General features: G+C 42.4%; 1 protein-coding gene across 1 annotated transcript; it reads right to left on the bottom strand.

The window, feature by feature from the left end:
* Positions 1-75,919: 75,919 nt before the first annotated feature.
* Positions 75,920-129,221, bottom strand: ARHGAP40 (Rho GTPase activating protein 40). Its single transcript, XM_060230932.1, is given in 16 exon segments — positions 75,920-76,808; positions 78,536-78,591; positions 83,379-83,539; positions 85,691-85,831; positions 86,606-86,812; positions 88,365-88,447; positions 89,978-90,137; positions 90,401-90,478; positions 90,598-90,689; positions 91,924-92,089; positions 92,228-92,388; positions 92,771-92,846; positions 93,791-93,853; positions 93,856-94,013; positions 97,747-97,949; positions 129,095-129,221. Coding segments are annotated over 16 exon segments (2,022 nt in total). The 5' UTR covers positions 129,205-129,221; the 3' UTR covers positions 75,920-76,701.
* Positions 129,222-144,179: the final 14,958 nt, after the last annotated feature.

Below are 144,179 nucleotides of genomic sequence, written 5' to 3'. Positions count from 1 at the left end.
TACTGGCTCTGCCTCCTGTGGCAGCCATTTGTGATTGTGCCCACAAGCCAGTGTCAGGATTCCAAAGGTGCTCATAGGCTCAAAAGGTTGGGGACCCCTGGTTCACATCATTAAAGTTGCAAGCCATTTTCAGTCCTGTGAAAAGCAGGAGATAAGCAGCATACGGATGTACTAAATAAATCAATAGTAAAATGTGGCTCTTCTTTGTTTGGATTCATTTTTAATTTGTTGTTAGAACAGTAGTAGACCCAAGACATTTTTTAGATGTTAACAGGAGTATCACATGTTGCAGGGGTGGCCAACGGTAGCTCTCCAGATATTTTTTTTGCCTACAACTCCCATCAGCCCCAGCCAGCATGGCCAATGGCTGGGGCTGATGGGAATTGTAGGCAAAAAACATCTGGAGAGCTACCGTTGGCCACCCCTGAAATATTGTGTAGCACAATGTGTTAGAGTAGTGTTCTTCAAACGTTCTAAACTTGGAACTCACTTTTAATCACTGTTGGTGTTATGAGACCCATTGAGCTGCAAGCATGTGGCAGAAAGTCACATGATATCACAGTCATGTTATGCAAAGAGGAAGCGTCTTTGGACCTGCCTGTGCTAGAGGAAAATCATTTTTATCAGTAATATTACCTTGCCTTGTTTTTTTGCTGCTCCTGTTTCCACATGCATAAAGGGAGTATGATACCCATACTCTCTACACCTATGCAATAGCAGCAGGATTCCAAATGTAGCGCACACAAAAAAGGCAGCTCTGTAAGATCTCAAGATCCAGCAAGCTGGGCTCCAACACATGAGCTGCAGTGTTATATAGGGACACATTACTCTGCACAGATTGTGGAGTTGGGTACATGAGATGTTGTCACACAACAGGGGCCAGGGAGGGCCTCTACTGGCTGTTACCACTCTGGTAAGTCTGTCTGGGAGGGCCCAGAACACCCACCCAATCCCTGAATCTTCCTTATTAGCAAACTCCTTCTATCTGTGACCAAAGAGACATGAGGATGCAGGCAGTATAACAACAACAGGTTTATTATAAGTGCTCAAAACCAGGAAATGGTTTGTAAAACCTTTTAATGTAACTGTGAATACGAGAACAGTAAAGGTTGGTACAAAGAAATAACTACATGTTCCCTTCCTCTAATTCCAATTGATTCAGTCAACCGCCTTGGATGAGGGATCTCTCTCCAGCTAGTCCTATTTATGCTTTCCTCCCAGGTCCCACCCCTCTGGGCCAGTTTTCCTTCCAAACTGCTGCCCACCCAATCAGAGGCACAGAAGGGATCCTGGAAAATGTAGGCCTTGTAGCTACTCCTACAAAGGCTAACCTGGAGCCTGTAGATCTTACTAGGCCTAGAATCGTGACAGATATAAATATAACAGCTTTGTGGCATGTGACAGAACCCCCAGCATCTAGATTAGGGGTGGCCAAACTTGTTTAGTATAAGAGCCACATAGAATAAACATCAGATGTTTGAGAGCCACAAGACATGAACAAATATTAAACACATGTCTTTATTAAAACTCTTAATTACTTTCATTGCACAGAAAGATAGAATACATATGTTTGCACTTTACAACCTGACCATGCTAGAAGGAAACTATTTTTTAAAAAAACAAAAGCTGTGAACAACATGCCCCATAAGACCAGCATAGGGAAAGGTTTGGCACCAGTGGGAAAAGGAAACATACATGTAGCATATAAACCACTGACCACTATTTGCATCTTTATACATCTCTCTTTGCCTTGATACCAAGGTTATTAAATACAACTCCCACAAGAGCTATGAAACTAAGGGAAAACCCTCTGCCACCCTCTTTAATTCTGTCCTTCCTTCCAGTGGCTCCCTTGGCTATTGCACTCTCTTTCCCCACTATAGGTCTCTGGGCAACTTCTTTGGTGGAGCAGAAGAACTTCCAAGCCTACCTATTTCCCCCTCCTTCTTCACTTAACGAACAGCAGAAGTAGTTGCCTACCTATGAATCAGTGCTCGGAGGCTGGCTGAGATCCCATAAGCCTGCGCTACGTTCCTCCTCCACCTCCAGGAGCCACATAATATGTCTAGATCTAAAGCTACTTGCAAGTATTCATTAAAATAATTTTACACTGAAATTTTTACATCATACCCCCTCCTCTCTCTCTTTCTCTCCCTCCCTCCCTCGCTCTCTCTCTGTTCTGGGTTTGCATGCAAGAGAGAAGGATCAGGCAAATCTCCCATGATAACTGTATCCTGTCTGATCAACAGTGAGGCTTTGACATGCAAGCTGACAGGCAGAGGCAGGAGGAGCCAGAATTGTCACATCTTTATGGTAATATAGAAGCATCTTCCTGTGGAAGTCATCACCACTTCAGATCAGTGCAAATGTCTATTTACTAAATTGGATCCAGACTAGTTTCCAATAACAGGAGAGAGGGAACCACAAGGGCAAGTCCAAAGCACAGAGTCCAAGTCCAATCCGAGGTCAGAATCAAAAGAGCAGAACAGGAACCAAAAGAGCAACATCCAAAACACAAACCAAGAGCAGGGTCGTTCAAAGCCAGGAGTCAAGAAGCCGAAGGATCAGGTTTCAAAGGCAAACCGAGGTGGAGGCGAGCCACAAGATAGATGAGTTGCCTCCATGGTGGCCACAGCCCCGAGAAGGGGCTAAATGGGCCTCCAATGGTGCTCCAATTAATAGTGGGGAAGCTGCTGCTAGTACTCAGGGCTAATCAAACACCTTCCCATTTGGCTTGTGTCCCTTCTCCGGGTTGCTAAGTCATGGTGAAGTCGTTCCCTTAATTGAACTACTCGTGGGGGAGAGTCAGGTGGGCTCCCCTGCTCCTCCTCTGCTGCTGGGTCAGGGGCGGGGGCTGCTGGCGGCAAGCTGTCAAACTCCTGAGCACTAGAGGGGCCGGCTGTAGGCTCCAATGCCAGCCTCTCCTCATCGTCCATGACAGAATCCTGTGAGGCAGGTTAGTCTGAAAGTCTGTGACTAGTCCAAAATCACCCAGTCAGCTTACACAGAAAGAAGCTGGGTCTGGCAGACCCTGCTCTGAATTGCCCACTGCCACATTCCACTGGGTGTCATATGGGGGTAACCTCAGAAAGGTATAATCTTTCAGAGTGCACAGTTTTCTCCAGGGGAACTTTCTGCCCCTCCGGAGAGCAGTTGTAGTCCTGAGTTATCTTCAGGCCTCACCTGGATATTGGCAAAAATGGTTCCCCAGGAGGAAATTACTGCTTTGGAAGGTAGATTCTATGGCATTGTATCTGTCTGAGTTCCCACTCCTCCTCAAATTACATCCTCTCTAGGCGCCACCCCTTAAATCTCCAGGAATTTCCCAACCTGGAGTTGACAACCCTCTCTCCCTCTCTCCTTCCCATCAACCTACCTTTATCTGCCCCCCTGACTTCAGATTTCCATCTCCTCCACCCTCCCTGCAGCCTTTACCTAAGGAAAGGATAGTCTTTCCCCACAGTGGGGACTAAAGCAGCTTACATAATTTTCCTCTCCCCCTTTTGATTCACACAACAACTCTGTGAGGTAGGTTAGGCTGAAAGTATGTGGGTGATCAGAAATCACTGAGCCAGCTTCCACAGTGGAAACCTGAGTTTGGCAGACCCTGCTCTGAAACACTGACTGCAAGGTCATAGTGCCTGTCAGAGGGTGGCTGCTACTTAACTTGAGCAGCCACAACAAAGAGTCACACAGACAGAATGGAGAAAAAAAGCCCAACGGACTCCGTGTATGTTCGGCCCACAACCACTTCTTGTAACTGAAATATTCTTCAATAAAGTCAATTTCACCACTCTTACATTGCACTTCTCGTTTATTATATAGGCACAAAACAATAAGCCATGAAAAGTGTGGAATATTTCAAGTTTCTATATATTTCACACCAAATATATTCTCTTTCTCAGGCTGCTTACAAAAGATGCTTCCGCAGCCACTTAAAGCTGTAGCGCAGCGCAGCAGGATCCATTGATTTTATTTTTCCTGTTTCGCTTTTTCTGCTTTATTACCAGCATAAGCTTATTCCTATAATAAAATACACATCATTAAATATATTTAATAAACACCCTGGAATATCTTGCTTTCTTGGTGTGGAGAGCCAGTTTGGTGTAGTGGTTAAGTGTGCAGACTCTTATCTGGGAGAACCGGGTTTGATTCCCCACTCCTCCACTTGCACCTGCTAGCATGGCCTTGTCAGCCATAGCCCTGGCAGAGGTTGTCCTTGAAAGGGCAGCTGCTGTGAGAGCCCTCTCCAGCCCCACCCACCTCACAGGGTGTCTGTTGTGGGGGAGGAAGGTAAAGGAGATTGTGAGCCGCTCTGAGACTCTTCGGAGTGGAGGGCGGGATATAAATCCAATATCTTCATCTTCTTCTTCTTCTCAGACAACCACATAGCGTCATACTGGTCAATTACATATAGAATTTCAAATTATTGTGCTCTTAAAATACCACTGTAAAATTCATTATCACAACCTTTTTTAAAAAACCTCATACTTACAATTATCACAAAATGTTTCTCTTACATCCAATGCTTTACTCTAATTCTTTTCGAATCACTATTAGATGCTTAGTGTATATTACCTCTTAAATAGCAGTTTGCAGGTGCATCTCATTACGCTTCACATTCCACCACTGTTTAAAGTTACACTTTTACAATGTTTCTACCAACACTGATAGTTACAACATATCAATTTAAAAACTCCTAAAGGAAACAGGATAGATCCCAGTTGTTATTTAGTCCCATCGATGGATCCTGTCGCGCTGCGCTACAGCTTTAAGCGGCTGCGAAAGCGTCTTTTTTAAGCAGCCTGTGAAAGAGAATATATTTGGTGTGAAATATACAGAAACTTGAAATATTCCACACTTTTTTCATGGCTTATTATTTTGTGCCTATATAATAAATAGAACTGCAACATAAGAGTAGTGAAATTGACTTTATTGAAGAACATTTCAGTTGCAAAAAGTGGTTGTGAGTTGAACATACACGGAGCTGGTTGGGCTTTTTTTCTCCATTCTGCTTACCTGAAGCAAGCAGCCAGGCCTAGTTAAGTCATGCCGGTTAGGTGGCATCAAGTCACTCACAGGGTGCTGCCACCCCTAGGGTAGGAAACCTCCAGGTGGAGGCTGAAGATCTCCTGGTATCACAACTGAACTCAAGACAACAGTTCTCTTTCACGCTGAAGAAAATAACTGCTTTTGAGGGTGGGCTCTATGGCACTATATTCAGCTGGGGCCTCTCCCCCCCCCCCCCAAAGTCCGGCTTCCATAAACTCCATCACAAAATCTCCAGGGAGAGAGCAGTGAGAGCTCAAAACTGGCTCAAGAAAAGAGCAGACAGAGCAAAGGTTAGCTCTGCTTGGGAGTGTGGCAGAGTGGTTTGGCTCTACAGATAATAGAGTACCCAGTTGTTAGGCCTGTCTCTGGCAGTTAGCAGACCCTGTGCCATCTAGTCTGACTTGTGGGAAAGTGCAAGCTGGTGTGGGTGGACTCCTGTGTGTTTGTTAAGATCCAGAGTAAAACGATACCATCACTTCACGTGATCTGGACACTATACTTCTGTTAATACAGCTCAATATTGCATTTGCCTTTTTAGCCACATCACACTGTTGACTCATGTTCAGCATATGGTCAACTAAAACCCCTAGATCCTTTTCGCACATAATACTGCCCAGACAAGTCTCCCCTATCCTATAACCACGCATGAGATTTTTCTTACTTGAAAGCAGAACTTTACATTTATCCCTGTTAAAATTCATTTTTTTTTGTTTCAGCCCAGTTTGCCAGCCTGTCAAGATCATCCTGTATCCTGTTTCTGTCTTCTACTGTATTTGCAACTCCTCCCAATTTAATATCACCTTCAAATTTAATAAGCATTCCCTCTATTCCTTCATCCAAATCATTGATAAAGATGTTGAACAAAACAGGTCCCAGGACAGATCCTTAAGGCACTCCACTTGTTACTCCTCTCCAAGAATTCGAGGAACCATTCACAAGCACTCTTTGGATGTGATCTGACAACCAGTTACAAATCCACCTAATGGTAACATGATCCAGACCACATTTTACCAACTTGTCAACAAGGATAGTGTGTGGAACCCTATCAAAAGCCTTACTGAAATCAAGATAAACTATGTCTACAGCATTTCCCTGATCCAGCAAGGTAGTCACTTTCTCAAAAAAAAGAGATCAGGTTAGTCTGACATGACTTGTTCTTGAGAACCCCATGCTGGCTCTTAGTAATCACAGCTATCCTTTCTAAATGTTCCAGGACTGACTGTTTGATTATTAGTTCTAAAACTTTTCCAGGTACAGACGCCAAGCTGACAGGTCAGTAGTTACCTGGACCCTCCTTTTTTCCCTTCTTGAAGATGGGGACAACATTTGCCCATCTCCAATCTTCTGGCACCTCACCTGTTCTCCAAGAATTCCCAAAAATAATGGCCAGAGGCTCAGAAATTACATCTGCAAGCTCTTTTAGTACTCTTGGATGCAGTTCATCTGGCCCTAAGGACTTGGTTCCATTTAAAGAAATGAGATATTTACATACTACCCCTTTGCTCATCCTAAGTTGGAACTCCATACCCTCATTATACGTTCTGTTTTTGCCATGTTGAGCACTGTTTCCCTCAGAAGAGAAGACTGAGGAAAAGTAGGAATTGAGGAATTCTGCCCTCTCTGGTCATATGTACTTTTAAATTTTGTACTTATTATCTTTGCCATATTTTTAAATGTCACTGTAAAGAAGGAGTGATCCAAAATGGACATCACTAAAGGAGGAGTGATGGAGCTGCACCAGGACAGGGAGAGGAAGTATTGTTAGGGAACATCTTGCCAACTGCACACCATCTCAGTGGCTTTTTTGGTCTTGTCTGCAGGTGTTTTTTGTCTTGTCTAGACATGGCTAGAGGCACAAACCAAAGGGCAAAGGATTCTTGGCTTGTAGCCCATGGCTTGCAGCCTGTGCCTTCAAATGAGCCAGCTGCTGCATCCAAGGCCAGCTGAAGGCTGGAATGTAGTTTGTGGTTTACTTATATTATGCATTTTCTTTTCCTATTGTTGTAAGGTACTCTGGCTCCCTTCTGGGAGAAAAGTGGGATATAAAATATTTAAATAAATAAATAAATCATAACCACCAATATATATGCAACACCCCCCACTCCACCCCACACAACTGGTGAAAGAAAATTTACTGGGACCGCAACTCAGTGCCACCCAGTATCAGGTTTCTAATCATGGCTGAATCTGATGCTCCAGAGCAAGGCTTTGTAACAAGCTGCCCACTACAGCAAGGTATACCCTTTCCAGGCTGACAACTCAACAGCTGTGGCTCTGTTTGTTGATATTATCCCAGGCTGTGACATTCATGCCAAATAGATCCATTTCATGCCCATGGTACTGGTATAAATATCCAGTTGTTCTGCTATCAAAGATAATTCAAAGCCATCAAAGCCATAAGTGGGTCATGCAAATTAGCCATAAAGGTAATTGTGGTGTTTGGTTCAATAGCTTTTATTGCAGAAGAACAGGTGCTTCTCGAAGGCTAAATTATCTTTTTGGTTAATTTAACTCTTCCAGCTATGAGGATGGAGATTTGAGGAAGGACAGTGCTTCAGTGCAGAAAATCAGACTGTCCCTTTCCTTGTCCCAGTCTGATAACTGGTCAGATCTGCAGCCTAGTTCTTTATCCACTTAGGTGTAACAGCCAGTTAAAAGCAGCAGGCTTAGACTTGCCAAACTCTGAGATTTATTTTTATTTTACCACTCCTCCAAAGAGCTCAGGTTTGTCATGCATTGATTCCCACCCTTCCACTTAATTCTCACAATGACCCTGTAAAGTAGGTGAGGCTGCAAGAATGTGACAAATCCAAGATCACTCGGAGACTTTATGGCAGGGTGTAGATTTGAACCTAAGTCTCCAAGATACTAGTCTAGCAATCTGACCATTATACTACACTGCCTTTTGATGGGGTTAAAAGCATTTCTTTTTTAAAAATAAAAAATTTACTAGGGTATTATTAAAATACCCATGCAATCTACAGAGCAGATCATACATTGCTTAGTGTGGAATAAGGATAAAATCCTTACTAAAATCTGTTCAGTCACCTACCAACTGCATGGGATTAATAGTTTTTGTGCATGGGATAGATATTTTTAAAATGTGAATAACTGTTTTGTTAGCTGAAGAGCATCTCTTTCGTGTTGTTCAGATGGGGAACATTGGCAGAGAAGGGTTCCCTTTTTACCACCACGTCCTCTCTTTTCTCATGTGTACAGGAAAATTCATTCATTCATTCTGGCATGTCCCTATTTCCCCTCCCCTTGACTGGGCCTTGAAGCAGAATTTTGACAGAATAATGAAGACTTGCATGAAACTCTATAAAAAGGCAATTAGATAAACTGTTGGATTGGGAGAAGCTTTGTGACCTGGTTAATAGCTCTGGAGAGACCTGGGAATTTTGAAAGAGTACAGAAATAAAATGCTCTGATTTGTGTGCTTGAGAAGTAAGCAAGAGTGGTACATTCACAAACTGCTTGATAATATATGTGGCACCACACATTTGAAAAGTGTTTCATTCATTCTAATCTCTAAAAAAGGACTGAATTAAATTTTATTTCATGCCATCATGCTCCTTATTCTAAATTTATTATAGGGGTGTGTGTAATTAAAGTCAAAAAAGTGCAACAAGCAAAATAAAATATCTGGCCAGTTTTAATGTATCATTATAATTCTTATTCTATAGATCACACTGTTAATATCAACCATTATCATATGCTTATATTATCATCAGTGTACCAATTTTATGTAATGATTGTATGATACCCAGAGGTATTTTCAAATGTTGCTATATATTGATGGCACTTCTTTTCCGCTGGAGAAAAGTCTCACAGTGAGACCCAGAGAACTGTAGTGGCTAAAATGTCAGGTTGGGATGTGGGAAATCCAGGTTCAAATCCCAACTCCACTATGGAAGTTTGCTGGGTGGCCTTGGGCCTGTCACATGTTCTCAGCCTAACCTACCTCACAGGGTGGTTGGAGGCAAGGAGAACAATGAAAGCTGCTTTTGGTATCCCATTGGTGAGAAAGGTGGGATATAAATAGAATAAATGAATGAACAAACGAATGAATGAATGAATGAATGAATGAAATCACCATATTGGTGCTGTTTCTCCTTCCCTGGGTCTGCATCTCATGCTGCTTTAATAACACAGTGAAATCCCACATCACCCCTAATAATGCAACTTGCATTGTGATCTACTATCCCTCCCATATGAATCGCCCTTTCACAAAGTAGCATGGCACATGGACAATGAGAATCAGCAACCATGGCACTTGGAAAATATATTGTGAGGACTTACTTGTGTCTGTGAAAGGGGGAAGTGCCTTAGATTTTCAGGACAGCCACAAGCCCAATTGTCTGTTTATCAGTTCAGAGCCAGTGTGATGGGTTGGATTCAGTGTTCCCTCAAAACTGAGTTTGTGTGAGCTAGCTTACAGTTTTTTTGCCTCCAGCTCGCACATTTTTGTCTTAGCTAAGGCAAAATGGCCCCAGATTAAACTAATTTATGCAGTTGCTCACAACTTTAATGTCAGTAGAGCACAAAGTAGAATTTTTGCTCACAAGACTCCACAGCTTAGAGGGTACATTGGTTGGATTCCCCAGTCCTCCACATGCAACTGCTAGAGTGATCTTGGGTCAGTCATAACTCTGTCAGAAGCTGTTCTGGAAAGAGCAGTTTCTGTCAGAGCTCTAAGCCACACCTACCTCACAGGTATCTGCTGTGAAGAGGGGAAGGGAAAGGAGATTGTAAAACAGTCTGAGACTCCTTTGGGTACTAAAGGGTAGTATAAATCCAATCTCCTCCTCCTCAGGATATATTCAGGACAGGGATTCAGTCTAATAATTGTTCCCACAATGTTACACAAGCTTGCACAAGTACGTGTTAAGAGCTAGTCCAAATGGTGATCTATTCCATACAGATGGCTCACCATGTTCAACAAGGATACAATCTCAAGTGACTTACACATCTTTTATTTATGTGTAAGTCAACATGAGATCTTACAGCAGGAGACACCAATGATTGAATCTCAGCTTTATATAGAAAAATATGGTATAAGGTCTGTCACTGAACCATGGCCCCTTCCCTGTAATGACATGGCTGATAACCAAGATGTTTGGAAAAACTCTCAAGAAGAGGGAGAAGCAAGTTGCCATCATTTGCTTCTTCTACAGCAAACAACTGGGATGGAGCTGGTCTTCCCTTTGCCATAGTATTATTTCTTGAAGGGAGAGGTGTGAAGCCTTTCAGTGCCCCCTAGTCCCTATATTTTGTTTCCAGTTCTTGGATTCAAGCTAAGAGAGTTTTACTACCTATAGCAATTTGAAAATCTTTTTTTTTTACTGAGGTCAAACACTCACATTTGTAACCTATTAAATGCTCTATTGCATAGCCATTCATTTTCTGAAGCAGGGGCAGAGATAAAAGACATAAAATACAAGCCTGAAAGTCTGAGATTTGTCCAGGTCTAGGCTTCCCTGTGCAGAAATTCTGTTGTTTGATTAGTATATTTTCATGAGGTTTGGCAATTGTAAAACACTGGCCATGGGTTCAAGCTATGCACAGGAACAGCTTGCAGAAGAGCAGCTGTGCATATGAAACGTCCACAGAAAACCCCAGCAATAATAATGTGCCACTGTACATGCCTCGAGCAAGTCATTTTTGTGCAGGCAGAAGCAATCTATAAAAGTGATGGTGTTCGCATGTAGCTATGCTGACAAGGTCAAGGAACAAATGCTCACCAGTGTGCAAACCACACATTACCAGTCCTTGGGGACCATTCCACAATGTTACTGCATAATGTTGTGTTTCTTTTTTTAAACTGAGTCTATGAAATCTGAGATCAAACCGAATGGAGGTTCCACCTGATTCCTTGCCCAGTTACCAATTAGTTTAGATGTTTCACTGCAGAATCATAAGCAGAGTTAAAAAGGTAAAGGTAGTCCCCTGTGCAAGCACTGAGTCATTACCGATCCATGAGGTGATGTCGCATCATGATGTTTTCTTGGCAGACTTTTTATGGGGTGGTTTGCTACTGCCTTCCCCAGTCATCTACACTTTACCCCCAGCGAGCTGGGTACTCATTTTACTGACATTGGAAGGATGGAAGGCTGAGTCAACCTTGAGCCGGCTACCTGAAACCAGCTTCCACCGGGATCGAACTCAGGTTGTGAGCAGAGCTTGGACTGCAGTACTGCAGCTTACGAGTTACACCTTTATAAATTCTAAGTCCATTGACTTCAGTGGCCTTAGAAGGATGTAACCCTGTTTAGGATTGCACTGTTATGCTATCAGTAGCATCTTTTGCTCATCTTTAAGATGCCACTAGGTCTTTTGCTGGTTTTGCTACAACAGAATATTATGTCTGTCTTACGGGAAATCAGATATCATTTTCACCATTTTTAAAAAAAAACCAATAAAATGTTGACACTGAAGTCATTTTATGAACACATGGAAGCTCAGATGACATTTCAAAACAAAGAGGGTTATTTTTCAGCGACACTATGACAGAAATGGCTTTGGGTAGCAAACCTATAGCATGGATTTCATGTGAGGCAAAGACAACAGGAATTGCTGGAATACAGGGACAGAAACATGGGAGCCACAGGCCAGGTAGTGGCTACAGCATTCAGTCATCACATAATCACATAAAGCTGCCTTATAACTGAGTTAGACCATTGGTCTACCAGGCACAGTGTTGTCTACTCTGGTTGGCAATAGCTCTTCAGGAGCTCTTAACAATCACTACGATGATCCCAGAAAGAATTGGAATCTATGACCTTTTGTGCACAAAGCAGATGCTCACCCATCGAATGGCAGCACCTCTGCCAAATAAATTCTTCTGTTTGTTTCTCTGGTTCCTGGTGTAGTGCAGAAACAAACCAAACTATGTATGGGGGAAGAGATTGCATATGTGCCAAGGATTGCTCTGGACAGCCCCATCGCATCTGGTAGACTTGACCTTTGATGTACTTGCCAAAATGTTTGGCACAGTTTATTGATTTATTTACAAAAATGTGTATGTGTCCTTTCTGACTAATCTAGGCCACTAAGGCGGCTATGAAGGAAAGCAAGAGTAGAGGGAAAGATAAAATGGAAACTAAAATATATGTTAAAAGCACATAAAACAATAATTAAAACTTAAGGCAGGAAGGAGTGACCATTGAGGGAATGCCAGACAAAAACAACAAAGTCTTCACCTGCTGGTGGAAGACAATGACAGAAAGGGAAAGATAGAGAATATGTAGGGCACTTTTTCCATTTGAAGTCAGTTGGGGAGGAGATTGGAGGAGAAAGTACTTCAGCCCAGACACTTTATCCATCAACTGTGGGGCTAAAGCGAGACGCTTCTAAACTGGGAGAAAGTGGCAATGGGGGGAGTGGTGATGGTACAAGCAGCAGTGGGAGGATGAAGATGAGCAAGAGGGAGGAGGTGGGGGTCAGGGGTGGGATGTCCCTTCCCCTCTTAGTCTTCCCATGCCCATCCTCTTGTAGAAGTCTATCATACAGAAGCCATTCTCAAAGTTGTAACCATGTTTCTGAAGTTTCCAGGAGCAGCTTTCTTGCAATGCTCTCTGTTGTCAATGCATCATCGATTTCAGTTTTAAACTGTGTGGAAGTTTAGAAATGAACACAAGGACAGGGGACTCAGTATTGCCACTGCTGGCCTTGCCCCCCATACTCCAGCTTTGCACAGGATATATAGGTGGTCCATATGTTCTGTTTTTGGAAGATAGGGATTGCCTGTAGGTACATATTTGATGTAAGTTCCTGTCCAAATGGGATCTTTTTCTAAGATTGTAGAGACTTGAATTCAAATTCCCACCCAGCCATAAAGTTATCTGAGAACCTTGGGCCAGTCGTTCTCTTACAGCCTAGCCTACTTCTTAAGGTAGGATTATACATAGCCCAAAATTCCTTGGGGAAATGATTGGGTTAAAAATATCAATAGGCAGAAAGGAAGAAAGATAGATCTTGAATGTGTGGAGGTCAGAGAAGAGTCCTCTTCCACACAATCAATTCTACACTTCATGAACATCTTCACAGATGTTCTGTGTATTACTGATTAGAATTTTACTGTCAAGGCTTATGCTGGGATGGGAACTAGATTGTCATTATGTTGACTATTGGGTTGCCAGCTCTGGTTTGAGAAATTTCTGGAGCTTTGGGAGTGGAGACTGGAGTGGGTGGGATTTGGGAAGGGGAATGACCTCAGCGGGGTATAATGCCATAGAGTCCACCTGCCAAAGCAGCCACTTTATCTAAAGGAACTGATCTTTGGACTCTGGTGACCAGTTTAAAATCTAAGAGATCTCCAGTCCTCACTTGGAGGCCAGCAACACTTATAGTCACCAGTTTTAGGCTTGGAAATTCCTGAAGATTGGGAGTGGGGCTTGGGGATGGCAGTTTTGGAAGGCGTGGAATCTCAGCAGGTATATAATACCTAGTCCAAACCCCTGCCGAGGCAGGAAACCCAACAGGTAGATTCCTAACAGATGGCTGTGCAGTCTACTATTGAAGACCCCCAGTGAGATAGAGCCTGCCTGCCTTCAGGTAATTGGTTTTGTTGCTGATTTGTCCTTATCATTAGGAAATTCATCTTCAACCAAACTCTACCCTCCTACAACTAGAGCCCATTAGAGTTAATATTGCCCTCTGGAGCAGCAGAGAATGATACTATTGCCTTCTTCTATGTGACAGTCCTTCAGGTATTTGAACTGTGTGCTCATGTCTCCCCTTCAGTCTTGTCTTCTCCTGACTTCTCTCCATGATGAAGGCCTATAAGGATAAGCCATCTGGGATCACATATCAAGCACTAGGAAAAGAGGTAAAGTGGCTATGATTGGACAACAGAACTGGGTAGAGGAATAAGACAATCATATCATTGGCAGCAGTTCCCCCCCTCAAATAAACTCATAGAACCAGATTTTTTCTCTCCCCCCCCCCCCACCCCACCAAGTGCTCATCTTTCACTTTGTCATTCAATTCCCTATTGGCCAGATGCAGTCTGTTTCGTTCTCTTTTTCCATTACACACTTGACTGAGCGGAGGATGAAAAGGCCCCCGGATTCCGGGGAGAAGGTAATTAATTGACTTTCTGCTCTCGTTGCTATGCGGCAAAGGTTGAAGCTGCAGCGGCTACAGTTCATTTTCAATCCTGGAAAATTAGCCATGAATGGCATCATTATGGAGATGATCATCTGCCCACCACAAGCTGTGATGTCAACTGGGTGGTCTTGGTGAGGTTACTAGAGAAGAGATTTGCAAGCCTCTCAAACGGATGCCTTCAGACTGCCAAGCAGGTAACAGTCAGTCATTGCAACCTTCCCTTTTCTGCTCTCTTTATTCTTTGTAAGGCTACAAGCTGGATGCAAGCACGTGTGCCCTGTGTGTAGCACTCAAACACATATACGTCCTCAAAGAAGAGATTAAAAGGAGAATCTTTGAAGACAACAGACCTGTAGAACACTGAATGTTTGATCACACTGCAAGAATCTAAAGACCATGTAGTTTAACTCATTGCTGTGAAATAGGACCATCAATATAATTAATTCCAAGTGGTCACCAACATAGTACCACGGCATTTGTCAGCGTCTTTCCTGGCACCTGCTTGCTTCTTGTGTCTTGGGAATAATTTAAAGGCAATAATGTAAAGGAACAGAAGAGAGAGAATTTGTTCATTGCATAACCTGACAGTCCTGAGTTCTTAGTTGGGAAAGAAAGCGTAATTTCAGTTACTCTACTTTATCTCCAAAATAGGCTGTTAGTACTGACCTGTGCTGTCAAAACTAACAAGTTGTTTGATGCTGAGTTCATAGCCTGAACATGGCAACAATAGTTCCATATGCAAGCCCAGATGTTAGCCACATGATTCAAATGTGCACCTCAAGCAGGCAGTCAGTAGACTTGATGAGAATATTGGCATCACAGTAAGGAAAAGGTTGACTTTGTTTGGACAGATGTTAGGTGAAAAATCCAAGGCCTTTCAAAGCCATATTCACAGGGATAATGGCTCTTCAGAGTGCTTCCAATTGGGGAATTTGTTATAGCCCCTCTGAGCAATCTGTTGTTCCCTTCCAACCCTTTCTCACCTTCTTTATGATTTCTCACTTCCCTGAAGTGCAAAGCTGCAAGCTCTATCACAGAGTAATGCACTATTTGCCAGAGAAGGTCAGTCGCAGAATAAATATTTGCCCCTCCTGTGTCTGTGTCAGGGTTTTATAAGAATTAAAGTTTTATTTCACAATGTAAATCTGTAACAGCCACAAGGGAAGGGTGGAGGATGACTGTCTTGTTAGTGTTGGACAATTTCCTTATTTTTCTAATTGCACGTCACTGTCAAAACTTTGCTATTTATACAAGGATATACACATAAGTGTGATAACTTGCTTGAACACTGGCAGACATCCAGAAGTATTATTCATATTCTATCATTCATTGCTATCACTGCTATCTAACATTTTGCTTTTGGAAATTATGTCCAGAAGAAATCAATATTTGCTTTTTAAAGAAGTGCTTCCCCACAAATTAAATCACAAAGTGCATTCATTTAAAATGCAAGAAAAAGGAGATCAGTAGATCAATCTGTGGGACTGTGTGCCATGTATTGAATCAGAAACAAAAGCCATGTGATGCCTTTTATTTGAACCAGCCACAATAAAACTATAATATAGTGGGTTCTTAGACATTGAAGAGGCGAGGTGGTAGTGATAACAAGCCCTTTATTGAGTACAGCATGGTGGGTGGCTGCACTAACTGAACTGGAGAATGGGGTCCACTGGGTCAACTATATACAACACTGGGTTCCCACACTAGCACGTTATTGGGTCATTCAAACCAGCAGGGGGCCTGTGATTGGAGCAGAGCAGTTGAGATTTGGATCCTACTGCCCATTATTCCTTAGTCCCCAAGTTCAGTCCTTCAGGCTCCAATGAGCCAGGTAGGAACACCATTTGGTAACACATAGATTCACAAACATAACAAAAACAAAGTAGCATGTAAGTTTTTTAGTTCTTTAGAACTCTTCATTAGGCTGAATATTTTTTTAAAAAGGCAAAAGTGGGGAGAGACTCTTTCAGGAAAGGTTCATGTTACAAAGTCCTTGCGGTTGCATTGAGGATTTTGCGCACCAGGGGTTCCATATCTCCCAGATACACGAGGGACTTATTCTTTTTTATTCTAAGGCATAATCTGGGGGCATAGTCCGATTGACACACATGGAAAAGGGGCTTCAGCCTTCCCCCTGTTCACAAACTGAAACAGCCCTGAGGAGTTGTTAGCCCTGGACCTCCTCTCCCACCATTATGGACTATGATTCCCTGGCTCTAATGCCAGGCCCACATGGGCTTACAGTTATAATGGACACTAGTAACTCGAAACTCATATGCCTACCAGTTTATGGATATTCAGTTTTGTTGGACTATTAAGCATTTGGTCTTTGTGCCAATCCCAGTATGAACATATACCCTGTATGGACTATGCCGCAGTATTTCCAGCCAGGCTCCAGCCAGCTTCCTGCCTGTGCCTGTGATTTTGTGACTGTTTGTTCCTGCCCAGAAAAGAGGACTCAAGATTGGGCTTCCCAGATGAACTGTCCAGCCCTGCAGACAGCAAATGCACTCCCATCATCCAGATGACAGCACTAGAGGAAGCTGTGATAGAAGTCATGTTCTTGAGATGTCCCAAAACAACAACAGCTGCTCCTGCAAACCACCATGCAGAGATGTCCAGACCACATACTACATTCCAGAGACCAGGCATGCTTTGGAGATGTAAATGAAGAAGCCAATTGTTAATAGTAGAACTGCTGCAACATCGTCTCACCTAGCAAAAGATTCTTCTTGATGACCATTAAGGCAAGTGTCTTACACAATAGAACATCGTGGAAGATGATAGCCTGTCAGCTACTTCATCTTGTCACTTAGACTTCCTCGATTGAGTTAGTTATGGTGTCACAACAGTAAAAAAAATTGGTGCTAGATTGCCCACTTAAATTTCTTTGTTTTAACGATGGTTTGCACTAGGTAAAACCATTATCACCCATTGATCCTTTTGTCAAACTCCTGGGAGCCATCTCTGGAGTGATGTCAGTTACCACACAACACAGCCTTAGGACACAAATTTGGCTATAAGAAGGCCAGGTTTTGGCCAGTTCGGTGTGTCTCTGATAGTACCCCACCTTGCTGTCTGAGCCACCCCCAATCACCTGACCAGTATTGGGCCCATTATTGTGAGATACACTGATTATTTCTTGGTCTCCCTTCCCTTATCATCTTTGCTATTTGATCATTCCTTCTGCATTCTTCAAGAGGTAAAGTATCACCATGTCTGTGTTTTTCCCTTATATGTTTCCCTATTCAAATTCCCCTCTATTTTTTCCTAGGACTGAGTGATTGTGGTGTGATTTATTTTTCTTATATGTTTGAGAATTTTTCTTAATAAAAGCCCCTTTTAGTTTATAAATCTCCTCATTATTTCAAGAGGACTCCTGGATAGACTGACTCTTGTATACACAGGTTATTGACTCCGTACATTTGCCATCTTTGCCCACCTAAATTAATTCCCCTATACCTCATTTGAGGGCAGTTTGGCTAAAAGAGTGTCCATTTCCTCAAATCAGAAACTAAAGTGTAGTTAATGCTTTTTTTGGTAAAGGAAAAAAGTGTCACCACTCATCTATAAGGTCGCACTGATTTCCACCAGTTCCCTGAGCAATGTTCCCTCTAAGATGAGTTAGTATGAGCTAGCTCACAGTTTTTTAGCCTCTGGCTCATACATTTTTGTCTTAGCTCAGGAAAAATGGCCCCAGAACAAACTAATTTATGCAGTAGCTCACAACTTTATTGTCAATCGCTTATGAAGTGGAATTTTTGTTCACAGGACTCCACAGCTTAGAGAGAGTATTGGCTCTGAGTGCAGTCATCATTAGGCATAGGTTTTTCACCCTTTGCTGCGTGTACTATGGGCACAAATGGAATAAAACAACAACAGGCCTGGGAGGTATGGATATCCTGGCATGTATGTGATACAAAGCCCTTGTGGCAGCCATGAGGACTTTGGAGAATGTGAGATTGTATAATGACAGGCCTTCCTCTTAAGGCCTCTTCCTTGCATCCCATGCAGAACATCAGAAAAATCTGAAGAGAGCAAGTTCAGAAAGGTAAGGAATGGAGCTGGTAACTGGTATCTTTGGCCTTCTGGGAAGAAACTATAGCAGCATCCTCTTGAAAATACCAATACCAATATCTGATTGAGTGCTTATCTGATCCCAAATAGAAGACAGAAGTCCCTTAAAAGACTAAGAGAGGAGGGAGAATGTATTTATTGTTAACAAAACTGGAGATTAGTTTTAGATGCTGTTTTAGGTAAAGATTCAGTGAAAACCAAAGCAAAGTGTTATTAAATTAGGGCAATTCATGATCTGGAATGGAGTCTGGTTAATACACCAAATAAATCAGTTCATATGCTACGTAAGAGACATTCCACCATCTCCTTTTTATCCAGGTGTTTTGGCAACTGGAATACATGTGATTACACTGTCATGCTTTTTCCTCCTCTGCTTTTTTGATATAATATTGAAAAAAGAAAGCTCAGCTTGCAGTATCCCTTTGGAGAAAGGAACAATTGACACGTATCACTCTCTGTGGCAACCCAAATGGCACATTCTGTTCTGAAGCTGATATGATGTGTGCTTTTTATTGTGATTAACTGCCAAACGTACACAAGCAAAGGGACCATGCGATGATGTAGACTGCAAGTCACGAGTGGCTGAGAGCAAAGGGGAATACTTTCCTTACCATATCTCTTTGCTTTATGTAACTCAGATCATCGTTGCTGTTTTATTCTGCTTTGGAAGCTCCCAGAAGGACCCAGCACTGTCAGCATCGCAGATAAGAGATACCATTAAACCAGCCCCTTTGTGAGGTTGCTTTTCTTCTCAGCTCTGCACACCAATAGCTACTGGCTATGACCACAAGATCTGAAAGTAAATCCCACAGCACAAATCAGGGTTCTGAATTAGGAATCAGAATTGCCTGGAATCTTTTAATTTCTCTCCCTGGAATTTTAGAAAGGACATTTAAACAGAACCTCTGTTATAATAAATAACAGGATTGTTGTTAATGCAGTAACGGTGTACATTGGTTATATATTCAAATCCAGAAATATTGTAGGAACCTGCTATTTACAGCCACAAGAATTTTGTTGGTGCAATGCCAGAAGCAAATAAATGTACCAAGTATAGAAGTATGGCTAAAGAAAGTATGGTATATGCCATGAAGGTTCTGGCAGGAATGCAGGGGTGTCGAACTCATTTGTTATGAGGGCTGGATCTGACATAAATGAGATCTTGTAGGGCCAGGCTGGGCTATGTTAGTCCAGACCATGTGTGTACCTGTTTAAGATTAGGTAGCAGAGATAAACTTTAAAGGACACAGACAAACATAAGTAAAGCTTTTTTAAAAAAAAAAACTAACTTAAAATATGCTTAAAACATTAGCACTTGTTGGTCTTAAAGTTGCTTTCTTTGTATCTCTCCCAAGGGATTCAGGGAACTGGATAAAAAAAAGCTCTGGCTCTTTCCTTCTTTCCCCAGGAGAAAATCAACCAATGGAGAAAATCAAGGTTTTGATCTGTAGCTTCTGTGCAATTTGGCAAGCCTTGTAAAGCAAGCTGAGATGCAGAAGGAAGCAAGAGAGAGGAAGAAGGAAGCAGAAAGAGCTAGTTGCTCAGAGGCCTGAGAGGAGCCCTCCAGAGGGCCTGATTTGGCCCCCGGGCCACATGTTTGACATCAGTTCTACTACAGTTATACAGGTTGTCTTGGCCACTTGAATGTCATGAATGCCTTTATTTATTTATTTACATTTCTACCTTGCCCTCCCATAAGGCTCATGGCAGGTTACAACAATTTAAAACAAATTTTAAATACACATAAAGCCATTTCAGTATATGGCATAGATAACATGCTCCCAGGTTAAGACTCTGCCATAATAGCTAATCCAATCCCCAGACTGCAGAAGACAGCCATTGCCTCCTCAACTAAAGGCCTGGCAGAAGAACTCTGTTTTGCAGGCCCTACAGAACTGTAATAGCTCAATAAGGCCCCTGATCTCCAAGGGGAGCTCATTCCACCAGGTGGGGGCCAGGGCCGAAAAAGCCCTGGCCCTAGTTGAGGCATGCTGGTCATCTCTGGGGCCAGGGACCACCAGTAGATGTTGTGTTGCAAATCATAGAGAGGTGGTCCTGAATGTATGCTGGCCCCTGGCTGTATAGGGCTTTGAAGGTAAGTACCAGCACCTTGAAATGAATCCAGTACTTGATAGTACTGCCAGTGCAGCTCACGGAGCACAGGACAGATCTGCGCCCATACAAGCGATGAAGTCAACATCAGTTTCCGGATCAAAGCCAAGGGCAGCCCCATGTAGAGAGTTATAGTATGGTTCATAATTGGATTTAAGTTAAATTAGCATACAAAAATATTGCATGGTTTTAGTTGCTGTAAGCCAATTCAGGGTCTACTGAGGTAGAAATCTGACTTAGTCTTGCCTTGTGTGAATGAAAGAAAGAGGTAAAATCATTCAAATTGATAGAAATTAATCCTTAGACTACAAGAGATTTTCTATTCAATGGAGTCTGGGGACCACTGGAGGTAATAGAATTCAGGGTGTTCAGAGGGCCAGACTATACAAAGGTGTTCTGGTGTTTGCATCTATACACACACACACACAGAGATATATATAAATTGATACTTCCAATAATCACATAGTTAATGCCACAACTGTCTGAAGTGACTATTTTTCCTATTGCCCACCACCTTGAGCTCCATGTTGGAAGAAATGTGGGCTAGAAATGCAACAGACCAATCTGCCCATGCAATTTCAGTGAGCAGCCTTGTTCTCACTATAGTTTCAGATGCAAGGACCACCTGCCTTGGGCTTTCAGTGCAGCACCTGTGGCGCAGTGCGATAAAGCTGCAGTCGGAGCCCTCTGCTCATGACCTGAGTTTGATCCCAGCGGAAACTTGTTCAGGTAGCCAGCTCCAGGTTGACTCAGCCTTCCATCCTTCCGAGGTCGGTAAAATGAGTACCCAGATTGCTGGTGGGAAGTGTAGATGACTGGGGAAGGCAATGGCAAACCACCCCGTAAAAAGTCTGCCGTGAAAACGTTGTGAAAGCAACGTCACCCCAGAGTCGAAAACGACTGGTGCTTGCACAGGGGACTACCTTTACCTTTCATAAGCAATAACAACAACATCTGTTCCCATTTATTTTGTTTGGGCAGTTACAATGAGTCACAGCCTGCCAGTATTCTGCAGCAGAGACATTCTGGTCACCTGGTGGATTGTAGATTACCCTGATACAGTGTGGGGAATGTGGGTCACCAAAGGCAACATTCATCCATATACATAGGATTGTCAGCCTCCAGGTGGTAGCTGGAGATCTCCCACTACTACAACTGATCTCCAAGTGACAGAGATCAATTCACCTGGAGAAAATGGCCACTGTGGAAGGTACACTCCATGACATTATACACAACTAAAGCCTCTTCTCTCCCCATATCCTGCCCTCCTCAGGCTCCACCCCCAAAATGTCCAGGTATTTCCTAACCTGGAGCTGGCAACTGTACATATACAGAAGCCATGAATGAGCCTTTGCTATTGTCCAAATCCTCACCTCTATCATCAGCATCACACAGCAGTTTTACCCTGAGAACAGGGTGTCAATGCTCCAATTATAGCAATTTTCACAAGCTCTCTGGATGATGCCCAAAATTTCTCATTGTTTTGATTCTTCAGCATGAACTTTCTAGATTACTTGCTAGCCTACTAATATCCTCAGCTGGGTGAAGATCGATGCAATAATGCTGCCTCACTGGGAGACGGCAGGAGGTAGCTTTTCATGTTCTTTGACCTCAAGTCAATGCCATTTGCTGCCTATCTGACTAGCTAGTGAAGCAGAAAATGCACATCGTACTGCAGAGTTAAGGGGCATGGTTTGAAAAACACACCAGGTCCCAGCAGAGCATATAAAATTAGCCTTTTCTACATTGGTAGGGGTGAGGTTACTGATGAAGTGTGTATGCTTATGCACCACTGGAAGTTTTCTGAATGACAGAACACACTCAAATGGCACATATTCATATGCACAAATGAAACAAATATATATCAATACTTACTTGCTATATATAAAACAGGCTCTCTCTCTTGTGATGCCACTGAAGTATGTAGTTATCTGGACCAGAACATGAATGCATCTTATATCATCATATCTAGAAATTCAGAAAAAATCTGCAAATAAATTGTCATAGATCTGGGCTGAACTTTAAACAGAACACAGAGGAAATAGGTATAATCTTAACACAGGCCCCATGCCTCAGTAGCAAAGTATCTCTGATTTGCATGCTGAAGTTTACCTATTTGAGATCTGGCAGCTCCATCTAGTAAGTGATGGGAAGCATCTTTCTTTTCCTGAGACTAAATCCCTACCTGGTGGAATGAGGTACCACTAGAGATCCGGGCCCTGCAGAACTTATCAAGATTTCACAGGGCCTGCAAGATGGAGCTCTTCTGCCAGGCTTTTCATTGATCCAGTGGGCATCCCTTTGATATTAATCCCCATCACCTTACCATCATGGTGCCTGTGGTATGTTGATGGATGTCAGCCTATACACTGTTGTTGGCTTGCCATATGTGTTTGTGATGCTGTATTGCCTTTGTTTTTATTCTGTTATGTTTTTATGATGTTTTATATTTAATTTGTAAGAGGTGTCTAAATTTCTGTTGTAAGCTGCCCTGAGCCCGCTCGCGGGAAAAGGCGGGATAAAAATCTAAAAAAAATAAATTAAATTAAATTGGTTGTTTCCCGTCAACACAGAAAATTTAGATTCAACAGCAGTCTGACTTAGTATTTCAACTTCATATATTCCTAAGTGCAGTAATATCTTTCTAAAAATGTCTTTGTAAAATGAAATTTGTTATAGAACATTCAGAAACAAAGCATATAATGGATGCTTTCCTTCTTTGCCAGCGTGACATGAAGCTCTCAGTTTTTATTTTCTAAGCAGCTATACGGGTAGATATCCAAGCGCAAAATACACATGGTTTTTATGAAACATAACAATTCTCCCCTAAGAATCAACTTAAATTAGCAGTTGTATTCTTACAGTCGTCCTAAACAATACACAAACTATAGTGGAAGACTAAGGTAGCAGAATTCTAGAATGGGGTCTTATGTCAAAATCCATTATGTAGTAAATCAATATATCAAATAGAGGTTCAGCATAGCCCTTTCTTGAAAAAGATTGTATAACATGTAGAAACTTTTTTAAAATAAGGAAAATCCATGAAATCCAATAAACATAAAATAAAAATGAAATAAAATAAAATAAAATAAATGAAAAGTATGTCATCCCTCCATCTGCTACTTCAATTGGAAAATTTCAGGATTCTATCAACTCAAGTCTACCCTCTCAATCTGAAAAATGTGGGGGAAAGAGCAGTAACAATTACCTTTGTGGTTCCTTGTGCATTTTGGGACATAGTCAAAAGACACTTGGCACATCCATGAGTTTAACAAGTGTATCCTGAGAATGACAAGTCTGCTTAGCCTCTATTTTCACCATCAAGAAGGGGTGAGGAATCCCCTGTGCACTGTGAGCAACCTCATTTTTTTCCTACTCTGAGCAAGAAGATACTAAATATGTTCTCAATCTTCCCTTAAAAATAATAAAGTACAGCAAACATGTACAAACTGACACAGGCATTTATTGAATTTGCTCTGGTATCTGCAAGAGGCAGCTGCTGAATTATATTATATTGTTCACCTCTTGAATGGACTCATCGACTATTTGCCACCTTGTGAGATTTGAACAGAGAGGTTTTTGGTTCACAGCCCAGTCATTTAGTTAGCAAGATAGAGCCAGTTAATGAAGTAAGAAACCCTGTTATAGATTCTGAAAGGCTGCTTCAGTGTATGAGGTAGTGGTCCTAAAACGTGAGCATTTGTGAAGCCCAATGATGTGATTACTTCTGGAAGAATTCTAGAAGAAAAATACATTGGATTTATATTCCACCCTCCTCTCCAAATCTCAGAGTGGCTCACAATCTCTATCTTCCTCCCCCACAACAGACACCCTGTGAGGTGGCTGTGGCTAAGAGAGCTCTCACAGAAGCTGCCCTTTCAAAGACAACTCTTGCAAATGCTATGGCTGACCCAAGGCCATTCCAGCATTCTAAATTTGGGATGTATTCACAAGAGAACATGCTTTTGTTATCAATGAATGTTTGGAATAAATGCAATGGGGGGATTCATAAACAAACTATAATTTCCAATCTAAACTTTAAGAATGACTTTAGCTCAATAAACAGGGCACTTTCCTTTTAATCTGATTTTTTTTGTTAATGTTTCACTAAATACATGAAATACATCTAAGCTAAATGACCTATTTTTTTCGGATTGCGGTTTGTTTGTTTTTTACCATTCTCTTTTTTTAATTAAACCTTTAAAAAAAAACGATTCACAATAAGTCAAATATTCACAAAATCTTAACCCTTAAAATTTCCCCTTCTCCCAGACAAAAACCTATAACAACACATAGTCCATGCCATCGTTTTTCACATTTCACCTGAGAGGCTCACAAATATTCAGCACCATGGACAGCTCACAATAGTTAAGAGTGGCACTGAAAACATTTTTCAATAAATTTTCCAATGAATACATTTTTTAAAAACTATGCAGATCCCTCAAAGATCTATCACCACAATGCTTGGGCATGAGGTATCAACTTGGCAATTATTTAAGATATATTTCCAACAGCATATTCCTAAATGATGATAAATAGTCACAAGCAACCTTGTAAATTGCTTGTAAATGGATGTTTAAAAGAATGTAGGACAATAACTTTTAGAGCCAGTTTGGTGTAGTGGTTAAGTGTGTGGGAGACCCGGGTTTGATCCCCCATTCCTCCACTTGCACCTGCTGAAATGGCCTTGGGTCAGCCATAGCTCTGACAGAGGTTGTCCTTGAAAGGGCAGCTGCTGTGAGTGTCCTCTCAGCCCCACCCACCTCACAGGGTGTGGGGTCTGTTGTAGGGGAGGAAGATAAAGCAGATTATGAGCTGCTCTGAGTGGAGGACAGGATATAAATCCAATTTCTTCTTCCTCTTCTTCCTCCTCCTCTTCTTCTTCCCCAAAAGAACCCTTTGAAGTTTTCTTTGGATTTTAATAAGCTGGTATCCATAGGGTGGGGTTTTATTTACATTTTGAGGACACATAGCTTCTAGTTCAATATTTCTGTTAACATTCAAGAAATTAAAACAGCTAACTACACATCACACATTTTTAACAAAGAGTCACTGTACATGGCAGAATTTGGACAGCAAAACTGAAGTCCAGTCATTACAGGTCAAAACTTAGTTCTTGCCTCAATGAATGGCTTCAGAGATGGGTAACAAATGCCCAAAAGAGGACTTCCATTACCCTTTTTAAGTGGATTTCTCTGCACTGGCAGCAATGCAAGTCTGTTTGTATTCCGAAGGCAAGTACTCTGCTACTTTTATCCAGCTGTCTTACATAACTGCAAGGGAACCATACACAGGAAAAGCAAGAAGGCTCCAGAAACCAAAAACAGAGTGAAATTGACACTCTGGCTATTACTATGCCTCCTTTCTCAATGACCTTAGTAATAAAAGGAAGAGTTAAGTGGCTTTATCTTCATTCAGTGCATTGGTCCTTCAGGGACACTTGACTGTGTTTGCATCATTTTCAGTGTCAGCCTTGATAACACATTGGTTGTGTTTCTTTCTGACTCTCTTCCCTACCCCAGTGGCACAAAGAACTCCCCAGGTAGCTGGAACTGTTAATTCAAACTGACTGACTTACCATATTAGTCCATGCTGCTTATAGAGTGCTGTTGTAACGCTGAGGCTGTTATTACCAGCAAAAGTCTCTTATGGAATGGTAGATAAAACCCAAGTCTTACAGTCGATGTGTGTAAGTTGAATCTCCATGCACCCTGGCAACCAAATGGGTGATTACAATGTCCGTATATAACTGAAATTAGGAGTCTCTTAGCCACAGTTTCTGTAGTGCTGGTCCCTCTAGCCCTCCTCAGCCACCAACCTTGACTCCTCAGACTCTTCCCCTGAGTGTTCTGAGATGAAGTGACTGAGCTGCTCAGAGGGGATCATGACAGGAAGAAGCCGGGGATGTTAGAAAGGGAACTATGCAAAAGCTGGGATCTTTAGCAGGAGCAGCTTGTGAAAAGGGGGATCATCAATGGGAAGATAAGTAGAAAGAAAAGACAAGGAGATATGAAGGACCAAATATCAGTGAAGCTTATATGAGAAAAGGAAGTACAGTTTCTGGGGAGAGAATGAGATAGGAAGTAGTAGGTGGGAAGGGGTGATTCAAGAAAGGATGTTTTGCCTGTTTTCAGAGTTAAGTACAGTTTTGTAACTTTGGTTTGATAGCGTAGGGATGAATTTCTTGGGGTCAAATTACCTGAGTGGGGAGGTAACATGCTTCTTTTTAGCCCTAATTTCTTGCAGGGTTTGGTCATGGGGTCTGAGAAATACTGGGCTTGTACCATGAAGGGTCACTCTAGGATTAGGGTTCTTTTATGACAGGAGATAGCCTGATTTCTTGTTATTTAAGTCAGGCAACAAGCTTGAATATTGCAGTTGTTCACAGGTGATCATAATTGCTTTGCTCCTCAGGTGTGCAAACTGAGGGAAATAAGCAAAAAATGGATAAATTACTAGAAATATAATGGACTGACTACAGGGTTCTTTGTCTGTGGTTTTTTGTATGTAAAATGGGAACAGTATCAGTCTGTCTCACAGGGATGCTATGAAACTGAAAACATAAGAATATGCTTCCGCCAGTACTGGCCTTCAGGGCATCTTGTCGGGTATCTATCTTGAAGGAAACAATTAATTGACATTAGGTCTGCACAGAGCTTTATTGCAAATTCAAACAAAATGACCAATATAAATGATTCAATAAAGAATTTTAATTTGTTCATCTAAAATCATGATGGCAAAGAGGGCCAATTCACTTCAGCCCTGCAAAGAGAAGATTAATTGAGAAGGAAAATCTCATTTATCAATATAAACATACATTGCAGCTGCTATCCACATCTCCATATTACCATTCCAGGAACAGCCTGTTTCCTCATCCACACTAAACTGGAGGGAAGTCAACAGAATTTTCAGAGACACACATTCAGGGTTGGTCAGAACCATTATACATATTATGTGGAATATGGCAGCAGACTGAGGAGGCAGAATTCCAGACTGGAGTACTTGGAAACTGTGTGTGTGGGTGTATTTTGAAATTTCTGCCCTGGGTAAAACAAACAAGCAAACAAAACCCCACCTCCCTGCATGTATTAATCTAGCACAAATCTGATAGCACACTCACATGCCACTGCAATACATGCTGGGAGCTTTGTTTTAAATATGATACATATTGGGAATTTGTTTTTAATTTAAGGGATGTCAAAATTATAACCTCACCCTTGAAGTGGTACAGTCCAAAATGCAGCCCTCAAGGCCTCATAATCCAAGATGCAAAGGAGAGCCATGACTGGATCTGCATAATTGTTTTGAAATGGAAAGAGTAGCCATGTTGGGCTCTGATTCAAACTGGGGTTCCACTGGAGGGAGATGGGTGTTCCACCCTTGTATGATTTTCCCAATTAGTGTGGGTTTTGCCTTGTTAATAATACCAGATTATAAGATTGATTTCAGCATTGACTGAAGAGTTAAATGCCTTCTCCCCTGCCCTGATGAATCTAAACTGGAGCCCTAGACAGCTGCTATAGAAATAAAAACTATGGAAATAAAAATATCTCTGGTTTCACTTCTGGTTCATCTACTCATTTCACATAATTTGTTGAACTGCTTTGTGCCTGAGGGCTGGTTTCCATGCTACTCTGCAGCAAGGCAGGTAGGTCTCATGTAATGATTCTACCCTCTGCTTCATAACCACAATGCCTTGTGGAACTTGCCATGTGGACCTTCCAGCAATGTACAGTTTCCATGAAAACACTGGATGTTCTTGGAGTTCTGTTTCACCAGGTACAGAAGAATGATCCTAAGCAACTTGCTGCCAAGCTCTCATAGAAGTTGTAGAGATGTTAATCAGGAGCCAGTTGGTATAGTGGTTAAGTGTGTGGACTCTAATCTGGGAGAACCAGGTTTGATTCCCCACTCCTCCACATGCAGTTGCTGGTGTGACCTTAGGTCAGCCACAAGTTCTTAAAAGCAGCTCTCAAAAGAGTTCTCTCAGCTCCACCTACCTCACAGGGTGTCTGTTGTGAGGAGAGGAAGGGAAAGGAAAGCTGCTCTGCGACTCAAATGAAGGACAGGGTATAAATCCAATCTCCTCCTCCTCCTCCTCTTCATGAGAAAAGCCACATAGAAGTTTTGAATGCATGGCTGTCATTGTACTGATTCAAAACACATGGAAAGTGAAGTGATGGTTAATTATTAAGCTTAAAAAAGTTGTATCATGGCTCTGTGGCTTTATCAGGAGGACTGCAATGTTGTGGAAACAGAGAACACACACATACATTTCTAAATTCATTTTCTCAAAATCTGGAACTGATTTAGTTTAGTCCAGTTTAGTTTATTAAATTTATACCCCGCCCTCACCACCAGGCCGGCTTACATTTCTATGAAAGGATAAGAACTGATGATGAAATATGCTGAATAACTTTATGTATTTTCCTGTTGTCCTTGTAGACTTCACTGTTGATGTGTACCTGTATGAAGATATTTATTTTTATTTATAACGGTCATAGACCATAAAACAATTCATAAAAGTCCAATTCATAACCAATAAAAGGTAATATAAATATATAATTATTATACACTAAAATATGATACCACCTAAAATATACATAAAATACAAATACAGACTTTAATACACTGACACTGAAGATGTAAAATTAGTGTTAAAACCAAGAATGAACTAAAAACCCTGTCTAGACCTCTTTGTTTCTTCCCTTAATAAATACATTATTTATTCACTGCCTAAGCCAGCATTTAAACCAGTAAAATCATACAAAATTAAAACTGATTGTCATAAAATCATACATAAAAGGAATAAAATACTGTTATAAAACTACAAATATAACAAAACATAGCAGTTACAGCCAACAGATTGGCAAAGGCGTTTAGCTACGTATTTCCTGACTGAATCATTAGAGTTTTCCTTATTCTTGTGGCAAGCCAGCCAAATTTTGCTAATTTGTATGTAACCTCAGGGTTCCTATCACTAAGAAGATTCTTAAGGAGTTGCAATTTTTGGCTACTGGTAAAAGGTATGGCCATGGAAAATGGAAGTACTTCTCAACAATCATTATAAGCCTCACAGTCAAATATGACATGGACTAGAGATTCGATACCATCATTGCAGCAGCAGGGACATGATTGTTCTTGGAACGACACCTTTTTGTATCTCCTCTCCACCACCACTGAAGGGAGAACGTCCCACCTCATAAGAGTAAACATTCTCCTGTATTCATTGTTTGTTAAGCGGTATAGGTAGGGCATTGGGGTCACCCTGTTGATTGGTTCTGTCAGAGCTCGCCATTTGGTTGTGCTATTGAGGTTGTTTTGTCTGATAACATCCAATATTCTCTGTTTCACTATCTCCCTAGCATTATCATAAGTGAGAGAACTGAGATATTGTTTGGAAAGACCATAATAATGAATTCTGTCCTCTATGGCCCTAATCCATCTTGGGACCAAGGTACCTTGCAGAATTAAACTTAGGAAAAAACATAAGTTTCAACCAGAACTGGATGGTCAACGTGCACACACACACATACAGGTACACCATCCAGTTCTGGTGTACCTGTATGTGTGTGTGTGTGTGTGTGCACATGCTTTCTGCAGATTACTGACCTATGTGAAATGGTTCCCATCTCACACAAAGGCTCATATCCCTCCATAGATTAGCACTCAATGTCTTCTTTTACAGGAAATCTGAGACCCTCATTTCAAGATTTTCTATTCCTGATTATCTTTTTTTAAAAAAAATAATAAGACCAGCAGTTGAAGGGTATGAATGTGAAGATTCAGTTTAAATACCAGTTTAGTTGCAATCATACTTGACAGGAGCAATAGAGCACTTCTATGTTTATCCCTGTATGCATAGATTAAGTTACAAAATGAGAAGTTTGTAAAATGTGCTCTTTGAGACTCCCCAAATCTTTTATAACAAGATGAATCATCAGTTGCTTTGTGCCATATTATATTTTTGAGGATTTTTGCATCTGTGCCATTCATTTGTGTGTACACTCTAACTTCATAAGAGGACATAGGAAAAGCAAGTAAAGCTCACACTGAAGTTAGAGTTGTTTATTTGAAAATAAATGAATGAATAAAAACTTGTGTCTTTGATCACTTTTTTAAAAGGTTTAAAATAAAAGAATGATTTTTAAAGAAAATGAGATGGGCAGGGAAACTTGGTAAGCACCCTGAAACAGGTATTAATGAAGGGATTTGACCTAAACCAGCCATTTATCAGCTATATGCCAGGAGGACATGCTGCCATGGTGCAAGACATCATTCAACAGAACCCTAGCTGCTGTACATGGGGAGATGTTGGCTCTTCTGGCTGCGCCCAGTTTGCCTGGGCCAGGTACCACCTTCCAGAGGCTCCATGTGTCCCCACTGTAGAGAAAGACTGTCCTTTTCCTAGGTAGAGGCTGCAGGGAGAGGAGAGGGGAGGCGATGAAAAGCAATCTACTACATGTCTTTTGCCCCCATCCCTTCTTTCTCAAAATATCCCCTTCTCTGATAACCTACCCCACATTTCCACACTTTCTCAATTTCCCTTCCCAACAGCTGCCTTCTCAACATACAACAAAACAGTACTGATACTGTCATATCATAGTTTTATATAAAGGCAGTGTGATATTTTGTTTTATTTTCAGCTCATTTCCTGATGACTACGAATACTAACTTTGCATGTTCAGTGACACTTTGTGCAGAGCTGACATTTCATTAAGCTATCTACCATACAATCCTTTAAAATATTGCATTGATGGTACCTCACCCCACAAAGGCAAGCACAGTTTGATAAAAGTAAAAGCAAATCCCCACATTGCTGGAAGAAATGTGGAAGCATAGGATCCTATGCTCACTGCTGGCGGGAATGCCCAAGCATTCAGACCTTCTGGACAGTTATTCTGAAACAAATTTAAACAATCACCTACTACACTTTGCCTTTTTCACCTTCTCTAATTTTTCTAAACTTATGGGAAGACTTGAAAATTCCCAAAATTAGACAAGAGCTAATCATTAGTTTATTGGCAGCTGCAAAGTCCTCTATTGCCTCTTACTGGAAGTCATCACAAGCTCCCCCAAATTCGAACTGGCTAAAACATGTATGGGACCACTTTCTCATGGAGAAAATAAATGACAATCTGATACAAGCTGAGATTTTCCCAAAAAATACTAACTTCTCCGCTAAATGGCTTCCCTTCATTACTTTCGTCTCTTCACAGGATAGTTCCCTTCATGATCCTCTACATCTAAAGATACTATATTCCTAACTGTTATCTTTCCTTTTTTTTCCATATCTCACTTCTTTCCTCACTCAAACTCATTAAAGTTGAGCCTCGGCACAGGTCAGTTACTTTAATTATTTCAATTACTGTGGGTTGTTGTTATATGTTATCTTCAATATCATATTTAACATTTATTTTATAACCGCTACTCAGATTGGTTGCTATAGTTTTTATAGAGTTGGCATTACATGCTTTTACTTAGCAACCTTTTGCTTACAAGTATTTTACTTTCTCCAGGCCCACTACCTTGATGTCAAAAGTCTAGCAACGTATATCTTTTAAGTTACTAGTATTACTACTGACTTTCAGCAAAGCGACAATTTATGAGGTGCACAGTTTTAGGTATCAAGTTTGCTCCTAGCAGCTCCTTTGAATTCATGGTTTAGAGAGTGTCAGCATTCTGTCTGCTCTGCAATAATCTATTTACTTGTTCAGCCATTCATGTTAGCGAAATAATTGTTGCATACTAACCATTTGTTTGAAACCTACAATGTAATTGAAACCTAATATAATTAACATAATTTTGATTGTATGTACAACAATGAAACACTTAGTAAGCATTTATTATTGTATGCACAAATCTTTCAATACATTCTTTAATTCACTTAAAAAAAAAGCTATCTATCATTACCTGAAAATCTCTTTCCTGGGTGATGACATCAATACTGAACCCATTGACTTGTATATTCAGTTAGGAATTTCCCCCTCCAATCACTTTGCACTAACATTGAACCTCATTTGCCACTTTTATATTCTTGCACTGAGTTTGGAAGATCTTTCTGAACTGTCTTCACAGTCTGCTTCGGATTTCACCCATTGGAATAATATGGTGTACACGACAAGCTTGGCTTTCTTTGGTAGTCCATCACTACAGATACTTTGGGAATAAATTATTTATTACTTATTTCATTCATACACCACCTTTCTCTCCAATAGGAACCCAAAGCAACTTACATTGGTCTCCTCTCCTCCATTTTATTCCTTTTAAGACAAGTAGGCTAAAAGTGTTACTGACCCAAGGTCAGCTAGCAAGTTTTCATGGTGTAGTGGAAACCTGGATCTCCTAGATTCTATTCTGACACTCTAACCACTACACAATATCACTAGACCCAATACAGATCTGTGGGTAGCCATGTAAACTAAAAGTCTAAATGCAACAGATGATGGGGCTTTCAATACACAGATTTACTAAGAATGGCTTTCAGCCTATGAGATTAAGAAGGAAGTGCCTCCTTACTGCTTCCTGGCTCTCCATACTGCTGTTCATTGTTGGGTCTTTGTAAGGAGATCTTTGCCCCTACAGTTCTTATGACTGGCTTTCTTGCTGATATTGTCATCCCCCCCGCCCCCAGTCACTGGTGAGCCAGCCTTAAAATTAACTGCCTTAGAATTAGAAAGCCAATGTGGTGTAGTGGTTAAGAACAGCAGACTAATCTGGAGAATGCGGTTTGATTTCCCAACTCCTCCACAGGAAGCCTGCTGGGTGACATCACTGGGCCAGGCCCAGTTCCCTCAGATCACTATCAGCCCCACCTACCTCACAAGGTGCCTGTTGTAAGGAGAGGAAGAGGAGATTGAGAGCCACCTTGAGACCCCTCAGGGTAGAGAAAAGCAGGGTGTAAAAACCAACTCTTCTTCTTAACTTACAAGGAAGGTCTGTCATAGGCTTCCCAATCCCCAGGTCCCAGCAGGGGATCCCCTGTTTTGACAGGCTTCTCCCCGTCCCCAACCAGCTGGCTGGCGGGGGAAGCCCCACCCCCACAGTCATTCTGTAGATTTAGAGCTCCTGCAGGTTTAGAAACCTGCAAACAGTTTTTAAAATGTGTGCCTTTAAGGCTGAGCAGGAAGTAGGGAACAGGAACGGCTTCATGGGAAAGGATCAGTAACAGTTTCCTCAGAGAACAGCCCCTCCCTTTCTTTTGCTTTCGTTTTCAGAGCGAGGAAAGTTCTGCAGAAACAAGACCCAGTAAGTATTTTTGTGTGAGAAAGAGGGAGGGGGCAGGGGATTCCCTGGTTTGGAGGCCCTCCCCCTGCTTTAGAAAGTGTGAGGGGGGAGGGAAATGTCTACTGGGCACTCTATTATTCCCTATGGAGAATGATTCCCATAGGGAATAATGGGGAATTGATCAGTGGGTATTGGGGGCTCGGGGGAGCTACTTTTTGAGGTAGAGGCACCAAATTTTTAGTATAGCATCTAGTGCCTCTCCCCAAAATACCCCCCAAGTTTCAAAATGATTGGACCAGGGGGTCCAATTCTATGAGCCCCAAAATATGGTGCCCCTATCCATTATTTCCTATGGAAGAAAAGCATTTGAAAAGGTGTGCTGCCCCTTTAAATGTGATAGCCAGAACTCCCTTGGAGTTCAGTTATGCTTGTCACACCCTTGTTCCTGGCTCCACCCCCCCCCATGTCTCCTGGCTCCACCCCCAAAGTCTCCTGGCTCTGCCCTCAAAGTCCCCAGATATTTCTTAAATTGGACTTGGCAACCCTAGCCTGTCATGACCCAATTTTAAAGCCCCCTTGAAATCATTGGGGAAAAAATTGTTGTGCAGGAAAACTTTTGGAGGCTACCATGATGGCATTCTGATGCTATTTTTGTTTCTTAAGGTCTGTTAAATTTTGTCGCATTTAGAATTTTATCGGCGGGCTTTATGATTGCTGCCAATCAGGGTAGTTCAAGCATGAAGAGAAGTATTAAATACTGGGTTCAATGCATGAGGAGGCTCTTGCATAGTGATTAAAGCTCTTTATTAGTGATCCAGCATTTCTACTAAGTGACTACAAACTACTGCTAAGTACCAGAATATGTGGCAATATATGCAGTTGGGGCAGGGGAAACCCAGCCCCCAAGACGCAGAAAACCTCCTGTGATGGTTCCCTTTTTGGATCCTTCATTAGAATATGCATTCTTATTGGCAGATCCTAGGATCCTCTGATACTGCCTCCTGATTGGTCAGTTTGAATTAAGCAGCCACTCAGGATGCAGATCTTTGAATCCTCTTTGTCTATTGTGTTGCGCCTCAATCTCAGCACACAACACTCAACATGTCCAGGCATGCCTTCATATACATAATAAGAAGTGTACTTTCTTACCCTTTCAAAGCATACTTCTAAATAAGAGGTTTTCTAATCCACATTAGTAACGGCAAGTGCAGAAGCCAGACAGCAGAATTCACTCTGTTTATTCAACACAGAGTACAAGACTAGGGCCTTCTATATGCAGCACAAGGCTAATGCAGGAATTAAAGGACTCCAAATCCTTCCCTCTCCCTCTCCCCGTATTAACATCCAGTCTACATGTATCAAACAAGCAGCAGCCACTTGGTCCCCATGGTATGTAATAGTCCCTTAGGCCTCTTTGTGTTTCCCTTCCTCCACAAGCACATGCTGTCTGATGAATAGAGAGGTATTTTGTAGTCATTAAATTTTCACTTTAGTTTAAACAGACATGCTGCCATTTGAAATGCTCCCTGGCGAGAGAGGAGATTGGTAGTTCTGCAGATGGGTGGGGGGGGAGAGAAGAAGCAGGGAAGGGGTGGGGGAAAGGGGCTCAATGCGAGATGGAAGGCAGGCAATTAAATGCAATGATTTTAAAACATTGTATAGAAAGGGTGCCTGCTTAGTGAAAGCCCACCACTGCTACTCTGCAAAGAGAAAGGGAGGGTAGAAAGCACAGCTAATAACCTCCATTACACCCTGGGTCCTCCCAAGGCGATTCTTGGCACCTCTGTTTGCTTGGCTCCCTCCAAACACAGAGGCTGAGTTTGCCTCATTGGCATATGTTGCCCAGACAGCAGCAAAGTCAACAGACGGGGATGAAGTGCAGACAAATACCAAATCCTCCTTTTCTCAAAAGTGGAGGCTCCCCAAATGCACTTGAGGTTCTGACTGTCTAAATGGCAACCTTAAGGCTTCTAACTGTCTCATTGCCATAGCTAGAGGCCAGTCACATACAGCAGAGCCTGCAGAAGTGCAGCAATGCACTCTTGACAATCACTGAATGTAAATCCATACTTACGGGGAAACTTAAAATACATGTTCAAAAAACAATGGGCGTTTTCGCACTGACCTTCAAGTGGCGCGACCACCCTCTTCACACCGGAGGATCTGCCCGGATTTCGCACAAGAAGCGCCGGCGCACCCAAAAGAGCCGGCTACTTCCGTCGCGAAACCCGCTCAAACGGAAACCGCCAAGAAGCAGGAAAACGTTTGAGCGGGTTTCGCAACGGAAGTAGCCGGCTCTTTTGGGTGCGCCGGCGCTTCTTGTGCGAAATCCGGGCAGATCCTCCGGTGTGAAGAGGGTGGTCGCGCCACTTGAAGGTCAGTGCGAAAACGCCCAATGAGATATAATGATTAGGAGTTGGTTTACAATCTGGGAGAATATGGTTCAAATCCCCACACTGCCATAAAAGCTAACTGAGCTCACTTTGAGCCAGTCAACTTCTCTCAGCCTAACCTACACCACAAGCTGGGCCATCCCTGCCAGTAGGCAAACTAGACAATTGCCTAAGGTGCCAGCCTTCTGGAGGCACTGAACTGGGCACCCCCATGAGACACTGTGATATTATCAGTGCACGGATGGGAGCCAGAAGTTAGCCTTGCCTAGGGTCTCAGACAGAGTTAACCCCATGGTGCAGAGTGGTAAGCTGCAGTATTGCAGTCCAAGCTCTGCTCACAACCTGAGTTTGATTTCAGCGGAAACTGGGTTCAGGTAGCTGGCTCAAGATTGACTCAGCCTTCCATCCTTCCAAGGTCAGTAAAATGAGTACTCAGCTTGCTGGGGTAAAGTGTAGATGACTGGGGAAGGCAATGGCAAACCACCCTGTAAAAAGTCTGCCATGAAAACATCATGATGCGATGTCACTCCAGAGTCAGAAAAAACTGGTGCTTGCACAGGGGACTACCTTTACCATTACCTTTTAGGGTCTCAGACAGTCTAGGGCCGGCCCTGCTCACCAGGTTGTTGTGAAGATCAAACAGAGGAGGTGAGAATGAATTTGTAAGCCACTTTAGCTGAGCACTGGGAAACAAAGCAGAGTATCAGTAACCTCCAAAATATTCTGGATCTGCTCAGATGCTTTTGCAGAAGGTAGTGGTAGAATGTAGGGTCACCAAGGGTGCCAAGTGACAACCAGAGAGCTGTTCTTATGCCAGGTCCAAGGCCCATTATGTCTTGCTCTACCTTTCAGTAGATTTGAGCCCACAACCACAGGAGGCAGCAGAAGCCACAAGAACCCAGTTGACCAAAGGAGCTGGGTTTTCCTCCCTGTTTAGGTTCTACAGGCTATACATCCTTCTGCCAGAAATACAGCTCAAAGTCCTGGCATGTGAGCAACTCTAAACCAGCAGCTGTTCTACATTTGCCCGGACATACAGGCTTGAAATATGCAGAACTGTGTACATTTGAGCACTGGAAATCCTAGCTTTCAAAACATAACCAACTTGGCCATTAGCCTATTGAATTTCATTAAGCCAGAGTGGATGTGTGGGACAGCATAAAGAATTGACAGCTTATGGATAAACTGCAGGGAAGACAGGAACTCTATTACTCTTGCAAGATAACAGTGTCTTCTGCCATTATTCTTAAAAGGTTCCACCTACAAGGCAAATCAGAGAAAAGTAAGGCCTCTTGACAGGTGCGGATTTACTTCAGCAACTGGCTGCAAATTCTGCACCAGAAGAAGGTTAGGCCGAATGGGGATACTGGGGGGATTCACTGTGCAAATACTTACTGTGAAACACTGAGTTCATTTAAGAGCCTGCTATTTGTGCATTGTCCCTGATTCCCCTCCCTAATTAAATTACTGATATATTCAAGATGAGGGTTATATGTCAGTCATATCCCAGAGGTTGCAGAGGGTGGGAGTTATTAAATCAGTTCACATAGTCTATTAGTAGAGCCATAGTACTGAAAAACCAGAAACTGGCTGAATCTAGTTCAAGTGAAAAGGAGACATTAACAGTGCAATCCTAAACTGAACTAACCCTTCTAATCTAAATCCACTTTAATGGATTTTCAAGGCTGCAACTCTGTTTAGGATTGAATAGCTAGAGTTGTACGTTATCACATATGGGTTGGGATTTCCATCTTGTAATAATGTGGAATGCAAAGAAAATGTTGAATGGCTTCAGATAACCACCTGTCATACTGTAATTGTTTGCACAGACATACACACAGTTTCTCCCTTGTACTACTTAATACAATGCAAGTGTACAATACAAGTGTAGCCTTCACTCCAAAACTGAGAGAACCACATTCAATAATGATCAGTAAGTAATCAGAAGTTCCGGTAAGACCAGCAGAACACCACTGTATGAAACTCTGGGTTGGATCTAGATACATTAATCCTGCTTTTTGTGGGGGTAGAGGAAGCTGTGTGATTTGTCTTTGCTCATATAGCCTTGCTGACAATATCTGTAGGGTCTGTTCTACAAATACTCTGCTATTGCCCCCCCACATCAGTTCACCCAGAATATCCAACCAAAAAGGGAATCCAGTGCATAATAAAGGTGCTTTCCTTGGTTGTTTCAATCCTGATATGATGGGGTAGGGGAATCTGTGAGGTTTGCCTGTTTTGCCTCCCAAAGCTGTGTATATTCATGATTGCTTATATTAATTGGCTTTGCAAATTATCACACAACTACCTGGGAACCATAGTTCATCCAGTTCTGGGCATGCTTGAACATAGCCCTGGGGCATATGTAACACAAACAAACCAGTGTTAGAGTTAACTGGGTCCAAGTCTGGTTAGAGCTGCTTCCCTGGACAGGAAACTGAAATGGCAAAGGCCAGTGCCAGCAGCATGGCCAGCAGCAATCAGGAGGTTGTGGCAGAAGATTAGTCACTAGAGCCAAAGGTGGAGTTGTTAAAATAGCAGGAGGTTCAGTCAAAGGACAAGTAACAGGATCAGTAGCAGAAAGCATAGTTGTGGACAAGCAAAGATACATAAATAGAGAGTGCTTAGCCAGGTCCTCAGACTAAGGACTCATGTAAGAGGCAGAGAACTTTCTTCCTCATCAGCTGCCTCTGCTGGACTGACATAGGCTGCAGTCTCCAAGGTGGCTACTTGTGGAATGGTGCTGTGGTCGCCTTCAGGCTCAGGTTTACCTGTGGCTGTGTTGGTGCAAGAAGTAAGGCCTGGGATCCAAGAGTCCTCCTGGGTATGAGACTTCTGTTGTCTTACAGCCAGTAAATTGTGAGAAAGCAGGAGCAGTGGCTAGCCAGCCAGGTGCCATACTTAAAATTCTTTCAAATGCTATTCATTTTGAATTGTGAGCAAAATGTTGAGGCAATGACATGAGGTGCTTTGCTCAGCACAAAATGGGCATTATGAACAAGATAACTTCAGATGTTTTCACAATTTTGCAGAGTTCACTCAGCCCTTGGTCATACTGGAAACAGAACTAAAGATTATGGTGGAAAACACACTGAAAGCGAAAGAGTTGGGGAAGCAAACTCAGGTCTGTAAATTATTAGGAAAGGTATTGAAGATCTCTCTCTCGGCTTGGCTTCGCGAACGAAGATTTAAGAAGGGTGCAATAGTCCACGTTTGCTGCAGGCTTGCTGGTGGCTGACAAGACCAATGTGGGACAGGCAGGTCCGGCCACAGCGGCTGCAGGGAAAAGTCTGATTTAGGGTTGGTCCTGTAGCAGTGCGATTCTTCCTCAATCTCCTTTTGTCCTCAAGACCAGCTATGCGTGTGTTCTCAAAGGAAGAGACAACCTGGTGGATGGTGTGCCTCCATGCTTTGCGATCTGAGGCTAGGTCAGACCACTGGTGATGGTTGATGTGACAGGTGCTAAGGGATTTCTTCAAGGAGTCCTTGTACCTCTTCTTTGGTGCCCCTCTATTTCGATGGCCGGTGGAGAGTTCGCCATACAGGGCAATCTTGGGAAGGCGGTGGTTTTCCATCCTAGAAATATGCCCTGCCCAGCGCAGCTGCGTCTTCAAAAGCAGTGCCTTGAAGATAAAATACTGTGAACAGTTTTATTACCTTCATCTCAAAAAAGACAGCACAAGAAAAGGTACACATCAAGAAGCTAGAGCACTTTATGAAAAAGGGGAATCATGTTAGCGCTCAATGCAATGTTATATTGCAATGTTCAGTTAAATTAGTCAATACTTCCCTAATAGATTTTATATAAATGTAGTTAATAATGAGCTGTGTATTTTCTCAATAATCATTTTTAAAAATCATTTGCTGAGGCTGAAACATTGAAAGCCAAGTTGTTTTATATTTAAAAAGCAGTCAATTAAATAGCCGGAAATGTAAAGACTCTTGGCTTTATACCACAAATAGCATTTAAGGCTACCATTTTGTGAAAGCAAGAATTTTTTTAAATAATGAAAAATTTAAATCTGAAAAAAGAAGAAGAAAAGAAGACTGTGTTTAGGTCTTTGGAGTTCAGAAGAAATACGGTTCAGGTGAGAAGTAGATCTAGCAGTTAACTGCATGAACAGACAAAAGCAATTCACTGCCAGATAAGGCCCTGTCTAATAGTGCAGATGGCTTTTTAAGGAGGCTAGATTTTTAAAATCATGAAGAGCTGGTCTAAGAATAGCTACTTGCTATGATAAGCAAATGGAACCTCCATTTACCACTTTATGCCAGATACTGAGAATAGGCGGGGCTTTTTTGTAGCAGGAACTCTTTTGCATATTAGGCCACACACCTCTGATGTAGCCAATCCTCCAAGAGCTTACAGTAGGCTTACAGTGTAATAAGATTCATGACAAATTTGGGTTTGTGCCCATCTTAATTGAGAATATATGGCAAAGAAGAGCTGTTGTCTCCATGCCTTGCTGTGGATTGGCCCTGTTGGAAAAGTGATGATAGACTATGTGACCTCTTGGTGTGATCCAGCAGAGCTCTTTTTAGTGTTCTTAATCATGCATCCCTGCACTGATAAGTAGCAAATGAATAGGGATAGTGTTACATTGCATCCTCAAAGATCTATCAGAGGGACTTTTGGAACAAGTATGGTAATTTTAGTTTAATTTTAGTAATTTTGCAAATAAAGACACACACACACACACACACGGATGACCTTATATGCAGGCTAACAGCTCAAATTCAGACATCCCAGCCTCAGGTGAGCTGCCAGGGTTTTTTTTTCTTTTTTCCAAAGAAAAGTCACTGTGTGACTTAACCTCTGTCTGATTTCACACATGATTGGCTGGTGACAGGAAAACAAATGGAGGAAAGGGCCAAGGCAAACCCGGAGGAATATATCACAGCTGAGCCTTTCCTGGCTGTTTTAGGTGCAAAAGTGTGATGATGCAAAGGAGAAAAAGGTAGGAACATCTAGGACAACCAATGGGAGGGAGGAGCTGAGAGTACAAACTTCTCTAGACTCAGTTTGCTTTCAGATCTGTTGAGATATTCATTTAAAATTAGAGGTGATGTGCATGCATAATGGAGATAAGAGATATGGTTTAAAAAGAGAAATTAATCTTTACTGGAAAACATCAGGGTTTTGGGATGAAAGAAATCAAAACAATGCATACTACCTTGCTTATTACATCTGAATGGCTTCCTGGCTACTTCTAAGAATGGTGGTTCTTGGCTTTCTTGTTCCCAGAGAGCGCAGGGACCAGAAACATACAAGATCAAAGCATTCTTACACACAATGCGTTAGTGACCAATACTGAGGTTACATATCAAACCATTTCCTTCTGGATTTTCTAGGACTTACTTCAGACAGTTTCTGAATGGATATAAGCTACAAGTACATCATATCCTGTTTACTATCTACTAACATTTGTTAACCTCATAATGGCTGAAATGTGGATAATTTAAATTCCAACAAAATCCCAAAAAGAGAGAGAAGGAAAAATTTGCTTTTCCCCTAAGAGCGTTCATCTCCACTTCCAAGGGAGATGTCACAATAGAGAGTAAACAGAAAGGAGCTTAGTGTGTGCCTGCCTGCCCTGCCTATTTTGTGGTCACTTGATTCAGGAGGTCTGAGGTACAGAGACATCGCACCACGTTCTCCCAACATAATTTGTTTAAATGTATATTCTGTTGAATGCCATGTTGTGAACCACCCTGAGCCCATTTGCAGGGTAGGGCAGGATAAAAGCCCCCCAAATAGATAAATATCCCCATTTGCCTTTATTAAATGAAATTATAAAATGCCCATAACCATGCTAGGAGCCCTGTTTTGATTAACAGACCAAAGAGTGATTGAAGGGTTAGCTCCCCACTCCCCCTCCTGTGGTGACCTGGTCCAAACTTTAGTGGTATGCCTGCACGAGTTATACTTTCTCGAGATCCAGGATCTTTGTCACATAAGACAATAACAGCATCACTATATAATATGTACAGCAGAACAAGTGAAGCAATGTAAAATAAATGCTATGAACTTCAGTCTTGCTATTTTGCTTTAAGATACAAGCATGTCTTGCTTTTCCTCCTCTTGTTGCATTGAACTTAATGAATTTATATGAAATGTAGTAACTTATAATTTTGTTGTTTGCTCATTGAAAAAGTCAATTTAAAAATGTGCCTGAAAAAAATCTTTCCATCCCCAATAAAAACAACACCAGGATCTTTGTGTCATACTTATGCTGGCACATTCCTTTCTTTTCTCCTCAACAACTGTAAATTTCAAGGACTAGTAAATGTAAACCTGAGTGTGCTCTGTCTACAACATAGCCCAAATTTCTCTGAGTGTTTAATGGTTCCATCTGTAGCAAAGTCAGGGTGGAAATGATTGACTGAAGGTAGGTGGTCTCAAGTGATTTGAGAAACTGGGCAAAATAATACTCTCCTGTGGAGACCAAAGTCCTTTTGATTTGGGAGAACAATTCTTCCCTACCTTGATTGCAAGGTTCTACAGATGCCAGGCTAAAAAAGTAAAACCCCCCCCCCCCAAAAAAAAAATTGGTTTTAGATACTTTTAAAAGCCAGCATGATATAGTGGTTAGGAGTGGCGGACTCTGAGAACTGGGTTTGATTTACCACTCATCCACATGAAGCCCACTGGGTGATCTTGGGCCAGTCACAGCTCTCTCAAAACTCACTCAGACCCACCTACCTCACAAGGTGCCAGTTGTGGGGAAAGGAAGGTGATTGTAAGTCACTTTGAGACTCCTTCAGATAGAAAAAGGCAGGGTATAAAAACCAGCTCTTCTTCCTCCTCCTCCTCCTTTTAAAAAGCCATGAATACAGTCAAAGACAGTGTTTGCAAGTCAGTCTCAAATTCTATCAAAAATCTTTAAGGTAGCATGGATGCAGCCATTGTTAGTGTTTCTCAAAGGGCCTACACCGATTAACTATTGATACTGACCTTTATATGGCACTGAAAGATAAGCCCAAATCTGTACTTCTGCAGGCTTCTGATAACAGCAATTCCCAAAGCAAGGCACTGGGCCTGCTGGGAGGTGGAGCAGTCAAGAAGATTCCCATCTTCTATTATGAAAAACATGAATGCAAAACAACATCTTTGGTGCACCAGGTACAAAACTGGATCAAATTTTTATACCTTTAATGTTCAAAATTTCCAAATGTTCCCAGCTTAACAACCTCTGTTTTCTAGTACCTGTTTCCTGTGTAAATCAACTCTGCTTCCTCTATGGCCTATCCTAGAGCGTGGTTTGAGTTCCCACGTGTGCTGCCCTGCACCTTTACACTATCATAACAAGGCACATGTCCTCAACTTTATGGCCCTAACTCAGGATCTCCAAACAGTCATCTATCTTGCTTCTTCCTAGCAGGTGGGCAAATGGTAATCTGTGGCCGTTTTCGCACTAGCCTTTGCTCCGGCGTGGCGCCCCATTTACCTCCGGATCTTTTCCTGGATTTCGCACCTGTTGCTCCGGCGCCGCGCTTTGCTCCGGCGCTTCAGGGGTTTTACACCGGAGTATGTTTTTCCGCATGCTGCCGGAGTTTTTGAAAACCTCCGGATCCACACCGGATCCACTCCGCGGACTTTGCAGTGGGAAATCCATCCACGCCGGATCGACTGCTGTGTGGGCGGCACCCTCTCCCTTTCCGTCCTCCCACCCCATCCACCCCCTTGGCCAATCATCAGCCTTTCGCGGCGCTTCCCCAAAGTGCCGGCACGGCCATTTTTTTTTTTAAACTTCACAGTTTTGCGTACTAGCGATATTTCGAAATTAACAAATTAAAAAAAAAAAACCCTCCTGGAATAGCCTCAATTGCCACTTCAATTGGTTTCGTTAGAATTTTTTTTTATTATTATTGACTTTAGTTGCGTTATTTCGCTGTTGCGTTATCTCGATAATGCGAAAACGACCATTGTTGGGGGGGGAATCTAGTGCCGGTGCGGGCCAAAGCGTTCATGTGTGCGGCAGGAGGGACGTGCCGGGCCAGGTGGAGGGCAGCCTCATGCGCGAAGGCGCAGCTGTCGGAGGAGGAGGACGCGGCTCGTGAGCTGCGACGGGCCCGGGCGAGGCTCTTGCTGCCTGCCGCTCTTTGTGGCTCGCATGGCCACCTGGGTGCTGAGCATGAGCGCCCGCCTGGGGCCAGAGGAGCCCGTCTTCGCCCAGCTCAAGCCAGTTCTGGGGGCCCGGGAGGCCGCGCTCTTCGGCGGCCCCGGGGAACTCAAGCCGCCGCCCGGAGCCGGGGGAGGAGAGCGCCTGGGAAGGATGTGAGTGGAGATTCGCTCGCTCCGATGAGCTGACTGGCCACTACAGGAAGCACACCGGAGCCAAGTCTTTCCAGTGTGCTGTGTGCAATCGCAGCTTCTCTCGATCTGACCACTTGGCCCTGCACATGAAGAGACATCAGAACTAAGGCCCCGGGACTTCCTCCTCCATTTTATCTGCATGCACACATGCCCAGTTGCTGGGTGAAGTTGGGACGTCAAGCATGCAGCACCTCTTTGTGCATCTGCATGTTTGCAGTTTCCCACCAACTAGCGATGTGCATGTGCGGAAGCGGGTTTCTATGAATGTATGGCTGTGTCTAGCGTTGCGCGGAGGGGGACAAACGATACTGTACGTTCCAGGAAGATTGTTTTCTAATAAAGTGCGTTCATGTGTGTGTGTTTTAAAAAGGGAATGCCTCCCTCAGCTGTGCCACCAGGATTTCTGGACCTGCACAAAATTGCCATGTATAAAATGGGAAGTTGGAGTCCTGCATTCTTCTCCCTGGCTACATTCCGCTCGGTTAGAAAATAGACTGTTAATACATAATGCTTCTGTTAATACATAAAGGGCTGTGGAGGATTCTACAGCTGCAGCCAATCCATAAGCAGCAGCAGCACACGTGATGCGGTTTGTCCACGAAAAGAAGGGGAGGGAACAGCTGTGCCTGCTCGATGTTACGTTAGTACGTTAGTACGTCATTACGCAACCAGACTTGCGCTTAAAAAAAATATGATTGACAGGGCATCGAACTCAAGTCGATGCCAGTGGGAAAACGATTTGAGCCGGGGCTTCAGGGAAGGCGACTCCGCAAAGAGTCACTAGTGGGAAAACGAGAAAAATGATCCGGACATAATTGCGCCGCGGAATAAGGGGAGCAAACGCTAAGTGCGAAAACGACCTGTGTCTTTCCTATTTGTCTCCATAAAGAGAAACCATGTCTTCTAAGTCTGTACTCCAAGGAGTTTATTTCTTTGTTCCCAGGAAAGTGTGTGACTTATCTGGGGCCAGTGTCTCTTGTCTGTTAATCAAGGTATCCTGCATTCCTTTATCACAATCACACCTACTTTATAAATCAGCACAGGATGAGACCCACTCGTGAACTGCCTAACCTGGAAAACTAATTTGCCCCACCTAAGACTCTTTTGAGAAACAGACTTTTTAGTTTGTGATATCATTGCTTCCATTAAAGGAGATTGTGGTATTGTGGGGTTTTTTTACTTTCTTTAAAAGGACTTTTCTGCTTTAAAAACATTACCAGTGATAGCTGATTTGTACCCCACCACCCAAAGTGGTAATCGTCTAAACAGAATCCATTGCATCTGCTTGCCCACCCATGATTCCCCCTATTGCTCCATGGAAAAGAATCTTGCTCACAAACCCCTTGCCCTCACTTTTTATGTCAAAGCACTTAGCATTGTCACCTTTTAAGTGGGTATTTCTGCACTACAGGCAGAAACTCAATACAAGCATCTTTCCCTTTCACTGAATCATCTTGCTAGAAAAAGCATCATCTGTTCAGAACATCTGTCCATTAAAAATAAAAATTACTATCCTAAAAGCACTGCAGGTTCATCAGAGTCATACAAGCTCTCAGTGGGGGAGCTTCAGAGCCATTTCTTATGATGCCTTTGAAGCTTCTTATCAAGTTACCAGGCAATGCAAAACTAGGACTATAATATTTTTGTCTGCTCCAGCAGTCAAGCTGGTGGCCATTTTCAGAAGTACAGAATGGAAGTCCTGCTCTGTGTTAGTTGATTTAATCAACTCCAAATTGTATCAGACTGTGAGTGAGGAAAACAACTTCCACAGTCCAGGCCTTTAAAAATTCCCTTCATTACCCAGGGAACATAAATTACCAGCATATTACCAACATGGGGTTCCAGAGCACTCTGTTGACTCAGAATGAAATCACAGGGAGGGGACAGGAGCAGCAAAGACTGAAACCCCAGAATCAGATGAATGCAAATCTTATTCAGATGCTCAGGAAGTCACCTGGGATTAATTTCTCATATACCTTTATGCAAACTGTTTTCACAAACAGAGGGTCTAGAAACCTGGATTTTCAAATTACAAGAAAGATTCTGAGAAAGCTGAATAGTCATTTCAGACAAACACTTCTTGCCCAACCCACTGGTGTAGCAGAATTGCTAGATATACCTAGTCAGCTTGCATGGCAACAATCTTCCAAAAATCGATAAGCAAGCAAAAGAACATTTTTAGTCTTTTTTTAAGCCCCCACCACACTGCTCACTTATAATCTGTCATTCTCTTCCCTTACCCATTATCTCTAATCAGAAGAATAATGGAGATTCCATTTATGCTCTCTGCTGCCTTTCCTTCCCTTCCCTATTGCTCACAATGCTGTAATTTTTCTTGTAATAAACAATTTTCCCCTGCTCTTTTTTTCAGCATTGATCTTGCCTGGATGTTCAAAGACTCCTTTTGGAAAATAATTTTTGTGCATTATTACATGGAAGCCCCTGGCTGGTAATGAAGATAAAAAAGGAAAAGGCCAGGTTCTTAACCAGAGCATTAAACTGTGCAAGGCCATAATTGGGGACTGATGGGTTTCTTTGTTCTCTTTCAGTTGCAGTCCCTGGCAAATGATGATAATCATTTGCAGCTATTTATTGGCACAATTCCTTGTCTCCCAGAAAAACACATCATTGTATATACTGGACTAGGGTTTAAGCCCATGATACATGCACACCCTAATCCATTGTTGGCCAACACACTGATACATACATTCACTAAGAACATTGAGGGCTTACAGTGGTTATTTGAATATTAAAGCTACATTGAATATTCTCTGGTTCTGATTTGCAGCTTTTTCTGGCTTTGTGGAACTTCTCTATTTTGTAGAATTCTTTGTTTTGGCTGCCGCTTCTTTAAAAGCACCGTTTAATTTTACATTCTTTGCAGAGCACCTCTTCCCTGGAAGAATAAATTTCACAGTTAAATATTCAGGTTAAGATTATCCTCTCACAAGCAGTGTTCTGAATGATGTTCCTTTTCATTCTGCTTGCTTACTGCTGTTGATTGATTATTTATATTTACTAGATTATAAACAAGTTGCACATCACCTCCTCAAATGGACAGGCCCCTTTGATTCAGAGAACCTTATATTCTTCAGGTCTGATGATTGATTGTCTTTTGTGAGAATGTCTTAAGCACAAGTCCATCTCAGCTCTCACAATATGTATCTGTTGAACATAATCATTTATCAGAGTAACCTTCTATATCCTGTATTCAATCATCCCATATTTTCTTTTGATATTATTATTATTATTATTATTATTATTAGCCTAGGGGGCTGTAGTTTCATCTGTTCCGTCTGAATTAACCATGTACGTCAATCTTGAAAGCACACAGATTATGTGATTTAAACCTGGACTCACCTCAAGTCCAATTTGGTTCCTAGAGGATTATTAAAACAGAGGAAGGATATTTTTTATTAAACAATCGACATGATTTTCATGCAAGCTATGTGGCATATTAATATTTTAAGATACTACGAAGCCAAGGTTTTTCTTTCTCTGATTAGAATGGAAAGTCTCAGGAAAATACACTAAAAGGGAAATGTTCTTTTCCTAAGGTACTTCTTGTTTGTCCGGTTCCACAGTGTCCCAGGCCCAGAACATTTTAATCTTACCCTTCCTTCAAGTATTTTAGGACAAAACTTGTGAAACAGGTTAGGCTGAGACTGTATGACTCTGACTGGCCTTCATGGCAGAGCAGGGATTATCCTGGAACACAGAAGTGGAGTTTTAGTAGGATGAGGCTCTCATTACGTGAGACATGTAACGCAAGTTGTGTCAGGGTTTCCCAGCTCACCTGATATACGTTGCTGAGGAGTCAATTTAAGGGTGCAATTCTGCTGTGGAGCATGATGCAGCAGGAGGAGAAGAAGTAAGGTTGCCAGTTCCAGATGGTGGCTGGAGTTCTTCTGGGATTACAACTGATCTCTAGGCAATAGAGATCAGTTTACCTGGAGAAAAGGGCTGCTTTGTAAGGTGAATGTTTCCTCATTGAAGTCCCTTTCTTCCCCAACCCCCTTTCCTCAGGCTCCACCCAGGGCTGCTGAGAGCCACTATAGGCTCCTGGACAAAGATTCTACCTGGGCCATTCCCTATAACCCTGATCAAAAGCAAATATAAATAAACCGATCACTTTCATTGCTGTTACCATGAAAGACACCAAGGGTGAGGGAAGTGAATGCCTTCACTTAGGTGAGTGGGAAGACAGTAAGGGGAGGCCACTCACCCAGAGCCTCTTTCTAGATTCTGTTGTATTTTTCTTCACAAAAGGTCTTAATTCTAATCAGAGAATAAAGCTAGGAGATTCAAAATTGGCTACCAGTTTCAGGATGATTGCAGGAGTTCTAGGGCCAAAACTGACAGACATGGAAATATTCTGGTCCAGGTGAAACACACCCCCTCATGTTATTTGCAAAGGAAGCTAAGGCTCTCTGTTTGTGGCAAGTTTAACACATAAGAAAATAATGCTATGCAATTGAAAACTTGACACCAACCCCAGCATGATGATGGAAGTTGCAGTGCCAAAAATGAAGGGAATCAGAATACCCTGAACCAGGTCATTTTAATGAAAGGCCAGATGTAATAAGAGAGCTCTGCAGAATTGGGCCTCCAAGCAATTTTTAAGTTGTGTCCTCAGTCACATATGTAACACAAGTGAAAGCTGGAGTTATAACCAATTGTTTATATCCCATAATAGCTATAACAAAGTTGTTGCACGCAGGCTGAACAGTGAGCTTCGTTCCTGAAGCCAGGAGATTTGTGCTTTCAGGAGGCATAGTGAGTACCCAGGCCCACAGAGTCAGCATGGTGTAGTGATTATAGAGTGCTGGACTAGGATCTGGGAGACCTAGGCTGGAATCCCCCCTCTGCCATGGATGCTCACTGGGTGATGTGGGCCAGTCACATGTACTCAGACTAATTTTCCTCATAAGATACTTGTGAAGATGAAATGAAGAGGAGAATGTTGAAGCTGCTTTGGATCCCCATTAGGGAGAAATGCGATATAAATATCTAAATAATTATATTTTTACCATCACACATGCAATGGCTTGGATCCAGGCTGTTCCACAGGTGCAGGAAAATCCCAAGGAACAGGATTTTGGAGGGCTTTTGGGGCTCCTGTAGGAAGGGTGCAGAACATTGTGCACCATGGATGAACATTGCTGTGCTTGTGAAAATCTAGTCTTTATCTAACCCAATGTGTAGAATTAAAGAAATGGCCCACAATAAAGGTAATCTTTAGGAGTAGTTACATGTACTCTGAAACAAACAAAGGGCTCTGTCAATTTTTGTTTCAGGCTCCAATTCCAAATGCACCATTCTTACCTCTGTTACCTTCTCAGAGTCCTTTGAGGAAACTATAGATTTCCTCATGATTAAAGAAAATGAGGCACCTTATCTCACCCTTTCTCATCTAGCTGCAACCAAAGTGAGCCATCCATTGCTGCTTCTGGATGGATATCACAGGCAGAAGGGTTGGGGACAGAGATATGGGGGGTGCAGAGTTGGTGATGCTGCTAAGTTATTTCCAGGGAAAGTCTGGAGGGGACATAATGTTTCCAGTGATTCCCAAAGCTATCCTGAAAAGCTGTGCTGGTCTTTAAGCTGCTAGCAGATTCAAATTTTGTTCTGCTACTACAGACTAATGTGGCTACCCACCTGAAATTCTCTCAGTTAAAAATGCTATCATCTGGCTTTCACAGGCCTGTCTTGCATCACTTCTTTACTATTTCCTTAATCTTCAAGACAAATAATCAGTAATAGCAACCAGAACAACCAGCCTCTATTTATGATCCCTCTACCTATTCATGAAGTTACTAACTCTTTTACTTGACATCTACCTGGAACTTATCCTGCCTATATATTTTTGCTTCCCAAATTTTACTTAAATGTAATTCAGCTCTGTCAATCCACTTCCAGGGGGAAATACTTTTAATTTTACTTAATGAATGATATTATCCCTGTGGAAACTCATGATGAGTCAAGCCCATAAGCATGCCAGTCAGATATTTTGGTGAGGCTGGCCTGTAACTTCTTTAGCCATAGCAGTTGCTTTCATAGGGGCACTGACACAAAGGGAAGGCCTGAGCAACATTATCATTATCAGCTTGTTCCTTGGTTAGAAAAACATTATTCATGTCCTGCTCCCCCACTCTGGGTTCCTTTCAAATTCCCTGCAAAACACATTATGTTGGCTTTTCCTGCAGTGAGCGTCATGTCCCTCAGCAGTTGTCATCATTATCATAAACAGCATACAATGTTCTACACCTGAAATGATCAGTATTATCTTTCTGTCAGAGACGAACAGAGCTTCTACATTCTCTGAAGCTTGCCTCTGAACTAGACACTGGCCCTTTAACTCATAAGCAGTTAAAAGAAAACAGCTCAGCAATGATCCCCTGATGTGGCAGTTGGAGGGTATCCCTCCATGCTGTACTATGTTCCGGTGTTTTAAATATAGCCATTATGCCCCGCAGCCTCGCTCATCTAGCAATGACTCAGAGGAAGCTTTGAATGCAGAAACATCCTCAAGGACCACAGGGAAGACAAGCAGGATGTATATGTTTCTTTCTCATGTATTCCATTACAATTGAAATGGCATCCGTGAAAAGTTTTATTTTTTGCAAACAAACTGAAACAAGAAGCTTGGCTATATTTGAAGGTCTCCTGCAGCAGCTCTATTGAAATAAATTCCCATGTGTTTCAATTGGGCTGGAGCAGGAGAACTTCCCAAGGGACTGCCATATGTATACTGGGTTTTAAAACAAAAAATTCCCTGTTCATGCAGAAAAAATTAAAAAGCATGCCTGGAGTGATGCATGAGAGCAAGAGGGGCTAAATCCAAGGTGAATTATTTTTTTCCATCTCATTAGCTTACCAGCTGTAGCCCTTTCATATGGACACAGATAGATGCCAAAAGTTCTGATTCATTCAGTCGTGGAGATCGTAGTGCTTATGATGGCAGGAGCAGAGAGTCAGAAAAAAGATTTGTCCAGGGAGGAGGAAGCGGTCTTCTTTTAAAAGCCAGGCCAAACACTAGTTTATTTATTTGCACTTTAACTTTCTTAGTAGCTCAAATTAAGGGTTCAAAATGACTAACAACATTTATATTTTAAAAGGATGCTGTGCCATTTTCCAAAAAGCATTAAATTGAAAATCTAATATTTTTTAGAACCAGGGCTTCCCCTTGAAGAATCCTTATTCTTAGCCACTAAATGTATCTAAAGGGTTTTAAAAAACCTAAAAACCTCTTATGTTGTTTCCAAAAGATAAGAGAAGCCATGTTGGATCAGGCCAACGGCCCATCAAGTCCAACACTCTGTGTCACACAGTGGCAAAAAATTTCATATACACACATACACTGTGGCTAATAGCCACTGATGGACCTGTGCTCCATATTTTTATCTAAACCCTTCTTGAAGGTGGCTATGCTTGTGGACGCCACCACCTCCTGTGGCAGTGAATTCCACATGTTAATCACCCTTTGGGTGAAGAAGTACTTCCTTTTATCCGTTTTAACCTGTCTGCTCAGCAATTTCATCGAATGCCCACGAGTTAGACATGGTTAGACATGGACACAGTGGAAGATAATGGTGGGAACTTGGGGAATTATCTCTATGTGCCACTCTTACTTTATTTATTGTTATTTAATGCCAGAGTTGGAAGGGGCCACCAAGGTCATGTAGTGCAACCCCCTGAAACACAGGAACTGTAATATCCCTGACAAGTAGGTCCTAATTGATACTTTCAAAACCTCCTTCAACAAAGAATCCACCACTTCATGAGGGAGACAGTTGCAGTGTCAAACACACCTCAGCATCAGAAAGTGCTTCCTCAAATTTAGATGATGATGATGATAATAATAATAACAATAATAATATTTTATTTATATCCCGCCCTCCCCGCCTAGGCAGGCTCAGGGCGGCTAACAACATTTATAAACATACAGAACAATAAATATTGGGCTTTAAAATTAACATTATTAAAAACCAGTCAATATACAATTAAAATTTAACTTAATCTGGCAGTGGTAATGGTATTTCCGGCACTAATTTCTGTTAGTTTACATAGTTTACATAATAACATAGGTCCTTAAACAGAACCATTTTTGGCGGCTCCCTTTATAAACAACCATAATTCAGCAGTCCGTGTACGCTAGCTTGAAGAGGGTGGTCTTGCAGGCCCTGCGGAACTGATCGAAGCTCCGCAGGGCCCGCACCTCCTCCGGGAGCTGATTCCATAGGAAAGGGGCCACGAATGAAAAGGCCCGTGCCCGGGTGTTCTGAAGTTTAGCTTCTTTCGGCCCAGGGGTAGTCAGTTTATTTTTTCTGGCTGACCTCAGTGCTCTCTGGGGCTCATATGGGGAAAGACAGTCGCTCAGGTAGGCCGGTCCTTAGCCATATAGGGCTTTAAAGGTAATGACCAGCACTTTGTACTGGACCCGGTATGTAATCGGCAGCCAGTGCAGTTCGCGTAGCCCCGGCCGTATATGCTCCCACCTCGGGAGTCCTAGCAACAGCCTGACCGCCGCGTTCTGCACTAGCTGCAGGCTCCGGGTCCGGCACAAAGGCAGCCCCAAGTAGAGGGCATTACAGTAGTCCAATCTTGAGGTGACCGTCACATGGATCACTGTTGCAAGGTCCCGACGCTCTAGGAAAGGGGCCAACTGCCTCGCCCACCTCAGATGTAAGAATGCTGACTTGGCAGTGGCTGCTATCTGGGCCTCCATTGATAATGAAGGCTCCAGTAAAACACCCAAGCTCTTTACCTGGCGCGCTGCTTTCAATGGCGCGCCATCAAAGGCCGGGAGAGATATTTCCTTCCCCAGAGCGCCGCGACCTACACAAAGGATCTCTGTCTTCGTCGGGTTCAGCTTCAGCCCACTCAGCCTAAGCCACGTTGCAACAGCCTGCAGAGCCTGATCCAGATTCCCTGGGGCGGAGTCGGGCTGGCCGTCCATTAGTAGATAGAGCTGGGTGTCATCTGCATATTGATGGCAACCCAGCCCAAACCTCCAGGCAATCCGGGCAAGGGGGTGCATATAGATGTTAAACAACATCGGGGAGAGAACTGCTCCCTGAGGCACCCCACAATCTAGTGTGCACCTCTGGGACCGCTCGCCCCCAATCGCCACCCTTTGTCCCCAACCCAAGAGGAAGGAGGAAAGCCATTGTAAGGCCAACCCCCGAACCCCTATGTCGGTGAGGCGGCGGGTCAGTAGCTGATGGTTGACTGTATCAAATGCTGCCAACAGGTCTAGCAACATCAGTACCGCGGCGCCGCCTCGATCCAGTTGCCGCTGGAGGTCATCCACCAAGGCGACCAGCACCGTCTCCGTCCCATGGCCCGGCCAGAAACCAGACTGGCACGGGTCCAGGATGGAAGCGTCATCCAGAAACCTCTGTAGCTGCAACGCCACTGCCCTCTCAACAATTTTCCCTAAAAACGGTAAATTAGACACCGGACGGTAATTTGCCAATTCAGCCAGGTCTTCTGTACATTTTTTCAAGAGGGGGCGGACCAAGGCCTCTTTCAGAGGTGTTGGAAAATGCCCCTCTATGAGGGATCTATTTATGATGTCCCGTAAAGGACATCTAAGCTCCCTCTGGCAGGATTTAATCAGCCAAGAGGGGCAAGGGTCCAAATCGCATGTTGTTGGGCAAGCAGCAGAGAGGATTCCGTCGACTTCCTCCAGGCTGAGTGGGTCGAAGTGATCCAGCACTAAGCCTGAAGACAGGCATGGAGCCTCAATTTCACTTACTGTATCCAATGTGGTAGGCAGGTCTTGGCGGAGCGACGAGATTTTATCTGCAAAATGTTTCGCAAATGCCTCACAGCCGATCTCTAATTCTCTAACATTTGGTTTGCCTTGTGGCAGTGTTATAAGGTCTCCAATTATTCTAAATAATTGTGCTGGGCGCGAATTTGCAGATGCAATCTTGGTTGCAAAGTAGTCTTTCTTTGCAGCCTTGACTGCCATCTCATAAGACTTCGTAAACGTTCTATAGGATGTTCTCATTGCTTCGTCCCGAGTATGCCTCCATTGCCTCTCTAGTCGTCTGAGCCCTTGTTTCAGCTGGCGCAGCTCCAAGGTATACCATGGGGCCAGCCTCACACGAGGGCGTAGAGGGCACCGAGGTGCAATTTCATCGATAGCCCTGGATAGTCAGCCTTGCCAGGCTTCCACCAGGTCATCGAGGGAATTGCCAGTGGGCCAGGGATCCCTCAGGGCCATTTGGAACCGTTCCGGGTCCATCAGGCCCCGAGGGCGAGCCAAAATAGGCTCTCTGCCCATACAGGGTTGGGGCAGTGTCCCCATACGGGCCTTAAGGGCTAGGTGATCTGACCATGGAACTGCTTCTACAGCGATATCATTCACCAAAATCCCAGACGCAAAGATGAGGTCTAAAGTGTGCCTGGCCTGATGTGTGGGAGTCGTAACAAATTGAGAGAGTCCCAGTGTCACCATGGAAGACACTAGGTCCATCGCCTGAGTGGAGGCCATGTCATCAGCATGGACGTTGAAGTCACCCAGGACCATAAGCCCTAGGTACTCCAACGCCCAGCCCGCCACTGCCTCCAATAGTGATGGTAAGGCGCTAGCTGGTGCGTTAGGCGGACGGTACACCAGCCAGACTGCCAACCCCTCTCCTTTGCTGTAGTTTATATTCAGTAGTTTGACATCAGTCATCCAATACGACTGAAAACATGTCCACACCATCCCCATTATGGCATCTCTTTTGGATGTTAGAAAGTGGCAATCATATTACCTCACAAGTTATCTTCTCCAACAGAGATTTCCAATCCTTCAGCCTCTTCTCATAGGACATTGGTTTCCAAATCCCTCATCAGCTTTGTTACCTTGTGCTGGATTCCTTCCAGCTTCTTGACATCCTTCCTAAATTGTGGTGTCCACAGTGGTACTGTTAGAAGAGACTGATGATGGTTCTTGCTTAGTACCCCAAGACTACAAACACCATAGAGCAAGACAGATAGATAGGTTGATATCAGTCTCCTTCCTGTGTACTCTACTATCACTCACCCTCACTAACTGGTAGAATGTAATTTCAGGGAACTTCCTTCCCCTTTGTTCTTCTCCTCTTCCTTCTTCCCTGCATGAACCAGGAAGAGTATCTTGGTGTCTCCTCCTGGAACGAATGAAGCAGATGACCTACTATTAATCTGAAGCCACCTGTTAGCTAGAACTGTTAGGCACTCTTTCTCTGCACAGAGACCCTGATATTCCTTGGTGTCTCCCATCCAAATACTAACCAGGGCTAACCCTGCTTCACTTACAAGATCTGGGCCATCCAAGTTCCTATTTGCAATTTTCGTATCTTTCTTTGCAAGCTCTGCAGAGCTAAAATGCACTGTTAACACTGCACTTTTAAATGCACATGTTTAAATCAACAGTGGGTTATTTTCATACTATCACACATTACTGAACATCAAAAGCTGAAAATTTAACTGCAAGAAAGATTTTACCCGTGAACTTGGTACATGTATCTACTCCCTTTCCTAACCTCCAAATGAAAATAATTATTCAGGTTAAATCTTCTGCTGATGTATTCTTCTAGTTAGTTAGATGAACAAAGTTTCATTGTAAACTGAAATCTTGGTTCATTCCCTTGAAACCCAATAATGCATACAAAATCTTTCATCAAAGAAATATATTTATTATTGACCCGTCATACATTGCAAATGTAGCTCAAAATAAATGAGTCTGAATGCCACTGACTCCCAAGTTATTATTAAACTGTTTGGCATTGAGGAAATTGCTTTTCATAAACATCCTGGGCTCTTCCTTTTTATAAAAAAAAAAAGGCTGATACACACAGAATCATAGTTAATCTGTATGAATCCACAAACTGCATCACTAATAAGACAGGGAAATATATCATTTCTGGAAAATGAAACAGTGGAGTAGAGAAGAGGGGGGTAAAGACACGCTACTCTGTTTTCAGACCCCATTTCAAATGTGGCATTAATTCTAATGAAATTTTGCATCTGACTTCTGTCATATTCTGGAAGCTTGAGATAGGTCATGGGGGTTTCTTCCCTAAAGAAAAATCACAATGACGTTTCTTTTTGCTTGTTTAGCTGTAGCCACTAAATGCATGTTCGAAGAGCTCACAGTGCCAAAGCAACAGAGCAAAGTTTGCATGCAGAAGCACCTTTAAGACCAACAAAATTTTATTCATGGTATAAATTTTTGTGTACAAGCACACTTCATCAGATCCATAGAAACAGTTTCCTCAAGTCTTACTTATAGGGGGTGGAGTGGGGGTTGCTGTCAGAAAGAGCCACTTAGAATCAAGATGCGTAAGTGCTGGGACTGGATGGAAGATCTGTGAATGGCAGTAAATTAGCAGACAAGTAGAAGAGTTAACAGAATGAGGGTTGAGTCCAGTCAATAAAATTAAGTTCTAGGTACAAGTGAGAACTGAAAGACTTAGTATATACCCTCCTTTAGATTCACCGAAACAGATTTCCTCAAATATTATATATAGGTAGGGGTGCTAATAAGAATTCAAACGCCTAAGTAACTGAGCAATAAATACAGCTAAGATTGAAACAACGCAATAGGTAAGACCGTTAAATAGCAGTAAATTGATATACAGATAATAAAATCGTTATCAACAGATGTGACCTTTAAGAAGAAGAAGAAGATATTGGATTTATATCCCGCCCTCCACTCCAAAGAGTCTCAGAGCGGCTCACAATCTCCTTTACCTTCCTCCCCCACAACAGACACCCTGTGAGGTGGGTGGGGCTGAAGAGGGCTCTCACAGCAGCTGCCCTTTCAAGGACAACCTCTGCCAGAGCTATGGCTGACCCAAGGCCATGCTAGCAGGTGCAAGTGGACTCTCTAGAGTTTGATTTCTGGGTATGTGAGAACTGAGTGACTTAGCATACGTAGTGAGATAAGAAGCCAATACTTATGTTGACTCCTGGAGGTTCCATAGTTCTGAGTTTTGTAATAACTTGTAATTCAGCAGTCTCCCTTTCCTGTCTGTTTCTGAAATCCCTTTGCAAATAAAAAAGCTACTTTGAAGTCACCCATTGAGTGTCCTGGAAGTGTTCTCCTACAGGTTTCATAGTTTCGTGATTCTTGATGTCAGATTTGTGTCCATTTATCCTTTGGAGCAGGGTTTGACCTGTTTGCCCTATGTAGAGAGATGAAAGGCATTGTTGGCATTTAATGGCATATACAATGTTGGAAGATGAGCAAGTGAATAAGCCTGAGATAGTGTAGTTGATATTCAGTCCAGTGACTTAGTTGTCTGGGTGTATGTGGCGAAGAGTTGGACACAACTGAATGGTTAACATACAACATATGTGGCAGCAAAGTTGGCATTTGAGTTTATTGCATGCTCGAGTATCAGTTTCCATGTTCAAATTAGATATTATATTATTGTGGGTGAGGAGGAGTTTGATATGGGGGAGCTATCTATATTTGCCCCCCCCCCGTGCTTGTGAAAGAGAACTGTTTTGAGCTGAGAATTGTATGTGACAAAAAGGACTACGGGCCATCTTTTAATGTACTTTAAAGACTGATTGTACACTAGTGTTAAACAGAAGAAGATAGTGGAACTTTCATTCATTGAAGCTGTCTTTATTGTGGCGATAAGAAGTGGGGTATACCATTGCTCAAAGAATTTTCGAAGCAGGAGCAACAAGTTGACTTCCTGTACATTGGCACTCTACTGTTATTGATATTAGCACTCTATTGAGACTCTGTTCTTGTTCTTTTGTATTACACTGTAACACAGCTATGCCCTCACTTGTGAATACTTTGTGAAATGCATTACAATTTAGTAATTTTTGGTCACTATAACCTTCAGGTTGTGTATATGTGGTTAGCAGGTCTACAGAGCAAAGTCCCTCCATAGGCTGAGGCTCCTCCTCCCTCCTTCTCCCTTGGAGAAGAGGGAAAGAGTAAGAGGCTGCTTGACTCTGCTGCCTCATCACAGAGAAGAAATTTTAAAATGGTGACTGAAGGAAGCAGGTGAGGGAGAAAGAAGCAGACAGTGGCCAGTTGCTTGTGGGCAAGGTTGAGATTCTGATGCATGCGATGTTGTTTGTTGATCAGAGCAAGTTAGGAAATCAGAAAAGGGCTAGAGGCTTACAGCCCAGTGACAATAGACTGTATTAAGCTAAAAACATGTGGTTATTATATCCATCTATAAGTTCCAAGAGAAAAATAGTAGCATATCTGGAACATCCAGACCCCATTTGGGAATGGGACACTGGCTTAGAGGAGGAGGAGATGGAGAAGAAGAAGAAGAAGATGATGATGATATTGGATTTGTATCCCACCCTATACTTTGAATCTCAGAGCAGTCACAGTCTCCTTTAGCTTCCCCACCCCCACCAATAGACACTCTGTGAGGTAGGTGGGGCTGAGAGAGCTCTCACAGCAGCTGCCCTTAGAGCAGGGGTGGCCAACGGTAGCTCTCCAGATTTTTTTTGCCTACAACTCCCATCAGTCCCAGCCATTGGCCATGCTGGCTGGGGTTGATGGGAGTTGTGGGCAAAAAAACATCTAGAGAGCTACCGTTGGCCACCCCTGCCTTAGAAGGCCTCAGGTTCAGTCCATGACATAGTTCTAAAATATCATGTTTGGGTGTGTGTGGGTCATTTATTCAAATAGTCATCATAAGATGGAAGTGACTTCAAAGTATTTAACACACACACACAGTAGGTGATGTGAAAGACCTCTACCTCAGACCTGGCGAGTTGCTGCCAATCAGAGAAGACAATACTGACCTTGACAGATCAACTGTCTGAATCAGTATTAGGCAACTTCCCATGTTCACCTTTTAACGGTCTGGTGTATACATGCTACAGATAATAGTATGGAACACCCCATCTTGACTGAAAAAAAAGATAACTTTTTAAAATAATGCCTCTTGGTCTTAAAAACTCCCTGCAAATACACAAGCTATATAACTTAAATAAAAACATAGCCTAAGCATAACCTAAATAAATGAAAAACCACCAGCCTTGTCTTCAGCTTCTTGAGTACATCAGCCTTGTTTTCAGCCTCAGAAAGACAGCATCTTCTTTAAACAATGGCTGGTACAAGCCTGAAGGATGGTATGGAAGGGGACAATAAAAAGATAGACATGAAGCACTAGCAGTATTTCCTTCCACCTCCCTGACCTACACACCCACACATATAGTTTAGCTTGAGAAAGCAATCCCCAGTTAGGACCCAGGGTAGCTTAAATCATCCTCCACTCCTCCATTTTATCTAACCACCACCCAGTGAAGCAGGCTAGGCTGAGAACAGGGGTAGGGAACGTTGGCTCTCCAGATGTTTTTTGCCTACAACTCCCATCAGCCCCAGCCAGCATGGCCAATGGCTGGGGACGATGGGAGTTGTAGGCAAAAAACCATCTGGAGAGCCAACGTTCCCTACCCCTAGTCCATGGTCACCAAGCAAGCTTCCCTGGGATCTGTCTCCTAGATCCTAGTTTGATACTCTAGCCCCTACACCTCTAAATACCTGAAGAAGACAAAGAACAGAAGGGGCTGTTCATACCATCCTTGCAAGTTGGACTAAACGGAACTTTAAATCCCATCGTTACTTTCTTTATTGGTCCCAAAGAGCCAAAGGCCAAGTGCATCAAGCAGGGAAGCTGTGTTCAGTTGGCAGTGTTTTAAGTAATGGCCTAGGGATGAGCTAGATTTGATCTCATAAACAGAGTGTGGTCTCATTCTTTCTGTGGACCAAACATGGCTCCGGGAAGATATTTAAAGTGACATACCTATATGAGTACACAAAAATATTTTGGAGAAAAAGCAGAACATTCTGTTTGGCTTTATGACCTAAATATAGAAATGCAGTCAGACCACACAACAGGATTTCCCTAAACCTGTCTTCCCAAAACATTCAAAAGGAATGATAGCATTTGTAGTGGGTATCAGGGAATCAGTAAGCATATAAGGATCCCCACTGTTGTTTATAATGACTCTTGAAATCTTACTGATGCAAATCCAAGACGATAAAGAAATAGAAGGATTAAAAGTAAAAGTATTTACTTACAAATATAGAGCATTTGCAGATGATATAATGTTTATAAATGAAAATCCCATACAAGTCACACCTTTGTTGTTAGCTAAAATACAAGAATACGGGGAATTGGCAGGACTTTGTATTAATAAAGAAAAATCAAAACTTCTATGTAAAAATATGCAAGTAAATAAAAGGAATTGCAGAGGCTAACGGTTGTGAAGTTACCTCTAAGGTAAAATATTTGGGTGTGGAGATAACAATGAAGAATATTGATTTGTTGAAAAATAATTATGAGAAGCTATGGCATAAAATGGATGAACATATGTTAAAATGGAATAAACTTAATTTGTCATTGCTTGGCAGAATAGCCGCAATTAAAATGAATATTCTACCAAGAATAATGTATTTGTTTCAAACTATCCCGCTTGTGAAAGACAGTAAACAATTTAATAGATAGCAAAGAAAAATTTCAGAGTTTGTGTGGGCTGGGAAGAAACCAAGGATTAAAATGAAAATTTTAACAGATGCAAAAGAGATGCGGATTCCCATTACCAGATTTAAAATTATATCACGAAGCAGTTTGTTTAGTGTGGATAAAAGAATGGATGATGCTGTTAAACAAAAAACTCTTAGCGTTGGAAGGTCATGGAAATAAATTTGGCTGGCACGCTTATATGTATTATGGGGAGAAAAGATGGATGGTTTTTTCTCTCACCATTATATAAGAAATAATTTGCTAAATACATGAATGAGATATAAGAAATATGGAGATGAGAGAAAACCGTTATGGATAGTGCCAGCAGAAGTAATAAAAATAACAGCTGAGATGGGTGAAGAAAAGTGGTTGTCATATCTCTCTCTCTCTCTCGGCTTGACTTCGCGAACGAAGATTTAAGAAGGGTGCAGTAGTCCACGTCTGCTGCAGGCTTGCTGGTGGCTGACAAGACCAATGCGGGACAGGCAGATCCAGCCACAGTGGCTGCAGGGAAAAGTCTGATTTGGGGTTGGTGCTGTAGCAGTGCGATTCTTCCTCAATCTCCTTTTGTCCTCAAGACCAGCTATGCGTGCGTTCTCAAAGGAAGAGACAGCCTGGTGGATGGTGTGCCTCCATGCTTTGCGATCTGAGGCTAGGTCAGACCACTGGTGATGGTTGATGCGACAGGTGCCAAGGGATTTCTTCAAGGAGTCCTTGTACCTCTTCTTTGGTGCCCCTCTAATTCTATGGCCGGTGGAAAGTTCGCCATACAGAGCAATCTTGGGAAGGCGGTGGTTTTCCATCCTAGAAATATGCCCTGCCCAGTGCAGCTGCGTCTTCAACAGCAGTGCCTCGATGCTTGTAACCTCCGCCCTCCTGAGGACTTCAGTGTTGGTCACAAAGTCACTCCAGTGGATGTTGAGGATGGTGCAAAGGCAGCGCTGATGAAAGCGCTCAAGGAGTCGCAGGTGATGACGGTATAAAACCCACGATTTGGAGCCGTAGATGAGGGTTGTCATCACAACCACTTTGTAAACATTGATCTTTGTGCCTTTTTTCAGATGCTTGTTGCTCCACACTCTTTTGTGCGGTTGGCCAAGTGCATGGTTTGCCTTTGCCAGCCTGTTGTCAATCTCCTTGTCGATCTTGGCATCTGAGGAGATGATGCACCCCAGGTAGCTAACTGCTGGACTGTCTTCAGAACTGATTCACCCACAGTGATGCAGGGAGGGTGATAGTCTTCCTGGGGTGCAGGCTGGTGGAGAACTTCTGTCTTCTTCAGACTGACTTCTAGGCTGAATAGCTTGGCAGCCTCTGCAAAGCAGGACGTCATATGCTGCAGAGCTGATACCGAGTGGGAGACGAGTGCAGCATCATCAGCAAACAGTAGCTCTCGGATAAGTTTTTCCATTGTCTTGGAGTGAGCCTTTAGTCGTCTCAGGTTGAACAGGCTGCCATCGGTGCGATAGCGGATGTAGACTCCATCGTCATCATCTAGATCTACTGCGGCTCTTTGAAGCATCATGCTAAAGAAGATCATAAAGAGAGTTGGCGCGAGAACGCAGCCTTGCTTTACACCTGTGCCTATTGGGAAGGGCTCCGAGAGGTTGTTGCAGTGTCTGACTTGGCCTCGCTGGTCTTCATGTAGCTGGATGATCATGCTGAGGAACCTTGGGGGACATCCTAAATGTTCCAAGATTTGCCACAGGCCTTTCCTGCTAACGGTATCGAAAGCTTTGGTAAGGTCGACAAAAGTCACATATAGACCCTTGTTCTGTTCCCTGCATTTCTCTTGGAGCTGCCTGAGAACAAATACCATGTCGGTGGTGCTCCTGTTAGCTCTGAAGCCGCACTGGCTCTCTGGGAGGAGTTCTTCTGCAATGGTGGGCACCAGTCTGTTCAGGAGTATTCTGGCAAGGATTTTGCCTGCGATGGAGAGCAGGGTTATCCCCCGGTAGTTGGAGCAGTCTGACTTTTCCCCTTTGTTCTTGTGTAGAGTGATGATGATTGCATCGCGAAAGTCCTGTGGTAGTTTGCCTTGTTCCCAGCAGGTGACAAGTACTTTGTGAAGTGTGCTATGTAGTACTGTGCCCCCATGCTTCCAGATCTCTGGTGGGATTCCATCAACTCCGGCTGCCTTACCACTTTTCAGTTGCTTGATGGTGGGGATCTCATCCAATTCTGTTTTCACTGGTTGAAGTGGGGTGAGGTGGATTGCTGAATCTTGAACTACGCGGTTGGCACTGAAGAGAACCTGAAAATATTCTGACCACCGGTTCAGTATGGATGTCTTGTCTGTGAGGAGCACTTGGCCGTCTGCCCTATGCAAGGGACTCTGAGCCTGATATGATGGGCCATATACTGCCTTCAGGGCTTCGTAGAACCCTCTTAAATCACCAGTGTCTGCACACAGCTGGGTTCTCTCTGCAAGCTTGGTCCACCACTTGTTCTGAATGTCTCAAAGCTTGTGCTGGAGGTTGCTACATGCAGCGCGAAAGATTGCATTTTTCCCGGGACAGGAGGGCTGAGCAAGATGTGCTTGGTAGGCAGATCTCTTTTTCGCTAGTAGTTCTTGGATCTCTTGATTGTTCTCGTCAAACCAGTCCTTGTTCTTCCTTGTGGAGAACCCAAGGACTTCTTCAGAGATCAACAGGATGGTAGTTTTTAGGTGTTCCCAGAGTGCTTCTGGAGAAGGGTCTGTGGGGCAACTGGGGTCCTCAATTCTTGACTGGAGTTTTGCCTGGAAGGCAGCTTTAACTTCGGCTGACTGAAGGCTGCCAACCTGAAGCTTCCTCCGAGGGATACCTCCTCTCCTGGGTGTGGGTTTAAAGTGAAGATGGAGATTGCAGCATACAAGATGATGATCCATATGACATTGCACACTGGGCATTACTTGGGTGTGTAAGACATCTCGAAGGTCTCTCTGGCGCACCAGAATGTAGTCGATAAGGTGCCAGTGCTTGGACCGTGGGTGCATCCAGGTTGTCTTCAGGTTGTTCTTCTGCTGAAAGATAGTGTTGGTGATGGTGAGCTGGTGCTCCGTGCAGAATTCTAGCAGGAGGCGCCCGTTATCATTGCAGTTGCCAATGCTGTGTTTGCCAAGTACTCCTTTCCAGGCTTCCGAGTCTTTACCTACTCTGGCATTGAAGTCGCCAAGGATGATCACCTTGTCCTCTGTAGGGGTCTTCCGTACGAGGTTGCATAGATCAGCATAGAACTTGTTCTTTTCTGCAGGATCTGCTTGTTGGGTTGGGGCATACACACTGAAGAGTGTTGCATGCTGCTTGTTTTGAAGTGGGAGGCGCATGGACATGATGCGATCTGAGTGACCTCTTGGCAGGTTTTCGAGTTTAGAGGCAATGGAGTTCCTGACCATGAAGCCAACGCCAGAAAGGCGGCTCTCAGCCTTTGACTTACCTGACCAGTAGAGGGTATAGCCAGCACCATGTTCTTGAAGACTACCTTCCTCGGGGAAACAGACCTCACTGAGAGCTGCTATGTCAATATTCAACCTGAGAAGTTCGTGGGCAACTAGAGCAGAGCGTCATTCAGGGCGACCACTGTCTACTGTGTCAAGCATGGTTCTGATGTTCCAACACGCAAGCTTTAGTCTTTGCACACTTTGTGAGGCAGGTGCATGCCTTTTCTTTGTTGTTATTTTTTGACCGCAAGTAAGGATGCCCGTTGACCGCGGCTAGCCAACTGAGGTGGGGGAGACGAGCTTTGTGTAGGCCACCTTTTCTAGGCCCCTCTCCATGTGGAGCAAGCAGTGCTGTCCCTAGATAAGGCTGCTTGGTCGTTCAGGGTGCTGCCGAAAAATGCTTTCGTCTCCGGGTCAGCATCAGGCGACCAATACCCTGAACCGCCTACATGCAGGATCGAGACTGCGGCTTCCAGTGGCACCTTCCACCTGCCGTTTCGCCCCTTGCCCATCGCTGCAGGACTTGGTGTGTTGTGGATGTGGATATGCCCTTCAGGCCTGCGCAGAGGAATTTTTAGGTGAAGCACAGTGTGCGCGGTACTGGCCCCACCCTTTCACCTTGAGGTCATCTGCCATGGCCCAGTAAGCCAGGACGCCGGCAGCGAGTCCTCCAGGTGGTAGGTGTTACATTAACGAGCTCTATCTGCCCGGGTTTGATGTTAGAGTTTTCCTTCTCTTGGTTGGCGAGGTTGGTGAGCCCAGCCTGCCCATCCGGTTATACCGCCGGACATTCGGTCGCACCATGACGTGGCAAACTCTGTGAGAAACAGGGGGGACCAGCGGGAAGGTGTTGCCATGGATGCAGTAATGCAGGAGAGGCCATTGCAGTGACCATCTGCCAGGCATAGCTGGACAGTGACCACGCGGCATTCACTACACCAGGAAAGGAGAGGCTATGTATTGCGCATACACTTTCCCTGGGGGGGCAGGATACCCAAGAGGGAGCCCCCCCTCCACCCCAGTTGTCATATAATCAACTATTAAAAATACAAAGTGGCAAAATAGAATTGAAAACTGCTGAAGAGCTGAATAATAAATATGATTGGTTCCATATGCAACAAATAAAGAGCTTGGTGGATAATGATATTAAAACAGAAGGAATAAGAAAAGAGCAAACAGAAACGGAAAGAGTTCTGCTTGGAGACAGCGAAAAAATTAATTTCAAAAATATATAAATTACTTTTAAAATGGTCTATGGAAGATGAAGTAGTAAAATCTCAAATGATTAAGTGGGCAATTAATGTAAATAAAGAAATACAGCTGGAAATTTGGGAATATTTGTGGAAGAACTCTATGAAGCTTTCGACATGTCATAGTATTAAAGAGAACTGTTTTAAAATGATGTATAGATGGTATATGACTCCTAAAAAGTTGGCAAAGATGAACAATAAGATGCCAGGCAAATGTTGAAAATGTTAAAAACATGAAGGTTCTTTCTACCATATGTGGTGGACTTGTGAAAGAGCAAAAAAGTATTGGCAGATGATTCAACATGAAATTTCTAGGATCTTGGGATATGAATTTAAGAAAATTGCAGAGACTTTTCTGTTGGGATTACAAATGGAAAAATTTCCAAAAGAAGATAGAACTATAATTTGGTACTTGCTTTCAGCTGCTAGGACATTATATGCGCAGTTGTGGAAGCAAGAAAAAATACCAGAGAATTGGGATTTGATTGTAAAAGTTATGACATGGAGTGAAATGGACAAATTAACAAGAATTTTAAGAGACTATGATTTAGAAGTTTTTAAGATGGAGTGGAAAAAGTTCAGAAGATATGTAGAAAAAGAGTGGAAAATAAAAGGACATTTGGACAATTTTTGATAATGATTAAGTCTTAGAAGGGAGAAGAATGTAAATTTTTGTTTTTATTAGTTAAGGGTACCTTTTAATATTAGTGTTATAAGTAAATAACACCGGCGGGGGTCAAGTAACGGGGGGAGGGGTGGTTAGAAAGTAATGTATGGGATAGATAAAAAGAAGTTATTAATGATGCAGGAATAAGATATTGTTACCATATGTTACTAAATAAAAATTGTTTTAACCAAGTAAGCATATAAGGATGTAAGGTTAAAAATAGCACTAAATTGTCCAAGACGGATCAGGAGGGCTTGCTGAATTTCAAAGTATTTCTACGTGTATTAAAAGCTTGGATTTTAAGAACAAAACACCAAGAGCCTGTAGCATCATATGTTAAAAAGATAAAGACTATCAATCTGTAGCTAAGAATAAATTCTTATTTGCATTGCAGCTAAATTGAAGAAAATTATGAGTATTTTCCCCATTCCTCCCAGAAAACGGGAGATGTAGCCCAATCTGGGTTGCTAGGCAACTGAGGCCTGCACATGGCTGATAACACTCAAGGCATTATTTGTCTGCCTGACTGCACCGAGTCAGAACAAAGGCCAGCTAATGAAGCTTTCAAACGCTGTTGGCTCTTGCCTTTGACGGCTCAACACAGGTTTTCCTTGCATTTATGCGACAGTTACAGCAGCCATGCAACTTCCCCTCCAAAACACAAACGTCTTCCACATTTGCGCAGAAAGCCCGATGGAAAGTGACAGACAAACAAGATTGTAGATGAGCAGCAAAATGTCTGACAGATACACAGTAGCAGGGTTCCAAAATGGAGGACAGCTGGAATGAGACAAGAAAAACACAAGCGGTCAAAGAATGCACAAAGCTGTGTACTGTATCATTACTTAGAATTTTTTTTTTTAAAAAAAATCCATGCTTAATTTTCAACCACAGAACAGAAATTTATTCCTTAAGGACAATAAATTATACATTCTGAGTTACAAATATTCTCAAAACCAGATCGCACAAATTCATGGCAGAAATGGGGAAAAGGGGGAAAGGGGAAGGAAGCTTCTCTCTTATGGATTTTGCCTGTTTTCAAATTTTGCATAATACAGTCTTCTAAACTGATGACTCCCTCACCACTCAACTGGCATTAGTGTTCTGCTAATGCTGAACGAAAAGTGTAATATAACTGCTGTGATGGTATACACACACTATTATTGGCAATTCCAGGCTGCAGAGGGTTTAAAACAAACAACTACTTTAGGGGAAAGGGGAAGGAAGCTTCTCTCTTATGGATTTTGCCTGTTTTCAAATTTTGCATAATACAGTCTTCTAAACTGATGACTCCCTCACCACTCAACTGGCATTAGTGTTCTGCTAATGCTGAACGAAAAGTGTAATATAACTGCTGTGATGGTATACACACACTATTATTGGCAATTCCAGGCTAGAGAGGGTTTAAAACAAACAACTGCAGTTGTAAATTCAGTTGTAAATTCAGGCTACAGTTGCTTTGTAATTTACTTGGTCAGTCTATGAAACACTGAAAGGTAGCTCATTTCTTGCCATCTTCCCAATGTTCTCACTGAAGCTTCAAAGTCTTATTTTTTTCTTTTACATATCCTTTCTTTACCATAGACCTTTCAGCATTTATATCAGCATCCTTTACCTTTTTCAGTTTGAAGAGCCAGTTTGGCATAGTGGTTAAGAGCAACAAACTATAATCTGAAGAGCCAAGTTTGATTCTCTACTCCTCCACATGTAGCCAGCTTGATGACCTTGGGTCAGCCACAGTTCTCTCAGAGCCATTCTCTCAGAGAAGGTCTCTGAGCCCCACCTATCTCACAGGGTGTCTGGTGTGGGGAGCAGAAGGGAAGGAGATTGCAAGCCACTGCGAGACTCTTGAGTTTAGCAGCAGGGTACAAATCCAACTCTTCTTCTACTCCATAGACCAATACTATTTTCATTGCAGTTTTTACCCAGCACTGCCCTACTTGTTCATTTCCCTTTAGATCATAGATCAGTAGCTAGAGAACTCTGGACAGTATCTAGCCCTTCTGGAGAATGCTTACTGCACCCCCAGTTGCCAGCCAATGGGAAAAAAGAAATGGCAGTTGCAGCAATAGGCCTTACCGAATCACTTGAAGTGCAGTACTGTGTCCTGGAGTTATATGGGACCTTACAGGCTATTTAGTAAACCAGTTTGACTCAATTCCACAAAATGGCCATCTAAGAACTCTAATTGTTGATGTTCCTAGATTCATGGTGGAACTTTAAAGCACACAAAAGGAAGAGAAAACTAAGATCCTAAGCACTGGATGTTCTTTCTAGGGCTCCCATTATTTGAAATACATTCTAAGCTAATAGAACAATTCACATGCCTATTCACCAAACTGTGATTCCCACATTTCATTCAAGGATAAGAACTGCAAAACAAAGAGTGACTTTATTAGGGTTTGTAGAATCTTTCGGGCTCAAGTGCCGTGTTCTACAGGAGAAAGTTTTTCTTCCAGACGTTTCATTCTCGGCTGCGGAGAACATCCTCAGTGGCGTTGCAACCGGAGCAGGTGCTCTGACCTTCTTGGCTGTTGTACATTGACTCAATGCACAGCAGCCAAGAAGGTCAGAGCGCCTGCTCCGGTTGCAACGCCACTGAGGATGTTCTCCGCAGCTGAGAACAAAACGTCTGGAAGAAAAACTTTCTCCAGTAGAACACAGCACTTGAGCCCGAAAGATTCTACAAACCCTAATGATGTTACCAGCCTTGAAAACCTGAAATCTCTGATAAAGAGTGACTTTGCAGCTCCAGCACCAAAGGGAGGGACAGAGATGGGCACCCTGCACCAAGTCCTCTATGACTACATATTCTAGCTTAATATGCAAAACTGAGTTGAAATAATACACAAAAAACAGCATTTTCAGAAAAGTGGATAAAAATTGGGCACAACTTCTATTGGTTACAGCTGTAAGAAGTCTTGGCACAGCATGGGGTAAGGATCCTGTCCATTGACTGTGCCTCCTTCCAGTTGATGACCTTGGGGTGGCAGGTTTTAGATCCCACTAGGGTGGAAGCCCCAGGATAGACAAGGATTGGGTCACTGGAGAAGCTGCCTTCATGTCCTATTGGCCCATCCCGCCAGGTCCTCCATTTTCCCTCAGTGGCTACTGCTAGGCAACTATAGTATTCCAAGCTTGGCTCTGTCAGTAAGAGGCAGGGGGAGGAGGCTCTTTTCAGGCCTCAGCTGAATATAATGCCACACAGTCCACCCTCCAAAGCAGTTACTTTCTCTGGAGGGAGAGATATCTATTGTCTGGAGTTCAGATGTGATACCAGTGATCTTCAGGCTCCTTGTGGAGGTTGGAAAGCTGAAATCAGATCACTTCCACTACAGAAAATGTCTGCTTTTAGGCACATACTCTATGTTGCCTGCTCAATCAGTTTTGGAGCTCTTCACAGTCATCTTTTGTTTTCACCATCCTGGATAATTGTGTCATCTGCAAACTTGGGTACTATGTTTCCTCCTAGTTCCAAGTTATTTATGAACAAATTATATAGCACTGGCTCCAATACCAATCCTTGTGGTACCTCACTATTTCCTTCCTTCCTTTTGTGAGAACTGTTAACTTATTCGGTCTTTGCTTCCTGTCATTTAACCTACTTTTAATCTATAAAACCACATATCGTCTTATCCCACAACTGCTACATTTACTCAGGAGCTTTTGTTGAGGTACCTTGTTGCACAAGAGAGGACACAATATTCGACAGCAAAGCAGCTTCTGTGGTCTTTTTCTTACATTTCTGCTTATACAAGAGCTCTAGAGCAAGCAGAAATGTTGTGCTGGATCCAACCCATAGAATGGACAAATTACATGGGAGAATTTTCATTGGGCTAATCTCTGTTCTTTTGCCTCATGTCCCTGACAGGGCTGTTGTAATGGCAGAATGGAGGGAGTGGGAGAATCATATCCTACCAAATAGCCTCAGTGGTAAAGCTGGAATAAAACAAATTAGCTGTGAAGTCACTATTTCCCCTTTACACATCATTATGGAACTCCTACTAGTCCATGTATATAAAGAATTTGGAATATTGTGGAAACCAAGGGGTTGCAAATAACATAGTATCCCTGCAGGTGTACCAAATGCCTTTTCATTTTCATGTTATTGCCTTGTAAAAAGATGAAGTCTATTAGCAGTTATTATCCATGACATCTGAATAGAGCAGCCATGTTCTGATGTCACACAACTGGATCCTGGGGACAAACAAGATGGCTTCCTTCTCCATTGGGAAGCTCCTCAGTGGTAGAGAACACGTGTGGCATGCAGAAGATCCCATGTTCAATCCCCACCGTCTCCAGTTAAAGGACTTCTAGAAACAAGCATTGGGAAAGACCTTTATTTTCCAGGCTTGCACAATTAGTGTTGACAAGTGAGCTAGATGAACCAAGGCAGCTTCATTCATGCTGCCACAAGTTTCCGAAGGGAACTGGTTGACAAGGGCTTGATTTAGGGATATATTCATCTCTGTCCAGAAAATCATATTTGATTATACACAAGATAATAAAAAACAAATGTTTGTAAATATACTACTTCTTAGCTATTTAAACTTGAAAAGGCCTTTGAAATTGGTCATAAACCTTATCCGCTCCACCACTTACACTTCAAAACTTGCTGCCTGCTGGCAACAAAATGCTGGATCAGGTTCAATTCTTATGCAGGCTTGTATAATAACTTGCCAATTTAAGGATACATTACAGCTACATGTTACAAACAGAGTTTCCTCCCTACTGCTGTATTCCATACAGTCTAATTTGGCACAATTAGAAACAGTAAAGGTGCCCTGTATGAAGGCACAATAACCTAACTAAACTGTACAGCTTTGCCATTCCCCTTGTTGTTCTTGGGAAGCAAATTATATGTAGACCACTTTTGTCCTTCCTAAATGTTGCAGCCTTCCATGCCTTGAGGCTGCTTCAGCTGCCCTCCACCCATTTTTGTCCCTTTGTTCTGTCCCAAGTCAGTCAAACAACCACCGGGATTGATCAGGTCTCTAATTGCAGTAATTTTACCTTAAATGCAGGCAGCTGAGTATTCATCAAGTTGCAAATTTCGCTGTTTAGTAAGAGACCTCCCCCAAGGAAAATAATTAGGGATAATAACAAGTGGATCATAATAAATGCAACACAACAACAAATGTACGCTAAGGACATGAAGCAGAGTCAGAAGGGCTATTAGGGAACCCCTGTGACTTTCCCTCTTTTGGGGGGGGGGGGGGAAGGAAAAAACAATTCAATATCCTTAATTATCTCTTGTAAACTGGATCCTAGCTCATCAGCCACCACTGTTGGTTTGTTATAAATAATACCCAATTATTCTCCTTTTGGCAACCTCTTGTGTCCAGAGAACAGCTCACCAATGTCATCAGTGCAGGCAAGAACTGCCACCTCAATTTACATCAAGGCATAAAAGGCTGTAATGGAAGGCGGTAGGAGACACACACTTAGGTTAATTATAGGATTCTTACAGCCCTGCATCTGACAGAGACCAATTTGCTGCAACTCCTCTCAGTCTTGACATAGCTTTCCAAGGGTCCATTGTTGTATTCCTCCCCAATTCCAGCCCAAAGAACCAAACATGCTGATTTCTTCCTTTCAGCTTATGTATGCATATAGAATTGGACATTTTTAACTGTAGGGATGTGCTACAAAACAGCCACTCATGCAGCTAAATCAAGGGGTCTGCAGGGCTACCTAAATGGCTTTTCTTTTTTCAGCCTAGAGAGATTACACTCTGGGGTTCCAACACTAACTGCTTTACATTTACAAACCAATGATCCATTTTATGGATTACTTTTCTTGACAAAGCAAGTTCTCTACAACAGATGTGATGATCCATGTTAGAAGGTAGTCACAATCCATCTTGGGAAATACTTGGAATGCTTCTAGCAACTGCATACCTGGTAAATCCCAGATTGGTACCCAAGAACTAGATTGGCTTTGAAACAACTTGAACAAAGGGAGCAAATTCATCAGCAGGCCAAAACTCATAAGGGAAGCTGGGTGCTGCTACCCACCTTTAACTGTTTGGAAATCTTTTAGGGGCTGGGACCTCAAGAAACAGCATTTTTGAGATCCTTTGAGGCTACAGTGGAAGCAGGAGGTGGAAAAGTCAAGCTCTGAAGGGGGAAGTACTTCTGTCCACAGAAATGTTCTGGTGGATCAAAACTATAAGTGCCATCAAGTTGCAAACAACTTATGGCAACCCTAGCAAGGGACTTTCAAGGCAAGTGAGAAGCAGTGTTCCCTATAAGCTGTGTGAGTGAGGGGCTGCTCACTGACACAGAAAGCAATTTGGAGCTGCACAGGGTCTTGCACTGCCCATTGCCCATTTTAAGCCAGTTTGGTGTAGTGGTTAAGTGTGCGGACTCTTATCTGGGAGAACCGGGTTTGATTCCCCACTCCTCCACTTGCACCTGCTGGAATGGCCTTGGGTCAGCCATAGCTCTGGAAGAGGTTGTCCTTGAAAGGGCAGCTGCTGTGAGAGCCCTCTCCAGCCCCACCCACCTCACAGGGTGTCTGTTGTGGGGGAGGAAGATAAAGGAGATTGTGAGCCGCTCTGAGACTCTTCGGAGTGGAGGGCGGGATATAAATCCAATATCATCATCTTCTATCTTCTTAAGATAACAGCAGTTATATTCTGCTCAGGAGGTGAACTGTTCCACTCCGGAGGAGAAAAAATTAGAGGGAACATTGTTGAGAAGCCAAGGTGGTTTGCCATTGCCTTCCTATGCAGAGGCTTCCTTGGTGGTTTCCCATCCAAGTATCAACTTTGCTTAGCTTCCGAGACCTGATGAGAACAGGCTATACCATGATGTCTTCCCTCCAGATCAAACCACACTCTTGTTAAAAAGAAAAAAAACCCACATGCACACAAATTACTCAGTGGTGTGTACATAGAACATAGCCTGTGGTACATGATGGTTAAAAGAAACAACAGGTGTCAAGAAGAGTCATCTCTTATGCCATTTCCTATTGTGGCTGTATATCTCATGGCAAACAAATGACTATATGACGAATTGGTTACAGATGTCCTTGAGGAAAAATGAGAATTATAATACAAGATACAATTGGAAGTCCTTTCTATATTTAAAGGACAATTCCACCTATTTTTTTCTTAATCACAAATCCAAAGAACTGCATGAAGAACATTTTCCCCCTTCCCCCCCATCCAGCTCTTTGCACCATCCAAAAAGCTACTTGGGAGTCAGGGAACCCTCATGAACACCACAGAATGCACTATAGAAGGCTGTAGCTCAAATGGGAGGAGACCGCTTTGCCTCATTCAAACAGAAATGACTTTGGTTTATATAACTTAATCCAACCCTATCTCAGGTCAGGTCTGTTTGTGCCAAGCATTCAAAGTTTTCATTTTCTTTCCCAGTGTTGCATAATTGAATGCCACACAACATAACTAAAACACTCAGAATTCAAAAGAAAATGCTCACACAGCAGAAGGTACCAGTGCTTAACATCAGTTTTACCTTAACAAAAAGCAATGCTTTGTCACCAGCTTCAGATGATAATTACAGCAAGAAACAGAGTGAAAATAACAAACACGTGTCAGAATGGAATAAGAAGCAAAGGGACTTGTACATAATATTTGTATATTCAAAATTCCATAGAAGAGAACACATCTCCGGCACAAGCAACTCATTAGTTCTAAGAACTCCTCACTCCTTGTTCAAGCACAATGTTCAGCCACTCTTCATGGACTGAACCAAACAGCTTAACTTTGGATTCCAGGAGCATCCTTGACCTTTGGTCCCCATCTCAAGCAACTGTTTAAGACCCAGCAAAGCCTTATGTTTCCTTTGCTGATTCAACCAGTCTAGGACTGCTCTTTGGGTTAAGTTCAAGACCACTTTTTAAATCATGTTTAATACAATCGATACTTTCATTGTCAAAGAAATCCAGCAACTGACAAATAGGAGTAAATACAAGACAGGAAGGAAGACATTTTGGGAATATGTCTAGTTCTTTATTGATATGCTGTTTTAAATACTGCATTAAAAAGTTAATATAACGGTTTTTAAAAAGCTTAAGTGAGCTAGCTTTACATTTTGTGCGCCTCACTGGGTTAACCTTTTGACAAAATTTCTCTCATATAGAGAAATATATTCAAAGAACATCAAGACAGGTGGGGTTACACAGTCCTTCATGTCACATGCTATGACTCTAGTCCCTTTGTTCATCCCCCAGTTTTCACAATGCTCATCCACTGTTGGTTTGTTAGAATCCAAGCAGTTCATTTTCTTTCATTTCCATTGTTTCATTCAGACTGACCATGACTACAAACCCTCAAAAAAGAATGCTGCCAGGACAAGGCAATCTTCATACCTTATGAAGCAGCAGTCTGCCCCATGACTTTCATCAGTATCTTGGGCTTATTATGAGTACTAAGTTATAAGATATTATTAATCACTACCTGGTCAGGGTACATTGCATACACTTGCATTCTGGGTGAAAATATTTCCACTGATATACTGAACTTTGTGCTTCACAAAAAGTTGCAACTTTAATGCAGATTACTTTGTACTGAATGTACTGGCATGGATTACTTTTGTATGGTATACTAGGGTGAGCTATACCTACATAATGTTGACAGAATTTCATGGGCAACTAAATTAACTGTTAAGATTTTACATATAAGTGTATGCATGAGAAATCACACTTTCAACCAGATGGATACAAGATTCATGCATATCATTAGTGTTTGTCATCCAGCTACATGCCATCTCTGTCATGTTCTAATGGGCTTCAGGATCCCTGTATCTATCTGTTTTAGGGTATGACTGAGAGCAGAGAAGGAGGCAGCAAAATGGGTTAGAGCTTCCCCATACCTTTGACTATCATCTTCCTGCTCAAACTCATCTGCATTCAATCCCTCCCACATGCTATGGAGTTTTAAGTCATGCTCTGATTTGCAGCTTTCCATCACACATTTCCAAAGCTCCTTTTTTAAGGAAAAGGGGGTATCTGCGCTTCTAATACATGCCACTAGGTTTTCATGCCCCTAGTTTGGATAGGGAGAAAGATAAATCCCAAGCTACAAACCGTTTTTCCTGAGTTGTCCTCTATTCAGTTTCTCTATATTGTAGTTTCCTGTACTTTTGAGTGTTTAACTATTCTGCCAAAATTACTTAGAAGATGCAAATGGATCAGAATATTTGTGTTAATGCTTAGTTGCCCTGTCCACAAGCCTGGAAACTTTGGTTAACTGGGCTCTGCTAAATTGTACATCACCCAGAAGAACATGTTTCCAGAAGTGAGTGTGTGTGTGTGTGTGTATTTAAAGTGGTGTATTCTGATTTTGTTCTTCTGCCAATATTAGCAGCAAATCATAGCTGATACTCTGTTTTGAAGAGGGTAAGTACATAATATAACAGAAGACTTAATGATATGTCACATATTGACCTTTCAAAAGCAAAACAACACCCCCTCACTTAAAATATCACACATTTAATGCTTTAATGCAGAGCACCTAGAACTGCCACTTCTGACAAACCCTCACACATTTAGACGCTTATTTTGGCTATTTTTTTTTTAAATAAGACTTAAAAGGAAATGGCAAAAAGGATAATCTCAAAATACAGCAACATTTGCATTGTGCTTTTTGGAGCCACTTACACAAACAGGGTTTTTGATAAATATACTGACAAAAAAAGTATTTTTAAAAATTCAATATCAAAGCAACATGAAAGATATGATCATCATATGGCTCAGGTGTTTACAAATTATCTTTTATGCATTAAAAATTAAAAGTATAAAGAAAGAAAAACGTCTCTACTTGGAGTTTCTTTAAAAAATTTATTACAAGTAGTAAATAATAAAGGTTAAATATTCACCTAGGAAGCCAGACAGGATATAAAATCCAATTTGAAACTGGAGACATTTAAAGAGCAATAATACTGAGGTGGTTTAGTGTGACCAAGTAGAAAAGTGATCTACATTTTTTTTGTCATGGCAAAACTACAGATCTATTGAACAGTAGTATTAGAATCTATCATAGAAGACATTCCACATCTATTGCTGTGTTTAATATTTCAGCACATTGGACAGCAGCATTCTGAAGGCAAAATTCCCAGAACTGTTTCCTTGCTCTGGTCAGTCTGACTGTCATCTATGGCCCCCAGAAGCAAAACAAAATGTAAAACTGCATACATCCTAAGGTCTTGTTCCTTCAAGAAGCAGGCAACTTCCTGATAACAATACTAACAGTTGTTAACTGACTATGAGCTCAGTATCTTCTTCATCCAACATGAAGTCTCTCCAGTAAATGAATCAAATCTCAAAGTTAGATGATCCCCATCAGTTTCTTCAAGGATGTGCTTCTCTTTAATTCCCCTCTATTGGTTCTTCTTGGAAATCCATTTTTACGGTTCTAAATGCTTTTTAAGAGTCTGTTAACCTAAAGTTCTCTGGCATTGTCTACAAGCTGATATGGAAGTTTAAATGAACTGCTTCTTGTTCCACACAGTCCCATTTAAAATACCTCTTAAGCATGCACTATGTTGATGTTTTCCTATGCTGGGTTCAACAAAGTGTGTATCTGGATTCCTTCCTCCTGATGTGTTCCTAGAGTGTTCGTGGAAAGGATGGGTTTTGCCTTATTATCCATTCTGCATGGGGATTCACGTGGTACAGATCTAAGAGATATGTGTCTGGGTCCAGGCAATGCTCACCTGTTGGAGGAAAACATACTTTGAATTATTTGGAAAGCTGGAAGCTGAGCAAGGCATCCTGTACCTAGCAATGTCTGAATTGCTTTCAATTTTTTCCACCTTCCATAGAAATACATTACTGTGGAATTTAAGTGAAGAAAAAAAGAGGATCAACATGAACAGTTTTAGACACAGTCCTCCAAACTCTTCACACTTTGCTCTGCACCAGTTTGGGCAGCTGTTGGAGGACACCAAGATACGGACTCCTAATGAAGCCAGATCAGGTTCTGGAAGGATTTGTGAAGGCAAGAAATGGACATGAGAGCTATATCCTAAGTATGTCTTCTTAAGAGTCAAAAACAAATATAATGAAGCCGACAGATCTGTTAGTCTGTGAAAGTAAATTGCAAATGCAGTCACAATTAAAAATCAGAACTACACAGGAAAGGAAGAAGACATCTGAATATCCAAACACATAAAGTTTCCATTCAGCACTGGTCTATCGCGGTCCACATTATATTGCTCTCATTGGCAGCAGCTCTCCAGGGTCTCAGGCAGAAGTCTTTTATACCACCTATTACCTGATCTTTTTGAACCGGAGATTGAACCTGGGGGCTTCTGCAAACAAAGTAAATGCTTTACCACTCAGTAAGTCTACCTAATTACTTTTAACCCTTCAAGCTTACTTGCTTTTGCTAACTGAAATCAGACTTCATGCATGGATATGGTAGTAGCTTTAAAGGAAAAAGACATGCCATTTTAAAATCTATTATTTTTCCTTTATGTTAACGGTGCAGGAAGCCTAGTTTTGATTAACAAATTAAGTAAGGGTTGCCCTGGCCTGACAGCCCAGGCAAGCCCAATTTTGTAGGCTAAGCAGAGTTTACTGTAGTTCGAACTTAGATGGGAGACTGTCTTTGAAATACTGAGGCAGGGTGCAGGCTTATTCAGCCAGCTCCCTGAATATATATTCCAGGCTCCCAGTAGAGATCAGTCACCAGAGGTCAACATGACTTCCAGGTGCAGACACACACACACAAAGCACCCCCCCCCCAAAAAAAAAAGAGTTGAAGGGAACAATGCCCTTTCTTCTCACATGGCCCTGATTTGAATCATGGCTGCATGTGTGTACAACTTACATTTTACATATCAATTGAGATCTGTGATATTAGTCACATTTGTTTTGACCATCAGGTATGCCATATTCTGGTTACTTCTGTGGGAAAAAACAGTAAGCCCTAGAAATATGGTCATACTGACAAGCAATGAAATTGTTGAAACTGAGGCTCTTGTTCACAAATTTGTCTTCTTGGGGGGGGGGGGGGAACAGTGATGAGTAGCAGAATACCCACCCAACCACCCTCAATTCCTGCACCATTTAAAAACATTTCATAGGGTTTAAAATATTATTGAGAAGCTCCTGCTGCCCAAGCCTTATCCAAGCAGATTTTTTAAGAAGTGCCAAATGCCAGATAATCTAAGCCCCTCCCCCCATTCCTCCACTTTTAATTAAATTCTTTCCCATTCCTGTGCTGATGAACACAGATTTAAGGGAGAGGGAAGTCATAGCAGGTGGAAGGCCCTCTATGCCCACAGCAATCTTCATGGTCCCAAATCCAAGGTCATTCCCTGGTACTCATCAGGTACATTCCAACAGAAGCAACTCTCGCCTTTAACCATCCAACTGTTCTGTTAACCCGCTAGAATAATGCTGCCCTATTAAAATGCCAGCATCTGAAATCACATACTTATATTGCCACCAACTTCATACAGGAGCAAGTTCATGGACTCCAGTGACCCATTGCTGCAAAAAAGAACACAGTTATAATCAATACCATGGCCAAGATACTCCAGTGTTACAGATATTAATCTGAATTTACAGATGGGCTGGTCTGTCAAGTGAGACTCATTCGTAAATAGGGTACATGCCAATGGTGTTCTGGTGAGCATCCTGACTGGAGGCTTTGGTATAATCATCATGCACAGGAACAGCAGCTAGACCTACAGTCCTCTCTGCTATACAAACATATGCTTGTTGTATACTAGTTTAACAATTGTGGCATACCTAGTGTCCTAGGAATTTTACTTTAGCTAGGCAAGGATGCTGAAAATTCTCTACTAGAATTTTCAATTCTCTAGAAGGGAATCCCGCCCCCCCAAATTCTCCCCCTCCAAGATGTAAGCATCATTATGCCAAGACATGAACTAGCCTGTAACATGCATATACACACCTGACCCCATCCCAAGCATATTCTCTCTGGAAGTGATGAAAGCAATGTCTCTCACCTCTAAAATGCTGCAGATAGACCACACCATGGTAATGGGTCTGTAATTCAGGCAGGAGCCTTGAAGTAAAGAGTACCTATTTCTCCCCCCTTCCCCTGTGGAGGTAGCTCAGAGTCACCCCCGTTTTCACAAAAAGTCAGTTCCCAGGATTTACTAAATTGTCCAGTCATTTGCTGTAAAATAAGCCACCATTCCCACAAGCTCTGGCAAAAGGCTAATTTGTCAAGAGGAAAATAAAAGCACAATGAAGAATCAATATCTAGCAGCAGCACAACTCAGCAAGAATCTAATTCAGGTGATGTTCAACTGTGCCAATGAAAACTGCAGGCCTAAAGTAGAGGTGGGAGCTGTTAATAGAGTATTAGCACTAATGCTTGCAAATCCGCTGCGACATTCCCAATAGTCTCTTCTTTTTAACCTTCTGCTAAGCAGATTTATATTTATTTAACTGAAGAAAGAAACCACCACCCCTTGTGTACAGGTGAACGAATGGTTGTAGAAACAGAATCTCTCTTTCTGAAGCAGACAGTATCCCAGTCACAACTATGAAGCTTGAATGCAGCATAGTTACTCTTTATTTACTCCACTTACATACTACTCTTTCTCCCAAGAGCCCAGAGCTGCTTACATCCAGCTCCCAGGCATGCAATACCCCATTGGCTGAACTGCCTTAGCTGAAGCAGCAGCAGACTCATTACTCTTGTGGAAATGGCTACAAACTTAGATCCAGAATAATGGCTAAAGTGTCAGACTAAGCCCTGGAAGACCCAGGTTCAAGTTCCCAGCCAGCCAAGAAACTCATCAAGAGATCTCACTACAACTATTCTCTCTTGTTCTACACTACATCACAGGGATGTTGTCAGGATAAATGGAGGAGGAGAGAAATCACATGCTGTCCAAATTGCCTCAGAGGAAAGGCAAGATAAAATATGAAAATGTTAAAAGGGGATGAGACAAATTCACAGGAAGATGGGTCTCTCAGCAGTCACAGGCCATAATGAAAGCTCCATGTTCAAACACAGTGTACCTCTGACAACCAGTTGATAGACTGGGCAAACAAGGAAACACAGTGATGGAGTTTGGCTGTCTTTGAAAGAAAAATAGGGTATAAATAAATTTTAATATATAAAATAAGCTACTTTATCATTATAAAACTATAACTATCCAGTGATGGTAAAGTTCAATAACTTGGGAGAAGCCTGTAAATCAGAAGATGGCTTTTCATTCACAGATCTTCATCTAGTAAATATTTTTGCACTCTTTTGAGTGTTTAAAAGGAAAAATATTCCAAGGCAGTGGTGCCAATGATTCATTCCAGCCTTACTCTGCCCTCAAGAACAGGACAGTCCTCTGGTTTCTACAGATAAAAATTCCTGGACATGTCACCAAATACATCAGCATTTGTGTTCAGTTTGAAGGCGGAAATTGTAGGTTTTATCACAAGTCAGATCAAGAAATTAAAAGACAAACCAACATTTTCAGAACTGTCCTGCAAAACCTTAAATGTCACGAAACCTAGTGAGTTGTATCAACAGTAGAAAAAAAATCCCGAAGAATGTCAGACACAACCTCTATGCATGTTCTGCCTATTAAATCGCTTCCGGCTTATGATGACCCTATAAATTAATGACCTCCAAAATATTCTATCTAATATTCTTGTTCAGAACTTGCAGACTGTGACCTCCTTGGTTGAGTCCATCCATCTCATGTTGGGTCTTCCTCTTTTCCTGCTGCCTTTAACTTGTCCAAGCATTATCATCTTTCCCAATAACTCTTGTCTTCTCATAAGGTAACCAAAGTATGGCAGCCTCAGTTAAGTCATCTTAGCTTCAAGGGAAAGTTCAGACTTGCGTTTGTCTGGAACCTATTTGTTTGTCTTCCACAGTATCTGTAAAACTTTCCTCCAACACCACATTCCAAATGAATCAACTTTCTTCCTGTCAGCTTTCTTCATTGTCCAACTTTCACACCTATACACAGTAGTGGAAAATACTATGGTTTGAATTACCTTGATCTTGGTCACCAATGACACTTCCTTACACTTAAGAACCCATTCTGGATCCTTTGTGGCTGTCCTTCCAAGTCTCCATCTTCCTCTGATTTCTTTGTTGCAGTCTCCCTTTTGGTTGATGTTGGAGCCAAGGAATGGAAAATCTTGAACAACTTCAGTTCCATTATCAACATTACAGTTGTGATTTTTTCCAGTAGTCATTACTTTTGTCTTGATGTTCACCATAATCCTGCTTTGGCAGTTTAAGCTTTAACCTGCATCAGTCTTCATTATTTTCAGCTAGTAATGTGGTGTCATCTGTGTCTCTCAAATGGTTAACATTCCTTCCATCAATTTTCTCACCACCTTCATCTAAACCACTCTAGTTTTCCTTCTGATGTGTTCTGTGTATAGGTTGAACAGACAGGGAGATAAAATACATCCTTGTCTGCCACATTTGCCAAGGGGAAACCATTCTGCTTCGTTACAGTCTGTCCTAACGGTCCAGAGTATAGGCTGTGCATCAAAACCATCAGATTTTGTGGCACACCCATTTCTCTTAGAACCAACCATAGCTTTTAATGATCCACAACAGTCAAAAGCATCTCTAAATCCAACTTCCTTCCACAGTCCTTGAAACACAGGGAAAAGCACTTAATTAGGTGAGACAATGGAAGATCCAGCATCATTTTTCTTGGTACATGGCAGGTGTAGAGGGCCCTTATTCAGAATGAGCCTGAAGTGCTGGGAGAGAGTTTTAACTCTTTCCCTGAAAGTTTTCCCCAAATCCAAGTGTTCTTTTCCTATTGAGTTAAACTTTTGAGGGTTTTGCCATCAAAAAAGGAAAGAGACAGTCAAAGATGGTTTTGCCATTGCCTACTTCTGTGCTGTGACCCTGATATTCCTTGGTGGTCTCCTATCCAGGTATTAACCAGGGCTGACCATGCATAGCTTCCACACCTGATAAGAGGGGGCTAGCATGAGGTACCTAGGTCAGAGTGGGTTGAACATGCAGGTTGCTTTCCAAAACCCAGCAAATAGCAGCTCAAGCGGGAGAGGCTTCATGTTAGGAAATACACCCCCCTCCCCTTACTAGTCTGATACAAATAAAAGGATTTGCATGGATGTTACTTAACCAGGAAGAAATGCGCCACAAGTCCACTCAGATTATTCAGTTCCCATCTGCTTAAATTCTTATATCCTCCTCCATCCACACATACTGCTTATTGCTATCCAACCTGATAGCTAAGAACCTCTTCCCAAACCCACTGTCTGCGCCTCTACCTGCCTTGAACAAGGGTCTGAGATGTGGTATAGGAATTTCCTATGTAAACTCCCAAATGAAGTGACAAAAAAGACTAATGCGATGTTGGGGTATATCAACAGAGGCATGACATCCAAACTGCACTATGTCATAGTCTCACTGTACACTGCATTGGTCAGACCACCGGAAGTATTGTATACAATTCTGGAGGCCTCACTTCAAAAAGGATGTGGAAAGAATGGAGTGGATGCAGAGGAGAGCAACGAGGATGGATCAGGGGCCTGGAGACCAAACCCTATGAGGAAAGGCTGAGGGACTTGGGAATATTCAGTCTGGAGAAGAGGAGGTTGAAGGGAGACATGATTGCACTCTAAGAGTTTGAAGAACTGTTACTTAAAGGAGGGCAGGGAGCTGTTCCTGTTGGCAGCAGAGGATAGGACTCACAAAAATAGGTTTTAAGGATGGGAAGGTATCAACTGGATATTAGGAAAACCATAGAATCATGGAGTTGGAAGGGGCCATCTAGTCCAACCCCCCTGCTCAATGCAGGATCAGCACATCCTCAACAAGTAGTTTGTCCAGCCGCTGCCTCGGTAGCTGATTCCACTGTTGAACAATTCTTATTGTAAAAAAGTTTCTAACACAAAACAATAAAGAACCTCTTCAGTCCGAATTAGGTTAAAATTAAATAACTCTGGGGGGAAAGTTTTTTATTTTGGAAAAGAGATTTGTCAGCCAGACATTCTGTTTGCTGCCACTGACAATGGTCATAAATGCTGTATTCCAAAACAGCAGATAAAGGCATAATTTTATGGAAAGGTGACATAGAAGTGATCCAAAATTGTGCTTTTGTTCAGGATCCCTAAAAGGCAAATCTATAGTACAATCCTGGGAACTGATGTTTGATGAGGATGCTTTTGTAAGCAACCCCTCATTCCACCTCCCACAACACTAGCTAGTTTTCAATCAGCACAGCTCTCTTCACTCTGCAGCAGCAGGAAATCAGCACATAAAGCCCAGCTATGTTGGCTTAAAGCTTAGTGACTTTTACCATTTGATGAGATTGACCGCGTTGACAATATTCCAGCCATTCTGACAGAGGTGCTTCTGGAACTGCCTCAGAACATCAGCAGCTTTGGTGCCATTGTTTAAGTGAACCTCCAGAGAGTCCTTCAGGAACAGGGAAGCTTGGACTTTCACTGTTTTGGATGGCTGAAAAATGAAGGAGGTGGCATGAGGGAAAAAATACACACCAGTAAGGGAAGTCAGGAGCATGCACAGATATAATATCATATGGGAAAACCCGGGCACTCGTGCTGAAAGATTCTCATCCCTGAGTATCTGCAATGTGTATGTACCTTCCCTCAGATTCCACATGATAGATGTAAAGTCATGATTAACATCAAATGATTCCTCTCATCATAAAGATGGACATGTGTTTTGAATAGGTTAGAGAAAGATAAGCTGGAGCGCCCCCTGGTGTTTACATATGAGAAAATTCCTTTGTTGCAAGCAAAACTTGCTTGCTTTTAAAGGGGGAAATATATAGATGCTCTTCATTCAGAAAAACAGACAATAGCTAGCTGCTCCAGCTCACCCTGTGCAAAGAACCAAGGGCCTGAGAACATAAAACATCCCAGTGAAAGAAACTCAGGAAAGGACTGAATTTATGAAAACAAAAATATGGGGAAGAATGCCTCACTGCCCTTTGTCTCAACACCAACTTAAGTGTGGACGTTTCCAGTTCCTTCTACTTCACTAGTAGAAGAAAGCACAAGGAACAGACTGGCCATTCCAAGCTTGGTCCAATCACAACTCTGGAAAATATGGGGAAATGAGACTTTAAAAAGGATCTGACTCACACAGCCAACAGCTGTACTTGCTTTTGTTACACAGGCCCTCCTTCATAGCTGGACCCCCTTGTATGTTATTACAACTGCACTATTCCAACACTCGGATGGCTATCAAGTACCTGGATTTGCTCACATCTCCTTTTCTCTTCTGTCCCTCTTTTTTATATATATATGATACATATTGCAATGCAATGGCAGAAAGACAGTATACAAATGTATCAAATAAAATATTTGTATTTGCTTTTGAGCTCTGAGATTTAACAGGACAGTGCTGTAATGAATCCAAATAGAGGGTTGAATCCACCAGAGTGGAGGGGGGGGAGGGAGAGAGAGAGAGAGAGTGAAAACTGCTGACAGAAATCCTTCTGTCTGTGGAAGTGCTCAGTGGGATCCAAGTCAGAGGGTGGAGATCAAAGTAAAGTGCTCTCATTACAATAGAACTCACAACACGCATTTCTACTAGAACATAAAGTAGCAATAAAGCCCAGATAAATGCTGTAACGATGTCATGATTGCTTCTGAAAAAGAATATGTAAATCTGTGACAGCAAATATGTGCGAAGAGCTCAAGGTGCTTCGCATTATCTCAGAACTCCTTATGACACTCCTGTCCAGCTTAGAGTCCCTGGAGATCACCTCAGACTCGCCACATCTTAGACACACATCACTAGAACAGTTAGGAAATTTGCCTCAGTGGCTTGCTAAAGTCAGTTAAGTCAATAAGGTTAGCTCATTCCTGAATTTCAAGTGTGTAAGGGCGTACAGATTTCCTCCCACTAAATCATGACAGTGTTTTCCCAAGAGTATGGGATTCATCAGTAGGTACATGTTGGGACTCAGGAGAAATCCTCAACCTCCAGTTCATGTCCAATTGATCAGTTAGGGCCAAATGACAAGCATTTTAGAAGTTTAGTTATTTAAAAATTGCTGCAAGGCCCCAATTTGGACTGGGAGCATGGCAGCCCCAGGAGCTTTCTCCCACCATGCCTTTTAAAATGTAGAAACAGCCAAAGAGCCAACATGGCAGAAAGGTTAAGAGTGCCAGGACTCTAAACTGTAGAAGCAGGTTTGTTTCCCCACTCCTCCACATGAAGCCAGCTTGGTGACTTTGGGCCAGCCCCAGTTCTCTCAGAACTCTCTCAGCTTCACGTGCCTCATAAGGTGACTATCATGAGGAGAGGAAGGAAGGCAACTGTAATCCATTCTGAAACTTCCTAGAGTAGAAAAAAACAGGGCATAAAAGCCAACTCTTTTTCTTCTTCTCTTCTTCATGGGGAACAAGAGCACCAGGGGCTACTAACGCCACATGCCTGATCCTGATGAGGGCCTCACAGCAATTTTTTTAAAAAACAATCACTTGTAGTTTTGCTTTAAGTCACCAACATTCACATGTGAAACTTTGAAAATGTGCAGGTTTAGCATGTGGCTACCATCAACCTCAGTCCCACCCTTTAATAAAGTAGGGAAGCGATGGTAGTGACAGAAAGTGGGGGACACAGGTGCTCACTCACTTCGGCATGGTTCTTTTCTGCCTTCTCCTTGTCTGTGTGGATCTTCCTTAACAGGTTTTTGATCCTCCTGTCATAGAACTGGTACTTTCTGCTGCTACTCTCATTCAGTTTTCGCACTTGAGCAACCAAGAAAGACGCTACCTAAAAAAAAATTGACAAATTGAAAGAGGTGAGATGGGGTACAAGTTTAACTTATGTTGCAACACGCTCACCACCCTTAAAGAGAATTGTGCTGTGAAACTCTTCTCAAAGTATCCAACAAAGAAAGGGAGGAAAACAGAAGGTATCTATACCAAGGAATAAAAGAAACAGCCTGATTCTGAACAGAGAGGGAGAATACTACTGGCAGGCCAGTGATTTTGTTCCTGCTAAGCCTAGATCTGTTTCAGTACAACTTTACCCACAGCAACACATCCCCATGGGATTGATGCTTTTTTATGCACCACCTCCTCAATCTTTAATTTTAAGGCTCTCCCTACTGTCTCTATGCTCCCTTCAAATGCTCCTCCAAATACTGGGCTTCTTTTTTGCCTCCTGCTTTTTCCTCTTCTCTTTTAAGCTATTTTATCAAAATCTTTGTTCCTTGAGTCCAAACCTTGGTTTCACTGAACTAGAGTGCACTGGCTCCAAGCTTGGACCATGAACCAAAACTCCTTTAGAGGCTTTGTGTTCCTTTGTTTCCAGACTCCTGCCAGCCACCAAGTTACCCACTGGTCACCTGCAACACACCTGCGACCAGTACTCTTTACAGATTTTCACATTTTGCTTTTTTGCGGACACTTAATAGAGACATTAAAAGTGAAGGGTTGGCTTTCTAAAAACAAAAGTTCCCTTTTGATGAACAAATCATATTCTGTTTACAGATGCTAGAAACTCAAACACTCTAAATTTCAGACTCCTTTGGGCCTAACTTACAGTCCAGAGCAAATCCTGATAATGGATCATCATCCGCACAATATCTGCCGCCCCTTCTGCCAGCTGTTTTTCCTTCCCCTCTGGGATCTTGTTCGGCAGCCCCTTGTGCATGAAGAGGTTTGGAGCGATGACTGTGGAAACATTCCAAAGAGACATCTTGTTCTTTTTCTCTCTCGAAACCACCAGCCTCAGGAACTCCAACAGAGCCTGAAAGTAGGGAAAAAAGACATTCATGGTCAAATTTAATAGCAAGTTTTATCTCTTACTTACAAAGGAATCCCCCCCTTCCCTCTGTTCTCCACCATCATGCCATCTCAAGGACAGAATAAGTTCTAGTAGTTTGTACACAATGGATATTCTATTGTACAATCCGTAGTTGACATCTAAAACAATGTTTTATTTATAAAATTTTAACTATATAGACATTATTTATGCAAACTCAGTAACTTAACTGCATATTATACATTACAGATTCCCATGAAGCAGCAAGCTGGCGAAATGCATATGGAATTTGGGGCATTTTAACTGAGTAGTAAGATATGTATTTTACTTTATTTTGCACCGTTTGCCTTGAACTTTTTTTTAAAAAACTCAAATTATTAGCAAGCAACAACTAGTTAACCTCAGCTTTAAAAAAGTATGACAAGATCTTCCCCCAGTCCCCCATGAATATTTGCATCAGCATGAGATTCATGTGCTCTTGCGGTATTACCAGCTCTTGAAAGACTGCAGAACACATGGGACATTAAGAGTGTTCTAGTGTCAGGGCACTAGAACACTCCTTAAAACATACCTCTATGGAGAATTTGTAAAGCTGACCACCCCTATTTGCATAGGCAGCCCTTTATTCAACTGCTATGACAGTGGTGCAATGACCAACCTAACTAAACAGTTTCAATAATGAGCTCAAAGCTGGGCCTGCTTATAATGGGCGACTGATGAGCCTAATTGAAGGTCTCTTAAACTTGCTATGATTATAGTGCTGCAAACAGCCAACATCCACCTGCCCTACTGAATTATAAACATACCTGCTAGGCAGCGTTTTTATGTAGCATGCTTACTCCAAGCCTATTTCCTTGCCTGCATGAACTATGGATCACTAACCTAGTTTGTTTAACAGCTCGCCTCTTGTATCCCACCTATATTCTTTCCCTTGGCTACATCTGCTCAAAACTGACATCCAAGACCAAGCATTTATTCCCCACCTGTGTGCAGGTCTGGCATCTCCCACTGGGCTTGTAGACCCCAGCTGAATAGCCTTCAAGTCATGGGCTATGATCCTCAAGTGGATCACAGATATCTACTTGCTGCCATTAGAAGATTTATTATTTATTTATTTATTTACCTTAAATTTCTATCCTGCCCTCTCTGCAAGTGGTCTCAGGGCAGCTAACAACATTAATATTTACAATTTGAAAACCAGTAAAATACAGTTACAATTTAAAAACCATTATGTGGTGCTGTACCACATAATAGCTTGGCTGAAAAGATAGTTAATAATGAATGATGGTCTATATCTTTATCCATGCTCATACTTTTGCTCATAAATGTTTCTGTATCACCAGGGGATTAAGGGTGGTTCCCAGATCTGGAAAGGCTGAAGACATCTCTGCATGTGTGCATGCATATACTCTACCAATGAGTTTTGGCCACCTTCCCAATTTAGAGACAAAGAAATGGCTTGAGTCACGGCTACCCAAATAGTTACATGATAATGTTTCTAAGATCATGGATTCAGTAGGAGGTGACAGCTTATTACCTTCAGGGTGTTTCGGTTGGGTTCTGGCAAAATCAGAATAAGCAGATTTAGAGCTTGCAACCTCTGTTTCAAGTCTGGGATATCTGTAGTGAAGAGAAGAACCCAAACTATACATCAACATGATTTTTGCTCCTTCAGACAGCTAAACATTCAGCAGTCACAGTAGGGAACTCCAAGAAAAATGCAGGAAGATTTAATTTTAGATTATTAAATTATACGGGCAACACAAAGGAAGAAGAAGAGATTGGATTTATACCCCCACCCTTCACTAGCCAAAAGAGTCTCAGAGCAGCTTACAATCTCTTTTCCCTTCCCTTCCCTTCCCTTCCCCTCCCCTCCCCACAACAGACACCCTGTGAGGTAGGTGGGGCTGAGAGAGCTCTCCCAGAACTGCTCTTGAGCAGAACAGCTGTCTGAGAACTTGTGGCTGACCCAAGGTCACATCAGCAGGTGTATGCGAAGGAGTGCGGAATCAAACCCAGTTCTCCCAGATAAGAGTCCGTACACTTAACCACTGCACCAAACTGGCTCTCGATGATGTTATGTCAGTCAAGCTATTTCTGATGGGACTTTGCTTGTCCAAATCCATCTCCATGAATATAAAGATCTGCTAGTAAGGCAGTATCCCAGTAACAATGTCAGTTCCAGGATTTGGGGGTTACAGTACCCCAAATTCTGGCACCCTTAGCCTGGATGAGGCAGAATATGCTAACTGAGAATTCTCACATGGTCTTCTTGGAGTGAACTACACAAAGTGAGAATGGCAGTCCAGGTAAAGTGAGGTCTTTACTAGTCTAGGTCACTATGGAAGCTTTCCTACACCACAACAACCAAAGCCAGCACTATGCAAGCAAGAAGGTTGATGTATCTCACATTCACTTTCCATAAGATTACAATTATAGGAAGTGAATGTGAGATGCCGCAACCAACTTTCCACTGGTCCATTCAAAATGCATTTGACATGAGTTGACCCGCTACCTTGGGGTGATGTCATCTGTCTTATACCATCTGGGGGATACATGGGAGGAGTTGATGTAATTTGACATCACCATCTGCAGAATTTGAGTTTGTTTTTAAAATGCTATATTTTTAACTTAATAGTTTTTAACAATGCTTAACTCAATGTTTTATTGTGAACTGTGAGCCAGCCTGAACCTGCTTTGGTGGGGAGGGTGGGATATAAATCAAATAAACATACTGAATCAGACCATTGGTCCATCAAGGCCAATACTCAGATTATCAGCAACTCTACAGGGCCTTGGATAGAAGCCTTTCACATCATCTACAATCTGGTCCTTTCAAATGAAGTTGCTGCCATTGTACAAACATTTGTGATTATTTGAGCAGTGAAATGTGCATGGACAGCAGCATGCACAAATGTCTACTGTAAAGGGAGCATCAACTACGTCTCTCTTGCATTCCCTCCCCCCCAATAGAGCTGCTGGTAGAATACTTGTATTAGAAATAATTTACGCAACACCACCTTCACAGTCAGGCAAAGACTTAGACTTGGGTCTCCCCTTTCCACACATCACAATGACCCTCAAATGAGCCATAAAGGTAATCAAAGTGGTCAAGATAACAGAGGGCAGCCTCTATGGCCAAAAGCTCACTTTGCACTGCTGCAAAGGCAGGCAAGTATTCTGCTGTCAGCAGGGGAGTTGGGAGTTCCCGGATGAACCTCTTCAGCAAGCCCGACACGTCATTCTGATGGACTTCATCCCAGTGGAAGAAACCAGAATAAAAGCTGCTTTCTAACTTTTGTTCCAGACTCTAAAGGGAAAAAGGGGGAAGGGGAGAAAGAGAAGAGACCTCCTAGTAGTGAGAAGATGGCAGAGTTGGTATAAGGATTTTTAAAAAATAAAGCACAGGCTAAAAACAAAACAAAAAAGGTAACTTCTGTCCTTCAAGTCCTCTCTATTTGCAGCCACCCCCTTACAGTTTAGCTAGAGCTGATATGCTTTTTAAACAACTCCTCTTGTCCTGGAAGCTACACTGAACCTTCCACTTTTAATTTTTAGAAAGATAAACTGTACCTTAATGCGGGTCTGTGATCCTGAGACTCTCAGGATTCCTTCCGTGTCCAGCCCCCTCTTTTCCAAACATGACAGCAACTAGGAAGCAAAATACAAGAAAGTCATTGCATCTGGTCTCAAAAGAAAGCCTCTGTAACAAAATCTGAAGAAAAGAAGCATTCTGACAGCAACAATAGGAAGTTTGGAAATTAACTTACTGCTTGCAGAATCAATGGAACTTTGGTATTTGGGAGGAGTTTTTGATCATTTTCTAGCAGAGTGCCAAGTGGTACCCCAAAGAGCTTGTTCTCTGCAATGGAGCATAAGATGGTATGTCAGTCAACCAAAATTAAACTCAAATAAATGATCTGCAGTATGACAAAAACAGTGCAGCATCAAAATCATTAAGGTGAACTGGCATTATATTGCAACAAAAGTTTTAAAAAATCTCTGGATGGTGGTTCCCAAATAGTGCTCATGTGGTATTCTTGACCACACACCTTTTACAGTGTACCAGTCTATCAGTGCTTCCAAACAGTAGGGAGAAAGTGCTGTCAAGTCACAGCCAACTTATCATGTCCCCATAGGGTTTTCAAGACAAGAGACATTCAGAGGTGGTTTGTCATTGTCTGTCTCTGTATCATAACTCTGGACTTCCTTGATGGTCTCCCATCCAAATAGTAACAAGGTCTGACCCTGCTTAGCATCTGAGATTTGACAAGATTGGACTAGCCTGGGCTACCCTGATCATGGTTCCCAAAAAGTGGTTTCCTCAAAAACTCCTGATGTGAAAAACCCAAAGACCCTGGGGATCCACTGACAGTCAGATTAGTCCGAACTGCCCTTGCTAGATACACAGTCTGACTCAATGGAAGGCAGCTGCATGTATTTGTGTGCTGGCAATGAATGCAAGGCCACATTGGCCTCTAAGTCCTGCTTTGTTCAGTCTAGCCACCATCAGCAGGGCTCCAGAGGGGCAGCCTATAAAGCCTCTTAAAGGAATAAAGAGTTACAAGCAGGAAAACCACCAGATATTCATTTAATGGTACATGTGTGGCTTATTCCCCATAGATGGGCTCAGGGCAGATAACAACAATCAGTAGATATAATGCATTGCTAAAACCAGTTCATGAAATTAAAACCACACTACACATTAGAAATTTTAAATACTGTACTCCACATGAAAAATTTTAAATGCTACAGATGGCAGTATCCAGTTTCAGTATCTCCTAAGTATCCTCCTGAATATCCCCCCCCCCAAGCTAGCAAAAAAAAAAAGATGACACAACTTTTTGGGAAGCTGGTTGTTTCTGCAAGGAGGCCACATGTTGGTGAAGTGTCCACTGCCTCAACCAAAGGCCTGGTGGAACAGCTCTGTCTTGCAGGTCCTGTAGACAGTCCCTAAACTATTAGATATGCTGGGATGGGCACATCTGCACTTTAAAGAAGACTTTCAAATCTGACAGCTCACCAATTTTTGATCAATGACAGGAATCACCTGATGCCAATAATCCAACTAAAAAGAGTAAGGAAAGTGCAGGTACCTATTGCTTTCCGTTTTACGGCTTTGTTTCTCTTCAGCTCCAAGCCTAGGACATCACAAAGTGCAGTTAGCTCGATGAGCGCTAACGTGGGGATCTTCTTCATGTCCTGCGGTGATAAATCTCCTATCCTGGTCACTCCCAGTCTTCCCTTAGGGATCTTAAACTTCTAACCCAAAAGAAGGAAAGAAGAACTCAGCATGACACTTTTAAGGTTAGCACTGATAACATTTTCATTTCTGAAGCTGTCAGGCAGATATTTAAAAAGTGTAAGAAGATATTCAAAAGGCATGAGAAAAGGTCTTACAGGTAGAGAACTTTCATCCTTGATCCATCTGGATTCCCTTGGGAATGAGCCTTTGAGCAGGATAGCTGCTTGCTCTGAATAAGCAATTTCAGTGCTGAATATCTCCTCTTTTCCAGAGCCCCTCAATGGAGATGGGAAACCTGGGACTCCAGTTGTGTCTGCTAAAACACAGTGGTTTAGAGAAGGAAGAAAAACACAGATCACATGAGATAAATTTGTATACACAACAACAAAACTCAATCTGAATAGATTAGCAAGAGCTGAAACACACCACCACCCTCATTCTCAGTTTACATCTCTCATCCAAGGGATCACAGCCCAGATCAGTCCATTTTGAGAGCCTGTGCCACTGCAAGCAGCTAACATGTTTTATTTACACACAGAGAGACTATCTGTCATGTTCATACAAAACACTATTGTTGCATTTTCTTTCACACGGCTGCCAAGTATTTCAGAAGGAAGAACTACTTTGCATGGAATCCCAAGCTGATTTCTAAAGAATATATTTATTCTATTTAACCCACAGGAAAGCTTCCTCCTTACATTTCTGATTGTTGTTGGATGATGTAGATCTGTGTTGCAATCGATCAATTTCTGAGCCCAGCTCTGGTGCAGTCTCCTAGACAGGGGACAGAGAGAGAACACAGGTGAAACCATATGCTGAAGAACCTGTATGGTAGGACAGCCCAACTAGATGTAGAAACTACAACAATGAAAACATAATTTGTCAAGTGGCCCATCATCTGAGAAGAGAGAAAAAGCCCTGAGGATACAGAGGTATTTATTATGATTAAATCACTCTGGTCAAACACACTACCTTTTAATGTTACATTGGATAATATAAAAGTTTTGTTTGAACACAAATGAAGCTGCTTTCCCAGCCTTGGGTATCACAGATATCCAAAACAGAAGTTGGTCTTGAGCTACTTCAAGGCATCAAACAGAAGACTCTTCTACCTCTACCACCCTGGCGAAAGGGATTGAGCTACTGCTGAGCTACAACCCGTCCCTGGCATTTTCATCTTCTGGGATTCACATTTATATATACATACTTGCATGCAACAAACAGGAAGAAAGTGCATGTGTGTATACAAGCATGCAGTCTGAAGCTAGTAAGTTACACCTTACTGCTTTTCCAGTATTTTGCAGATTTAACCAGAAAATTATGAAATTTCCTCTTGTAACAACTAGAATATTGGATAATGTATACTGTTTTTTTTTTTCCTGATCTGTGCTTCAGTTTTCCTCTTATGTAAAAAAATACCCCCAATCTTAAGAATTCTTGCAAAGCTCCAATTAATTGTTGCAACAGTGACCCGGGGGGGGGGGGGGGGGGGGCAGAAAGCAAGCAAGAAGATGGCCCACGGCCACTCAGCCTATAATAACAGTTAACTCTAATTGTGTATATTGGACAACACAACGGGATTTAATAAGATGTTTTATGAGAATTTATTTTACTTCATTTTATTAATTTAGGATCAAATATCACCATAGAACAAGGAAGTCAGTGGGGAGGAGGGAGGAGTTACGGTAATATGAATGGAGATGCACAAAGGAACGTACCCCAGAACCAACCACTCCAAAGATGTCTCTGACATCACGGGACGGGCTGCTTGTTCTTCTTTCTCCCGAGAGCGCGTGTAAGTATCCAGCCGTCGCTGCACAGCTGCAGCCTGGGTCTTGGTCAGAGTAGAAAGCAGAACAATATTGCCATTCTCTGTGACATGGTCCCCAATCAGGTCTGACAGCCCAGCGTCTTGTAGCCAATCAGCTTCCGCTTCCCCCTCTGAAAGACAAGGTCAGGAAACCCCCCATGAGAGCTGCTGCAGTGCACAGGGTAGTTCACAGAGGCAAAGAACAACCGAGATCTTGAACAAGCCAAACATACACAGAACCTTTGTTTTATTTCTAAGGACTGGACACTTGGAAGGGCCTAGTGAGCCATCCTTCCGGTCCTAAGGCAGGGTTTTCCCCTTTATCTTGGGAAGGGTGCCACTTTTTTTTTTTTTTTGCCAGCAAATTTTCTGTGTGTTTGACAACTATGTGACAGGCAGTTTCCACAGGAGATTTTCCAAGCACAGAAATGCAGCAATGGAAGCATGCTGAAGTTCTGTCCATTATGCAGCTGCTAAAAACCAAGGGTGACCAGGAGACAGCAAAGTCTTTGATTTGGCACACAAGATCCCTCTGCAACTGGAGATGCAATACTTGTGCTTTCTCCCTTCAACAGCCACCACTCCCCTATTCAAAAAGGAAAGAAAGAAAGAAAGAAAGAAAGAAAGAAAGAAAGAAAGAAAGAAAGAAAGAAAGAAAGAAAGAAAGAAAGAAAGAAAGAAAGAAAGAAAGAAAAGAAAGAAAGAAAAGAAAGAAAGAAAGAAAAGAAAGAAAGAAAGAAAGAAAGAAAGAAAGAGATGGCAGCTCTAATATCCCACAAACTAGCTAGTAGAAGATGTTTTGGGACAACATGCAGAGCCACCTCTTTTAGAGATGTCAAAGGCTACTAAGAAAGTATTCATTGCAGACAATTCATATGAGGAACAGTTAGATACAACAAGAGCAAAAGAGGTCTTATTTGTATAGACTACCAAATTGCATTTTTCTAGTGGGAAACTTCACATAGGAAGCAAGTGGCCTTTTCCAGGAATTAAAACTCTCCAAGGAAAGCCAGCATTGCAAACAGCATATCTTCTCCCATTCAGGTAGTAAAACAGCAGTGGAGAAGTTGGTACCTGCCAAGTACAGCTATGCACAGGTGTTCTCAAAATTACAGGGCATTTTTAGTCAGAGGAGCAGAAAATATCCCATCATTAAGTAATCAACACAATCTCAGGGAAGGCAAATTGACAGCTTTTACCCTGGAAGAGTGTAAAAGGAGATGGAGCTGTATAAGCTAAGAGAGCCTGAATTAGAAATCACCAAGTCCCCTGTTGGAACCCTGGAACCTCTTTCATGAGGTACTTTGCTGGCCTTGTGCAAGCTGTGCCATCTCAGCCTCATTTGCTCATCTGCAATAAGGGCACAATTCAACCAACTGATTTTACAGTGCTGTACTCTATAGTTTCCCCCCACCATTGTGGAACTGGAAGGCTTGCTGTGATGAACTGCCTCTGCTAGAAGAGGAAGAGGACTATTTCCCCCTTCGCTCCTGTGCCACATGGCATTTCATTTACAACACCCCCTTGATCCCCAGCATTGATTCTGGAGGGAGCACACAGGGTTGGGGTGGAGTAGTAGGAAATACCTTCCTCTGCAACTGCTTGAAGTTCATAGGATCTGCTGACCAAGGTATGCAAACCATCTTTGATATTCAGCCCCTTTGAACTATCCCTGGCAAGTCTGAGGTCTTGCTTATTGATTTAATGTTCTCTCCATTTTTTCCCAGGCAACAGAAAATACAGGATAATGGTGTGTGGAACTTTATTCCTCTGAACTGCTTTCTACTGACCATTTCAGTTTTGAACAGATGATTGCAAGTACATGACTTTGCACCTCCCCCACAAATTAGCTATCACTCCTATAAACACTTCAATCGCACTCATGAGCACTTGTGGATCTGCAAAATATTTCTTATGGTGACCAGGAATAAAGATACTGGGCTATCTGGAGTGCCACCTAGTGGTCGCAAACAAGAACTAGGCAAACTTGTTCTGCTGTGTCTCTCCAGCAGGCACTAGCTGCAAGTCACCAAAGAAATTCCAAGCAAGCAGTTGTTTCTCACTTCCTTTTATAACAAACAAGACAGCCACCCTCTTGTAACCAATTTTAATTTCTTCTCATCTTCTGCCCAACCAGCCACACAGAACACCTTAAGGCACAAAGTCACAGAAAATGACCTCTAAACAACCTGCTGAGGAAGCAAACCAGGCACTGCCTGTGAATTAGCAACTGTTTTCAAAATAGGGGTCAGTTTTTCTTTACAATATACAAACAACATTAGTGCTGGCAGGATTGTATGCCAGAGTTTCACACAGCTTTTGCAAACCCAGCTTGTTAACAGAGGCTATACAGTTGCCAACCACCAGGTTGGTAGCTGGAGATCTCCTGGGATTACAACTGCTTTCCAGGGCATTAGAAATCAGCTCCTGTGGAGAAAATGGCTGCTTTGGAAGGTGGACTCTATGGCATTATGCCCCATTGAACTCCATCCCCTCCCTGACCCCCACCCTTCTCAGGCTCTATCCCAGATATTTCCCAGCCCAAGGCTGGCAGCCTGCCCTGATAGTTAATGAAATGTATCAGCTTTAACAGAAGGGATCAAGAGAAGCCTGTGCATGTGCACACAGTGCTTTCATAAGTTCAGGCGGAGTGGGGGGGGGAGGAGACATTCCTTCTGGCAGCTGTTAGCTACTAATAGAATGCTATTCTGGAACACATAACCCCCCTCCTCCATAACTTCCAGGGGCAGCTTTTCAGGAGGCCGAGAGTGCTACCCCTGCAAGAAGAAAAGCCACAGAGAAAAGTGTATGTGGCTCTTTTAGATTTCAGCTAGTATTTGCAGTTGACCAGAGGCAGGACATTGGCATATTTATAGACCTTGTTTAGAAAAGATTGCTACCAGTGTCCCCTCTAAGCTGAGTTCATGTAAGCTAGCTCATAGTTTTTTAACCTCTGGCTCACACATTTTTGTCTTAGCTCAGCCTGCTCAGAAAAGATGGCCCCTGAATATACTGATTTATGCAGTAGCTCACAATTTTAATGCCAGTAGCTCACAAAGTAGAATTTTTGCTCAGGACTTCACAGCTTAGAGGGAACATTGATTGCAACCCACTTTTATTATTTTATCATTATAGCCACTATGCCCTCCATTTTGCAGGAGAAAAAAGAGGCTGAAATTATAACTCTGTGGATGCAATGCATACCTTCCGGTCACCGATTTGTGTGTGGAACTCCATGCCCCTAGGACCACTGCCTTCGCTTATGTTCATGTGTACATTCAAATCTTGCAGACCTTGGGTCAGAAAATCTTGGGAGGAGTCAAAAACTGAAAGAAGGTCTCCCCTCACAAAACACTCTATCCATGTCCACTCTTGCAACTTCTATCCCTTATGTTCAAAACCCAGCTTTGTCCACACAATATGTCACTTACTAAAAGTTATTTCAGCACCCAATTGGACATGGTCCAGGAGACCTGTGTTTAGAATTTCCCTTAAAAACACACACACACTAGATGAAGTAGGAAGGCAGTGTAGAAGAGCTGAGCCACAGTGGTGGTGGTGAATCCAACACTCCCCCCCCCCCTGTTCTCCTTACCACAGTCCCCACCTGTCCCATGAGAGAAAGCCCCAGATATACCATATAAGTACCAATGGGTTCCTGTCATAGAAAAATACAGTTCAGCAATTTGCACAGATAAAACAGCTTGGGGGGGGGGAATAAACCCAGTTCCAACCCCCCCACCTATACTCACCGATTTCTTGGGTCTTGTCTAGTTTGTATCCAGCCCTCTTTCAACTGATGAGTCCAATAAACTTTTTAAAAACAATTATTCCACAGCCTCCAGAACTACAGAAACTTCTTACCTTCTTGAGATTTGACTTCCACAAGATTGCACTCTTCAGACTCAGATTCGGTGCCCTCTTTGATGCTTTCCACCTCTAGCCAAAAAGTATCCATTGATAAATTGCCTGCTGAGTCTGACCTGGAATGCCGATGCTCAGATTGCAGCGGCTCCAAGGAACAATTCCAAACAAAACGATTCTTTTTGCAAGGGCAATTTCTGATGCTGAGAGAACAAAACAAGACAAAACGTTACACGCTTCAGTATCTGGCTTGACAATCAGCTAGTACGTCAACAGTCTCCAACTCAATTAATGAGGGCAACTATCAGAAGAGAAAGAGAGATAAATGTCCTATTTTCTATTTCTTTTTAGTGATAACGCAGGCTGCAGTCTGAAAAGAAGCCCAATGCATGACATGAACAGAGCCAGCAACAATGCAAATTTCCTCGTACTGTCCTTTCTATGACCTAAAAGGGAACACCCTCGGAGTGTGCAGGGAAGCATCACAGAATCAGAGGTAAATCAACTCTGACACAGTAAGAGCTTCCCAAACACCTGGAGGGCAACCTCAGAAATCCTAAAATTGTTAAAGCAATCAGGCTTGGTTTGATCCTTCACCCTGTTTTTTTTGCTTCCAATAAAACTGCACAAAATGTTATTGACACACATCTGCACAAAAAAAGTCTGGAGGCATCTTAAAGACTAGGCTTACTGTAGTGTAAGGTTTGGATGGAAGACCACCAAGGAATACCAGGGTTGTGACATGGAGGCAGGAAATGTTAAAACACCACTGAACATCTCTTGCTCTGAAAACCCTACAGGTTGCCATAAGTGACCTGAGTCACATAAGTCACACCAAAAAGAGAAGATTTTATAGATGAAAGCTCACTTCATATGATACTTGAACATTCAAGATCTCACCTCTGATGAAATCTAATAATTCTACACATCTAGAGATCTAAGGGCCCAGGAAAAAATGATAACAGAAATGCGGAAGTGGCTACTTAAAGCCCCCCCCCCCATTTTTCCAGGAGGAAATGGGGGAACTGCTATAAAATATTTTCTCTTTTAGAACAAATAAAATGCTTTTTAAGGTAAAGTTTTTCATTCAAAATGTACAGTCTGAGGACATTTTTCCAATATAATAAACTGGGCAATTTGGAGTCCTTCAGATACCCTGGTCTCAAAGCATTTAGGGATACAAAGGACAAAATGAAATACCTTGAATTGGGCTCAGGCGCAGATCTATAGCCAATGTAAGTACTGTAGTATTAGGGACATACACTGCCAGTAGATGGCCTTGACCAGCAGTCTAGCTGCAGCTTCTGAACACTCTGCAAGGCTAGTCCTGAGTACACTGTAATAACCCAAGCTAGATGTTACTAAGGCACAGTGGCTAGATCAGACTGACCCAGCAACAGACACAGCTGATGCACCAGACAGAGCTGGGCAAAATGCACTCTGAGCCACAGCAGCCATCCAGTTTTCGGAGGTGGCTGCTATGCACTTTCAAGCTGCCAGTCTGGCTTTTAAGGGGGTGTATAACCCATCCAAGATGGGGAGATCAAGAGCCCCTCATCTGCCTTTCTGCTAACCCAGATAACCAAGTTTTAGCTTGTTCACCCTCATATAGCCCATTACTGACTCCAACACCAGTCCAGAACATCAACAGCATCCTCAGAATTAGTCTGAAAAGAAAAGTATAATAGGCTATCACCTGCATATTGATGACATCGCAGCCCACACCTCCTGACAACCTCTCCCAGTGGCTTCACATAGATATTAAATTGCATGGGGATAAAAATACAGCCCTATGGCACCCTAGAAGTCAACAGCCATGGTGCAGAGCAGGAATTCCCCACCATTATCTTCTGAGACCAACCCACCAGACAGGACTCAAACCACCCTTAGTCCCAGTGCTGAGAGGCAGCTCAGAAGGCTATTATGGTTGATAGTATCAAAAGATCCAGCATAACTAGCAGGGTCACATTCCCCCTGTCTAGTTCTTGATAGAGGTCATCAGCTGAGGCAATTCAAGCAGTCTCTGTTCCAAATTCTTGCCTGAAGCCAATCTGAAATGGGTTCAGAAAAATCAGCGTCCTTCAAGAACCTCTGGACCTGAGAAGTGACCAACTTGCTTCAGCACCTTGCCCAAGAATGGAAGACGTTAGAAATTTGGCTTCAAAATTTCCCACAGCTTCAAAATTTTGGGAAATTTTACATCTCTATACACATCCAATCTGAGGTGCCACACCCACAGTAAGCAGCCTTCAAGATTCATCTTAATATGTAAACCCAGGTTCAAGGTTATAAAATAGGGAAAGGGAAGTCCTGAGGGCCATGACCTGTGGTACAATTTGATTCAGATTTCCACAACTGGGATTTTAACTTTCCTTATGAAAAACGGGGGGGGGGGGGGGGGGGGAGAGACAAAACCAACCAAACGGGAAACACAGGTGTCTAACGCAATAGAATTTATTTATTTATTTCGTATATTTAATTTATTGGCCACCTTTCTGGAAAAAAAAAAAGAGCTCATGGCAGCTTACACCGTGTGTGCGCGCATGTGTAATATATGTGTTTGTGTGTATAGACAATAAATAATAAAATTAAAACAATTAAAATAGTTAAACAACAGAGTTGCCAGGTTTGCGTTGGAAAATACCTGGAGACTTTGGGGGTGGATTTGGGAGAGGACAAGGCGAGGGGAGGGGCCTCAGCATGGTACAATACCACAGAGTCCACCCTTCAAAGCAGCCATTTTCTCCAGGGGAGCTGATCTCTGTCAGCTGGAGATCAGTTGCAAAAGTGGGAGACCTCCAGGCCCCACCTGGAGGCTGACATCCCTAACAACAGATCAATACAATAACTAGATGGCATATAAAAAAGGACAAAATAACACCTTGAATTGGGCTCGGGAATGGACAAAGCCAGCTGGATTCAAGGCAAGGGAGGACACAGTGCATACCAATTTTAAAGAGCCACAGTGAAGTGCACTGAGTTCTTCTCAGGCCCCACCTGGGGGTCACAATCCTTTCCATAGATGGGACTAGCACTTAATTCCTCATAAAGATGATTGAACAGGTTTTCAACAGACAGTCTGGGGTTCAAGGCTAAAGGTGGCAGAATATTTTGAAGCTGGGATTCTACAGATAATGATTCCAGAGGGACAGCCATATTCCTTTGAAGCAGCAAAGTGAAACAGGAGGCCAGTGGCATCTTAAAGACATTTTTTTCTAGCATAAGCTTTCCTGAGTCAGAGCTTACCTTGCCAGCTATATTGTGCACACAGTTACGCAAGCTCTGACTCACAAAAGCTCGTGCTGGAACAAATTTGGCTTCTGCTTAAAGTGTCAGCTGGTTGGCCTAATCTCCAACCAATTTACGTGCCTTTATTTTCAAGTTATTCTCAATCACTGATAGTTAAAATTCACTGTCTGATGCCATACATGCTTCACTGATTGAAGATTCTACATAATCTCGGGGGGGGGGGGGGGGAAGAGTTGCATATTTAGGAAGTTCTGACCAAAAGGGAATGAATGTCTTCTTAGAAATTAGTTTACAAAATGAGGAATTAAGAATGATGTGGTGGGGGATTATCAACAGGAAGACTATGTGAAGGTGAAGTTATAGTTTCAGCTACTCAGCTCACTTTCCTTTGGCATTCCCCTTAGGTCACATGTACATCCTCTCTCGATATTATCTGTTGATACTTCTGCAAGGATCAATGGTTTTAGCACTGGGGAGGAAACCAATTTAAAAACCACAATTTTTTTTTTTACAAAGGCAAATTAAGGTGAAGCAAGAGCAAAAAGGCCTCATGTTCGTGCGGGCACAGATGGATGGAAATATTTGTACAATTGTTTAAATATTAACACCAATAAGTACAGGAACACAGACTAAACTTGGATAGTTATCTGCAAAAAAAGGAAACTACAGAACTTGGAAACTGTAACAATGAGGCCCCTTCTCTGCTGTCAAGGTAATCTTGGAACCAAGGCTGGTTTGTGATTTACTTGAATCATGCAAAAACTGCTCAGAACAGCCTCCATGCAGTCTTTTCCCAAGGTACAGAACATTATCTCATGGTGCATTTCTCTGCCAGCACCAGCCACTGAAAAGAAAGCTGGACACTGATAGGGAAACGCTTCACAGGATCTCAAATGCCATATAGTATGGCTTCAGGGAATTCCTTTTTACAGAGATTCATCTGTCAATAAACCACTGCTCGCCTGCAATGGCACCCCAGTGTACTGCAGAAAACACAGGGGGTGCATTCCAGAGAGCTCACTCCATTCATGCCTACAACTTCTGGGCCTCCCCATTACTTCTTGTGACCCAAGGGTGCAACCAAGAACTCATCCTCCCTCAACTGCAGCTGCATATTGGTGTTGGAGCAAGAATCTACATAAACCCAGTCTGACAGCTACAGTATGACAGCTGGTGATCTAGCTGCCAGGCTAGGTCACAGTGACCTGATCAGCAGACCGGCTTGAGCCGGCAGAAGCCAAGTGATGCAATCTGCTGAGTCAGCACGGCCAGGATTGGCTGCTTGGACTATATATGATCTGTGTGTGCATCACACAGGTCTCTCCCTGTGAGATGGTGGTTAGGCGAAGCACTTTGTCCGTGGAGGTGATATTGTATAGACTGCACAAGAGAGCACTTGTTGTGTATATATGTTAATACACCTTTTGGCACTAGTTGCACGTGTCTGCCTGATTTTCTTTCCTGAAGCCCTGTGTCGGGCAAGTCATCTCCCTCACTCTGCTACTCCCGCTCCGACAGGGTTATGGGCCCAGGGCGGTTCCGCTGCGCGGAGGAGAGAGTTGAGAGTTGAGCTGACTGTGAGTTTGGAAAGAGCCGGAGGCGAGGAACGCCGGTGAAGGACACAGAAGCACCACCGTTCTCTGTTTGAGAGCCAGAGGGACGTCGGCAGCCAGCTGTGAGGAGGAGTCGGCACGATGGCTCAGCAACAGCTTGGAGTAGCCGTTGAGAAGCTCACCTCAGCCAACTACGCGGTGTGGAGCCTGAGAATGCAACACTACCTCAAGCGTGAAGGGCAATGGCTGTTCGTGAGTAACCCCCCTGCTGACTTATCTCCTGCCGAGACGGTGTTATCGGATAAGGCACTGGCCAACATAGTGCTATCTATAGGAGATGACCAGCTGGTTTATGTGCGAGGGAAGGACACTCCCAAGGCTGCCCGGGACGCGATGAGTGCGGTGCATGTTAGCACCACTGCTGGTTCCCTCATGGCCTTGACAAGGAGGATGTTCCGCACCGTTATGCCGGCTGGAGGGTGTGTGAAAGATCACATCAAACGGCTAACGGACTGTTTCGTTGAGCTGGAGGCAAGAGGCAAGACTGTAGCTCCAGACGACAGAGTGTACATTTTGCTGTCGTCGTTGCCACCTGAGTACACTCCCCTGATAACTTCTCTGGAGACGGTGGACGTAGCGACCCTGACCATGGAATACGTCTGTGCCCACCTGCTTGACTTCCAAGAGAGAATTGCGGCCGTGAGCTGTCCGGGGGTGTCGGCCGGGCAGCGTGCTGTTATCGGTGTGTCCGGGAAGACAGCCAAGAATGAGCCAGCTTTTGCTGCTGGCAGGCGTCCGAAGGTGGAGGAAGTGGAGCCGACTGCGTTTGCAGTCCGTCGCTGCTATGGATGCGGGTCGTCGCAGCACCTGCTCCGAGCTTGCCCTGAGAGGGAGAAGAGGCGGGGGCGTGTGCGGCGAGAGCGGAGGACCGCCAGCCCGTGTGAGGAAGCAACCCGGCTGGTCACGTCTGCAGTAGAGAGCACAGGGTCTGCTTGGATTTTAGACTCCGGGGCAACGAGCCATCTCTGCTGCGAGAAGGAGTTGTTGAAAAACATTGACAGTCCTGAGCATAAGTATGTGAGATTGGCTGATGGGACCACTGCCAATTCTGTTTGCTCAGGCAATGTGGAATTTCCTGCACTGAAATGTATGTTGCAAAATGTGTTGTATGTACCCTCACTGCAGTCTAACCTGTTGAGTGTTAGCACACTGTTTGACCAGGGATACCAGGTGAGATTTGAGAAAACCTGCTGCAAAATCCTGGGAGGTGGGGGAAAGTTGCTTGTGACAGGAAAGAGGGAAGGTAAACTGTATGTGGTCCAGAGTGATTGTGCCCAGGTGGCTCAGGTGTCGAATGAGCCTGTGCACAATAATTGTATACATTTGCTCCATAGGAGACTTGGGCACTGCGGATTTAGGGCGTTAAAGAAAACCCTGGAGCTTGTGCCTAGTTTGAAAGTAAATCCTTGCAAATGTTACTTGGACTGCCAGGTCTGCAAGAAGACCAAAAGCAAGGCGTGTGCTGTTGCTAAAGAAAGCTCAAGGGAAAGCACACGAGCCCTGGAACTAGTCCATTTAGACGTTATTGGCCCATTGCCAAAGAGTCTGTCGGGGAGGAGATACTGCTTGGTGGCCACCGACGACCACACGAGGTACGCGTGGGTTTTCACCATGGTGCATAAGTCTGAGGTGTATAAGACATTCACCAAGTGGGTCAAAGCAGTGGAGAGACAATTAGGGGTTAATCTCCTAGCTGTACAAACCGACAGAGGGGGGGAATTCTTATCTAACCAGATGAAACGTTGGCTGGAGAACAAGGGCATTGCCCACCGTCTGACGAACCCAGCAACGCCCCGAGAAAATGGGCATGGGGCTGTATTGCAGAATGTGATGTATTGCATGTTAGAGGATGCACAACTGCCAATGACCTATTGGGCAGAAACCATACATGCAGCTGTTTTTTTGCAAAACAGGGTTTGGTGTAATACTGTGAAAAATGTGCCTTACAGGTTACTGTTGAACAAGACCCCAGATTTGAGTTCTTTAAAAGTCTTTGGGTCACGGGCTCGGGTTGGCATCCACTCCACGAGTAGCGGGGAGGGGGATGTCCGGGCAGAGAGCCTAATTTTTCTGGGCTACAAGCCAAGGGCCAGGTGTTATCGTTTCTGCAATAGCAAAAGCAAGATAACACTTAATAAGAGTGCCCAGTTCAATGATGAAAGCAGCTGGCCAAGGTTGCACTCCTTGCAGAAACAATTTGTCCTGCTGCCAAGTAGCGATAACGATGTTGGAGCGCAGCCCAGAACTCCAGCCCAGGAGGTGGCACCCAGTGGGGCTGGAGAAGGTGAGCCGAATGCTGGCACAGAGCCTGACGAGCAGAGTCAGGAGGCAGAGCCCCAAATGCAGGAACTGGAGGTAAAGTGTGAGAGTCAGGAGGTTCAACACCCAATTACAGGGGCAGAGCAACCAGCCCAGGAGGTGGGAACAGAGCAACCCGAAGAAGACAAAGCTGGTCCAAGCACAGGGCCACGGGTGTCTGCCAGGTCCACCAAAGGCCAACGTCCCGCTAGGTACAAGTGTCCCTATGTCACTCTGACTGTCAATCCAGACCCACCCGGATTTGAGGAAATGTTAAAAGAAAAGGCTAAGAAATGGAAAGCCTGGGTGGCAGAGTGCGAGGCAAGGGAGAAGGAGGCTGAAGCCAAGCGTCTGAAAGAGCTGGCTGAACAGGAACACGATGATGTGTTTTACAATCATGATGAGTTCCTGAACGAATTCCGGAAAGGGTTCCGAGCTACGTAAATATGAACTGTAATGTTGCTGGTGGACATGTATGTAAACTGTGTGAAGTGTTTTGGTGCACTGGGTTTAAATAGATTAGGAGGTGTGTTGGAGCAAGAATCTACATAAACCCAGTCTGACAGCTACAGTATGACAGCTGGTGATCTAGCTGCCAGGCTAGGTCACAGTGACCTGATCAGCAGACCGGCTTGAGCCGGCAGAAGCCAAGTGATGCAATCTGCTGAGTCAGCACGGCCAGGATTGGCTGCTTGGACTATATATGATCTGTGTGTGCATCACACAGGTCTCTCCCTGTGAGATGGTGGTTAGGCGAAGCACTTTGTCCGTGGAGGTGATATTGTATAGACTGCACAAGAGAGCACTTGTTGTGTATATATGTTAATACACCTTTTGGCACTAGTTGCACGTGTCTGCCTGATTTTCTTTCCTGAAGCCCTGTGTCGGGCAAGTCATCTCCCTCACTCTGCTACTCCCGCTCCGACAATTGGAAGTGTCAGGGTGTTCAAGGCTCAATCCAGCGGGTATTGGAAGAACCAGGTGTGATGTCCTTGTGCCTCAACTTCCAGTGGCCAGAGTTTCAGCTAGATAGGAAGACACTAAGCATATCTTCCTGTTTACTCTTCTGTCACTGAGCCCTTTGATATGCAGATTGCTACTCTTGGGGAAAACAACTTCCTTCCATCTCCTTCTCTCTCTTCTCACATGCACAGGAGGCCAGTGGCATCTTAAAGACAAAAAATATTCTAGCATAAGCTATAAACATACAAAGAGGAAGGCCACATATCTCCATCTCTGGCACTATGGGTGCAGAATGCCTCTCTGCATCTGTATCCATCACTAGCTAGACAGAATCTGTCCCTTTCTCTGCTCTGCACTATCAAGTATGTATTTCCTAAATAAATCAGTTCTGATTTTCTTTTAAACTCATAAATGACCCTGTGTAACTTTGTAGTATTACAAACACACACTGTTCAAAGGGGCTCTGCTGTGTTCTGAGCCTAGCGCACTCTGCTAACTTTAGCAAGGGATCTGACTTAACATATCAGCTGCCTGGGTTCCCAGGGCAGGTGCACACAAATAACCATATCGTTGTTTTTTTATAGTGTATTAAGTTCTAAGCAAATAAAGAATTACTCTATAAGCAATAGATGACACAGAAAGAAAACAAGAAAGCTAGCTTGACTATCTAGCACTTTACATAACCTGCGTTAGAAAGCACAAACCTTAAGTTCCAAAGTCAAAGCTCAGGCGTTCTCTACATTACTATCAAATGTGTGTCATAATTTAGGCCTCTAGTCCATCAAAATCTAAGCTAGTCCCTCTTCCTCATGGCCTTAGTTGAATTATAATTTTTGAACCCTGCATATGAGACCATGATGACATCCAGTCAAGACATGTCACCAGGAAAAACCTCTAGAAAATTATCTCATCACCTCTGGCTCTCCTCCCCCCACCACACAGACCACAGGTTCTCATGAGAAGCTAACTACTTTGGCCTTGACGATAATAAGTGCAGTGGAAGCCCAGAGGCTAATTAATAACAGTAGCAGAATAGGCCAGGCCTATTACTTTTCACATTAACCCCTGAGGGGAGGCCAGGAGTGCTTTGCCTCACAGGAAGTAAGATCCAAGTAGACAGCCCTGTTGGTCTGAAGTAGTAGAACAAAATAGGAGTCAAGTTGCACCTTTAAGACCAACTTAGTTTTATTCAAGAATGTAAGTTCTTAAATTTGTACCAGTTTGCATTCTGGGCCACAGACTACCAGCTACGTGTGGCTTTGCTCACTGTACCAGATTCCTTGTCTGATGAAGTGTGCGTAGAGAGCACACGAAAGCTTACATTCTGAATAATACTAAGTTGGTCTTAAAGGTGCAACTTGACTCCTATTTTGCTTCACAGGAAGTAAGTCAGCTAACTTTTAGGGAAATGTATCATTTCTGATGTCATCTTGCTAAGCTTTGAAGAGACCAGAACATTGGATGCTCACAATAAAGGTGTCTTCTCTCTCGAACTTGAGGGCATCATTGTGAAAGTTGAGACTCAATGATGGGGAAAGCCTCCCAACATTCAAAAGGCTGCCTTTCAAATTCTAGTTAAGAACCAAAAGTTCTCTGGAGCACAGCTCAAAAGCTACAATATTTCAGGTGTAAAGTACATTTCAGACAGCAGCCACATGAGCAAGGGAACACAGGCACACTCAGGGCTTTTTTTGAGCAGGAATGCACAGGAACACAGTTCCGGCTGGCTTGTTGTCAGGAAGTGTGGCCTAATATACAAATGAGTTCTGCTGGGGTTTTTCTACCAAAAAAAACCCCTTGGCATACTTACAAACCATTCCAAACAGACCTAGGAAATATCAGCCTTCTTTTTCTAGCAGCAGGGATAAGCTGCAGACATATTGTTCAAGCACAGCAAATGACAAGCCTACATCAGAAGCATCCAGTATTGGGAGGAGAAAGGGCAACAGGCAAAAAGGAGACTTCTTCCACTCGCCTTCTGTTGACTTTCCCTACTCACTTTGGGTGACCTTGGTGTATAAATCCAACTAAAAGCAACATAGCAAGAATAGCATTGTGGCTAGATGGCCACATTCTTCTAATATATGGCACACTGAAAGGAATGGCAAAGTGACTTCTTGGTACATGAAAAAACAATACAGTAATAGCTCCAATATTTACTACATCCTGCAGACCTTTAGTTTGTTCCTGATCTAGGGGATACCACAGACTTGGTCGCATGAAAAGGACAGTTAATAAAATGACTTCATGCTCACTCAAAGAAATGGAAAAATTCATACTAAGACTGAGAGGACTGAAGCTATTGGAGAGGGGGGGCACTGTCCTGGATTGCTGGCAAGTAAAAAATAAACACAATTTGTATAAAATATTTGTATACTGCCTTTCCACCAAGGTGCTCAACATAGATCACAATTACAAAAATCAATGAACATCCCCCTAAACACTACTGTCAGTTTTAAAAAAAGATGCAAACCAATAAGCCTACTAAAATCTTTTGTTAAAAGAAAAGAAACAAAATCTTGACCTGGCATAAAAATATACATAGTGGTGCTGCCAGACTCAGACTGAGTACATTCCGTATCCTGAAAAGGCCCCAATCCTCAAGGCCACCATCTCATCTCAAAACAACACACAGAAAGGCCCAAGATGGGATTACATGGGGTAGTTCTTTAAATATGAATGGCAATAATCTGTCATTTGTTTTCAACTTTGTGTACTCTAATTTACTGAAACATTCTGGGTAGCATAATGCATACCACAGGTATTCGTATCATAATGTATCCACCATTTACATTGTTTGGTAAGACATCACCTATTGCAGCAATGAGTTCCCAGGATCCAATCATATATATTGTGGCTTATGCTTGCAGCACATTTTCACCTGCCCTTCTAACAATAGCATTATAGAAACTGTTTTGGACATCTGAACAGCCTAGAAAAAAATCAAAGACACTCCAGAGCTGTCATTTATGAAAGAAACTGGATCTATTGCATCCTGTGTAGGCATGATTATTTGGACTCTAAAAAATTCTTCCAATATAAGCAACATCTGGCAGTATTGGGGCCAACACACTGACATGTGCATCAGTATGCTTACAGAGCCAGTTCCCTTTGAGGACAGCAAGGAAGGAACACTGAGTGACTTGCAGGCAGGAGCAATTTAGATACATGCACAGATTATATGCTGTACATATTCACTAGACAGTGGCAACAGTCTAGTGAAGAGCAATGCATTATAATGGCTATGGGAAACATCAGTCAAGTTTCCAAGTTGCATGCATGTTTAATTCTACCCATAACGCATTTGCCGCAGAACACCCCAGGACTTTCTTCAACAGTCAATCTGCAGCAGTGACCCATGTTGCATTTATTTCAGCAGAACTGACTAGCATTTTGTGGGATTAAGGACCAAAAACACCACATGGCTGGCTGCTAATGTTCTATCTAAACTGATCTCTCTCTCTTTTGTACTATATTCATAGTATCATTCAAATGTCCTATCACAGAAAGAAATCACAATCATGATCACAACTATCATAAAAAGCAACCCAAAGAGCAGGAGTACATTGCACTGAGACCACCTTTGAGCTATGGCTGGGTGTTATCCATGTGACCCACTAAGACTAGAAAGGTTATGATAGAGACAAGGTGATACTATGTTATAACAAAATGGTTCAGGAAGGTGCTTTTATAAAGGCAAAAGGACTGTGAAGTTTATCAGTGTGCATAGTATATGCTTATCTATTTAATGTATGGACAACCCTACCCCAATTGCTTTGTGTGTTTTTTCTTTTTGTGATGTCGTTTTCTGTACTTTAACACATTCTAATAGGTATGCTTTTTCAGATTGCTGTTAACTTTAGTCCCATGACATTAATTATTAGCGATCTCATCCTATTGGCTTGCATGGATTTACATTGTATAATCTGCCTTGAGTCTCCATGAGAAAGGCAGATTTAGAAATAAATAAAACATTGTCCACACATTATAGAAGAGTTCCAAGTAACACACTCTCCCACCAGGCCATGGTAGCCCATGTCTGGGTTTTCCCCCCTTCCATTTTGGGATGGTTGTTCCAGAATTGATACCAAAAGACACTAAAAAGGTAAAGATAGTCCCCTGTGCAAGAACTGAGTTGTTACCAACCCATGGGATGATGTCACATCATGACATTCTCTTGGCACTTTTTTGGCTTCCCCAGACATCTACACTTTACCCCCAGCAAGCTCATTTTACCAACCTTGGAAGGATGGAAGGCTGAGTCAACCTTGAACTGGCTACCTGAACCCAGCTTCTGCCTGGATCAAACTCAAGCCATGAGCACAGCTTGGACTGCAGTATTGCACAACCATGTAATCTCTGCCTGCTGTCTGGTGACAGAATGTTAATCTGCCAGCAGTAATAAATTGGGAGCAGAAATTAGAACTTAATTTAATTTCCAGTGCAAATAGCATGGGCCAGGCTATGGCTGTGAGTGGCCATACCTAAATCCAAACCTGAAGGCTTTCCTCTGTAACCTCAAGGCCAGTAGTTCAGTGCCCTGCGTGATGATGTCACTTCCAGGTGACATCATCACAACGTGCGCAAATGGAATCCCCCACTGCAGCCAAGATAGGACTTGGCAACCCTAGTCCTGGCTCCCCACATTTATAACACAGCAAGCTAAGACAGAAATTTCAAGAACTACCTGTCAATAGGAGGAGGCAGTGTTGTACTCTCGTGTTCGCAGCTGTGCCTGAAGAATTACAAGCATCCCGCAACTGGGATTTGTGCCTAAACACATATAATATCAGGTAGCTCACCAGAATAAGAATCAGCCTCTTGTTCCTGGTTCTATAAATCTGTTCCCAGCTAGAAATCTGACTAGGTGCTGCATCCAATCACTTTCCAGATATTGGTGATATGTAGTTAATACAGCAGGGTTTCTCCAGTTACAAAAGCATGATACTGCATGCAGTAATTAAAACTCCCAATATTGTAAAACTTACATTTACTGCTATAGATTCAGTCCATCCATGCTGCAGTCAAAAGGGGAGAGAGAGAGAAGCCTAACCTAAAGAATACTAACTTAACCCCCATCACAAGCAGTCAGATAATCTGGTGTCACATATGTCAGAGTATGAGGGCATTGTTCCTATAGGAGGGAGCTGCATATGCGTCTGCCCCCCCCCCCATGAAAGGCCTTGTAAAGAAGTGGAAGAGAACAAAGGGCACAGGGTGAAAGAGCAGTCCAAGGTTTAGACAAAGACAGTCATCCCATTAAAGATATAACACTTATACACATTTGGAGCAATGTTGCATGCAGCCTCTAATGCATGCTGCTTACTCCAACAGAGCCTACAGCAGGGGTGGCCAAACAGCGGCTTGGGAGCCACATGTGGCTCTTTTACACATATTGCATGGCTCTCAAAGCACTTCTCCAAGCCAAGCCAACTGCCGGCTTGGAAAATGCATTTAAAGTTAAAGTTGCTTTCTTTCCACTTCTCCCTCCCCATTTATGTGTTCTCCTTCCTTCCAGCTCTCAAACATCTGATGTTCGTGTCTTGCGGCTCTCAAAAATCTGACATTTATTCTATGTGGCTCTTTTGTTAAGCATGTTTGGCCACCCCTGGTCTACAGTATCACGTCAGCATCCATATGCATGTTTGGATAAGTCAACACACAAAACTGAGGGACTTGCAACCCTTTTCTCTTTGTGCTGCCTTCTCCATCTTTGATCTGAGCCTGGACTGCTCAAAACTGTTTGGATTTCTGGCTCCTGTTCACATCCCTTCCTTCATTACTCCTGCTCCCCCCTCCCCATTTCAGAAATATTAAGAAACTCACTTGGATTTTTAACAATGTCATATTGTATTACATTGTGAAGTATGCTGCTGATGCATTAAGCAAAATTTGAAGCCTTCCTCCAAAGTCACATAAGTTGGAGGAAACCTCCTTAGGCTAGAGAATCTTCCTCAACATCTAAGTCTAAATGCCATTAGCATCAGAAACATGAAGTCCTATACAACCACCATTACACCAAAACACACTGAAAACATTGTTGGATGTCACGTGTATATCTGATCAGTAAACACAAATTATTCTGTTATGCAGTCAAAAGCTCCAAGGGCGAACTGTTCCATCCAAGGAACTGCTATCCCCACACAGCACATGAAATCAAAACAGCCTCTTATCCAGCAGCTGCATTAATGAAACGCATTTCCTCTTATTGTTCTCAGCTACTTTAAAGGGCAGATTTGCTTGCTGCAAGCAGAAACACAACAGAAATACAGTCCACTTTTATAGTGGTTCCTTGCTTTATTTGGAACAATGGGAAGTGGCTGAGCATCTACAGCCCAACAACTAGAAGGGAAAAAACAACAAAGCCATTTTTAGGTGCAAACAATATAGCTGCTTAAAGAGATGAGACAGGAAGGGTGGATTCATAAAATGAGAAGAGGAGCCTTGCAAATTATATCAGGCTGCATAATGAACTCATGGTGTAATTCACACCAAGCCTTGGCTCCTTCTCTTCCACCAACCTTCTCCAATAAGACTTCCCAGTAAGCCCCCTTTACATTTCTATCTCATCGAGTGGCTGTGACATACAGAAGTTCATACTGAAGCATATGTTAGTCTTTAAGGTGCCACTGAGCTTTCATTTTATTTTGTATAATCAAGTATACTTCAAGATGCTCTACTGCACAATCAAAATTATTTTCAGCCTTTTATGCAGTACCTTCCAGTCACATGAATCAGGTCTTAGATTTACATACATGGCACACACACATCACACAACCAACACGTGTTTCCTGGATGGAAGAAGTTGGGCTGATCTTTGGGCATTTGTTAGGCAGTACTTGAAACTTGGTGTAAGTGCTGTGATTAGAGTATATGACAAGGAATGAGGATTCAGGTTCAGATCGCCAGTCAGTCATGGACCTCACTGGGTGACCTTGGCCAGTTGCTCAACAACATCATGAAGATGGAATACAGAAGGGGAGCACAACATACACCATCTTGAAATCCTTGAAAAATGGGTGTAATAAAAATGTGATGAAAAGGAAGTCAGAACAAACTAATAACTTCAAGAAATGCAGCTCAGCTTTCTTTTTTCTTTTCTTTTTTTTCAATTCATTTCCCTAGGTCAAACAATCAGTTGGTAAAGGATAAAAACCTGGATAGAATGGGGTTTAAATAGGCTGAGAAACTAAGCCCCTTTTTAATTTGCTTCCTAGTTTTTGCCTGAAGCACAAACATTCCAATAACGGATTGTACTAAGCAATCCTTCAACCTACGTGGTTCAGATCAACTGATACATAGGCTCCCCTGGAGTGCAGGAACTTTGTGTGGCCTGAGTAAACAACAGAGATGGGAAGAAAGCCAGGTTCAACTAGCAGAAAACTGTTCCAGCATGGAAGAACCCACAGGACTAAGCAGCACAAATCATTCAGCACACATTGAAGTCCCAAAAAATAAATGCAAAAAGGGGAGTCAGCATATATACTACAGAATTTTGTATGAATTTCCCTTCTAGAATGCTAGTTATTCGGCTTAACCAAGAACAGCTTCCTCCAAACCAGTAGAACCATGAACTAGAACTAAGTCTTGCATTTTCAAACAATTTTTATTAGTAACATATGGCAATATATTCAATTTCTTATATCATTAATAACTATGTTTTTTTAATCCCATATATTACTTTCTACCTACCCCTCCCCCCCTTACTTGACCTCCGCCGGTGTACTAAATTCAAAACATTTTAAAAGCTACCCCTAATTAATAAAAACCAAAGTTCATATCTTCCCCCCACTTATACTTAATCATTATCAAAGATTCTCCAATGTCCTTTTATTTTCCATTCTTTTTCTACATATCTTCTGAACTTCTTCCACTCCATCTTAAATACTTCTAAATCATAGTCTCTTAAAGTTCTTGTTAACTTATCCATTTCACTCCATGTCATAACTTTAACAATCTAATCCCATTTCTCTGGTGTTTTTTCTTGCTTCCACAACTGCGCATACAATGTCCTAGCAGCTGAGAGCAAGTACCAGATTAAAGTTCTGTCTTCTTTTGGAAATTTTTCCATTTGTAATCCTAACAGAAAAGTCTCTGCAACTTCGTTAAATTCATATCCCAAAATCTTAGAAATCTCTTGCTGAATCATCTGCCAAAACATTTTAGCTCTTTCACAAGTCCACCACATATGGTAGAAAGAACCTTCATGCTTTTTACATTTCCAACATCTGTCTGGCATCTTGTTATTCATCTTTGCCAATTTTTTAGGAATTATATACCATACATCATCTTAAAACAATTTTCTTTGATATTCTGGCATGTTGAGAGTTTCATAGAGTTCTTCCACAAGTATTCCCAAGTTTCCATCTGTATTTCTTTATTTACATTAATTGCCCATTTTATCATTTGAGATTTCACTACTTCATCTTCTGTAGACAATTGTAAAAGTAATTTGTATACTTTTGAAATTAATTTCTCACTATCTCCAAGCAGAACTCTTTCCATTTCTGTTTGCTCCTTCCTTATTCCTTCGGTTTTAATATCATTCTCCACCAAACTTTTTATTTGTTGCATTTGAAACCAATCATATTTGTAACTCAGTTCTTCTGCAGTTTTCAGTTCTATTTTTCCACTTTGTATTTTTAGTAACTGGTTGTATGATAGCCGTTTTTCTTTGGCTGTTTTAGCCGTTATCTTTATCACTTCAGCTGGCACTATCCACAAAGGTCTCCTCTCATCACCATATTTCTTATACTTTATCCATACATTTAGTAGATTACTTCTTATATAATGGTGAGAGAAAAGGCCATCCATCTTCTTTTTCCCGTAATATAAGTATGCATGCCAGCCGAATATTTTTCCATGGCCTTCCAGCACTAAAAGTTTTTTATTTAACAACGTTATCCATTCTTTCATCCATACTAAACAAACTGCTTCATGATACAATTTCAAATCTGGTAACTGGAATCCACCTCTCTCTTTTGCATCTGTCAAGATTTTCATTTTAATCCTTGGTTTCTTCCCAGCCCACACAAATTCTGAAATTTTTCTTCGCCATTTATCAGATTGTTTACTATCCTTCACAACAGAAATAGTTTGAAACAAATACATTATTCTTGGTAGAATATTCATTTTGATTGCAGCTATTCTACCCAACATTGACAAATTAAGCTTCTTCCATTTTAACATGTCTTCATCCATTTTACACCATAACTTCTCATAATTATTTTTGAACAGATCAATATTCTTCATTGTTATCTCCACCCCCAGATATTTTACCTTGGAGGTGACCTCCAGCCCGTTAGTTTCTGCAATTCTTGTTGTTTATTTATCTGCATATTTTTACACAGAATTTTGGATTTTTCTCTATTAATACAAAGTCCCGCCAAACTCCCCATATTCTTGTATTTTAGCTAACAACAAAGGTGTAACTTGTATGGGGTTTTCATTTATAAACATTATATCATCAGCAAAAGCTCTGTATTTGTAAGTAAATCCTTTTATTCTTAATCCTTCTATATCTTTTTCTTCTTGTATCTGCATCAATAATATTTCAAGAGTCATTATAAACAACAATGGTGAAAGTGGACAACCTTGTCTAGTACCTTTGCTGATTTTCATATCTTCTGTAAGATCTGCATTTATATATAACTTTGCGCTTTGTTCAGAATATATTGCTTTTATCATTCTTATAAAGCTTTCTCCAAGCTCCATTTTTTCCATTACTGCAAACATAAAGTCCCAGTTTAAATTGTCAAATGCTTTCTCTGCATCTGCAAAGAATAATGCTACTTCTTTTTCTGGATGTTTTTCATAATATTCTACAATATTTACAACAGTTCTAATATTGTCTCTTATTTGCCTTTTGGGAAGAAAACCTGCTTGATCTTCCTTTATAAAATTTATCAAATGCTGTTTAAGCCGTTCTGCCAGGATTCTTGTATAAATTTTATAATCATTATTTAATAACAAAATTGGTCTATAATTTTTTACATTCGTGACATACCTATCTTCCTTAGGTATCAACGAAATAACAGCTTCCTTCCATGTGTTTGGTATTTTCCCTTTCATTCTTATTGTATTCATCAACTTCTGCAACTTTGGTATTAATTCCTCTTTGAAGAGTTTAAAAAATTTAGTTGTATATCCATCTGGCCCAGGTGCTTTTCCATTTTTCATTGCGTTGATTGCTGCTTCAATTTCTATTTTTTCAATTGGATCATTCAAAACTTTTCGCATATTTTCAGTTAAGGGCTCTATTTTTACCTTTTGTAAATATTTATCTATCTTCTCCTTCTTTATTTTAACACCTTTAAATAATTTGGCATAATACTTAAAAAATTATCTTTTTATTCCCTCTTGGGTAACCACTTCTCTTCCATCTACCACAATTTTATTAATGATTTTACTTTCCCTCTTTTTTTTCAATTGCCAAGCCAAATACTTTTCTGGTTTATTTGCTCCCTCAAAGGTTTTCTGCTGCAATCTTTTCAAACTCCATTTCACTTCTTTATTTAACAAATGTCTCATTTGAGTTTGTAATATTGTAATTTCCCTTATAATGTTCTTTTTCCCTGGCCTTTTTCTCAACTCCCCTTCTTTTTTCTTTATCTCATTTTGAATGTCCAACATCTGTTTCTCTTTTACCCTTTTGTCCTTATTATTCAAAGCAATCAACATTCCTCCCATTACTGCTTTATAAGCATCCCAGACCGTCTGGAAATTTATGTCCTCTTTGTCATTCATTTGGAAAAAGGCTTTAGTTTCGTTTTCTAGGTATGTCACTGTTTCTTTATTCTGTAGCAAATCTTCATTCAATCTCCATCTTCTCAACTTCTTGGACAATTTTGTAATCCACATTATTGGGTTATGGTCAGCCCCAATTTTAGGTAAAATCTCTATTTTCCTTGTTATAAGACCTAAATCTTTAGTTCCCCACAACATGTCAATTCTAAAAAAAGTTTTATGTCTAGCCCTTGTACGGGGTTGCTTGTGTTCTGACATTTAAAAAACAGCAAAAATTTAGACCTCACCAAATTCAAATTCAACTATCAGATTCAAAAGAATAGGACTTGCCTTTTATAATAAGCCTAATTTCGCCATCCTCCAAGCTCCCAAAATCAAGATATTTATTTTTAAAGTCTTTAAATGTTTCAAAATGTCGGTCGTGACTTTTTGCTGCTCCTTACAATTTTTCCCCCTTTTAAAAACTTCTAAAGTCAACACACATAATATGTCCAATAATACTTATCTTCTTGTCCTCTTCTGAGTTAATTCCAACAATTTTTAATGTCCTGAACACTTTAAAAACCTTATTTTAATTTTGACCTCCAAGCAATGGCCGCCGCTATTTCTCAATGGTGTTATATTCCTAGGGTAGGTTTTCCATCCGCTACTTCCTGGTTTACTTGCCATGAAGTCTCATTCACACTAGTAAGGAGATCTCACAATACTTGACGTACTTCCTGTTTTGCTTGAATATGCTGCAGGTCTGTGACGATGGTGCTCTTTTTTCAGAACCGCAAGTAGACCAAACAATAAATTCCTTTCCACTTTTTAGCACTGTCCTTTATATTTACAAAGTCCAAATTTCATCTCTTTTTCCCTTCTTCTTCCAAGCTTTCTAGATTTTCATTTCCCACCTTTTAAATTTACTCCATTAAATTGTAAATAGTCCCGGAGTGAAAGATAGTAATCTGTACCTTCTCTTCCAATTATCCAAATTCCCACCGGGTCTTGCGTAGCTTTAGATGTTTAGCAATGTCCAAGAAGGTTAGGATTCTGTCGAGCTTATGTCAAATAAATGACTCTGAAAACTTCTGCAGATGATGAAAATGCAACTCTTCCCGGAGACCCCTCAAAGCCTCAAAGGAGCACCCCCCCCCCCCGGGACTCCCTTTTAGCCAAGGTAAATCTCCTCAAAGTTTCCTGTGCATGTCTTGGACTAATCTCTGACTGAGAAAAGTAGGCAGTAGGCATTAATTTGCCTTCCACTACCCCGAACATAAGTTCCAGCCTGCTCCCGTTATGAGAAGCAGCTCAGCTCGACATTTTCCTCCCCCGGAAGTCCTCCAAACTAGAACTAAGTCTTGATGGCTCGTCGATGTGCAAGTTACCTTATGACCTTCAAATCCCGGTTAAATAAATAAGGATGTCACTTTGATGAAAGCATGCTGCCATTTTTAAAAATATACACATCTGTCATGATCCTAGACCTAGTGAGACCTACAGGCCCCAGAGAAGCCTGTGTAGAAGTGGCTAATGGGACTACATCTCCCAAGATCCCTGCTGTCCCTCTGATTGGATGAAGGAGTTTGGAGGGAAAATTGGCCTACGGGGGTGGGGTGGGACCTGGGAGGAAAGCATAAAAGGTCAAGCCACAGTCAGGTTGTGTTCTCTCTGGAAAAGGCTGCAGGAGAGAAGGCAGCAGGAGAGATCCTTCATCCAAAGTAGGTGGTGAGTCTTTGGAGCTATAGCAACAGAAAGCCTAGTCAGACGTGTCAGGGCTTTTATTTACTGTTTTCTATATTCACTGTGCACAAAATGATTTTACTACACACTTGTTCTAGAGCACTTACAATAAATTTCTTGTTGTTAACTCCTGGGTCCTCATGCCTCTTTGGTCACGGTTAAAAGGTACTTGCTAATGTCAAGAGTCTACCCCCACACTGTATCCTCTTGCCATAAAGAACCCACACAATGTATATCAGCAACCCTGAACACCGTAATAACTGATGAGTGAAACTGTCTGCATTCCAATCTGAAATATATAATTGCTGCTTCGCTTTACTTTCACTTTTGGCTAATAGACGCATCCCCAAACAGTTATCTTAGAGGCTTGTTAACATGGCAACCAAGGTCACGCTGGGGGAGACGGAAAAGCTAATACATACAGCATCTGGACTGAGGGGGGAGGAAGAGGGGAGTAGAAAGCCGGACAAATGTACCTGCTAGTATTTGCCACGCTTTGCTTGAATTGGTAACGGCTCACCGGGAGTATATAGGTGGTGCCTTCAGACTGGAACCCCAGTTTCAGCAACTTCTTGTATTGCCTTAAATGCTTACCCCCTCCCACTCATAAGAGACTTGCTAAGCGAAGTATCCCAAGGGCAGATTTTCACCAAGTTGGACCTCCGAGACGCTTATTTTCGCATCCAGATAAGGGAGGGGGATGAGTGGAAGACGGCTGTCAACACACCCTTAGGACAGTATGAGTATCTAGTGATGCTCTTCGGGCTAAAAGGGGCGCCCGGAGTGTTTATGAATTTAATCAAAGAAATTTTGCAATGCTTCTTGTACAAGGGGGTGGTCTGTTACCTGGATGATGTGTTAATATACTCACAAGACCTCCCCTCACATGTCAGGCTGGTGCAGCAGGTGCTGCAGACCTTATATGAGCAAAAACTGTTCGCTAAGCTGTCGAAGTGCGAGTTCCACCAAACGGAGCTCAACTTCCTGGGATATAGAATCTCAGCAGAAGGACAGGGGATGGATCGTACCAAAATAAAAGCTGTGGTAGATTGGGAGGCTCCCCGAACCCGGAAACAACTCCAGAGCTTCGGCAGGTTTGCGAATTTTTACAGAGGGTTCATAAATAACTTTGTTGAGGTGACCCTTCCCCTCACAGACTTGTTAAAAACCAAAGAGAAGGGGCTGCAAACAGTGAAGGGCAACGCCAGTCTAAACTGGACGCCCCAGTGTCAGGCAGTCTTTGAGAAGTGAAGGCTAAATTTGTATCCGAGCCATGCCTGATCACCCTGATGAAAATAAAGAGATTTGTGGTTCAATGTGACGCCAGTGATGTGGCCCCACCGCAGTGTTGCTCCAAGAGGGGGAGGATGTGAAGTTGCACCTCTGCGCCTACCTGTTCCAAAAATTCACGCCCACAGAACGGAATTGGTCTGTGTGGGACAAGGAAGCCTCTGCTATTAAATTGGCACTGGAAAAATGGAGGTACTATCTTGATGGGGTGCGGGAACCATTCGAGCTGTGGACCGACCACACAAACCTGGCAGCCCTGATTGCTACCCGTAAACTCAACAACAAGCAGATCAGGTGGACGGGGTTTTTTCACCGGTTCAAATTCACGTTGGGGCACTTCCCAGGAGGCTGAACTTTCTAGCCGACACACTCTCCCGCTTCCCACAGCACGACAGCAAAAGGGAGGAAGTGGTGGACTCCCTCTTCACCCCCGCCCAACTGAGCACACTAGTCACTACTCACTCACAAACATGAAAAGAGGTGAGGCCACCCGAAACTTTGAGACAATGAAAGAATCCCTGGAGCACAAGCCGCCAGATGACGGATTACAATTGCAACGCACAGAGGAGGGCTTACGGAAAAAAGGGGACAAGATATTCATGTCCAAGGAGTTATGAGATGAAGTAATCCGCTAGGAACATGACAAAACTGGGGGGCCACTTTGGCTTCGTAAAGATGGTCCACCTAGTACACAGACAGTTCTGGTGGCCAGGCTTACGGAAGGACATAGGCTCAATACGTTGGCGGCTGCCCCATTTGTGTTATGGCCAAGAAGCGGGGTGGCCCCCCTCCCGGGAAGCTGCAACCTCTCCCCCCACATAGAGGCTGTGGGAATGTATTTCCATGGACTTCATTACAGACTTTCCCCCCTCACAGGGGAAGACGGTGATGTGGGTGGTGGTAGACACCTTTTCCAAACAAGCTCACTTCATCCTGTGTAAGCAGTTGCCCACGGCCAAAAAGCTGGCCAAGTTGTTTATACAGCACATCTTCCGTCTCCACGCTTTTCCAAATAAGGTCATTTATTTTTTTCAGTTTTTAGCCTGCCCTTCCCATAGGACAGGCTCAGGGTGGGTTACATCATCAAAACAATCAACAATAAAAACAATAAAAGACCAATTTAAAATATATAAAATCTAAAACTACAGAGTGACAACAGAGACTAAAATGGCAGGTTCTGCCTCAGACATGGTCTATGGTCCAGGTCCAGCAGATCTTATAGCACTGGGATGGAATGAAGGGGAGAGGTGACATCCACTGCCCCAGCTGAAAGCCTGGTGAAAGAGCTCTGTTTTACAGGCCCTGCAGAATTGGAGCAGATCTCACAGGGCCTGGATCTCCAGGGGGAGCTCATTCTACCAGGCAGGGGCCAGGGCTGAAAAGAGTGGGGACGAGGAAAGCATAGGCCTGGTACTACCTTATTAACTATCAACCAAGCCTGTAGCTTTTTTGCTTTTTTTAACCACCGTGGACCCCAAAGATTATGATACAGCTTGACAAATCCCTGGTGCCAGGCTATGTGGCACCCCAAGGATTATGATACAGCTTGACAAATCCCTGGTGCCCTGGTGCCTATGCATTGATTCAGCCATCAACCTTAGTGATGTCACAGGTTTATTCACATGTCACAGTGAATACATGTATACTCTGCATGTGTGTGTATACATTTGCTTGTAACAAGCATTCACTTTACAAATGAAACCAGAGATAAATATGGGGTTTAAAGCACACATATATGTATTGAATTTAACATTAGAATTATTCAGTGCATGCATAAAGAAATATACACTGAACACTGATTGTATGTGTGTTCATTAACTTGTGAACAGGGCTACTGCCACCAATCTTTCCATCTCCAAATTTGACAAAAAACAAATGAGTAGACAGATGCAAGGCTTTTTTTGTAGCAGGAACTCCTTTGCATATTAGGCCATACCCCCCCCCCCGATGTAGCCAATCCTCCAAGAGTTTACAAGGCTCTTAGTATAGGGCCTACTGTAAGCTCCGGGAGGATTGGCTACATCAGGGGTGTGTGGCCTAATGTGCAAAGGAGTTCCAGATATTAAAAAAGCCCTGGATAGATGTATGTTATGGCAGCAAGGCTGCATCAACAGCTAGCATTACAGAACTTACTGACATGGCCAACCATGGAAAGGAAGCAAAACTCCCATTGAATCTGAGCCAGGAGCTCCACAAAGAGTGCCAGTACCTTGCCAGTCTTGCCTGACCAGGCTCCTGACACATAGAAGACAACATAAAGCAAAGTCAGAGGATACAAAAGAAAAAGACAGTGAGAAGCCCTCAAGAGCAGGTCTTCTAGCTGAGGGATTCTGAAGGAAGTTTTGAAAGCAAAGTAGACTGGGGTAACAACCAAGAGGTGCAGGTCTATGGATATCAGGAAGGTTTTATTGGCTAGTACTGCTCATTCCCATATGATGTACTGGTTAAGAGGAGTGGACTCTAATCTGGAGAACTGGGTTTGAGTCCCCACTCCTCCACATGAAGCCAGTTGGGTGACCTTGAGTCAAGTCACAGTTCTTTCAGAGCTCTCTCAGCCCCACCTACGTCACAAGGTGCCTCTTGTGGGGAGAGGAAGGAAAGATTATTGTAAGCCACTCTGAGACTCTTTTACGTAGTGAAAAGCGGGGTATAAAAACCAACTCTTCTTGTAGGTCTCCCTTGGCCTGGTGCTGGACACTGGCAATGAGCGCACACCCTTGAAACCATCATTATGAGGCTTCTTAAGGTTCATATCATGACACCTCTTCAAACAGGAGACATGCCAACACTTCTGAATCCCTTCAAGTAGCCATGTTTGATCACCCACTGGTTCCACTCATGTTCTGTTTGCAGGTCACAAGTAGGAAGCTAACTGTTCAGCAAGTTGTTCAGATGCCTCTAATTAGCTGGATGACAGCATTCTTTCATTAGATTGCATTGCTTTCTTACAGCAGCTACCACTCCTGCCACCTGTCTGCTGTTGCCTCCAATTTTTAAAAGATGACAATAAAAAGGGAAAAAAGAAGTCCTGTTTGAATTGAGAGGTATGACTTAAGTGTCTAAGTTCCTTTGGATGTCTGCCCATGAATTCAGCTAATCTTGCCATCTGTTTTTGCATTGCTTCTCAAAAAGATACAAACTGTACTGGCAGCAAAAGCAGATAACACAATCAAGCTGTTATTGTTCATTTCAAGAACATATCTGATGGTTCAGGTATAAAAAATGGGTAAATGTCAAGCGATTATGTGCTTTACGTAAGTCAGTCAACTTAATAACTCAACAACCACACACTAGGGATACGTATTTTGCTACAACCCTTACAGGAACTCTATAAAAATTAGCCTGCATTATAACCATCATGATATTGTAGTGTGGGGAGGTTATGTTAGAGAATGAGTGGCAGACAGAGTTCCTAAAGCCATATAAAAAATTCCTTGAATCCCAAAATCCCTAAATTTAAGAACAATATTTGCATGCCATCTTGTGGCATTCCTGGGGCATTCTCCTTAAAACGCATTAAAAATAAATCAACTTTGATCCAGTTCAAAGGGGATTCTTGTACTGGCTGTGGAACATCATCAGTGTAGACATGCCCTCTCTGCAAGGAGGGAACAGTCTTAAGCTATGCTCTCAAAATGACACAGGAAGCCCAATGACATGTCCTACTCCCCCACCACCTTTTTTAGCAATTTTAAAGGGCTTTTCCCTTCTGTGCCAAACTGTACGGAACAGCTCATCTATAAAACAAAGGGGAGAGAAGAGGGGCTGGCATGACTGCCATCACACCTGCCCTTTTGCACAGGAACAATACAGGGAGGGAAAGAGGGACGAGCAGGGGTTAGGGTGATGGCGGAAGCAGTGAATGGGGAAGAGACATATGGACCCTGTGCCAGCCCTGCTTCCTGCCACCGCCATCATGGTGGTAGGGTTTACAGGGCTCCTATTATGGCAGTAGACCCCCTTGCTGGCAATCCTCTCTTCTCTCTGCCACTTCAAGTGGCAGTGGGAGAAAAATAAACCAAAAGATCACCTGTCAGGTTGACATCTGACCTCTCTAGGAATTGCTGAAAACCTCTATGGTTTTACCAGAAAATTTCTGGCAATCCCTAGTATAGATGCATAATGTCACTTCCAAGTTTTCCCCAGAAGTGATCTGTGTCCCCAATGTCCCCCATGGCCCCTACCCCTCTTGACTCCCATCCATAGGGTTGGCAATCCCTAGGGGGGGTAGAGGATCCCCTGGTTTGGAGGCCCTCCCCCGGCTTCAGGGTCATCAGAAAGCAAGGGGGGCAGGAATGTCTTCTGGGTACACCGTTATTCCCTATGGAGACCAATTCCTAGAGTATAATGGGAACTGATATGTGGGTACCTGGGGCACTGGAGAGGCTGTTTTTTGAGACAGAGGCACCACATCATCCAATGCCTCTCCTCAAAATACCTTCCAAATTTCCAAAGGATTGGACCAGGTGTCCCTAACCTTCATTATTTCCAGTGGAGGGAAGGCATTTAAAAGGCATACGGTCCCTTTTAATGTGATTGCCAGAACTGCATTCTGAGTTCAGTCGTGCTTTTCACACCCTTGCTCCCAGTTCCACCCCCAATGTCCCCTGGCTCCACCTCCAAAGTCCCCAGATATTTCTTGAGTCGGACCTGGCAACTCTATCCATCGATTACCAGGTCATGACTGGCAACCTTAAGCAGGGTGGATTTGTCTGGGTGCAAAGATGAGATTTGAACCAAGGACTGCCTGGATCTCCATTCATTCACTGCAGCTGCTCCCAGTACACAACTTTACATGCCCACAAAAGCCTTCCAACTTGTTCTTATTTGATGCTGTTTGTTTAGCCAGGCAACCCCAACAGGTTAAATTATTTCCTAGATCCAAATCTTGGGAGAAAGAGACATACCAAAAAAGGGCTTGGAGGTGTTCCAGTAATGCCAATTCAGTTTTAACACGCATGGAAATAACATAAAGATACTTATTAATTAGGAAACAAATTAGGAGATGGAGTAATCATGCCACAGGGCAGTTCTCACCACTCCTAGCTGCTTCTTCCTTTCATGCATAAGGATAGTAGCTGCCTCCACAAGCACAAGAGGCAGTTTCTCAACATCAGTAGTACACCTACTTAGCAAATTCATGGACCAAGCCAGAGATAAAGGAGAACCGAGACAGGATTACGTGCACTTCTCCATGCTGCTAGCCTATGCTGTATGAGGCACATATCCCCCTGACAGGTTAATATTAGCCCATATATTTTGTGACGGCCTTCTCAGACCACATCCACATTTTCCTGACTGGTGATCCAAGAGGTGAATGATTACAATGCCATAATACAAAACAACTATGTGAATCCTTTCAGAGTTAAGATTACGGCAGACGAGGCATTTGGTAACTGCTCTAAGAGGTCACTCCTGGCATTTTAAAGGTCCTCCTAATACAATCAGGAACTGGAAACATGTGAGCTGTGGCCTCCGTTTCCTGCTACATTAATTGACTGGTATTACTGCTAATAACCGAAACCACTTAATATTTATTTAGGACATTTCTAGCCTGCCTGGCTCCAATTAAGGACCAAGGCAATTAACATTTATGACTAAAAACAAGAACCACAGTACCAAACAAATGCTAAGGGTCTTGATCTTTAATTTTAAAATATTCATCAGTCAATAACTAAACCATATATAATTACTGGACACAAACTCTTATAAACAGTTCTGCGTTGCATAATCTTAAATTGAAAAGAACAAGTGCCACCCTGAAAAATTCAGAGGCCATTCTTGGGGGGGGGGGGGTTACTACCTAAAAAGCTCCAGCCCCCACAGTGATTATTTTGCTACCCAGCCTGCAGAAGAGATGGTCAGAAAAGACTGATCCAGAAGATTTTCTATAGCTATAGCTATTTATGTTCTAGGACATGGAAAGCTTTTACTAGGTATACTACTTTCTACTTCTCTGCATAGGATATTTCAGTGCTTGTGCAGTGTTGTTCCCCTGCATTTTGCTCTGGATCAGTCTTTTCCTAAGTGACAGCATAGCTTTCTTGGTTCAACTGTCAAGCTTTGGAAGGGTTCAAAGGTTTCTCTCAGTTTCAGTTTAGGAAGCTGCATCAGGAGAGTCTCTGAATTTTGTCTGAAGGTCAAGGATGAATACTTCAAAACTTGTTTCGAATCATGCAGCTCTATGCAGTGGATGAGGAAAAGTAGAATTAGAACTGGAAGCTGAGGCTTGGATCCAAACTCCCTTTCTGCTCAACATAGGCACCTCCCCTTGTGAAGTAGCAGTAGTAGTGTTAGCTTTTATATTCTCTACCTGAAGGAATCTTATAACAGCCTACAGTCTCCTTCCCTTCCTCTCCTCACAACAGGCACCTGTGAGGTAAGGTGGGGCTGAGAGATTTCTGAGACAACTGTGACTGGCCCAAGGTCTCCCACTAGGCTTCATGTGGAGCAATGGGGAATCAAACTTGGTTCTCCAGATTAGAGTCCACTACTCTTAAACACTATACCCTGTTGGCACTTGTGAAGGAGAATTCAAGAACCATATTTGCCAATTCTCCGCTCCATTGCTGCCCCCCATATCAAACTCCATGATGTTCCTGGGGGTTCACTGACACACTGGGGTACAATGGGAGGTATGGAAGTTTGCAAGAAGAGAAAAGAGTTGCCTTTATGTTGTGCAGCTCCGCTTACATTCCATAGGACCCAAGAGCCTATGGGACCACACTCCAACTTAGACTACCTGAATGACAAGCCACTGTATCTAAGCCATCATCACCCTGTGCCCTCCACATCTGAAAGAAATAAAGGGAACATTGAATAGAGTTTCATTTGGTAATTGGGAATGCCATTTCAGCAATTCCAACACTCACTGTCTAGCCTCATGGAGTCATCACATTCAGAGCAATTTGTGTGACAACACTTCCCCAGGGCTTCCAGTTGATTTGGAAGGGGCAGAAAGAGAAAGGATAGGAGGAGGGCCTGACTGAGTACTGATTTGCCAAGTTCTTGACTGAGTACAACAGTACGAAACCAGTAGCACAAGGAGCCAAAACATAAAATGCTTTTAAAAACAGAAATGTTCAGGACACCCCCCCCCCCCCGTTTCAAATGTGTTTATGAATTTGTTTCCACAGGGAAGCCTACCTTATCAACCTATACACTTTCAGAAGGACAAATATCTTTCTCAACTGTGTTTCAGGTAGCACATATTGATGTTTTTAGCAACACTCCAGTTTTTGAAGGTGGCTATATTTTGGTTATGTATTTTATGACTGAACCCTTCTAAAGAAACTAGGAGCAGGAAGATGTACAAAATACTGTTCTTTACTAGGTAGGCCGATGGCTCTCTCAGACACTATAGCACTTAACTATCATAGAAACTATATGGGATCAAATCAGCTCTTGAGATGCCACCATCCTTAAGACGTGACCAGCTTCCTGTCATGTGATAATGAACCCTCAAAATCTGTACTCAGTGAGAAATTAGCAAGTGGTGATCTGAACAGCATTGGAATAAACTGTTTTCAACCCCACTTGAAAAGGGCCCAAGAAAGAGGCACTCCAGCTGCATACTTAAGAGATTTAGGGACAGTGGAAATAAAAAGCATAGATAAATAAGCCCCTTACAGTTTCCCCTTTCCCCCAGCTCCCAGATGTAGACAGTCTGACTTTGTATGCCTAAAAACAATGCATACTTCCATGTTATCACCCGTCATTAAGAGCCTTTCTTGAAACACAATGTACCAATGGTGCTCAGTTCAGGGTTACAGAGAGAGAGAGAGATAAAGACTTAAATCACCTATCGTAAATGTGATCTTGAAACAAAAACCTGCGAGGGACAGGTTCACCTTAGCAATTGTTCACTATGCACAAATAGTTCCTGCATGCTGCTTGGTCATCTTGTGGAATGTCACCAAGTCAGTTTCAGAGCTTAGAGAAAATGTAGAACAGCTGGCACCCAGCCTACAGAATGGGGAACTTGTGGATACTAGAAATACCAGAACTGAACAAGTAAGGACTGAGGATGAGGGGAGAATGCAGAGTCTGGATCTTTCTCTGCCAGTTAAGAATTCTTGGAAAGCACAGCAAAATGTGTTTTAAGAGCTTAGGCATCTTAATGGCAGCCCTAATACACTTTTTGTGTTGTACCAATGTCACTAAACAATGTTAATTAAAAGGTAATTTTAAAAATACTATTGGGATTTTCTATGTATCATTTCATAAGTATCAGAGTCACAGGAACAATCAATCATGGCTACAAATATAAAACACAGGAGTCATTATGCAAACGCTAAGTGACTTAACCTGCTGGTTAGAACTGGATGCACACTTAAAGCTAAGTGGTATATTCTAATACCAGTTACCAGGCATTTGTGGGGGGGGGGGGGGGGGCGGTGCTAAAGCAAGATGTACTACTCAACAAATTCAGTATGCATGCCATAAAGACAACAAGAGGTCCCAGGCATTTTAAAAGAAAAGACATCAACATAGGGCAGATTATGTAAAATCTTCTACCAATATCATTTTGAAAAAATAATTCAGATGCAGCAATGCTTTTAGTCCAAATTGAGATTTTCTTGTAAAAATAGCTTTCTTTACTGTTGCACTGTCAGAAACCCCCATACACCAAGAAAAAATGGCAAAAAAAAAATCCTATCTATTTGAATGAGCAATCATTCAGCATGCAACAGTTAAATAAGAAAGTTTGACAAATTGACTTCCTGAAAATAATAGCCTTCAAAACAAAGAAACTGACATGTGCTAGTCTGAAAATTCCACTGGCCTTCATAAAATTACAAATGAACATCAGAACTATGCTAGTTTACAGAATATTGATACGACTGCACAAGAACAATCCTTTAATTTGGCGATCCAAAATACAAGGACTGGGAAGTCCCTCCCCACCATTAATATTGCTAGAATTTGTTTGTATCAGTCAGCATGTCTAATGCTGTATTTTAAATCTACAGAAAAGTTCTAAACCCCTGCCTTTTATTCTAGTTACATGAAGCCCTTTAAGGGAAAAAAAAACACCTGCCTTTCCAAATTTTGGATGAGACAGATTTTACAACCCACTACTATTTGTTTCCTTTTACTTCCACCATAGGCACCACAGATTGTTAGAAAGGTTATAATTTAATTTACTTATTCATTTAACAGGCAAGCAGCTTTGATCGTCAAAACATTTTAAGCTTCCTGAAACTATCAGCCTATTACAATGCTCTTTGCAAAGTTACCAAAAGACCCCCATCAACGTCAGACTAATATTCTAGCAGTTTACAAAATTATTAACTTCAGAACCTACGATGAACTACATTTTTGCCCCTTTTGTTCTAGCAAGCCTTTAGTCTGACACTTCTTTTCTAACATGCCCCAATGCCTGCATGTTGGCAGGATTTACAAGTCCCTGCCACTGGCCGTAACAGATTTTCTCAAAAGAGACATCCCAAACAAATCAATACCTGCAAACACCTGCATAGTCCGGTGACTGGATCGGCTGCAATACGACCTGGGGTCTAGGAATCCGAGTCCTGACAAATCCAGACTTGCCGTGCTTCCCAAACCGATCCATTCTCTTAACCAGGGAAACAAAAACCTAGAAGTTTTTCTCCAGATAGTGTAGTTGCCACCAGTCCATCAGTGCCCTCTTTGGAAGAGTCTTGAGACATGGGAAGCCACTGGTGCACCTAGGATTGTTCTGCAGGTGAGTGCACCAAGCACAAGGCTGCAGCACCACCCACTCATGTCACAGGAATGCTACTAATTGGACAGCAAATCTTCCTCTCTTTTTTTTTTCTCTTCTCACACACCCAGTGAGAATAGAGAGATAAAAATCTAGTCAGCATACCCATGACTTCAAACACGCAGCCAACCTCTCATTCCAATAACTGTGATCAACTGTCTTGTGCTTAGAACGTAAAGAATAACCCAGATTTCATTGTCTGAGGCTCAAAGAGCTACCTCATTGTGAGGTGAAGCTTCGATATGAAGTTTCTCTCTGGCTGTTTGTTTTTGTGGAGAATGCCTGCCAAAAACAAGGCTAATCTGTATCCAACCTTTTGCTCAAAGCCAACTGGGGTTAGAGTCTTGTTTTTTTGTGTTTTTCTGCAACCATAAAAGGAGGGGGGGGATACTTCTCTAGTTTTTTAAAAAAGAAGTTCTGATATACCTCCAGTAACACTAATGAACAGTAGATTCAGAAACATGTTGAAAACAAATCTGTGATCACTCATGCATACATCGATACTCCTGAAAGAGTACCTGGTATCAAAGACTTCAGGTTTTCACAGCTGGTAACATCATTAGGGTTTGTAGAATCTTTCGGGCTCAAGTGCCATGTTCTACTGGAGAAAGTTTTTCTTCCAGACGTTTCGTTCTCAGCTGCGGAGAACATCCTCAGTGGCGTTGCAGCCACTGCAACGCCACTGAGGATGTTCTCCGCAGCTGAGAACGAAACGTCTGGAAGGAAAACTTTCTCCAGTAGAACACGGCACTTGAGCACGAAAGATTCTACAAACCCTAATGAGAGTACATGGTATTTCCAGAATTTGGCTCTTCATACATTTTCTGCCAAGGATAAATATGCACCACTTCAGATGTGGCATGTTTTATCTTTAAAAAGGAGCACAATTTCAAGAAAAGCTGCCTGTGCCTTTCAGAAGAGAAGTGAACCTAGATTATTCAAAATACTGATGGCCTCCTATACATACAAGTACATACAAGGTGTCAAAGTACATTGGACTTCACCACATGAAATGGATGGGGAACTATGACAGTGCTTGTTAAATACTCAGGTTAAAAGGCTTATTCTTAAAGCTTCAGAAGACTCACATTATGTTGGTTATTAAGGAGCTACAGCATTTACAAAACAGGACATTATTTGAGGGTGTTGAGGACCATATTTACAACCAAACATGCATGACACTGTCACACATACAAAGAGGATTTACTCACCATAAAGGTGCTGCACGGAGCTCCAGAGCACTTCAAGTGTGGGAGAAGGGGCTCCCAGCTTCTTCCCATACCACTTTTGCCAGCAGAAATGGTTGTGGGGAGGCTAAAAGAAGCCACAGGCCTCCTATGGCCATTTTCACTAGCAAAAATAACATGGGAGGGAAGTTGGAATCTTCTGCAGCCTATTTGCATGATCATCCTGTGCTGAAAAACCAAGTGATATAGTACATACATGCATGCAGGGGTTGTTTTGTAGAAAAATAGGTGGTGGAGCTCATCCAGGGATTGTTATGCAGCTGCACATACTATTCAACGGACAAGGAGGTGGAACTCTCAGGAGGAGGTGGAACTCTCAGAAAGGTTCAGGAACTGTGCTCCTATGAGCTGCCACTGAATCTGAGGCCTGCATGCATGTATCAGCCTTATGAGACAGACAGGAGTTAGAGTGCCAGACTAGATCTGGGAAACCCAGGTTCAAATTCCTGTTCTGACAGGGAAGCCTGCCTCGGGCTAGTTAAATACTCTCAGGCTAACCTGCCTCAGAGTATTATTGCAAGGATAAAATGGAAGAGAGGTCCCAATGGATTTGATGAAGCTTATGTGCTCTCAAAACTGGTGCAGGAACCAGTGTCCTCTCAATGAAGAGACGGAATGGTTCATTACGAACAAAATCTCTTATCATTTATTAGAGTAAACCAAATTGATGCATCAGGTTGTGCAAGCTTTCAAGATCACCAGAACACTATCTCAGGCTTGATGTTACAAAATTTAAAAGAGAAAGAGTGGGAAGCAGATTTTTCAGGCTGTGATGTCACAGCTGATCTTACAAGCATCTCCTGTGAAATACATGCAGGCACCAATGGATCCACTCTTGAGATTGTCAGCAAAACATTGTTTTGCCTATGATCTTAACTCAGACCCAAATTAAACAAGATATTGAGAGATTTATAAGTAGATCTCCTGCTTGTTTACATTTCTATAAAATAGCACCTATGGGTTGCGGTGTGATCCCAAGCCAATAGAGGGGGCATGATAACTATTTGTAGAAAATTAAATAGAGATCTGAACACTGATGTCCTGTACCCTCATGTCTCTAATACTGCTGGAGGAAGGGAGAGAAAGTAGGAAGGGTGGAAACGTGAGGGAAGGGGAGACCCAGCACCATTCATTTCTTTCAGCAGGGAAAAGCCAGTTGATTCCATCCATACTTCTGAGCCTTTTATTCTTTTTTAAAAAGAATGTTTGTGTAATATTTAAAATTTAACAAGCCCAGTAGGAATCACAATAAATTTTAATAACTTTGAAACATGCAAGAACAAGAGTTACAAGAGCCTTGATGTTATCCTAGTAGAAACTTTCACAACAAGAATGGTAGAGGCCTATGTCAGTGGGAAAAGAAATCCAATTAAAACAACGTATGAGACCTTTGATATTCATATTGTCACTCAAATTTTAAAGAGTAGAAAATAGCACATGGAAGATTAATTTCTTGAGTATACTCCCAGGGACAAACAGCATTCTCTTTTTTTTTTATCTTCACAAAACAGGTTCAAAACCATTCTGGCTATAATTCGGAATAATAGAGTAGTATGTTAAAACTTTGCATTTTCATGGAAAGCATGCAACAGGCCCCAGCAAAACTGGGAAGGATTAAATGTGGAATCATGCTAAAGTGCATTGAATGATCTGTTTTGATGGAACCCGTTTTGATGTGTTTGACAAATAATTAATTTCAGTAGCTGCTGTACTTGCACAAGCACTGCAAAATTCCAGTTAAAAAACAAACACATACACCTTCATCCCTCTCCAACTAAATATCAGTTCAATGTCTATAACATTTACTCATATCTAGATTCAATGTAACAATTGCTGTCCTTATGGAAGTACAATTAAACGAGATCTTTAAAAGGGCAACTAATTTTTTTAAAAAAAGATTCTTCTTTCCAAGTGCAGAATAAGGTTAATCTTTTACCTAGGTCACTAAAAAATTTCCAAAGAACAACCTGGCCTAATTAATGGTTCAAAGAGTGTGAGGCCACTCAAACCAGATTTACAACCAGGATTTACCCTTCAAAGGAGAGGGCCTAGAAGAGGTTGGCCAGAGCGCCAGACAGGAATGCCCACATAAAAGGGAGAATTAAGGTGACAAGGCCAAAGTGGGGACCACAACTTCCCCCTGAGAAATGGCTTAGGATGCAGAACCTCTGGTATGGGGTAGGTGACCAGCTAGGATAAGTCTTGAAAGGCACACTCCTCAGCTTGAGGTGGAACCAAACTTGGAGGAAGCCCCACCCAGAAGCAAAGAGTGGGGACGAGGAAAGCATAGGCCTGGTACCACCTTATTAACTATCAACCAAGCCTACAGCTTTTTTTCTTTTTTTAACCACCGTGGACCCCAAGGATTATGATACAGCTTGACAAATCCCTGGTGCCAGGCTATGTCATCCTAAATTTTTATTGTGGTGCCAAGTTTGTTGTGGTAGCAATATGGCCATAAATAACCCTGAAGGCTGAAATGTAGGTGTGGCTCATAAAATTAGGGGGCAGGCTTCAAGAACCAAAGAAAACTGATCAAGGCCTGAGTCGTGACATTGCCATTGGTCTGGGGGTTGCCACACTACCACTCAGATAGAAGCCATGAAATGTCCAGAGATAATCAGGCACATGGAACTGCAGTGACTTTTACCAGGCCTCAGATTCAGTGGGAGCTCACAGGAGCACAGCTCCTGAACCTTTCTGAGAGTTCCACCTCCTTGTCTATTGAATAGTAGGTGCAGCTGCATAACAATCCCTGGATGAGCTCCACCACCTATTTTTGTACAAAACGACCCCTACTTTTTACAAAGGCAGGAAGAAGAAAGGAAATGGACAGACCTGGAGTCACTTCAGATCTCAAGCATGCAACTCAAAAGAGCTTCCCAGTGCACCTTTGCATGGCATCATTTACACTGAGCAGCAATCCTTGCAAAGCAGCTACACATTTCATTGGTGTTTCTTGTGGATATTGTGCTGGCACACTAACAAAGCAGGTGTGGCTACTTTGCACGGGTTGTAGCACTGTTTGAATGCGATCCAGAAACCATGCAAAGTCATATAGAGAAACACCATGCCTTGCCAGCCTCATATTTCAATTGGGCCTCAAAGAGCTCTTTTATGGTGGAAAAGTCACTACAATGCAGCACACACACCACAAGATATATAATGTGAACCCCCCCCCCCTCTCTCTTCCACTTATAGATAACTAGGGTGGTGTGCAAAAAGCATTTGTCAGAATTAGCTTTTACCAAATAAGCCAAGAAGCTGAGCCAGAAATATTCTTACTTAAAGTCAAGGGGCTGATTCTCGCACATTTTTTGAGGCAAAAGAAAGGCTCAAAACTGTCTCTCCTTTTCCACTATTCAGACAATATGGTCATTTTATGAAAGCCCAATTGCACGCAAACATAATTTAAAAAAACAGAGCATGGTACCACATGCTGTTAAAAAAAATCACCTATTTTCTATTACTCTATGGGACATGGAAACTTGTGATTCTGTCACATAGTTGAACTTTCACAAGACCAATATACCATTTGAATAATGGAAGAGAAGCAGAAGGAGCCCACATTTGGGGACTCTTCTTCCATCTCAAACAGGGCTGTGCCAAATAGCCCTTCATCTACTTCTTGAGGGTGAAAATAATTTATTTTATTTAGCACAATTTTATGCCCCACATTTTGGCTCTGATAAGGACCATCAAAGCAGCAAACATATCTAAAGCATACATATTAGTTCATCTTAACGTTGGGGGGGGAATAACCTTAATCATGAGAGATACGAAAGAACATAAGGATACACCTAGGGAAAATGATGTTAAAAAACCCCATCTACTCCCATGCTACAGATCATTCAAAAATGACATCAAGGCATGCAAGGGCAAGCTCATTTCATACTGCCACTTTTTAAACTCAAAACTATTATCAGCAGCTCTATAATGTGAAACAATTCACCTTTCATCTGATTGATGCCAGCACGTTGAGAAGTCCAGCAGAAGTCTTCCTTCCGAACATAACCACAAGAGTAGATAGCAAATGCTCAAACGCTATAGTGACTTAAGGTTTTTTTGTTCCCTCAATCCAATTGCTAAAGGGGCTGGGCTTTCCTGAGTGCATAAAACCTAATCAGATCACAGCGGGGGCAGTATGTCAGAGGGGCATAATGCCCTGTCCATTTGGAGGCTCATAAGCAGCTTTAAAAGCACCAGAGTGTTATGCGACAAACAGAAGATTAGGCCTTCAAGGTGGGGGACTAAGCACACCAAGAGCGGATCATGCTGCAGAAGCAGCCTCTGTATTTAAGTTATAAGCAAACTACCAGCAGATGGAGATAGGGTGAAGCAGGAACTACCTGCTGCCCCAAAAACCAACATAATCTCCTACCTGTTGGTACATAACTGAGTGCCACAGCTATACAGCTCAGCTGAGAGCCACTTCGCAACTGGTAATGAGAAACTTCAGCCCACAAAGCAAGTTTTATCTCGTTCCCAGAGGCTCTGTCCAATTATTCAGGGTGTGGTAATAAATTTTCACCCACAGTTTCACTTGTAAGAGAAAGTTGTTAGATAAGTTTTCCATACTTCCATATTACATCTCTTTAGATTTGATATACATGCAGTATGCTTGCCAATAGCCAAGCAATGAGACACATATTTCATATAAGTTTACTGAAATACTTCTCTATCATATTGCTACCCAAAAAGAAAATATGGTCACTGACAATCTATTCTTGAGAGGAGAGCATATTTGTTCCTCAGGTTAGAAAAATGTTTGATCCCAACCAGTGAACTTTTTTTGTTCAACAGCAAAAGACCAAACACCCATAAGAGTACTGGAGGGCAAACACACAAACTAGCATTAAAGTAGGAAAATATAACATTGTGGTTTCGGATCCCATGACTATGTCCCCTTATTTGCTTCTATCTGGCCACAAACACATCTCAATTCCTCTTCCCCTAGTACCTCCATTTGCAAGACCAATGGCTTTCAATGGGCCCTTGAACAAAGAGAACTTTATAGCAGCAGGGGAAGCAAGCTACACTGTAGCAAGAGCAAACTGTATATGGAACACATTCATACAATCAAAGCCTAGATGTCCAAACCATTAAATTATAAGGACTTGTTTACCACTCTGTCAACATTTTCAAAGGCTTGGGAAACTGGCAAGGAGTAACTTGGGCACCCAAAAGTTGTCCATGCTTGAAGAACACACATTTTTCCAATGCTGGCCTCATGGTTAAAGCAGGCAAAGGAGCATGTTAACCTGTTGGATTTTTACAATAATAAGTACCGAACTAATAGTATGTAAGAACATATATGTGAGCTAGATTGAGAGTTTGGTGTTTAAACAGCAAATATTTTCAACAGTTTAAATGGTTGCTTTATTTAATGAAAATTAATTACATCCTTGTTTTCCAGGCTCTGTACTTTGGAAAAGTCTACCCTTGTTTGTATGATAGCTAGCACACAACCATAATGGAAGAAGCACCACAGTCAGGACATCCAGAGGGATCTAAGAGATTACTCAGTACTCTGTCTTCCTGGACAACAGAAAAGTAGTCTCTCATATAAAACCACGACTGAGGATCACTGACCTGGGCCCCACGGCAGACCAAGCATGTGGAGGATTTATGACACTCTTCCTTATGTGCCTTACTCAGCCTTCCAGCATGCCTGTCCAAATATAACTCCATCAAAAATAAACCTATGCCTTGTCACTTTGGTAAATATTAAAACCAGAACCGCAAAAGACATTTTTTAATGCCTGAGGTAGAGTTTACTAAGAGGAAGCTCTGAGATATTGAAGAAACAGCTTTTATATTTCCTCTTCCAACATTCTACATTCTTACAGCACACTCCTTCATCTGTTGGTGAAGTTAGCTATTAATCTAGCTGCAAAGGATTTCTGCCTCTTGGCTAGAACAGCACAACAATGTGGCTTTTAAGTGAACCAGCAATTCTTATTAGTGCTGAGCCAAATCAGCAAGGTGAGGGGGCTAGAGATAAGGGTAAGTTACATGAACCAGTTTTCCCTAACAGAAGTTCATTGCTCAGTTTTCAGCATTCCCCCATAGGTACATGAAAAGTACAAAAGGGTTCACAGCTGTTAAAATCTAGATACTTATACACACCAGCACAGAGGAAGAGGGAAAGAGAGAAATACTGCTTCAAGTTTAGAAAGAAAGTGTCAACAAGGTTGCAGCAGATCAAAAAGAACAAGCATGAACATATCTGTAACAATGGAAAATAGGTCATCCTATTTTCAACACACACACTGGCCCTTTTTGCATCCTCTAAAACAGAAATCCCCAACTTGTTTAAATCTGGGGGCACCTTTGGAATTCTGCCACAGGTGGAGCCAACCACAAAATGGCTGCCACAGAAGATGCAGCCAATGACAGAACATCAGGAACTTACATTATGCATAAATCGAATAACATTTTAACTTCTAGACAGAAATCATGTTTAACAAGATGCCTTATAAAATCAACATATTATTAAATATATATATCCTTCCACACACAGCTTACCTTCAGCCATGTGGCAAAGATCCTTCTGTTGTAGTCACCCAAACAACATTTAAGATCTGCCAATCAAATATTTAGTTACCAGATAGAAGCCCTGCTGGACAGAAGCCCCATCTGACCATGCTAAGGTTGCCAATATCCAAGCAGGGCTTGGAGAACTCCCAGAATTTCAACAGATCTCCAGATTACAGAAATCAGTACTCCTGGAGAAAATGGCTTCTTTGGAGGGTAGAGTCTATGGCATTATATCCCATTAAGTTCTCTCCCCAAATTCCACTGTCAGCAAGCTCCACTCTTGATCTCCAGGAATTTCCCAGCCTGGACCTGGCATTCTAGGCCACTCCCACTTCCTAAAAACACTCTGTGAAATGTAGGCATGGGAAAAATAATGGGAATGGCAACTAAAACTTAGTCCTGTTCTTTCTGAGTTGTAAAGGCACAGTAATTATCCCATATTTGACAAAGATCTTCAGCATCCACACTAGATAACAGTGCTCGACTGAAAACCCAGAATCACTGCTAGCTGCTTCTCCTTGATTGTTTTTGACACACTAAGGGATACTCAGTGAACAGCAACCTCATACTTCCTGTCCAAGACATCAAAAATGTGTCTAGAAAAGGCAAGAACTTTTTTCTTCCTACTCCTGTGTATTAGAACATCAAAAACTGAAAGACAACTCTGCAGTGGTCAGACTGTCAGACTAGGATCTGGGAGACACAGGTTCAAATCCCTACTCTATCATGAAGGGTTGCCAGGCAATCTTGGGCCAGTCATTCCATCTCAGCCTAACCTACCTCACAGGGTTGTGTTGTGATGATAAAATGGAGGAGAGCAGAGCAATGTAAGCTGTTTTGGGACCCCAACGGGGAGAAAGGTAGGCTATAAATACATAATAAAACAATCTTCCTACAGTGTTCATTTATTATTAATATGCTTGTTTTACCAAAGGTCTTAAGCATAAAGCCAGTACAATAGAATAAAACAGAACACATGACAAGATAAAATAGTAAAATACATATACAATTTTCCCATAAAAATCCACAAACTAAAACCCATCTCAGTAGTGTGAAGGAGATCACTATTACTAAAAAAATTGATGAAAGACTGAATTATTTCTGTATCAAAATCTGCTAAGGAGAGAGAGAGACAACCCAAGACTCAGCAGGAGCTGTTATCTGGCCAAGACAAGACTAATCCAAAGCTCTCTGGGGACAGTCCACTGATCATAGAATAGTATAAGATGGTTTGTAGTCGCTATTGGCAATGTTCCTGTGTAACTGAATGAGCAAGGGTCCCCTGAAATTCACAAAGAAACCCACAAAGTTAGAGGATATAACAAGTTTTGTTGGCAGGCCTAGCATTACCACTGTAAACAAAATACACATTTGGTCCATTTCTTTAAAAAGTGGTTTTGCTTTCATGCAAAAGGTATGTACACACATCACTGGCAATTAGCCTCTGGCTCTTCATGGGCTTAAGAGAGAGACTGTATTAGTTTCTCTTGGAATTAAATGCCACCCTACAGGTTCGTGTTTTGAATACCAGCCAGCTTCTTTAGCGTGGGAAGGATGCGTCACATCAAAATCAGAAAGACCAGTATAAGGAGAACACTAGCAGGCACTCTGAAGACATAACATCCCACACAACACAGAGACAATATAAAAAGAGTTATCAACTGCAGTGGCATGTGAAATGATACTGAAGGCTTTGGCTCATCCAAGAAGAGAGAGAGTGCATGAGTTGCTACTGGAATTGAATGTTACCTCGAATGTATCTTAATTACTTATAAAAGGCACCCCTAACACCACTGTTATCAACTGTGGCAGAAAAATGAATCAAGTTGGAAGTAACCACAATGGTCCAAAGCAAAAATCAAAAGCAATAGCTACATAATACTTCTTGTTAAAAAAACAAACAAACCTGCCAAAATGACATAAACCGCATGCAGGCTCAAGAACTCCTGAACAAACAGGCTGAAGTTAAAAGCATTTTAAGAAAAATGAGTGGAAACCTTGGCAACTTTCAAATAACAGTCTTAAAGCCCCTAAAAGTCAATGGAGAGTAAACTGAATAGCATTACCTTGAATTGTAGGAGCAAAATCTTTTTGCCAGGTTAATTTTCCTCCTGTTTGACCCACACTTTATCAGATGCATTCAGGAATTCTTAAAGCAGAAACTGGTTGCAGGTTGTGGTGCCAGTCCAAAGCAAAGTTCGATGACACAATACATGTCATACTTTTCCTTTTAACATACAGCCTGATGGAGGTGTTCTGGAGAACTTAAAGCTTGCACACAGCTGTGTGTCATCTGGGTTGATCTTAATAAAAGCATTTTTTGTTTTCAAAATCAATGACCCACTTGGCAGAAGAACTACCGTGCAATGAACATTTCTCTGATTAAGAGAATACCTCTTCTGGATGAATTTTATTTATGCCTTCCCTTTGAGCCATGCCAAATTATAAGGCACCTCACAAATCTCAACAGTAATTACATTCAGCAGTAACGAAAATAAGAAACAGACAAATCTGTAAATCAAAAGCCTGCAAGAGAGGATACTGTTACAAAAAATTGGTGATTCACCCCACTGCCTCAGCTGCAGGAAATTCCAGGAGATAGGCTTCTTTTCCTTGTAATATGAATACAGCAGAGACGCATAGAGTCTGTGTAATGTATGTTTAGAATTTGAAAGTTGTATATGAAGCAGAACATACTGCAAATAAACAAGTCCCCCCATGAAGGCAATGCAACTGCTACACCTGCATCAGATTCCCACAGGGACCATATGCAGTCTGCAAAGCAGCCATCTCTCTGGCTCACAACCCTCTGACTCTCTTTTTGCTCTAATTTAAATTGCTGCCTCCTTTACCCCCTCCCCCAGTCGCCCTCTACACACATTGCTTGTAGACTGCCCAGTCAGGAAAACAATGCCTTAGTATTCTCTCTCATCAGCTAATACATCTTCAATCAATTTCACTGAAACTGGCCAGGCAATTCCTTGATACGATGCAGCCAGAATATAATTTCTGTGGCCCTTGTAAAATTCTAGCTCTTCTCTCATCATCTGCACTTCGTACACGAGACTGTTCCCCTTTGCTCTTCCCCCCCTTCTGTCTTAAAAGGGTGTAAAGACCATGAGCTTATGCTTCCTAAGTAGCATTCTTTCATCCAAGATTACCAAAACCTATCCTGACTGCCACAAAGTCTAGCTTGTTCACCATCTCCCTCAGGAAACATCGGAACAAACTGTTAACAGACCTCGAGCACACTCACTGCTAGGGCTGCCCATCTCCAGGTGGTAGCTGGAGATTTCCCACCTATTACGACTGATCTACAGGAGAAAATGGCTGCTAAGGAAGGTGGACTCTATGGCATCATGCCCCACTGAAGTCCCTCCCCTCTTCAAACCCTGCCCAGATTCTATGAATTAGTTCTGGAGCACCAGAATGACCCAGAACCAAAACACGTTTCAAAAGGGGTGATCTGAACTGTACCATTTTAGACCGAAGATGGGGAGGGGGGGAATCTCATGGTTTAGTGCTGTTCTACACAGAGGTAGTCTCACTGATGGGCTAAGTTTTCTAGTGGCACTACAATGTTTTGCTTTCCCCTCTTTAACATGAGGGATCACTCAAAATAGCTCAATAGCAGCACAGTTCATTCACCACTTAATGCTGGCCCAACAAAGCATAAATGCCAACCCAGAGACTTGGGGACCTATTTACATAGTCAGGCTTTTCTTACCAGTGTCATCTTTCTAAATGGCAGGTAGGTGGTTCTGCTGAGCTGGGCCACATGATTACAGCCCTTAAAACCCGCGCCAGACATGGCCTGTGGAGATGGGCTTAGGGTGCAAGCCAAAAGCCGAGTGCAGGCAAGGTGAACATGAATGGGGCTGCACAGAAACCAAGGGAAAACTGCATGAGACTTCTTAAGCATTCGAAACTTTGAATAAGGTTTAAGAAAGATACTTTTAAATTTAAAACAAGAACGACATGAATTGCCAGTTCAGGGCTGAACTGGACAGAGTATTATATTTGTCCAAAATGAATAGTATTTTAAACACAAGTAAGTTTTACAGCATTATTGTAAATGCATAAGAAAGTAGGTGGTGCAGGCCCAGTTATGTACCTGGGCACTATAGTGTACTGTTTTCTAACTCCTGTTCTACTGCAGCAATTGATACACACAAGTGTAACATGCAGCTGCACTACGCAAAACAACTGCACAGATTAGCTCCTACCTTATGAAGGCCAGTTCTGGTCGTGTTATTTTTTAAAATGCTAATAACCTGTGAATTCAAGTCAGCCACTGTCTCTACTTTTAAAAAACCAGGCACCTACCAACAAAATATCTCCATCCAATATTCTTTTTTGTATCTGCCTGGCTTGAACGCTATTGTCAACTTCAAATTAAACTAATAATAAAGGTCTTAAGAGATTTCTTTATCTACATTCACAGCTGTCTTACCCTGAAGCCAAAACTTTGTTCCCTGGAAGCTTCCTTTTTCCTTTGCCCTCCTCATTTGCTTTCTGCTATGCAATAAGCTCTTGTGGCTGGCTTTCTGAGTAAACAGAGTAGATCTGGAAAGGGCATTCTTTGGTCTCACTTAATATTTCTGGTATTTCACTTAATCTCTTAGCTACCACTGTTAGTACATCTTGACTTTTTCACAATAACTTTGGGCCTATCTTTGGTTCCCAGAAGCGATATTCTACAGCAGCAAAACTTTTAACAGTGAAGAAATTTCTCTTTGGTGAGGCCATAGGTTTAGCTAAAAACTACAGGCACACACCAACAAGTAGTAGGAAGCTGCATATGTCTTGTGATAGTAGTTTTGTATAGATCTATAGAGATTGCAGCTGAGAGCAGTCCCCTGTTTATCCTGTGTTGAGTGCCCCAATTTGTCATATGCAACACATTCTTTTTGTGTCTTTTCTCATCTAGCAAATATTAGAGAGTTGCCAGCTCTAAATTGGAAAATCCCTGGAAATTTGTGGTTGGAGCCTGGGGGGGGGGGGGGGTGGAACCACAGCAGGTATAATGCCATAGAGTCCACCCTCCAAAGTAGCCATTTTCTCCAGGGGAACTACTCTGTAGTCTGGAGATCAGTCATCATTCCTGGAGATCACATTCAAGGTAAAACTCAGTACTCCCTAAACTGGCTTGCCTGGCCTTTGGGAATAGCATAAGATCAGTCTATCTTTTCTAATTGATGAAGAAATTCTAAGCAGACACAATACCACATTGTGCTTTTAATGCATGTCACAAAATCCATTCCTTGTCCAACCCGCTGCTTTTCAAATCAGCTGCTAAGGATGTATATGCACCAGCCCCAATCCCCAGTTCCTACACAACCGACAGGATTTCCTTCAACTGTGATAAGGGTGTTATTGACAAATGCAAGTTTACTCCTGAGATTCAACTTGGCCGGGAAAAAGCAGCTTATTACTTTTGTGTTTATCCATCCTTCCCCCCACCCTAAAGGATATCCTTCCATTTCTATGATACAAGGATGCCACCTGCTATTGAGCTAATAGGTCTTAAAATACAGTGTAAACTGCAGCTATGAAATTAAAAGACGTTTGCTCCTTGGGAGGACAGCTATGGCAAAGCTAAGCAGTATAATAAAAAATAGAGACACTACCCTGCCAACAAAAGTTCGTATAGTCAAGGCGATGGTATTCCCAGTAGTAATGTATGGCTGTGAGAGTTGGACCATAAGGAAGGCCGAGCGCAGAAGAATAGATGCTTTTGAATTGCAGTCAATGTGGCAGATGAGGGTCAATGTGGCCAAGTGCAAAGTAATGCACATTGGAGTCAAAAATCCTAGCTATAAATACAAGTTGATGGGGTGTGAACTGGCAGAGACTGACCAAGAGAGAGATCTTGGGGTCATGGTAGATAACTCACTGAAAATGTCAAGACAGTGTGTGATTGCAATAAAAAAGGCCAATGCCATGCTGGGAATAATTAGGAAGGAAACTGAAAACAAATCAGCCAGTATCATAATGCCCCTGTAAAAATCAATGGTGCAATCTCATTTGGAGTACTGTGTAGAATTCTGGTCACCGCACCTCAAAAAGATATTATAGCATTGGAAAAAGTGCAGAAAAGGGCAACTAGAATGATTCAAGGGTTTGAACACTTTCCCTATGAAGAAGAAACGTTAAAACGCTCGGGGCTGTTTAGCTTGGAGAAACATCGACTGTGGGGTGACATGATAGAGGTCTACAAGATTATGCATGGGATAGAGAAGGCAGAGAAAGAAGTACCAGTACTTTTCTCCCTTTCTCACAATACAAGAATTCGTGGGCACTCAATGAAATTGCTGAGCAGTCGGGATAGAACCGATAAACGGAAGTACTTCTTCACACAAAGGAATTCACCCAAAGTAATTCACATGTGGAATTCACTGCCACAGGAGGTAGCAACAGCTACAAGCATAGACAGCTTCAAGAGGGGAATGGATAAGCATATGGAGCAGAGGTCCATCAGTAGCTATTAGCCACAGCTTATTGTTGGAATTCTCTGTCTGGGGCAGTGATGCTCTGTATTCCTGTGCTTAGGGGGGTGGCACAGTGGAAAGGTTTCTAGTCTCACTGGTGGACCTCTTGATGGCACTTGGGTTTTTTGGCCACTGCATGACACAGAGTGTTGGACTGGATGGGCCATTGGCCTGATCCAACATGACTTCTCTTATGTTCTTATGTTTTTATGTGGTGCTGGAGAAGACTCTTGAGAGTCCCTTGGACTGCAAGAAGATCAAATCAGTCAGTCCTAAGGGAAATCAACCCTGATTATTCCCTGGAAGGTGTTGAAGCTGAAGCTCAAATACTTTGGTCACCAAATGAGAAGGGAGCACTCACTGGAGAAGACCCTGATGCTGGGAAAGACAGAATGCAAAAGAAGGGGACTGCAAAAGATGAGACGGCTGGACAGCATTACTGATATAACCAGCATGAATTTGAGCGGACTTCAGAGGGTGGTGGAGGACAGGAGGGCCTGGCGTGACTTGGTCCATGGGGTCGCAA

This window comes from Heteronotia binoei, chromosome 2 (assembly GCF_032191835.1).
Source record: "Heteronotia binoei isolate CCM8104 ecotype False Entrance Well chromosome 2, APGP_CSIRO_Hbin_v1, whole genome shotgun sequence".
NCBI lineage: Eukaryota > Metazoa > Chordata > Lepidosauria > Squamata > Gekkonidae > Heteronotia > Heteronotia binoei.
Note: the sequence above shows the minus strand (reverse complement) of the source record. Positions and strands in the feature narration are given on the sequence as shown.